This window comes from Rhinoraja longicauda, chromosome 5 (genome assembly GCF_053455715.1).
Source record: "Rhinoraja longicauda isolate Sanriku21f chromosome 5, sRhiLon1.1, whole genome shotgun sequence".
Taxonomy (NCBI): domain Eukaryota; kingdom Metazoa; phylum Chordata; class Chondrichthyes; order Rajiformes; family Arhynchobatidae; genus Rhinoraja; species Rhinoraja longicauda.
In genome coordinates, this window is record NC_135957.1 from 47,519,429 (window position 1) to 47,656,797 (window position 137,369).

At 41.3% G+C, this 137,369-nt stretch overlaps 1 protein-coding gene across 3 annotated transcripts; it reads right to left on the bottom strand.

Moving 5' to 3' along the window:
• Window positions 1–21,957: 21,957 nt before the first annotated feature.
• Window positions 21,958–104,550, bottom strand: LOC144593617 (macoilin-like). Of its 3 annotated transcripts, none has more exons than XM_078399470.1 (12): window positions 104,453–104,550; window positions 103,318–103,398; window positions 70,574–70,715; window positions 66,717–66,843; window positions 51,935–52,058; window positions 49,638–49,816; window positions 47,924–48,380; window positions 37,172–37,330; window positions 36,862–37,044; window positions 32,298–32,418; window positions 28,180–28,354; window positions 21,958–26,523 (listed from the first exon to the last, which is right to left on the bottom strand). In XM_078399470.1, exons 2-12 carry the CDS (start codon window positions 103,344–103,346, stop codon window positions 26,324–26,326), a joined length of 1,896 nt encoding a protein of 631 aa, XP_078255596.1. In that variant the 5' UTR covers window positions 103,347–103,398; window positions 104,453–104,550; the 3' UTR covers window positions 21,958–26,323. The 3 variants fall into 3 exon arrangements, with proteins under 3 accessions (XP_078255596.1, XP_078255597.1, XP_078255595.1); XM_078399471.1 differs by lacking the exon at window positions 104,453–104,550 and adding an exon at window positions 104,233–104,347 and having other exon boundaries at window positions 51,935–52,004; XM_078399469.1 differs by lacking the exon at window positions 104,453–104,550 and adding an exon at window positions 104,233–104,347.
• Between the last annotated feature and the right edge of the window lie 32,819 nt (window positions 104,551–137,369).

Below are 137,369 nucleotides of genomic sequence, written 5' to 3' on the forward strand. Positions count from 1 at the left end.
TTGCTGCCAGTTGTTTTAAAATGCATTAACGGTGCAGGCGAGAACAATCTTATTTTAAAATTATTTTTTAAAGTTCTGCTTAGATTTGGTTTATAATTAACATAAAGCATCCATGGAATACTTTCAAAACCAAGTAACCCAAGTGGTGACAGCCTCCCATTCCTAGGGCGGAGATAAATATTTGAAGAACTACTGCCTGGAGCAGGATTTTCAAACATGCCTCCATTATACAGACACTGTGCTACAATAAAGGAGCTCTTGGGTAATTTCCTTCAATGAGACTTACAGATTGACCTATGTATATGAAGTGGCAACACATTCCAACAGTGAGGAAGCTTATACATACAGGGTGTGACATGCGTTTAATATATCGTACACCTGGATTAGAACAATCCACTCACAGAAGACGTGTCTTGACCCGAAACGTCACCCATTCCTCCTCTGCAGAGATGCTGCCTGTCCTTCTGAGTTACTCCAGCATTTTGTGTCCATCTTCAGTGTAATCCAGCATCTGCAGTTCCTTACTACACTAAAAAAATATTCAAATGACATTAAATCGCAGACATCTGAAAGCAATCGGATATGAAATATTAATTATTACATGCAGGTCATCAACTTATATTTATTGCAGGGACATGCAATGCAACAAAAACACTAAAAAGGAAAACAGCATATTTAACAGGTGTTACGTATTACTAGTAATGATACTCATTCATTTAATTAAAAAAGATGTCTTACTTAAAATAATTTTTAATTGGAATGTAAGCTGTGTCATGTTTACAGATCATATCACATGTCCCAATGTTGAAAGTGGTGAAAGTGCAGCTATTTGGACTGCAGTTTTGCTGCAATTAGCAGGAAGGAAATATGCATTAGGTACAAATCAGTGAGGTAACTGAAATTGCAAGAGTGTATTGTGTCTAATCTTACCTTTTGCTATGAACAGGAAAACAGAGTTGAAAGTTTGCCATTCTAAAATGGATTGAGGTCACATAGTATAAAAACGCCACTGTATTTTTATTAGGAACGTGAGTTTATTTCTGCAGAGATGTTAACCAGGAAATCCTGATGGGAGGTTTGACCCACTTTTGATAATTTTGGGAGGATGACATAGAATTAGTTTCCAGAAAAGCAATATTCAATATAACAAAGCAAAGGAGAAAACGAGTACTTATGAAATCAGAAAAACATAACTAATAGCATCAACAATTGCAGCAGCTGGCAATTTGCACCAAAATATTTCCTGGAGAATTTGGCAGTGCCATAATTTCATGAGAGTTTGTAAATAAATTAATAGTTTGGTTGTTGCTTTTGATAATTTATTTTAGCTTCATTAAATATTTTCTGATCCAGATGTACTAATGCAAATATTCCCAATGTACATTAATATACCCAATAGTAATAATGCAGGGAAACTATTTCAGTGAGAATATCTGAAAATTCAGAAATACATCTGTAATAAATATCCTCTAATTAATAATTCATACATATTCTTCTGCAAAGTGGTGGGAAAGTGTTTTCCACTGTCTTACTGGGCACTAAATGAAATTAACATACATTCAAGTAACTATTGATTTATTTTAGAAATCACTTTAAATCTATCGATTGTCTCAATTTAAGATATTTTGCAACATTTTCTAAAATTGTTTGTGGCCAATTAATAACATTTCAGCTGCTGTATGAGCTTTATTTAGCTCATTTATGAGCCCATTCCTTCTCTCCAGAGGTGCTGCCTGTCCCACTGAGTTATTCCAGCATTTTGTGTCTACCTTCCATTTAAGCTAGCATCTGCAGTTCTTTCCTACACCTACGAGCTTTATTTAGTATTCATTTGAAATATGAACCAGTTTATCACAGATGTATTTTTCAGCAAATAATGTGGTCTGAGTTTCCACTGCCTTCAAAATAGAATGCAACAGTGTATGAGTGTGTGGGTAGACACAAAATGCTGGAGTAACTCACTGGACACCTAATCCAGTGATGCTGGACAGGCAGCATCACTGGAGAGAAGGACTGGGTGATGTTCCGGGTCGAGAACCTTCTTGTATTAGGTTGTTTTCAATAATGAAAAATTTGCTTCAGAAGCTGAGGCTGTTCAAAAAGACATGGATTTCACTCACTTACAATGGAGACAATTGTGCTGTATCATCAATCACTCATTACAATGTTAATGTGGCAATCTGTAATATCAGAGTTGATAATTGGCAACATATAGTTGTGTGTACACTACCTGTATTAATTCAAGGTCATGAAGTGATTGCTGAGCAATTCTTTGGTAACTGCAAAAACCATTTTAAATCAGTGGAGTGTGACAGACAAGAGAATGTTCAAGGACCAATTGCTCCAAAATTCTTGCGCGCACAATGTCCAGGATGTTCTGCTCTATAAATCTGACCTTGTGCAATTCATATATTGAGAGCCCTTTATGCTACTGCAGTGTTCACAGATCAAAACAGATAGGTCACAGGTCAGGCCTGTTGGTGGAGTATTGGGGGAAACTCCCATTCCTGGCTGTAAAAGTCTAATGCACGAATGGTCTGCATTCTCCCTGGGCCATGCACATGTGGAAAAAAAATTAAGAAATGGCACTCATGCATGCATTGGTTATCATTTATATGTCTTGTTACCTCCAGACATTAGTGCATCAGACGCAAGGTAAATTGCAGTCTTTGCAGCGTGACCAGTGGACTCATGAACTGCTTCTCCAAACTTAATTTCATAGATGCTGAGTCACACAGCACACATAAAAATACCATCACACTGTGCAACATCTAGGTCCATGTGTAAGAATATGTCCAGCTGTGACGGGTCACGTGCTATTGATTCTACTGAAACAATGGGCGGCACGGTAGCGCAGCGGTAGAGTTGCTGCTTTACAGCGAATGCAGCGCCGGAGACGCAGGTTCGATCCTGACTACGGGTGCTGCACTGTAAGGAGTTTGTACGTTCTCCCCGTGACCTGCGTGGGTTTACTCCGAGATCTTCGGTTTCCTCCCACACTCCAAAGACGTACAGGTATGTAGGTTAATTGGCTGGGTAAAATGTAAAAAAAAAAAAAATTGTCCCTAGTGGGTGTAGGATAGTGTTAATGTATGGGGATTACTGGGCGGCACGGACTTGGAGGGCCGAAAAGGCCTGTTTCCGGTTGTATGTATAACAGGTATAACAGAGCTTTATTTGTCGTTCGGTACCGAAGTACCGAACGAAACTACATAGCAGTCATAGAAAAAAAAAAAAAAAGAACACAAGACACATAACCCCAACACAAACGTCCATCACAGTGACTCCAAACACCCCCTCACTGTGATGGAGGCAACAAAACTTCCACTCTCTTCCCCACGCCCACGGACAGACAGCTCGTCCCCGACCGACCCGCACAGTCCCCGCACCGGGCGCTGAAACGTCTCGCGGCCGAACCGGGCGATGAAAGGCCCGCGACCAAGCCTTGCGCAGCTAAGTCCCGTGGCCGAGCCGCACCGGGCGATGTAAGCCCCGCAGCCGAGCTGCACCGGGCGGTGTTAAGCCCCGCAGCCGAGCTGCACCGGGCGATGTTAAGCCCCGCAGCCGAGCTGCACCGGGCGGTGTTAAGCCCCGCAGCCGAGCTGCACCGGGCGATGTAAAGCCCCGCAGCCGAGCCGCACCGGGCGGTGTTAAGCCCCGCAGCCGAGCTGCACCGGGCGATGTAAAGCCCCGCAGCCGAGCTGCACCAGGCGGTGTTAAGCCCCGCAGCCGAGCTGCACCGGGCACTGTTAAGTCCAGCGGCCAAGGCAAGTATATGATATGATATGATAATGCAGTCTTGCTTCAATATGATAATACCATCACCTGTGATTTGATTTTTATTTTGTCCATTCCATACATTGTGGGTTAAGCAAATTGTGGCACAGTAATTCTTGAAGTGGAAGTCTAATACATTCACAAAATGCTGCAAGTCTAATACATTGATCATTTTTATAAATAGTATTTACGTAGTTGATTGTTCCTTTTGAGGTTTTTTTTAAATGGCAGTTTTTTGTCAGTGTCATAAGAGCGTAAGTGATAGGAGCAGAATTAGGCCATTTGGCCTATCAAGTCTACTCTACCATTCAATCATGGCTGATCCATCTTTTCTAACCCCATTCTCCTGCCTTCTTCCCATAACCCCTGACACCCATACTAATCAAGAATCTATCATACTCTGCCTTAAAAATATCCATTGACTTGGCCTTCACAGCCTTCTGTGGCAATGCATTCCATAGATTCACTACCCTCTGACTAAAGAAATTCCTCCTCATCTCTTTCCGAAAGGAACATCCTTTAATTCTGAGGATATGACCTCCAGTCCTAGACTCTCCCACTAGTGGAAACATCCTCTCCACATCCACTCTATCCAAGCTATTCACTATTCGGTATGTTTCAATGAAGTCCCCCCTCATTCTTATAAACTCCAGCGAGGAGGCCCAGTCCTGTCAAACTCATAACCGATCATAATACAAAAGCAACCATTTCATTGCTTCAAATTTCAGTATGTTCTATGGAGAACAATTGATAAAGCCCTCAATTTCATTAATTATGCATTCAAAACGATGAGTATTTAAAAACAATGTTTTCACTGCATGTGACAACAATAAAACAATATCAATTTTTGATTCAAATGCCCTCTTTGTGTATCAACAGATTTTATAATGTTTCTCAACTGAGCTCCCAATTTCAATGTGAGAAAAATATAATTAATTTGTGGAGAGTTGATTTCTTGATCCAAATTCTCTTGGATTTGAATTTTATTTTTAAGGCTTAATAAAAAGTCAAACATACTTAACCACAGTGGATGTCACAATGCAGGAAGATATGAAATTATCCATTTATTAAGGAAAAGGGAAGAAAGGCAACATAAAATAAATGATTAAGAGGATACCAGAATAGACCTAGAATATTTATTCAAAAATCTTGGCAGCAAAACTGTTAACAAAGCCATTTTTGATAATTGATTGTAATGGTAAAAGCCTAGTGTACAAAATCAATGAAATGCTTGACCTTTACAAGTTGTTAATGATATTAAATGCTTTAGATAATTTTGTTGGCACATTATGAGGTTTCAGGGACCAGTTTTCTGGAGAAATTGTTTTTTTCTGAACATTTAGCTGGTCTATTCAAAATAATGAATATTGATAAAGCAAATTGTTTCAACTAATATTAGCATCAATGGCAGGATATGTTAACATGCAAGGTAAGCAAGTTACCATGATCAGGAATGGAACACCTGAAAACATGATGGAAAGCAGATACATTTATAACTTTCTAAAGAAATTTGATTGAAATGTGTTTTTTTTTAAAAGAGCAAATAGAAGGGATGGTCTAACTGGAAAGCTCTCAAAAGAACTGGCACAACCACTCCAGGCTCAAAGATCCCTTCTGTGCTATGTATCATGGGGTTCTTTGATTCATTGATTCCCCAGAAATCTTAATAAAAGATGCTGGGTTATATTTGAAATTCTCCAAAACTGATGTGGGAATTGAATTTTAAATTGTTGATTGAAGAACTGACAACGCTGCAAACGTCCCGCTATCTGGCGATGAGCATGATTGCTGCAGGAAGCCAGAACCAACCATGCTCTTCTTTGGCTGCAAAGGTCAACAGGAAGCCAAAGTCAGTGCCTCACATACACCGATCAGCCAAAACATTATGACCTGATGAGCCAAAACATTATGACCACCTGCCTAAGCTGCTGTTCATCTTCCGTGTGCAGCCCCATACGCAGCAGGGTGCAATGCACTGTGTATTGTGACACATTCCTCCCGTGACCACCATTAAACATTTCTGTGACTTGTGCCACAATAGACCTTCTGTCAGTTTGGACCAGACGGGATAGCCTTCGTTGTCATTGCGCATCGATGAGCCTTGGGCGCCCAACACCCTGTCGCCGGTTTGTGGTTTGTCCCTCCTCGGACTACTGTCGGTAGGTACTCACCACTGCTGACCTTGCCGTTTCAGAGATGCTCTGACCCAGTCATCTGGCCATAACAATTTGGCCCTTGTCAAAGTCGCTCAGGTCTTTACTCCTGCCCATTTCTCCTGCATCCAACACATCAACATCAAGAACTGACACTTGCTGCCTAATATATCCCACCCCTTGACAGGTGCATTTGTAACAAGATAATCACTTTGCCTGTCAATGGTCATAATGTTTTGACTGATCAGTGTAAAGCTAAACCATGCTACAAAGAAAAAATGCATCGTGGCTGGCATTGGTGAGGGCAATCAACAGAAATTGGGAAATAGGGAAGAACAGTACTGCATGGGAGAGAGAGAACGGCTTTGAGGTTTAATGTTCAAAGCTTACTGTCAAGGACGATGAAGAAGCCCATCAGACTTTGGTGCAAGGTTTTGGGCAGACCTTGAAATGCAACTTTTCCAGCTGGGGTGTGGTCATAAAATCAATCAACACACTTTGGATGCATTTGTGAAGCTCTGTGTTATGACCAATATCTCAGCTTCCATTACAACATAAGTAAATGTCAACAGCAATTTGAGGTTCACACTGCTTCCATCGTGACCACAGATAACATAGCTCAGAAGTTTTCAGGGTTGCTCTCTCTGACATTCAGCTATCTGCCATGACTTTAGGGCAATGATAATAGTTTTACCATTAGATGTGGAAGCCAGAAGAATACAGCTGAGAATGCAACATGTTGCTGTGCCACCTCCTTTGTATTTGTGCATTGCACATTGCTGGTGAAATATTTTTGATTGGATGGGGGAGGGGTGATCAATGCACTGCTCCATTCATCCATCCGCACCAATACTCACTCACCCCCGCTCTCCTATCATTTTTCCATGCAAACAGACAAGATGTATTACCTTCCCTTTTACCTCCTCCCACCCTCCAGATTCAAATTTACAACCCATTGGTATGAATATTGATTTCTCTAATTTCAAGTAACCCCTGCATTTCCTCTCTCGCCATCCCTTCCCCACCCAAGTCGCACCAGCTTCTCATTCTCACCTAGCCAACAATGGCCTGTTTCCTTTATCATTGTTACTTTTTTGCATATCTTTTATTCATTTGTTCTATATCTCTCAATATCTCTCATTTCCTTTTCCCCTGGATCTCAGTCTGAAGAAGGGTCTCAACCCAAAACATCACCCATTCCTTCTCTCCAGAGATGCTGCCTGTCCCACTGAGTTACTCCATCATTTTGTGTCTATCTTTCAAATATCCCTTCCAGGTGAAGCAATGATACACTTGTACCTCTTCCCATGCAATGTAATATGCTCAGTGCTCAGGGTCTGGTATGTCCTACAATGGAGAAACAAAGTACAGGTGGAGGGATTCTGCACACCTGGCACCCAATGGTGATTCTGAACACCAGTCGCCCTTCAGTTTCATTTTCCATCCAATCCCCACCTCCCTATCTTTGGTCTCTTGAACTGTTCAACTAAGTCCAAGGTAAACCCAAGGAACAGCTTCACATCTTCCAACTTAGCAGTCTATAATCCTCAGGACCAAATATTGAAATTAACAGCTTCAAATAACCAGATTTTTCAGTTTGTAACGATATTGCTTAGGTCTGATTCAAGGTCGGCAACATGAAACGTTAAAACATTTTGGCTCCACATGTGCTGCCTGCCTTGCTGGATGTTTTCAGCGTTCTCTGCGTTTATCACAAATATTCTAACGCACTCTGGACTTTCAAAATGTTTTAACTTGGAGATGCATTTCTTTGCATTTGAAACACAGTCATCCAAATTTTTTTTAAAACAACAAAATAATGAAAACATCGCCTCTTACTTGTCTCTCCACAAGCCATGTTCCCCGCACAGGGCGAAGGGCCGATTTCCCAGCCTGAGAGGGGATGCTGGTGCCTCCCTTATGGCGCCATGAAGTGTCCCTCGGAGCCGCTCTGGGCAACCGGCCGCACACTCGGGAGAGCGTCAGGTGTTTGATGCTGATGGCAGAGTGGGAGCCCGGGACTTTGCAGGACACACCGGTACATTCCCTGTTTCGTGCCGACCGCCCGACCGCACCCACTGGCGCCTTCAGTGCTCGCCTCAGCTATGACTTACACAGGTGCGAGTTCAGGGTGCAGCCAACAATGTGGACTATCAAACCGGTGAGCATCTATGTCGGGTCTTTCACAAGTGCTCACATGTATTGGCTGCGTTCCCGTCACCTTTCCCAACTTCAACAGGGAGGTTCCTTCCAAAGGATCAAGTGCGTCGATCAGGATCGGTCTGTGCAACTTCATGCATTGGCGGTTGGCAAAAGGGGAGATGTTTAGTTGCCTCAACTTGGTGGGTCGCCTGGAGAGTTGTAATGTCAGAGGGTGTGAGTGATATTTACCAACAATGAAGGCCTGTTTGGTGATGAATGGACAAATATTCCAGAGATTCATTCAGCATGGGGGAGGGAGGGAGGGAGGGAGACAGACAGATCCTTTACCAATCATCAACCATCTATTTTCACTCATCCCATTTTATCCACTGCACGTTCCCATCAACTCTCTTCAGATTTAATCACTCACCTACACACTGGAGAGCAATTTGCAGCACCCATTAACCTCCTGACCTACACATCTTTTTTGGACTGTGGTAGAAAACCGACACAGTCACATCGAGTACAAGCAAACTCCATACAGACAGCACCAGAGATCAGGATTTAACCCAGCTGGAGCTGCGAGGTAGCGGCTCTATGAGCTCTGCTGCTGTGTTACCAGCTCTACCCCAATGTTGAATCCAATCCGTTAACGGCCCAATGCTGCATACAAGGGCAATGTGCTCCCATGCAAGCTAATTTCTAGATAAGGTTAATCCTTCATGTAGTTTAATAAAATGTAAATGTTTTATTGCAGAGTTTTCTATCACTCAGATAAATTCAGAAGGGGTATTGATTGCCTCATTTATCTGGAGAAATTTGCATTCACACTTTTGTTGGCATTTGTATCATCAAGATGAAAAGCAATGACTATTGCTTTCTGGGGATATTACTTGTGCTAAAATATCCATTAGAACATTCCTCTCTGATCGTTTAAGTGCTTTCCCTGGTGGTGCAGCTAGTGGGAATGCTAAACTGTAAATCCAGTTATATTGGGTTCAGTCCTCACCTCTAGTGCAGTCTGTATGAAGTTTGCATGTTCTCTCTGTGACTGCTTGGGTTTCCTCCATGGTTCTCTCCTCCTACAACCCCAAAATTAAAAGATTAATCTACCAAATTAGTAGATTAATTGGCCACCATAAATTGCCTCAGTTGTACAGATGAGTGATAGAATATGGGGGAAATTGATGAGAATGGGAGGGAGGGTAGGTTTAGGGTATAGGGAAGTTTAGTGAGAGATAAGTGAGAATTGTTTTGAGAGCTGGCATAGACTTGATAGGCTGAAACAACCTCATTTTATAATTTACGGAAACCTGGTAGGTTCAATGTAATTAACGGTAGATGCTTGTCTCACTGTTGGGAGCATGACATAAGCAAAGACAGTGCAAGATACTTGAGCATCACCAAGCTAATATTGAACAACCAAGGCAAGCTGACATCATTGCGCAGGTGAACTGCTTGTTATTATTAGACACATTAGGCACAGGTTTTGGAGCTGGGAAATTATCCTTGTGAAGTTTGGCATCAGATGTTGCGTAGAGTTTAGTTAATTGTCACATGTACTGAGGTACAGCGAAAAGCTTTTGTTGTGTGCTAACCAGTTAGCGGAAAGACAATACATGATTACAATTGAGCTATTCACAGTATACAGATACATGACAAAGGGAATAACGTGAATAACGTTTAGTGCAAGGTAACGCCAGTAAAGATAAATCAAACATAGTCGGCGGGTTTCTAATTGTGGTAGGATGGTTCAGTTGCCTGATAACAGCTGGGATGAAACTGTCCCTGAATGTGGAGTAATGCGTTTTGACATTTCTTTTGCCCGATGGGAGAGGGGAGAAGAGGGAATGGCCAGGATGCAACCCGTCCTTGACTATGCTGGTAGCCTTGCTGAGGCAGCACGAGGTGTAAATGGAGTTGATGTATCGACCAGACTGAGGATAGTTACTGAAAAGTCAAGCCAGTCTTGCACTACTTTTGAAAGTCAGTTTAACAAGAATCCAATGATAGACTGCATCTGGGAAAGCTTACAATCATATGCCAAAAGGGTTGTGGTGTCCATGTTCACAGCTGCATTTTTGTTAACCCAAGCTCACTGTTGCTAACTTGGGACACCGTACATTTAGAACCGACAGCATTTTGCTGAAAATCTAGGTCAGCAATTTCGGAGCGTAATAGAAAAGTGTAAAGCTTCTGAAATAATTTTTTTACTATGGCTAAGTTGTACATCTATTATTTAGCTGTCTGTGATTCATATACCGACCCACTGCCTGATTAAACAAAGTATCAATCTTGGTTTTGATGCTGTGGCCGGGCTCCACTCTTGGACACCTCCTCCCACTTATCCTTGGACCATGACCCCACAAATGAGCACCAGGCCATAATCTTGCAAACTATTTCTGATTTTATCACTTCCGGCTGTCTACCCACCACAACCTCCAACCTTCTCCCCAAAATCCATAAACAGTACTGCCCTGGCAGAGCCAATGTTTCTGCCTGCTCCTGTCCCACTGAATTAATTTCCACATACAATGACTCCATCCTATCCTCCATGGTCCAATCCCTCCCGACCTATGTCCAAAATACCTCACACACCCTGCGTCTCTTCAATTACTTCCGTTTTCCAGGCCCCCACTCCCTCAGCTTTACTATGGATATTCAGTCACTCTACACCTCCATCCCCCACCAGGAAGGTCTTAAAGCCCTCTGTTTCCTCCTCGACCGCAGAACCAGCCAATACCCCTCAACCAACACTCTCCTCCACTTAGTGGAGCTGCTCCTTACTCTCAACAACTTCTCCCTTGACTCCTCCCACTTCCTCCAAATCCAAGGCATAGCCATGGACACTCGTATAGGCCCCAGCTACGTCTGCCTCTTTGTAGGGTATGTCGAACAATCCCTGTTCCAGGCATACACTGGTCTAATCCCCAAACTCTTTCTCCGCTACATTGACAACTGCATTGGAGCTACCTCCTGCACCCATGCAGAACTCATGGACTTCATTAACTTTACTATCAATTTCCATCCTACACTCAAATTCACTTGGACCATCTCCAACATCTCCCTTCCCTTTCTTGATCTCACCGTCTCCATCACAGGAGATAGACTATCGATGGACATCTACCGATAAACCTACTGACTCCCACAGCTATCTAGACTACACTTCTTCCCACCCTGCCTCCTGCAAAGACTCTATCCACTACTCCCAATTCCTCCGTCTATGCCACATCTGCACCCAAGATGAGGTATTCCATACCTGGCTCAGTCCGCCTCGGCCTACGTGATTTCCCAGTTGCTAAACACTAACTCCCGCTCCCATTCCCATACGGACTTTCTGCCTTGGGCCTCCTCTAATGAATTGGAGGAACAGCAACCTCATATTTCGCTATGGCAAAATATGACCCCAGCGGTATGAATACAACCCCAGCGGTATGAATATTGATTTCTCTAACTTCAAGTAACCCTTGCTTTCCCTCTCTCTCCATCCCTCCCCACCCTGATTCTCCGACTAGTTTCACTGTCGTCCTGATTAGTTTTACTGATTGTATGCCTCCTTGTCACCTTCCCCTCAGCTAACAATTAACCATTCTACATTTCCTTATCAACATCTGCTTTGATATGTCATTTTCACCTTACCCTCCATATCTCTAGACTCCCTGACCCTGACTCTTGGTCTGAAGAAGGGTCTCAATCCGAAACATCACCCATTCCTTCTCTCCAGGGATGCTGCCTGTCCCACTGAGTTACTGCAGCATTTTGTGTGTATCTTTGGTTTTGGAAATTCCACTTGCCCTGAAGTCCATAATTTCCCATGGTGATTATTTTAGGTTTTCAGTATAACTTGTGTGAAAAGATGTTTCCTGATATTAAGGTTCAGTCTCTTTGTTCCAGATTTCCTCAATGCTGGAAATAGTTTCCGTCCTATCAAATTAATTCAAAATTTTAAGAGACTAGGTCATTCCTCAATCAACAAAGGTCAAAAGAATACAAATCAAGTTTACGCAGTCTGCCCTTGTAATTTAACTCTTCAAAGACAGTTAACATTCAGGTGAATACACATTATTGTGAAAATAAATAATCCACACTATGTTTGGAATTACTGATAAGACTTTACTGAATTTTTGGTTTCAAAAACAGATTAAGAAATCTTTCAATAATGGCTGAACCGAAGAGAGAATAAAGAAGCATAGGATGCAGATAATATAACTACAGAATGTTTATGGTTATAAGCAAAATATGATCTATTACAAAACTGAATGAAAGTATCTTTGATCATGTTTTGAAATATATTTCTGAAATATTCACAATATTGATCAGACCAACATATTGTGAGCCAACATATTATTTGTGAACAAGACTCAGTATGCTGCATGTCTCACGAGCCAGTCATATGCTTTCTAAAATTTATTTTGCAGCTGATTTTTTTTCCACCATAAATTTAAATTTCTAAGATTTTCTAAAATATTTTGATTTATGTAATTCATAAAAAATAAAAAAAAATTATGCATCGAATGAACATTTGTTATTTATAATGACTAAATTAATCTTAACTTCAAGGTCATAGGCTCTCAATAGCTTGGGCCTGGAGATAATAATGTGGCCCAGAACTATGATTGTGAGCTGAATTACAATTGTGCAGTCAGAGCATGTACTGTAGCTCAACGTTCCCGGAATACTTTAGCACCTTTCACTCAGTCACGCTTCTGACATTTTTCATTAGCTTTCAGCATCTGCTTCTTAACTGCATTCCTACAGATCAATGTGAAATACAACAGGATGAAAGATGACAGCAGGTTACTAGCATAAAGCATTGGTTCTTATTCTCTCCAAAGGTACCATTTGCTGCAAATCGGGAATTATTTCAGATTTTGTGTGGGTGATCATTTCCGGGTGAAATCACACCAATCATGTAAGTGGATGGGGTGCTGTCATCAGGTTTCACTCCTGCATCTAATGATTCTCATACCTGCCTCCTGTATCTGCTTTTTCCTGCCTTAGATATGTATCTATCAACATCAATTAGCTTGAAACATATGCTTGAAGAGTTCCTGACATAAATTGGTGTTCTTGTGTCTGTCAAACTATTGCCACTGTTTTATAGTCATGATAAAGCAAGGAGCTCATGCCATTCAGATGCCATGCAAAAGGCCCAAAATCCTGGAGTAACTCAGTGCATAAGGCAGCATCCCTGGAGAATATGGATAGGTAGCATTGCAGGTCGTGGCCCTTGAAGAGGGTCCTGACTAGAAACGTCACCTATCCATGTTCTCAAGGGATGCTGCCTGACCTGCTGAGCTGTTCCAGTATTTTATATCTTTTCTTGGCAAACCAGCATCTGAAGTTCTATGTTTCTACCATGTAAAAGGCCACTCAGTTTGCAATGGAAGGCAACACAGTGCAGCTCTGAAACCCACAAGAGACCACTCATCCACCACCCAAAGGGCTCAGGCTGTGCTCAAAATAATAAAAAAGTACTTTTTGGAGGATTTAACAACTGAACTGTCTTGAACAGGAAGAGTTCCTATGCTCCACCCTGACGTGACATTGTATTCGTTGTTTTCTTCCCTATTCCAGGCAGTCTCTGTCTCAGTGCCGGGTATGAAGCATATAACTTTCTTATCAACACCAAATTGGGACTGTTCATATCAAAATCCATATAAATCATATCAAAATCATATAACTATCAATTAACGCATCTCTATGTAGAAGCCAGAAGGCCAACTTTGCACCCTGGCGAGTTGTGGGGGGGGGGGTGTCAACTTTATACTTGTGTGTCATTAGAGGGAGTGTTAGCATTCAAGGGCAGTATTTATAATGCTGTAAAGATTTAGTTGAAGATAACATCATATTTTTCTCCAGCATCCCTCCCCTGAAACATTGATTCTCCCTGCTGGTATTACCTTACATACCAGGAGTTCATTGTCCTTCTCTGAGAACCTTGATGCTCAATTTATGTTCTTTCTACCTTTCTTTTCTCCATGTATGCCATGATGTCTGTAGTCAAGTCTTAATGCCATGGGGAGTGTGCCTTTAAGGACTGGCGCCCTTCTCTGATTGCTGTGAAGCAAAGAAGCGCAACAGCAATAAATTGAGCATTTTATCAGGAACCATGTGGGCTACAGTTTAACAATTCTCTATGGGTGCTAAATTTGTTGCACTCTGGTATGTAGCCAATTTTTTAATCTTTGTGGAGGGACTTGATTTGGTGCCAGCCAAACACAGAATAATGTTTTAGCCCAGTAAAAAAAAGCAATCTAATTTCTAGAGAACATTCTACACCATTTAGGACTTTTATATCTTGACTTATAAATTTTATAAAGTACATTCTGTGTTAAAAAAAAAGAAAGAGAAAGGGTAACCATTAGTGTCTGTTTACTTTTCAAAAAGGAACAAGTAAAGTTGAAACCATTTTGTTTGTTTGAGCTAAAGATAGATCATGCAAAAATGTTGAACCTTGAGTCAGTTTGCAGTTTCTAACATCCATAAACACAGGGAACACAGAGACAAAAGAACATCTTCTATATACTATAATTCTTGTTTGTTTGTTTGTTTGCTCCTGAACTACAGCCAAAACGGTACACGATAACGTGACAATTTTAGGCCCACCTTACTCACCGTACTTACTCATGGAAGAAGTTTCATTGAAATCGGTTATATTTTTAAAGTTATTCACATTTTAAAGTTTAAATCTATCTCCTAGGGAGGGAGGGGGAGGAGGGAGGATAAGGGGGGTTGAGGGGGATGGAGTGAAGGGGGAGGGAGAGAGGGTGGAGGGAGGGGGGATGGGGGAGGAGGGGTTGGGGGAGGGAGGGGGTGGAGGAGGGGAAGTGGGGGGAGGGGGGGAGGAGAGGGTGCTGCACCAATGCAGGAGAGGTTTAGGCCCAACAGGTCTACTTGGTCTAGTAACAAAATAAAAGACAGCCACACTGTGTATGGGAAATTTACTACTAGACTGATGTTGGAAACTTTGTAGGGAAGCAATTTATTCTGTGGATAAAGTTGTGAGGGGCAATTGTCTATGCAGAGTGTCTGGCTGTGAGAGTGAGATTAATGTCAACAATATATTTAATTTTGTAGAGATTACCTTGGCATATCAGATGACAGCATTATGTTTTCTTACTTTGGATTTCTCCACTCAGTCCACATAAGTAAAGTCACTCATCCCCAAGGTATTCTGTCCTTAAATAAGTAGCCAATATTGGACACAATGCTTAAACTGAGGCCTGATCAATATTTTAATCCTTGTTCTTTTTATTCAAGCCATATTTAATAAATCCATCAATACTAATACCTTCTTAATAATATTCTCAATGTGGTCTTCCTCTTCAAAGATTTTTGTACAGCATCAGGATTCTGTTCCTAACCCCCCCCCCCCCCATCCTCCCCCCCATGCACTTAATTTACATAACTTCTTGTTATTCTTCCCGATGATATTATGAACACAATGGGGGTATGGGGAGAAGGCAGGAACGGGGTACTGATTGAGAATGATCAGCCATGATCACATTGAATGGCGGTGCTGGCTCGAAGGGCCGAATGGCCTACTCCTGCACCTGTTGTCCATTGTCTATTGTCTAGACAAGGGAAGTCAAGGACAGCATAAAAATTAAGGAGAGGAAGTATAACATAGCAAAGAAGAGTGGGAAGACAGAGGATTGGGACTCTTTTAAAGAGCAACAAAAGTTAACTAAAAAGGCAATACGGGGAGAAAAGATGAGGTACGAGGGTAAACTAGCCAATAATATAAAGGAGGATAGCAAACAAAAATTTAGGTACATGAAGAGGAAAAAAATAGTCAAGGCAAATGTGGGTCCCTTGAAGACAGAAGCAGGGGAATTTATTATGGGGAACAAAGAAATGGCAGACGAGTTAAACCGTTACTTTGGATCTGTCTTCACTGAGGAAGATACACACAATCTCCCAAATGTTCTAGGGGCCGGAGAACCTAGGGTGATGGAGGAACTGAAGGAAATCCACATTAGGCGGGAAATAGTTTTGGGTAGACTGATGGGACTGAAGGCTGATAAATCCCCAGGGCCTGATGGTCTGCATCCCAGGGTACTTAAGGAGGTGGCTCTAGAAATAGTGGAAGCATTGGAGATCATTTTTCAATGTTCTATAGATTCAGGATCAGTTCCTGTGGATTGGAGGATAGCAAATGTTATCCCACTTTTTAAGAAAGGAGGGAGAGAGAAAACGGGTAATTATAGACCAGTTAGTCTGACATCAGTGGTGGGGAAGATGCTGGAGTCAATTATAAAAAGACGAAATTGCTGAGCATTTGGATAGCAGTAACAGGATCATTCCGAGTCAGCATGGATTTACGAAGGGGAAATCATGCTTGACAAATCTTCTGGAATTTTTTGAGGATGTAACTAGGAAAATTGACAGGGGAGAGTCAGTGGATGTGGTGTACCTCGACTTTCAGAAAGCCTTCGACAAGGTCCCACATAGGAGATTAGTGGGCAAAATTAGAGCACATGGTATTGGGGGTAGGGTACTGACATGGATAGAAAATTGGTTGACAGACAGAAAGCAAAGAGTGGGGATAAATGGGTCCCTTTCGGAATGGCAGGCAGTGACCAGTGGGGTACCGCAAGGTTCGGTGCTGGGACCCCAGCTATTTACGATATACATTAATGACTTAGACGAAGGGATTAAAAGTACCATTAGCAAATTTGCAGATGATACTAAGCTGGGGGGTAGTGTGAATTGTGAGGAAGATGCAATAAGGCTGCAGGGTGACTTGGACAGGTTGTGTGAGTGGGCGGATACATGGCAGATGCAGTTTAATGTAGATAAGTGTGAGGTTATTCACTTTGGAAGTAAGAATAGAAAGGCAGATTATTATCTGAATGGTGTCAAGTTAGGAAGAGGGGATGTTCAACGAGATCTGGGTGTCCTAGTGCATCAGTCACTGAAAGGAAGCATGCAGGTACAGCAGGCAGTGAAGAAAGCCAATGGAATGTTGGCCTTCATAACAAGAGGAGTTGAGTATAGGAGCAAAGAGGTCCTTCTACAGTTGTACCGGGCCCTGGTGAGACCGCACCTGGAGTACTGTGTGCAGTTTTGGTCTCCAAATTTGAGGAAGGATATTCTTGCTATTGAGGGCATGCAGCGTAGGTTCACTAGGTTAATTCCCGGAATGGCGGGACTGTCGTATGTTGAAAGGCTGGAGCAATTAGGCTTGTATACACTGGAATTTAGAAGGATGAGGGGGGATCTTATTGAAACATACAAGATAATTAGGGGATTGGACACATTAGAGGCAGGAAACATGTTCCCAATGTTGGGGGAGTCCAGAACAAGGGGCCACAGTTTAAGAATAAGGGGTAGGCCATTTAGAACGGAGATGAGGAAGAACTTTTTCAGTCAGAGAGTGGTGAAGGTGTGGAATTCTCTGCCTCAGATGGCAGTGGAGGCCAGTTCGTTGGATGCTTTCAAGAGAGAGCTGGATAGAGCTCTTAAGGATAGCGGAGTGAGGGGGTATGGGGAGAAGGCAGGAATGGGGTACTGATTGAGAGTGATCAGCCATGATCGCATTGAATGGCGGTGCTGGCTCGAAGGGCTGAATGGCCTACTCCTGCACCTATTGTCTATTGTCTATTGTCTATTGATTCGAAGGCCAGTTAACCTTCAAGCTTTAGACATAATTAAGGCTTTCTTTAAAGTACCTTGCCAAATCAACTAAGATGAGCTCAGTGACATCTCTCACCTGTGAGCGTCTTAAGACCAGAAGAAAACCATTCATGAAAATGGTTTTGTTGTCATCAATGGTTCAGGATGTTTAGATATTTATAATTAGCAAAACTGCAGTTGTCAAATTAAAACAATATTAAGAGCTAAGCTTCAAGGCTCTTTAAATCAAGTGGAGAGGGAGCAATATATATGGCGAGAGGTTTAAACACAATTCTGAAATTTATGAATAAGACAAAGAAACACACTAGAAAAAAAGTGCATGGCTTTATTTTTAAACTGCCACCACTGTAAAGGCACTAGCATTGACACTTTATCATTAGTTACAAACATGAATTGTCTCCTTGCATTGTTTGTTCTTACTGCAGCGTTGCTGCCAAATTTACTTTTAAAAAAACAAGTCATATTTCAAAACTAAACACATCGGCTTTGTACATTCTCCACCATGTAGCCACGTGCAGCATTTAAACATTTCTAGATCATCATTATTTTTAAATCACTGCATGAACTCTTCAAAATAAAACTAAACAAGAGTATTGTTTAATTTACAGTGCACTCATTGTTTTACTACACGCAGAGCCCAAATACACAATGTCATGGTTCTAATGGGACTCTTTGTTACCATGGTGCTATTTTAAGTCAACTTGACTTTGGATGAAGGTGTAAAATGCAGTGAGTGTGGCCACCTCTCCCGATTTCCATTAAGTCTAATTTCTCTCATGCAATCAATATTCGGTCACTTGAGGAAATAGTGTGAACAATGTTCACACAGGCAAGTAAAAATGCAAAAGCTAATTTTCTATAAATAATGATGCTGTACAATCTCTACGACACATAAATTTGCAGGATTGCCATTTTTTTAATTGGACCCCAATTATTGCTGAGACATAAATATCTTTAATTTATTTTTATAGCAGGTGGAGATGATCTACGCAGCCTAGTATTTTCAAAACTACCATTATAATATGTCATAGTTATACAAAGCTACAATTACGTCTTCTATACACTGACACAAAGACAACACCCAGATAAGTCTTCTCTAATACATTACTATTTTCTAAATATTTTAAAACTTTACAAGCTCCATCAATTTGTCCAAATTGTCATAGCTTATTACAAAAATGAGTACATGCTTACTACCTCATACAAATGTTTGACTCTCTTTTCTATTAAATAGCAAAAGTTATTTTTAAGTAAATAACAAATCTTCTCTGTAAAATATATTAACAAAAACAATTTCATCAAAAATGATTCAATACAGAGAGTAAAAAACAGTAGAAATGCAGGGTTTTTCAGTTCTAAAACAAACTGCACAAAGATTCTCCTTCATCATTCTAAGTAGTTAGAAATGAATTGCAGTTTAATTATCACAGAATTCCCATACTTGCTTTGACATCAAGTGATACATTGATAGTCATAGTCATGGCAGGGAAACAGGTCCTTCGGCCAAATTTGGACATGATGACTAACATGCCCCATCGACGCTAGTCCCACCTGCCTACATTTGGCCTATATCTCTCCAAACCTATCCTATCTGTGTACCTATCCAAATGTTTTTTTTAAATTTGATGTGTAAGAAAGCTTTAGTGAATAGATAAAATAATGTCTAAATGAATTTATAAGCTTAGAAATTAAGGTTGGTTCTACTTCATTGAACTTTGGAAAAATCGATTACCAAGATGTTAAAGTTGAATTAAAGAATGTGTAGTGGCATTTGTGAATGGGGAGTTGGGGTTGAATAGTTTTTGTGAATGGGGAGTTGGGGTTGAATAGTTTTTGTGAATGGGGAGTTGGGGTTGAATAGTTTTTGTGAATGGGGAGTTGGGGTTGAATAGTTTAAAGGTTTTACTCAAAGATGTGGATAAATATTTGAATTGAAGGTGTACTTACTACATTAGTGGCAAATTAATAGAAAGAGGGATTAGTGACTTTGTTAAAGCAGCAGAAAGTAGAATCTTGTAAGAAAGCTTTTACTATGACAGCTAATAACAGAATTTCAGGCTTATTGTGAAACATTTTTGTGTTTCCAAAAATCATATATAATTCTGCACTTTTTCTTGTAAACTTTTATTTTGATGCCCATTAATATGGAATAATTAAGTGAATATTAAAAACAGTTTTGAATTTCCACCTTTCAATAATTTAAGAGAAAGGTAATTGTTCTGTGCTTACACAAACTTATTTTCAGCACTCCTAAACTTGTGCTTTGGCACTAAAAATGTCAAGTGCATACATCCTGTTGAACTGTTAAATCCACCGAGTAATTCACTAATGCTCTTATGTATTATAATCTTGGAGTGCAAAACATTACTCAATCTTCAATGTAAATAGTAAAAATGATTGGAATGCTAAATAAGCAAAATTATTCAAATGAATTATTTGACCTATCTTTCAAACTTAACATAGTACATTTAATATGTTCACAACAACATACAATTCATATTCTGTATTACTACATATTTCTTTAGTCAAGGTCATTTTTCCAGTAATTAAAAAAGACAATTTTTTTTTTTTTTAATTATAAATAGTAGAAAGCTCATGAATATCAGATGCGTAGGAGGGGTTCCATGCATTGGCACAACAAAATAACTTGCGCTGAGCTCACCTGATCCCTGTTATTTACAAATATTGATTTGTAGAATTAAATATAAAGAATCCCTGTTTCACAATTAAACGTTGAGCGATATATGCCCTCAGAATTGCTGACGTTCTACCACTATTAACTGCAGATTTTTTTTTTCATATGAATATTGAAACAATCACTAAAATAAAATAGAAACATAAAAATCTGTACAGATACAGAGAATATTTCCACATCTGGAGTTTTTTTTGTTCCAGTTTGGGAACAAAATGGTTTAACTATTGTTGATCTGGTTTAATCAATTTAAATCACAAATGCATTATTTTAGAAAAACAATTTGTTTACATCTGATATATACTTCAAAATGTACATGTCAGAATAAGATATTGTTTATTTCATTAACTTAACATAAAGTGAATTTTAGGTGGTATTTTAATTCATGCAATAAAAATACTATTTCCACTTGTACTTTTCAGCTTTATCAAAGTTTTAATAAAAATTCCCAACAGAATGGCCTAAAATCTCATGATTTCAAACACAAAATGAACCTCCAATTTTCCAACATAATGAGTTCTCGATTACATTGGTAAAAAATTGAAGGGAAATTTTTCGAGTCATAACTGGAAAAAAGACTTTGTTGTATCAGATAAAGAAGGCCTTACACCTATTTGCAATCTCTTTTGCAAACTTGGATCGGCCAAGGAAACAAGTTGCAGTTCTGAAGGCCTCACTCCTTTCAAAATACTCTAAATTCAATCAAGATAATTACCCTCCAATTCTACTGATCTATTCCCATCCAAATGTTCCTCCATTAACCCCAGTTGCTCCGACCCAGTCTGATCATACTTTTTCTGATCTGAATCCGAGTATCCCAGCTGTCTTTAGTCCTAATATTTTAGCTGCCTTCCATCCAACTCCAAAGATCACATTCCTTCCACATTTTTCTTTTTCATTGTAGCACTGACTTGCAACTTCAATAAAATCTGAATCAGTAAAGTGTAAATCACATATTCTGTGTAAGCCATGTGATTTTATTGGACCACCTCATCCACCAGTGACAAATATTAATTTTGTTTCACGTGGACACACAATTTCACTCTGTTTGATTCATAATAATAATAATACTAAACATTTAAAAATAGCATTAAACACAAAATGTTCTCTGCTTATCAAGGGGCAACTTTTTTTAATTAGGAAACGCTTTGTGGAAAATTGCAACTTTTCATGAGCTAATTTCATGAGCTAATAGCACCAAATCTTTTGAGTTTGCAAAACCAAACTGCAGCTTCAGTCAGTATGTGATTTAATCTATGTTATGTCACAACTCCAACAGCATGTTTTGTTTCAGGAAAGGAAAGCTGCACATGGATAATTATGAGCATGAAATTGTATTCTGAGGCATAATGTGCCACCACTTAATATGCATTGCAATGAATTTCCTTTTTCTGGTATTTTGGTACATACATTTTTTAATTAGCTTCACATCACAATTTTAATGTTAATTGGTTATTTACAACAAAAAAAAAGGTAAATACATTTTTTAATGTATTTATCTATTTTTTTTGGTAAATAACCAATTAACATTAAAATTGTGATGTGAAGCTAATGAATTCAGTACTCTCTGTTGGTGTACCACATGGAGTTTTAGCGCCTATATTTCTCCTCTATTTACTTGATTACAATTTTGAATATTAGCGTTTTCAAGTAGAGTCAAAAATAAATACAGCCAGATTTGGTTCGGTGTTCCAAGAATCTCATGACATCATGTAACAATAATATTGTATCAGTTTACTGTGTGTCTATTGGAAGTTAATAAAGTGACATCTTAATTTCACGAAGAACTCCAGTACTGTTAGCTTACACAGCGTATAACAACTGAGCTTTTACTATCCTGCCTAACCACAGAGACTTTCCAAATCGATCTAGTGAACCCATCCAATTTAGTACTAGTTGCTTTCACTGAGCCGAGTCCAACTATCCAGATCCTGGTTTGTCTGTTTCTGCAGATTTTCCCCACTTATTTTATAAAATCAATCCCCACATCAGATAGTGAGTGGAAACTATTTGAATTGGCTTTTGAGTTCTTGAAACTTCTATATTCAGCGCCAAGTTTTGCTTGCACATACACCCCATTCTCCTCAGTCTGGAAAACTAAAATGTAACACTGCAGTCGTAATTTCAATGCAAAGTAGTTTTTAATTTAACTTAATGCTACAATTGGTGGACATTGTGGGAAACCAGAGAGGAAATTGCGGGAGCCCTGGTTGAAATTTACGAGTCACCTTTAAATACAGGAGAAGTGCCGGAAGACTGGAGGGTGGCAAATGTTGTGTCTTTATTCAAGAGGGGCTGCAGGGAAAATGCTGGGAACTATAGGTCAGTGAGCTTAACATCTGCAGTTGGAAAGTTACCAGAGGGTATTCTGAGGGATAAGATATACAGGCATTTAGACGGACAAGGGCTGATTAGGGATAGTCAGCATAGTTTTGTACGTTGGAGGTCGTGTTTCATAAAACTGATTGAGTTTTGTAAAGATATAATCAAGAAGGTGGATGAGGGCAGAGCTGTAGATGTATATGTGGACTTCAGTCAAGCATTCGACAAGGTTCCGCATGGTAGGCTGCTCTGGAAGGTTAGATTGCAGGGGATACAAGGAGAGATGGCTAAATGAATAAAAAATCGGCTTCATGGAAGGAAACAAAAGGTGATGATGGAAGGTTGCTTCTCAGACTGGAGGCCTGTGACTAGTGGTGTGCCTCAGGGTTCGGTGCTGGGCCTTTTACTGTTTGTCATCTAATTCAATGATTTGGATGAGAACACAAATGGCAAAATTAGTAAGTTTGCAGATGATACTAAGTTTGCAGATGGTTTTGCAGGTGTTACTGGAATTCACTCAGTAATGCCATACTGAATGCCATTTCAGTACAGTTCAAATTGATGTGTTGTAAGTTCTTGGAGTTCTCAGCAGGTGGCACCATACTCAAAATCTTTGCAGTGACATATAAAGGGACAGACTTAATCCCAGCAGCACTCTTCTGACTGCATGGAGAGTTGTCAATTAATGAATGGATGGTGGTAGGGGTTGCAAAAATGCCTTAAAGAATCAGGGGTCATGGGCAGACTAATGAAAAACAGTATCCAAATTTTCGAAACCATCAAAATTTACAGGGTTGTACACATGCATTCTGAGCAGGAGATTGATAAGGAAGTCGCCATGAGAAGATGAGTGAAATTTATGAATGCCTGCACCTTGGGAATACATGCACAAGGTCCTATTCCTATGCCTGCTCTGTTGCTCCTGTGGAATAGAGAGGGAAAAAAATCATCTCTCCTTGTGCCTGGAATTTGGCGAATGTCAGCGTGGAACAGAGGTTATCATTTGGAGCCAGAATTTTCCTGTGATCAGGTAGCTGAAAGTGCCTGCGGGCTCGAATTCCGTGGACAAGCTGTCAAGGCAAACATGAGGTTGCGAGGTCAAAGAAATCAGTTTATGTGTTGGCCCTTTAAACTTTACAATTTCAAAAGAAGCAGATTTAGTTAAACCAGTCAGCAAATAAGAACTGGCATTTTTTCCAGCCAATGTGGTTGGAAATCCCATTTCAGATAAATTATGTTGTACTTGTTGTATTCATGCTGATGTCACCGTGGATAGTTTAGATGTGGGGAAAATGCTGGAGCAAATTAAAATACCACTGAAAAATGAAGACATGAGTTTCTCAATCACAGAACAAAAGTAAATAATGTTTTATGGATGTTGGATCAATCCAAACAAAAATATTGATGAGATGGGTAAAAATCGAGAACCTGGTGGAAAAGTATTAGCTCTTAGATGAAACAGGAAAAAAAAATATGTTTATGTACATCAAACATATTTTAAATATCATCATAAATATTATTTGACAATGAATCTGAAAACGAGTTAATTCAAAACTTGCAGTAGTACGTAAAGAAACCAAGAATCTAGTGATGCAATTATTATTTTGCACTGGACCATTCCATTGCCTTAATACTGCAGGAAGTCATCTGTTTCTGGCTATTTTAGATACAATGTAATTTTGTTTCAATACAATTTACCCAACTGATTACAGAATTTGCATTGTTGCTGCCAGAAAATATTTCATAGGTGTAGTTATTATAAATAAATTTAAATTTAATTTAGAAAGACCATCTGATAAGCCACTTGAGTAAATCTTCAGGATTTATACACAGATCCTTGATCTAAAATTCAGAAATAATGTCCCAACTGACTAAGGATCTGTAAAATTTAAAATAGCCTGCTCCCTCATGCTAAGCTGATGAAAAACAAAGTAAAACTGTGCACCAGAACTGAAGGCCTTCCTCACCATTCTTAAAACAAATCAATATCTTATTGGATTCTTCCATTAATCCCTCAATTGTATTAAGGTACTCCTCCATTTGCTATCCTGATAAAATGTTAGTCATTTTATGTCATATCTCCATTAAGTGACTTTTTAAAAAAAACTGGGTGCCATCATTACAAGACTATGCTGCCTTAGGCCCGTGGTTCCCGTTACCTCGATTCTCAAGCAGAACACTTTAGGTCATGAATCATGCAAAGGAATTTTGTGCATATGACCGCTCTCAGTGCCTTTAAGCAACAGTACTTAGATATACAAAACATCAACTGCAAAATATCAATAACCATGTAATCGTTTTCTGACACAGTATTTTCCTACTGGAGATTTAATTGGTAGAATATAATTCTCTTTAAATTTAACCAACTGGTGTATATGCCTTCACTAAGGGTATGGAATATACCAGTAAGGGTATGAATCAAAAATGCCAATATATGGAAAATATGTATTTTGCTATGCAATAAAACCATGATGCTGTGCAAAGGTACAACTCGAAAGAACTGATACTACTATCAACATCAAGCTTGATAACTATCGCACTTCAAAGGCCTCTTCCTTGCATTGCCCTGATTATCCAGATCATGCAGCAAGTTAAGATCAAAAATAAAAATTATCAATATCAAGAAATATTCTCATCACCTTTTAACAACATTTACTGTTTGTTACAGTTTCCTAGTAACCTCCCGAGACCCACCATCAGTTATTTAGAAGGAACTACAGCATAAGATGGAAGTGACAAATATGATGTGAAATGTTAGTTTGGAATGAGCCTGGCGATAATTAGATAAAGTTAAACATTAAATTGATCTTGGGGAGCTAGCTAAACACAAAGATTTCCCATTGGACAAAGTCATAATATTATATTACAGAGGATAAAGGAATGTTAATCAAAGGATTCTCAATTGTGGCAGATTGAGCATTTCTAGAATAAGGATTTAACAGTGCAACGGCTAAAAGGAATTTGGAAAACATTTTTTTTCTTGACTGCATTATTTCATAATGTCTATTAACAATTTAAGAAAGAAGAACTATAATTATACTGCTTTAGATGAACCTAAGAATAACATCTGCAAGAATGTAAATAATGGACCTGCTCTACTAGAAACATGTTCTTGCTTTAGTTTAATTGTAATATTTCCACAACATTGTTTTGCAACAGTAACCCCTGTGCTTTTCTTGATTTGCTTGTTAATGTTGACTTATTGTTTCACCCATTGTTTATTTTAACTGTTGCTTCAAACACTAAAAATAAGTCATACCACATTGATGTTGTTCAGATATTGTATCAATACCTCTTATACAGTAAGGTGCTTTACCGAGGTCTCCGGGTAGAATTTATAATGTTTTGGATAGATTGAAGCACATTGTGATGACTAAATGCTTCCAAATACACAAGTTCTTTTGAGAATCTAGTCAATTACATAATAAAAAGCACCTTAATTCCACTTAATGGTACCCAAAGACCTCAAAATGCAGTAAAAAGAAAAAAATAAATACTTCTGAATACTAAGAAAAACAAGATCACCTCCTCCTCCAATGTAGGTCATAGGTGGATGAAAATCACAATTGAAGGTTAGTTAAGGAGGATAGTGCATTTATTTCTTCAGAGGCTGGTACATTAAAATGTTAGGATCAAGTACACAATTCCCAGTTTCCACAAACTTCGAGGAATAGTGTGAAGTTGCAGGACTGAGTGTGCTCGCAACACTGTAGGTGATGCCTGGCATGACTGCCATAACTTCAGCCACCTTCTGTTTGAGCTCTTTAATTTCCTGATCTTGTTGGATTATGTGTCCTAAAAAAACAAATTATCACATAATAACTGATGTTAAATATACAGCAGGTTACAAATCCTCTGATTCCCTTGTATTTTTAAATGTTTATTGCTTTACAACAGGGGAAAGAGATAAGAGAGCAAATCAAGACCATTGTTTACATTTCTCTGTCTTTATATAAAACTTCCAAATAGACTAAATGTTTTGCGATTGATATGCAGCTTAATTGTTGAAATGTAGGCATTTATTTCAATTTCCACATTCCACGAGCTCTAAGTTTGAAAAGGGTTATGTCACAAAGCCACATAACGATCTCTCATTAAAGAAGACATGGGGAGTGGGGGGGACAACAAAGCAAGTCCCACATTTATATTCCAAAGGGTACAACATTCAATGCCAGATATAACATTAAAGTCCGATTAAAGATAGTTCAAAGGCCTCCAAATGAGGCAGTTGGGTCATGACCGCACTCTAGCTCTTGAACTAGTGTGAACGGATGATCAGTGGCTGGCTTGGATCTGTGGGCTGAAGAGCACGTTTCTACGCAGTATCTCTAAAAAGACATTGCCCTTGGGAGCAGTGGGCAGGTTCTGGCACCCGCTGTCTTGAATTTCTTTCCTGAGGAGGGTCACGTTGAATCTATTGAACCAGCTGTCAGTATCTCTTGCATATCACGTGAGAAATGTTGCAATTTGTTGCACTCTGTACATGAAGGGAACAGAAGCTCATCCTGTTGAGGTAACTGAAAGAGCTCAGAGTCATTAGGCATTTTTATTCATACCTTGGTATAGTCAGTGACCCCCGCCTCTCGTTGAAACAGGATGCTCCCATCCCACTGCTGCTTTACTGTGATATCAGGATTGCCTGACTCTATGACCGTCTGACAAAGTGCGTAATTCACCTAATAACCATGGCCCTTGAACAGCTGCCTGCTTGAAATAATCCTGTGCAACAAAGCTGGATGATAAGGTCACCTCTAGACCAGGATGGTGCACCATGGGCAACAAATTAGCTGCCAGTTACCTGCAGTCAGAGATAGCCTGTTCAGTAATCTGCACTGCTCTCAAACCCACTTCATCTGGAAAGTGCTTCTTCTTCTTGCGTTTGAGCCAGCAGAAGTTGTGAAGCTGCTTCTGCTTCTGCTGTCTCTGTTTGGTGTCGTTCGCCTGACAGGGCTCACCACGGGGAGGTCGACAACATGTGACTGACCTGCTTTGCCTATGTGTTTCATGAGTGGGAGGGGAGTGGGTGGGTAAATACACAGTTGGGGTAATATTTTATACAGTCTATCATCCTTAAATGCTACCTATCTCTCTTTTATCCCATTTTAACCATCGTCTTCTCCCTTGATGATGGTTTCATTTGAGAAAGTCTTGGCCTCCACAGCAAGGATGTGTCCCCAGCTGACTTTTAAGGGTCATTCTTACTCAAATTTGAGTCACGTATTTTACAAGTGCTAAAACAGAGAACCTGACCAGACAGCATTTTGGCTCCTTAATAAGGGCAGCAGACTTTACAGTTAGATCACAAACCACAGGAGAAATGGTGGAAATTTCTCTCCCTAATCTCTATGCCACATCAAACTGCCCCAGTTACGCATCAAAAAGGCCTCAGAAATTCCTTTCTTCAGATCTACAAACATTACCAATGACTTTACAATTGGAAACACTGTTTACCTTGTGCAATCTCAAGTTGTCTCCTCGCATCCCCAAGGGCAGAGAAAAGGTCCAGTTTTATCCTGGTCTCTGCACTGAGATTGGTTTCCAAGTGCTGAGTTTTATCCTGCATGGCTGAAAGTGCTGCCATCAGCATTTCTGTGTCCTGTTCATTTTCTTTATATTTACAAAGTTCCTGCAGTGAAGTAATAAACATAACATCTTCAGATAATATTTCAAAATTACTATCATAACCAGAACTAAGTAACTGAAAGGATTGACCACTTGGGACTAAGCTATGGGGAAAATTATTGATCTAGATGGGTGCAAATTTCCATCCAAAATGGCTGAGATCTATAGATTTATGGATACACAAAAAATCAGGAACTTTGGGATTGGCCATATAAGAGAGACGTTACAGTATCATTCCTTTTCAATGATAGAAAAGGTTTGAGGGGTATGTCCTTGAATTCTTATTGATGTTAATTGATGTTTTTATTTCACTTCTTTTCATGTTAATATCTGCTCCTGTCGAAATAACATTAATGAAGAAACCAATAAACAATAGTTACCATAATAATTAATCTGATTAATAGTGCAATCTTGGGTGCATTTGCTATTTCACAGTAATGTTAATTATTCAGAAGATAATATTTTGGAAGGAACCAACTTGATATCCTCACCTGCAACAACATAGCTGCACCCACTCTGCATTTCTAAAGGTGTTGATTGATCTGCACTGGAAGTGCCAACCAGCTCTTGAACTGCAACCAACAGGTCGGTGGTCGATGAGGGTGCAGGGGAACCACCATGAGGGGGAGAGGGGGAAGATCAATGGAGGACCCGGCTGTGGGATGACCGCAGTGGGGGGGGGGGGGGGGGGGGGGAGACCAAAGGAGAAGCCGGCAGGGGTACTTTGTAACTTTGTCAGCACCGTTTAGGTGGCAACTATTTGCATACTGTGGGAATGCACGCAAAGAATTTCACTGTGACTTGTCACATGTGACAATAAAGTATTCCATTCCATTCCATTCACTCCTGATGCTTAAGATCAGAAAATAGATGTTCCTAAGTAATTCAAAATGGGAGGCTTCACAAATGACTATTATACTGTCAGAACTGAAAATTTAGACATCTTCTTGAAGCAGCAGTTGATAATTTTGTTTTAATTTATGAATTAGAAAATAATTATCATGGCCAATTTTCATCCTCCTGAATCCACTGATTTCATTTGAATTTTATAAAATTTCAAATTGCCATAACTGCTTTTCAATAAAAAAGTTATGTAATGTAACCACATGGTGAACATGTATCAGCAGAACAACCTCATTCGTGGCAGTTTACCAAAGACAGTGTCTTTAATAGTGTTAATTTAACAGAGTCTTCAACAAAGTGACTTTGCAGTGTTTATTCAGCAGACTATCTAAATCAAAAGTTTACAGAGAAGTGTTAACATCTTAAACCATGAAACTGGAGAGGAGAAAAATACATCCTTTTTGCCAAGAACCAGGGTATAAACCCAGACAGTTCAAATGATATTTTAATGAAAAGCGTATTGAGTTTCCCAAGTTTAGGATTCATTTCCATTCCCACACACTCTGGTGTCACACTCTGCTCACCCATCCAATCTCATATTTACTTTCATTCATATCTCCAGTATTTTTCATTTGCAGAGTCTGGTCTTTGTGTTGCTATTGGCATGTAAGCACCCTCAGACCCAGCCACACTGACACCCAGTGGTCACCTAAAATTGCACACAGCTAACCGGCCCCAACACTGACACCCAGTGTTCACCCAATCTATATACTAAAACTCCCGTTTGTTTGTTTGTTTGTTTGTTCCTGAACTACAGCCAAAACGGTACACGGTAGCGTGACAATTTTAAGCCCACCTTACTCACCGTCGTCCCTTTGGTGCTAATGGAAGGTTTAATTGAAATCGGTTATATTTTTAAAGTTATTCACATTTTAAAGTTTAAATCTATCTCCTACGGAGGGAGAGGGAGGGAGGAGGGGAGGAGGGAGGGAGGGAGGGAGGGAGTAGGGGAGGGGGAGGTGAGGGGAAGGGGAGGGGGGGAGGAGAGGGTGCTGCACCAATGCAGGAGAGGTTTGGGCCCAACTTAGTCTAGTACTTAATAAAAAGGAACTGCAGATGCTGGTTTATACCAAAGATAGACACAAAATGCTGGAGAAACTCAGTGGGTCAAGCAACATCACTGGAGGAAATGCACAGGTGACTTTTGGCATCAGGACCATGTCTGAAGGGTCCCGACCCGAAATGTCATCTATCCATTTTCTTCAGAGATGCTGTCTGACCCCCTCTTCACCCTATACTGTTGCACCCAGGCAGCCAACCACACCACTGATACCCAGTGTTCACCTTTTAGGTAACCTCCAACTAAACCTCTCCCCTCCATGCCTCCCCTGGGCCCCACCTGGACTCCCACCCATTTATCCTCACCACCCCTTCACCCTCCACTACTTTCCTCCCCTTGGCTTCACATTCTGCAACTCTTCAAACCTGTCTCACACCTATTGTCCTTATCGATAGCCCTTTTTTAAACTATCTGCCTGTCAAAAAAATCCCCCTCTCCTGTGTCAATCTATTACCTGCCATGCTTTGTCGTGCCTCTGCCCATTTCCATCTTTCTTCTCCTTCCCGCAATCTGATAAAAGTCTTGACCTGAAACGTCACCTATCCATGTTCTTTAGAGCTGCTGCCTGACCTGTTGAGTTATCCAGCACTTTGTGTCCTTTTGTGTATTAACCAGCATCTGCAGTTCTTTTTTTCCACAGTGCTCACCCAGTACTGTTGCACTCAGCTAACCTGCCTCAACACTGACACCCGGTGTTCGGCCAACACAGAGCAGTTCTCAGCCATATTGCTGCCAGTGTTCACCCAATACGATTCATACGATGGCAATCCAACCAGCCAACCAATCTCGGCTCCACCCAGTGGTCTGCCAATGCTATGACACCCGACCTTGCCAGCCACCGCACGCACCATCAGTGATCGAACCGAGCCAACAGCTCGAGCAGAAGCCGAAGCCATCAACATTCACCAAGCTGAAGATAGACACAAAATGCTGGAGTAACTCAGTGGGACAGACAGCATCTCTGGAGAGAAGGAATGGGTGACGTTTTGGGTCGAGACCCTTGTTCTATCTGCGGCTTAAACCAGCATCTGCAGTTCCTTCCCACAACATTCACCAAGCTGCCAGTTTACCAATCTCGATCCCCCTCCCACACGCACACCCGCTCATCACAAGCACACAACCAATTCTGTTGCACCCAGCCAAAACACCACAGTGCCTCCTTGAACTGAAGTAGTGGTTGTAGAGTGCGGTTAAAGAAAAAGTGTTTACGTACCTGTTGTGCTGCTGCAAGTAAAAATATCATTGTTTCATTCCAGGTGCATATGACAATGAAACACTCTTGACTTGACAATGTCACCCAGCATCCACCCATGCAAATAATTAATGCCTATACAAGAGCTTGACAAATGATGGGAATAAGGCAATGTCCATTCAATCTTCCTTGGAATTAAAGGCTAATTGAGAGTGGTAGGCTATCCAACAAGGTAGGCATAACTATTCCCCATAAAGAGGAAAATATTTCTTCCAGAAACGCCTACAAGGGCAAAAGTTGTGTTCTCTGGTGATCTCCAGCAGTAGTTGTGCCATCTTTGATTCTCCTCCATTAGATCAGATACTCATGCGATAGTGCATTTCATCTGTCAGTAGGATATGGATCTTTTGCAGGGCTTATTTTATTTGCCGAGCAAAACAGCTTTGACATTCAAACCTAGTCTTTTATTTGCCTGCAAATCACAGGCTTGGGCGTGTGGTTTTGAGGCACCAGATTTACACGAGCCAACTAGCTTTACATGCATCCAAGATCACTTGCTGCAGACCAGTTATTTTGAGGATTTAGCCGTCGGTGCAACACTGGCTCCTTTGGGATGAATGAAGATGAGAGCTGTTCAATCTGCACTCTTGCTTTCAGTATGTTACTAAAATTTCACACATCTGGGATACTAGCCATAAAACCCCTGGACTAAAATAATGGTGACACTGTCAATTAACCCTGTTAATTAACTTTTATTCTAATCCATGAAAAGTATTGATGTGAGATATTTACCTGCACTTCCTGCTCTACTTTCCTTAGATGGTCATCTTTCATTTTGAGTTCTGCCTGCAGCTGTTTATACTCTGCATCCATTTCTTTCATTCTGTTCTTCAAGGCGTCTGTGCAGTCTCCCCTAGAATGATAAATTGGACCGGTAAAAGCAGAGCACACAGAAAAAGCACAGAACTCTGAGGTAGCAAAGGGCCAATTAGGCTGTTTCTGGGCACCAGCTAGAAAGGTGATATGTTTAACTCAGCGGGACAGGCAGCCTGACTCCAGCATTTTGTGTCTATCTTCGGTGTAAACCAGCATCTGCAGTTCCTTCCCACGGGTGATATGTTTAGTTTATTTAGAAACACAGCATGGCAACAGGCCCTTTGGCCTACTGAGTCCACGCTGACCATTGATCACCCCTTCACATTATTTCTATGTAATCCCACTTTCTCATCCACTCCCTACATGCTAGGGGTAATTTAACATTTACAATATAATTGAATGGAGGGGTATTATGTGAAATTGGAGAATTCAGTGACCATGCCATTGGGTTGTCAGTGACCTAAACGGAATATGAGGTGCTGTTCCTCCAATTTGCGTTTGGCCTCATTTTGGCAATGGAGGAGGCACAGGACAGTAAGATCGATAAGGGAATGAGATAGGAAGTTAAAATCTTTAGTAACCGGGGGCTCCAGTAGCCATTGGCAGACAGATCACAAATGTTCAATGAAACAGTCACCTAGTCTATGCTTGGTCTCACCGATGTATAGGAGGCTACTTCGGAAGCACTGAAGGCAGTTGATTAAGTTTGACGAGGTGCATGTGAACCTCTGCCTCACATGGATGAGCTGTTGGGATCTCAGGATGGATTTGAGAGAGACGGTGTAGGGAAAGGTGTTACAGGGGCAAGTCCCTGGGAAGGGGGCGGATTGGGTGAGGAGGGATGAATGAGCCAAAGAGTCAGGAGAGGAGATAGCTCTGGCAGATAGCAATAAGGGCAATCCCAAGAGATTTTATAAATACATATGAGGGAAAGGTTAACTAGAGAGAGAGAGTGGGACCCCTCAGGAATTAAAGCGGTCAACTCTGAGTGGAGCCACAGGAGATAGACAATAGACAATAGACAATAGGTGCAGGAGTAGGCCATTCAGCCCTTCGAGCCAGCACCGCCATTCAATGCGATCATGGCTGATCACTCTCAATCAGTACCCCGTTCCTGCCTTCTCCCCATACCCCCTAACTCCGCTATCCTTAAGAGCTCTATCCAGCTCTCTCTTGAAAGCATCCAACGAACTGGCCTCCACTGCCTTCTGAGGCAGAGAATTCCACACCTTCACCACCCTCTGACTGAAAAAGTTCTTCCTCATCTCCGTTCTAAATGGCATACCCCTTATTCTTAAACTGTGGCCCCTTGTTCTGGACTCCCCCAACATTGGGAACATGTTATCTGCCTCTAATGTGTCCAATCCCCTAATTATCTTATATGTTTCAATAAGATCCCCCCTCATCCTTCTAAATTCCAGTGTATACAAGCCCAATCGCTCCAGCCTTTCAACATACGACAGTCCCGCCATTCCGGGAATTAACCTAGTGAACCTACGCTGCACGCCCTCCATAGCAAGAATATCCTTCCTCAAATTTGGAGACCAAAACTGCACACAGTACTCCAGGTGCGGTCTCACCAGGGCCCGGTACAACTGTAGAAGGACCTCTTTGCTCCTATACTCAACTCCTCTTGTTACGAAGGCCAACATTCCATTGGCTTTCTTCACTGCCTGCTGTACCTGCATGCTTCCTTTCATTGACTGATGCACTAGGACACCCAGATCTCATTGAACTCCCCCTCCTCCTAACTTGACACCATTCAGATAATAATCTGCCTTTCTATTCTTGCTTCCAAAGTGAATAACCTCACACTTATCTACATTAAACTGCATCTGCCATGTATCCGCCCACTCACACAACCTGTCCAAGTCACCCTGCAGCCTTATTGCATCTTCCTCACAATTCACACTACCCCCCAACTTAGTATCATCTGCAAATTTGCTAATGGTACTTTTAATCCCTTCGTCTAAGTCATTAATGTATATCGTAAATAGCTGGGGTCCCAGCACCGAACCTTGCGGTACCCCACTGGTCACTGCCTGCCATTCCGAAAGGGACCCATTTATCCCCACTCTTTGCTTTCTGTCTGTCAACCAATTTTCTATCCATGTCAGTACCCTACCCCCAATACCATGTGCCCTAATTTTGCCCACTAATCTCCTATGTGGGACCTTGTCGAAGGCTTTCTGAAAGATGGGTGGGCAATGTCCTCAAAGAGTATTTCTCCTCGGTGTTTACTGAGGAGAAACACAGGAGGCCAGAGGGCAGTCAATGGAAGTATCTTGAGAGCAGTCAGTGTTACGGTCGGAGAGGGGCTGAAGGTACTATCGTGTATGAAAGTCGACAAATCTGCAGGGCCTGATCAGATATATCCGAGGATATTGTAGGAAAGCCGAAAGTAAATTGCAGGAGGTGCAGTTGTAATTTCAATGGAGAATTGTTTTTATTTAACTTAATGCTGCAATTGATGGAAATTGTGGGAAACCAGAGAAGGAATTGCGGGAGCCCTGGTTGAAATTTACGAGTCGTCTTTAAATACAGGAGAAATGCCGGAAGACTAGAGGGTGGCAAAAGTTGTGCTTCTATTCAAGAAAGGATGCAGGGAAAATGCTGGGAACTGTAGGCCAGCGAGCTTCACATCTGTAGTTGGAAAGTTACAAGAGGGTATTCTGAGGGAAAGGATATACAGGCATTTGGACGGGCAAGGGCTGATTAGGGATAGTCAGCATGGTTTTGTCTTTAGGAGGTCATGTCTTATAAATCTGATTGAGTTTTTTGAAGATGTGACCAAAAGGATTAATGAGGGCAGAGCTACAGATATTGCATATACGGACTTCAGCAAAGCATTCGACAAGGTTCCACATGGTAGGTTGCTCTGGAAGGTTAGCCTGGGTTCCAAGGAGAGATATCTGAATGGATAGAAAATTGGCTTCATGCAAGGAAGCAGAGTGTGATTGTGGAAGGTTGCTTCTCGGACTGGAGGCCTGTGACTAGTGGTGCGCCTCAGGATTCGGTTCTGGGCACGTTACTGTTTGTCATCTATATCAATGAATTGGATGAAAACATACACTGCAAGATTAACAAGTTTGCATATGATACAAAAGTGGGTGGTTTTGCAGATAGTGAAGATGGTTGTGAAAATTCCAGAAGGATCTTGATCGATTGGCTAGGTGGGTGGAGGAATGGTTGATAGAATTTAATACAGAGAAATGTGAGGTGTTGCATTTTGGGAAGTTTAACATGGGCAGGACACAGTGAATGGTAGGGCTTTGGGGAGTGTTGTAGAGCAGAGTGTTGTAATGCAGGTGCGTGGTTCCTTGAAGGTGGAGTCGCAGGTAGATAGTGTGCTCAAAAAGGCGTTTGGCACATTGGCCTTCATCAGTCAGTATTGAGCATAGAAATTGGGAGGCATGTTGCAGTTGTATAAGACCTTGGTGAGGCTGCATTTAGAGTATTGTGTTCAGTTCTGGGCACCATCTTATTGAAAAGATGTTGACAAGCTGGAATGGGTACAGAGAAGATTTGCAAGGATGTTGCCAGGACTAGAGGATCTGAGCTACGGGGAGAGATTGAGTAGGCTGGGACTCTATTCCTTGGAGCACAGGAGGATGAGCGGTGATCTTATAGAGGTGTATAAGATCATGAGAGGAATAGATCAGGTAGATGCACAGAGTCTCTTGCCTAGAGTCGGTGAATCGAGATCCAGAGGACATTGGTTTAAGGTGAAGGGGAAAAGAATTAATAGGAATCTGGGGGGTAACGTTTTCACACAAAGGTTGGTGGGTGTATGGAACAAGCTGCCAAAGGAGGTAGTTGAGGCAGAAACATTTAAGAAACAGTTAGGCAGGTACATGGATAGGACAGGTTTGGAGGGATATGACCAAACGTGGGCAGGTGGGACTGGCGTAGCTGGGACATGTTGGCCATGTTGGTGTGGGCAAGTTGGGCCGAAGGGCCTGTTTCCACACTGTATCACTCTAAGCCTCTATGAGTTGCGGAGACCTTAGTACACACACATGTTTCCCACTTCCACAGTTACCTTGCTCCTTTCTCTTCATTTGTACATTCATCTCCCATCCTCTAGATCCCATTTCCCTTTTACCTCCCCTCCTGATCCTTGCACCCATATCCTGGTCTCAGGCTTTACGTTTCACTCCTCCACTACTCTTTATCTGACATCTTTGGTCTTCTTTTCATCTTGAGCCTTTGTCACTTACTTCACCCATCTGCCAAATAACCCCCTCGCCTGTATCCATCTATCAACTGGCAGGCTTTCTCCTGTCCCCACCTCTCTTTTCCAGCTTTCTCTCCCCTGCTCCAATCAGTGCGAAGATAAGTCCTGACCTGAAACGTCATCTGTCCCTCGAAAGATGCTGCCTAATTCGTTGAGTTCCTCTAGAACTTTGTGCTTTGTTCAAGAATCCAACATCTGAAGTCTCTGTGTTCATTGCAAAGGACAGGCACAGCACAGCAATACCTGATAGATGCACTGAGTGAGGCGGCTCGAGCGAGAACTGAAGCTTCCTCTGTTTTTCTCCGTTTTACATCCATCACCTGCTTCTCCAGCATAGCTCGACCCTCAAGCTCTGCTCTAAGTTTTTTCTCCAGGTACGCAATGTTCTGCTTGTCCTTCTGTTTGGTTTGCAAAGCGCAGTGCATTCTAAAAGGAGTGGAAAACACAATCAATGCACTTCCATTAGAACATGGCTTACAACTATCCATTTAATCTGAGAAAGATATTGGTAGATAAAGTCAGCATCAGTTCTGTGCACCGTACCCATCCCTACCTGGTCTGTAGGAGCTCATTCTCTTGTCGAAGCTGAACCAGCTCAGACCGTACTTTTTGTTTGCTGTTGGTAAGTACATTAATCTGATTGCGGAGTTCCTGCTCACATTGCCTGGAGGCTTGTAGGTCTGCCTTCAGTTTCTTTATATCATTTTCCAGTCTAGTCAAACAAAGAAATTGGTTAGATTTCCTGACTTTGCAAAAAGATGGAGCGATAACATTCGAGAATCAAGAGAGAATCAGAAGCATTTAATTGTCATATGTGCTAAAAAATGAACATTGAAATTCGTACTTGCAGCAGAACAACAGTCCTGGAAATGCAATACACATAAATAAATATTATAATAAACATAAAAACTCCATAAATTAATAACCACAATGCCAGTGCAATGCCCCAAAGTCCTTTGTGTACACAAAGACAGTCCATAAAACTTCATAGTTTAGGTTAGCGTTCTGTAGCGTTCAAAGCCTGATGGTTGTTGGGAAGATGTTATTCTTGAACCTGGTGGTCATGGTTTTCAGACTCCTATACCTTCTTCCCGATAGTAGGAGTGAAATGAGAGCATGGCCAGGGTGGTGTGGGTCAGCATTCCTGTCTTAATATTACAGCAACTTTCAAAGCATTTTTCCAATGGAGAATGAAACTTATCTGCTTTTCTTCCCTCTCATGGAATGTTGGGTGAGGTATGGAGACCACATTTCAACTTAAATGATAACTGGGGAAATCTTGAAACTATCACCCATATATCTTCTGACAACAAGCTTGTGACAGATTTGGAAATAAAAACATATATTTTGTATTGCACTTTTCACGACACCATATTGTCATAAATATCATGCAGCCCAGGACAGTGACCATATTTTTGATATATGGTCACTGTACTGATGGACGAGACACTTTCACACAACAAACTCCCACAAAGAGCAATGTTACATTGACAAGATAAGCCATTTTAGTGAGGCTGATTGAGGGATAAATATTGTTCTTTTCCAAATAGTGCTGTTGGATCATTTACATTCACTTAGAGAGAGCAGACAGGGCTTCGACCACCAACGGTGCAACAAACAATCAGCTGGAGGAGCTCAGCTGGAGAAGTCAAGCAGCATTGGACAATAGACAATAGACAATAGGTGCAGGAGTAGGCCATTCAGCCCTTCGAGCCAGCACCGCCATTCAATGCGATCATGGCTGATCACTCTCAATCAGTACCCCGTTCCTTCCTTCTCCCCATACCCCCTCACTCCGCTATCCTTAAGAGCTCTATCCAGCTCTCTCTTGGAGTGAGTGAAGAACAGCAACAGTGAGCTTGGTCCAGTGCTGCACTGATCTATATCCCATGTCCTATATCAAAGGCCTGTTTACTCTTTTAAATGAACGTCAGGGATTGATAGTGCTGCATGAAGCAAAGTGTCAACATTTTCCATGGGTTCTGGGCACAAACCACTTCTCAAATAAATGCCTGAAGTAGAATAATATTTCATCTAGCTTGTCGGCGCTTGCTGTGTTTGCACTGGCTGATATTTTATCCTCATTACAACAGTGACTAAACATAAGTATTTTGTTATGAGCAAATGCTGTAAATCTTGATGTCATGAAAGGTGAATAAAGTTTTTGTTAGTTTTTAATACATCCCCTGGTAGTAAACTACTAGACCAAGTTGGTCCCAAACGTCTTCTGTATTGGTGCAGCACCGTCTCCTCCCCCCCCTCCCCTCCCCCTCCCCCCTTCATCCACCCCCCTCCCCTCCCCCCCCTTCCCCTCCCCCCCACTCCATCCACCTCAACCCCTTATCCTCTCTCCTTCCCCCTCCCTCCCTCCCCCCCTCTCTCCACCCCCTACCTCCCTCCCGCCCCCTCCCTCCCTAGGAGATAGATTTAAACTTTTAAAATGTGAATAACTTTAAAAATATACACCGATTTCAATGAAACTTCTTCCATTAGCACCAAAGGGACGATGGTGAGTAAGGTGGGCCTAAAATTGTCGCGCTATCGTGTACCGTTTTGGCTGTAGTTCAGGATCAAACAAACAAACAAACGAGAGTTTTAGTATATAGATGACACCATGAAATGTTTTGTTCTTGTCAGTGATACAGAGACCTTGCTCTGGTCATACCAGATCAAAACCAAAGTCTCACCTTTAGCCCATCTGTCATTTTCAGTCACAGAACCATTCTCAGTCTTTCCCAGGTTAGATTTCTAGAATTCAGTATAATAACCTGATTTTTTTTCCCTCCGGGTTAAGTAATATCAGGCAAATTTGAATTAAAATGTGATTGTTGATGATATGCATTTAAAATGACTTCATGGGTTCAATTTTAATTATAGATAATTAGATTCTATGAGACTATTTGAAATATAACTTTGATGAATGGCTTTAAATGGTCCATATCATAGAGAAACTTTAATCAGAGCTCCAGAACTGGAAACTTGCCAGTGCTTCACTTTTGTCAATATCATCTGGCTGTATCTCAATGAATATGGTGCTAAGTCCAATGTTTTAACTACTATGTGTGGTTTCTGCTAATCTAATTTGCAAAAGTCAGTGTCAGCTCATTTAATCATCTTAACAAAAACAGAGAGGATCGATGGTGTCTTTGGTATATATAGGTACATCCTAAGGCCATGAAATTCCAAACCTTACTTACTTGTATGTAGATGTTATCTCATCCTGGTTGGGTCGGGAAATGTATTTATTTATTCATTTTGCCCATCCCATGTTGCTCTTGACAATATGGTAGTGAGCCACCTTCTTGAACCGCTACAGTCCTTCTAGTGAAGGTACTCCCACAGTGATGTTGAGTAGACTGTTAGACTTAGACCCAGTAACAATGAAAGAATGGCAATGTATTTCCTAGTCAGGATGGTAAGTGCCACAGAGGAAATTTAAAGATGAATGTTTTCCCATGTATGTAATGTTCTAGTCTTTATAGGTAGTACAATATAGGGGGCGCTGTTGTGGAAGCCTTGATAAATTGCTGCAGTATGCCTTGTAAATGAGACACACCATCTCACAGAACAACAGTGGTGACAATAAATGTTTAGGGCACTGGTGGGATGCTGATCAAGGAGACTACTTGTTCTGGATGGTCAGTGTTTGAGCATTGTTGGTGCTGCACTCATTCAGGCATGTGAAATAGAGGGGACCCCACGTTATAGAGGAGTAGAGTTGCGATTTTTTTAAATGGTCTCATCGCAATTTTCCATAAAAAGACATCTGCCCGTGTCGAGAAATGCAAGTTGGAAAAAAATGATTATATATTTACATTTTTCAGATAAATTACATGATTGAGCAAATTTTTATTCCAAATCCCAGATATTTTGGTAGAGAATTTGGTGAATTTCATGTGCACGAACTGCAGTTATCCAAACAGTGCTAGTAGGGGTAAATCATCTGTATAACATCACTCCCCTGATGTGCATCTTGTTGAAGGTACAAAGATTTTTGGATGGTCACCAGTAACACATCAGATGCCTTCTGCCAACTTGATCATTTCCAATTCCCTGGTCCTAACAGGAGTTAGATGTGGCCCTTGTGGCTAAAGGGATCAGGCGGTATGGAGAGAAGGCAGGTACAGGTTACTGAGCTGGATGATCAGCCATGATCATATTGAATGGCGGTGCAGGCTCGAAGGGCCGAATGGCCTCCTCCTGCACCTATTTTCTATGTTTCTATGATCTTCCCCAACCATTTACAATCTCCAGCAGAAAGTGTTGGATAAAATGTGCGAGAACAGATGAAAGTAGTGCAGATGAGAAAGTGGCACGGATGGAAAGACAAATAGGACTGTCCCCACGCTCCGTGAATGTCCCCAAAATAGCTTTGAATAAAGACAAAAGAGATTCAGGATCCTTAGCCAATTGAATGCTGCACTTATATGACATATTCAAGAAACATTTATCAAAAGTTCTAATTCGTTAATGGGATGTAGACCTTACTAGTGAGGAGATTATCATTAATTGTCCATCCACAATTGCCCCTTAACTGCGATGGCATGTATGAGGTAACCACATTACTGTGAGCTTGAAGTCGCATATAGAACAGGCAAGGTAAAGGTGGCACATTTTCTTCCCCGAAGGACACCACTGACGCAATGGGGTTTTAACAATAATTCAGTTGTTACATTGATACTTGCTTTTTATTTCTGATTTAATTATTTGAAGATAAATTTCTGAGATTTGAACATATATCACCTTATTAACATTACATAGTAGCCATTGTTAATACTAAAATAAAACACAAGACCAAAACCAGATGAATGTAAGATTGAGGAGGAATGAGCTCTGGTTATATCACTGCTGTATTCCGTTAGATGACCTGGAAAGGTGCCATGCTGACCGCCAGTGTCAAAAGTCTGAATTATGAGGTTAAACTGTGGCTTTAGATACCTCAGATAAGCAATATTTTACAAAGATATCATAAAGATTGCAGTCCCATGTAGATGAGAGTGATTGTTTTAACATGTCGCTCAGTTACAAATAAATTTAGTTCTGCATAATATCGTTTTCATTTCATGTTAAAAAACTCTTCATTGAATCATTTTAATTAAATTAGAAAGTATGATTTACTCATAACTATGTAACAAAGTAATGTCTTTTAAAATTTCAATTTTATTTATAACTAAAAACTTGAAAAAAAGGGAAACAAAAAAATAAAGATGACCACTTATACTTTGAGAGCAGCAGACATGCTATTTATACTTTTAATTTGAATGCAGTGGCCCAGATTTTGCTGGTAAAAGCTAAGGGCTCGACATGGAACTTTTTCAACACCAGGAAGTCCAGGGCTTCAGGACATGTATAGTCCAATGCAGAAACCTGAACTTACTTGGCAGTAGTGGCAGGGTATCTGGGCGGCACGGTAGCGCAGCGGTAGAGTTGCTGCTTTACAGCGAATGCAGCGCCGGAGACTCAGGTTCGATCCTGACTACGGGTGCTGCACTGTAAGGAGTTTGTACGTTCTCCCCGTGACCTGCGTGGGTTTTCTCCGAGATCTTCGGTTTCCTCCCACGTACAGGTATGTAGGTTAATTGGCTGGGTAAATGTAAAAATTGTCCCTAGTGGGTGTAGGATAATGTTAATGTGCGGGGATCACTGGGCGGCACGGACTTGGAGGGCCGAAAAGGCCTGTTTCCGGCTGTATATATATGATATGATATGATATGATAAGATGCCCAGCTGCTGGATTCCACATGGAGTCCAGCGACAGAGCTTCATTCTGCTGGGATTTCCCAGCATTTCAATAAGAATTGCAGCACTGCAGAGAAACAGAAAGCAAATATGATGTAATTTTGATTTACAGAATTACAGAATAGTTACAACTGAGTCCTTTTGGTTAATCTAATCCCTACCTACGTTGTGTAAGAACAATGCATTTAACCCCTTTCCCCTTATCTCTCTGCCCCGGATGTTTTTTCCTTTCTGATATCTATCCAACTTCATTTGGAAGGCTACTGGTGAAATTGTCTTCTGACAGTGCCTTCCAGATGGTATTAAACAACATAGGTAGAGAAAGGGATGAGGCACTGCAGAGTGGATTGAGAGAGTTCAGTATACATTTAAAAAGAAGGAATTCCAAGCTAGTGATCTCTGGATTTTTACCTGTGCCACATTCTATAGAAATAAGAGGATAAGTTAATTGTTAAAGGGAGTGTGCAGAAAGGAGTGTTTGAGATACTTTAGACATTCGAACCTTTTCTAGGAAAAGGACTTGTACAAACAGGACAGGTTACACTTGAAATTGAAAGAGGACCAATATTGTTAGAGAGATGTTTGCTTATGTTGTTGGGAAGGGTATAGACTAATTTGACAGAGGTTAGGACATAGAATAGTAAAATAGCAGGTGGGAAATTGGAGTCAAACAAAGAATATAAACTGTGTGTCCCATTTGGACCACAGTTAGGGACTGGTATGGTCCTCCTCCAGGATGTTTGAAATCAGAGGACTTGAACCCTGCGGACTACACCTGTGGGAATTATGTCCAAATGCAGCTCCCGACTGACCACGTGAGAGAATGAAGCTGCAGATGGATGTCCTCAGGATTGTCAGGGAGGATGGCAGCTTCATAGAGAGTAGTTCTAATGAGGTGATCACAGCTATGGTGCAGGCAGAAAGTAGATGAATAATTACTAGCAAGGGGAAGGGTAGTGAGTGTAGTTTCAATTCAGTTTAGTTTATTGTCATGTGTAGTGAGGTACAGTGAAAAACTTTTGTTGCGTGCTAACCAGCCAGCGGGAAGACAGCCATTCGCAGTGTAAGATATATGATAAGGGAATAACGTTTATTTCAATGTAAAGCCAGTAAAATCCAATCAAAAATAGTCCAATAGTATTTCAGGACCGCTCTCTGGTTGCGGTAGAATGGTTCAGTTGCTTGATTACAGCTGGGAAGAAACTGTCCCTGAATCTGGACATTTTCACACTTCTATACCTTTTGCCTGATGGGAGAAGGGAGAGAGGAGAACAGGGAGTGGTCAGGGTGTGACTCGTCCTTGATTATGCTGCAGGCCTGGCCGAGGCAGCGTGCGGTATAGGTGGAGTCAATGGAAGGGAGGTTGGATTGTGTGATGGTCTGGGCTGCGTCCACAATTCGCTGCAATTTCTTGCGGTCTTGGAGGGAGCTGTTCCAAAACCAAGCTGTGATGCATCCTGATAAGAAGGAATCACTTGTGGACCTTCCCCTGAAAAACAAGTACACTCTTTTGGATATTACTGGAGGGAAGGACCATTCAGAGAGCAGCAGCAGCAGCAGCAGTCAGATCTGCAGGACTAGGCCTGGCTCAGAGGCACAGTAAGGAAGGGCAAGATGAAACAGGGCTATAGTGTTGGAGATATTAATCAGGGGGACTGATGGGAGATTCCGTGGCCACAATTGGGAGTCCTTAATGATGTGTTGCTTCTCTGGTGCCAGGATGTCTCAGAGCGGCTACAGAACATTCTCAAGTGGGGGAGCAGTTTTTGCGCACATTGGCACAAATTACATAGGTAGGAAAAGGGATGAGTTCCCGCAGAGTGAATATTAGACACACCTTGAGGAGATTTCACAGTGGAGCGGACAAAATGTGTAGGAAAGAATTGCAGATGCTGGTTTAAATTGAAAGTAGACACAAAATGCTGGAGTAACTCAGCGGGAAAGGCAGCATCTCTGGAGAGAAGGAATGGGTGACGTTTCAAGTCAACACCCGAAACGTCGCCCATTCCTTCTCTCCAGAAATGTTGCCTGTCCCGCTGAGTTACTCCAGCATTTTGTGTCTACCCCCGAGTGAATATTAGAGTTAGGCAGAGGGTTAAATTACAGGACCCCAAAGATAGTAATCTCTTAATTACTCCGAGTGCCATGCATCGACTTTCAGCCTCACACCTCCCTCACTCCAGCACTCCCTCACTTCCTCCTGCCAATTAAGTTTAGACCCTCCCAAGTAGCTCTAGGTGCTATTGGTGCCCCTGCAGTTCAAGTGCAACCAGTCCCTCTTGTGCAAGTCACTTCTGCCCCAGATGGTCCAAAAATCTGAATCTGTGTCCCCTGCACCAAATCATCAAGGCATAGAAGGCTGCGGACATTATACTATTCAGACATTGTGATCGAAGGCCCTGTTCCTGAGCTATATAATTCCTCTCCTCCACAGCTGCAGAAACCCTCATCCACGCCTTCATCACCTCCCGTCTGGACTACTGCAACAGCCTCCTCTATGGCTCACCCTCAAAAATCATCAGTAAACTTCAATACATTCAAAACTCCGCTGCCCGTCTACTCACCCACTCCCCGATCCGTGACCATATCTCCCCCGTCCTTTACAAACTCCACTGGCTCCCCATCCCCCAGAGAATCCAGTACAAAATCCTCCTCATGACCTACAAAGCCCTCCATAACCTGGCCCCATCCTACCTGACTGACCTCCTCCACAGGCACACTCCCACCTGCACCCTCCGCTCTGCTGCTGCCAATCTCCTGTCCCCCCCCATCCGGACCAAACTCAGATCCTGGGGGGACAGGGCTTTCTCCATCGCTGCTCCCACCCTCTGGAACTCACTACCCCAAACCGTCAGAGACTCCTCCTCACTCACCACATTCAAAACATCACTGAAGTCTCACCTGTTCAGCACTGCCTTCAACCACCGAAGGTCACCACACCTTCTGTCTCCTTTTTCTGTACGTTTACTTATTTATTTATTTATCTATTTATTCAATTCTCTATGTTCTAGAAATCCCTGTAAAGCGTCTTTGAGTGTTTGAAAAGCGCTATATAAATGTAATGCATTATTATTATTATTATTATAATCATAGGCTGCAAAAAATTATTGTAGGTAGACACAAAAAGCTGGAGTGACTCAGCCGGACAAGCAGCATCTCTGGAGAGAAGGAATGGGTGACAAAGGGTCTCAACCGAAAGTTAAACCAGCATCTGCAGTTCTTCCCCACCCAAAAATATTATTGTATTAGCTTTGGTTCCTTTGCCAATCATCTTCATGCTATATTCCCTCGGTCTTGACTCCTCTACCAATGGCCACAGATTCTCTCTATCTATGGGCAGATGGTGTTTTGGTTTGGTCCTATCTTCAGGTTGAATTAGAAGAAGAGCCTGACCCGAAACGTCACCTGTCCATTCCTTCTACAGATGCTGCCTGACTGGCTGAGTACCTCCAGCACATTGTGTTCCTGTGGATTGGAGGGTAGCTAATGTTATCCCACTTTTTAAAAAAGGAGGGAGGGAGAAAACAGGAAATTATAGACCAGTTAGTCTGACATCAGTGGTGGGGAAGATGCTGGAGTCAATTATAAAAGACGAAATTGCGGAGCATTTGGATAGCAGTAACAGGATCATTCCGAGTCAGCATGGATTTACGAAGGAGAAATCATGCTTGACTAATCTTCTGGAATTTTTTGAGGATGTAACTAGGAAAATGGACAGGGAAGAGCCGGTGGATGTAGTGTACCTTGACTTTCAAAAAGCCTTCGACAAGGTCCCACATAGGAGATTAGTGTGCAAATTTAGAGCACATGGTTTTGGGGGTAGGGTACTGTCATGGATAGAAAATTGGTTGGCAGACAGAAAGCAAAGAGTGGGGATAAATGGGTCCCTTTCAGAATGGCAGGCAGTGACTAGTGGGGTACCGCAAGGCTCGGTGCTGGGAACGCAGTTATTTACAATATACATTAATGACTTGGATGAAGGGATTAAAAGTAACATTAGCAAATTTGCAGATGACACAAAGCTGGGTGGCAGTGTGAACTGTGAGGAAGATGCTATGAGGTTGCAGGGTGACTTGGACAGGCTGTGTGAGTGGGCGGATGCTTTGCAGATGCAGTTTAATGTGGATAAGTGTGAGGTTATCCACTTTGGTGGTATGAATAGGAAGGCAAATTATTATCTGAATGGTGTCGTTAGGAAAAGGGGACGTACAACGAGATCTGGGTGTCCTAGTGCATCAGTCACTGAAAGGAAGCATGCAGGTACAGCAGGCAGTGAAGAAAGCCAATGGAATTTTGGCCTTCATAACAAGAGGAGTTGAGTATAGGAGCAAAGAGGTCCTTCTACAGTTGCACAGGACCCGAGTGAGACCGCACCTGGAGTACTGTGTGCAGTTTTGGTCTCCAAATTTGAGGAAGGTTATCCTTGCTATTGAGGGCGGCAGCGTAGGTTTGCTAGGTTAATTCCCGGGATGGCGGGACTGTCGTATGTTGAAAGACTGGAACGACTAGGCTTGTATACACTGGAATTTAGAAGGATGAGAGGGGATCTTATTGAAACATATAAGATTATTAAGGGGTTGGACACGTTAGAGGCAGGAAACATGTTCCCATTGTTGGGGGAGTCCAGAACCAAGGGCCACAGTTTAAAAATAAGGGGTAGGCCATTTAGAACGGAGATGAGGAAAAACTTTTTCAGTCAGAGAGTTGTAAATCTGAGGAATTCTCTGCCTCAGAAGGCAGTGGAGGCTCGTTCTCTGAATGCTTTCAAGAGAGAGCTAAATAGAGCTCTTAAGAATAGCGGAGTCAGGGGGTATGGGGAGAAGGCAGGAACGGGGTACTGATTGAGAATGATCAGCCATGATCACATTGAATGGTGGTGCAGGCTCGAAGGGCCGAATGGCCTACTCCTGCACCTATTGTCGATTGCCTATTGTCTAACAAACTTAATTCATCACTACACTTTTCCCTCCAGCTCCTCAGCCTCTTTGCTGGCAAAGATAGAGGCAAGTTACTGGAAGTTATGGTGGGTATAACAGGCAACCTACGGTTTGTGTATTGCAAGGCATAAACAAGACAAAACTGGTGGAAACTTTGTTTTAGCTCCACGATCTTTCGATATGTACAGCATCACTGCTTGGTTAGAGCGGGTGGTTTTGTTTTATTTTTTTAATCCTTTTTAATGTCTCTGTCCCAAAAGTAATTAATCATTGCATTACCATTGCAATAGGATTTTTTTTGAGCTTTCAATGACCCTAGGACTGGATGAACCTAACTATTCATCTAGCTTTTTCGATACTTGCATATGTCACACTTTAATTTGGTTTAGTATCAAGTGATTTTTTGTTTTAATTTTCAGAAAGCATAAGTGTACTATAATGAAGATATGTATGATAATGGTGTTAAACGTATAGTTGTACATGTTAACAGATTGTTCTGTTTTATAATGACTGAATCAGACCCTGAACCTAATGTCTTGCCATTCACCTTTATTTAACCATTGTACCTTACTAACATTTAACCAAGTATACTTCTACACTTTGATTCGGCCAACCTGAGGATCTCTTACCGTAGCATGGCCTCTGGTTTGCTGTTCTGATGATTCAGAGAGCCATTCTCCAAGATCCCTCTGCGTGTGTTGCTGCTTTTGCTTGTGCATTTTTGCTTCTTCTCCACCTTGGCAAAAGTCACATTACCATTTGATGCACCGTGTGCCTTTGGTGATTTGTGCTTGCAGACTTTTGTGGTTTCGGCACACAAGTCATCATGGGGAAGATTTTCAGTGCTTTCAAGTGGTTCATACTCCATTGTTTTGATGAAGTGGTTTTCCACACTTTCTGCTTCACTCATCCGTGAGTCAGTTCCTTGTAAACAATTATTGGTTGCAAGAGTTTGCTTTATGACCTCCTTCTCTTTAGCTCTTTCTTTAAAGTCCATTTCTGGTAAGGCTAAACTGTACTTCTTCCCAATGACAATGGCTCTATTTTCATGCTGGTACTGAGACCATAGTGAAAGCCCTTTAAATACTAAAGCAAATAAAATAAACATTTTATAAGAACAAGAAGATTGTTAGAAAAACAATTTTATTTTGCATTTCGAGCATCTGAAGTTTTCTAATTTTCAGTGAAGCTTATTGTTTATTGCTAAGGGAATTGAATGCAAAAGGAGGGAGGTAACAGTTTAGTTAAATATGGCATTAGTGAGGCCACATCTGGAGTACTGTGTGCTGTCCTGGTCTCTTTATTTAAGGAAGGACTTTAGTGCATTGAAACAGTTGAAAGATTAACTAGATTAATGGGCCGCCATTTAAGGTAGAAACAAGGTATCATTGTTTTTAAATTAGAAGTTGCCCATTTATGCCCTCGATGAAGTGAATTTATTTTCTTTCACGGGGCCATTAGTCTTTGACATTTTCTTCTTCAAAACAGTCTCCTGGATTATTTTTAAGGCAAAGGTATATCAATCCTTGATAAGCAAAAGTGACAACAAGTAGACGGGAATCCAGAATTGGGATTACGATCGGAAGTGTCTCGATTTTATTAAATAGTAGAATCTGAATGACAAATGTTTTTTCAGAGTTCAGCTGGCCAGAAATCCTGAAAAGTACCCAGTGTGCTAACATCCAGGCCCCTCTTTCCTTCCTTTGGGCTAATAACCTGTCAACAGCTGGTTTGGTACACCTTATTGCCCATCTCTTCTGAAATTTGTCCCTCATTTCATCAACTCTCTGACCCCCTTCCACAAATGGCATTTGTTCATGAGCTAACAAAAATTTGAAAGGACAGAATACACAAGCTGACACTTGTAGCAGCTGGTTCTTAAGGATTTTTAATAGCTTGTGGATTAAAGACATAAGAACTTGGAAGAAAAGCACATCATATTTTGCTTGGGTAGCTTACTCCCCAGCGGTATGAACATTGACTTCTCTAACTTCAAGTAGCCCTTGCTATCCCTCTCCATCCCCTCCCCTTTCCCTTTTCTCCACCCAGTCTTACTGTCTCTGACTACATTTTACCTCTGTACCACCTGCTCCCCTGACATCGGTGTGAAGAAGGATCTCGACCCGAAACGTCACCCATTCCTTCCCTTCAGAGATGCTGCCTGTCCCGCTGAGCTACTCCAGCATTTTGTGTCAAAATAAGAACTCTTAACAGATTCCATTTAAATATTGGATAACTACCTTCTGGTATCTCAATGTGCATCCTCCATGTAAAATGTACTTTTGCATGAATCATTGTTTCAAAGAAAAGCTACAGTGGGAAATGGGGAATAGTTTCCAATACCTTTGTCTAATGTCTGCTCCTGGCCTGTTTGTTGCTGTTCTGTTGAGGGGAAGGCTTGCTGAAGAAGTTGCATGAAAAATTTGTTCTGTTTTTGAACTTCTTTTTGTTTCCATAATTTAATTTTGTGGTAAATGTAACTTTTAAATTCAAATCCTAAACACACCATTGGATATCCTATGCTTAAAAAAAAGGAAAAAAAATGTTACTTAAGAAAAGAGACAAAACATGGCCTTATATGATAATATCGACAACAAGCTGGAGTAATGCAGTCACTTTCCACCTGTGACATTCACCGGATTCACGAACACTTCAAATATCACAAACAAAATCCAACGCAGAGGTAATGATATGCTGAATTCCCTTATGCTGACTCATTTAAGTTAGCCTTAATGCCTGAGGCTTCAAAATCATTAAATTATCCCCATATACCTGTGTCCTGTCTCTGAAGTACACAATCCCCCCAAATACAGAACAAACGTAGTTCAAAGCAAGAGATGTGCTGTGAATCAGGGGTGAATCACAATCTTTCCTTCCCTTCATGAAGTAAAAGCACTTCCTGGTCTTTAGCAATTTTTCCACAAGCAACCCATGTATGTTGATATGCTTCCATCATATTTGTTATTTGAGACTTTTTCAATGTAAAAGTGAATGGGTTAAACTTCTTAGTAATTTGGGAATCGGGTACCCTAGTGTTAGCAGTTCTGGCAGAAGCAATGTTAGACTTACACCGCATTGTGATGAAAGTGCATGTGATCGACAGATTGAGGCCTATGGTGCCACAGGGACATTTTAAAACTAAAACTGAAATAGTAAACGTTGGAAAGTTGTAGAAAGAAACCATAAGTTTAATGCAGCTCAAATTGTACATGTACTTAAATAATTTAATTGGTAAAGCTAATATTCAGTTGGAATTACTAGATAGGGAATAGTAATGAAAATTACCCTGTAGGGGTCATGGCTGATTTGTTTTGAACAATTCATTAAAAAAAAAAATTCCAATTTCAAAAGCCGTCTGTGAAATCTCAGTAATTTTATAAATTAAAACAGTCAAGCTTGTAAGATGAAGAGGATTTCAGATGTCGTGGCTGCCGATTTCTGTTGATGCTGTGGGCCTCTGGAGCAGTGGGGCAGATCCTGCCCAATTGAGCGGGACTAAACCTGCAGGACATACCAGCGGTTTATTGCTGCACTGTCAACATTTACTCCTGAACTTGCCGGCTGAGTTCTGCTGGAAGATTGCATTACTGTCATTAAGGGCATTGCGTTTGGGCTGCATGTTGAGCATAGATGGAGCGTGGCTGCTTAGTAGGGATGGAATATGAGCGGAGACACTGAACGCAGCAGTTTTTCCTCCCATTATCATAGGAGGCCATTTTTTATGAACGCAAGGAACTGCAGATGCTGGTTTAGAAAAAAAGACACAAAGTCTTGAGTCTCAAGCATATCCCAACCGGAAACATCACCTATCCATGATCTCCAGAGATGCTGCCTGACACGCTGAATTACTCCAGCACTTTTTTTTTATGGTTGAATGAAAGTGCTGTGATTATTGCTCCATTTTAAATTCCCACTTTTTACCAATAATTTAATTAATGTTGTGGATTTTTGGTTTCAACACTTTGAGTCATACTGTTATACAGCATGGTAATAAACCCTTTGGTCCATTTAGCCCATGCCAACCACCATGCACCCATTTACACCAATCCCATTTTATTCTCCCCTCATTCCTGTTAGCTCCCCTCCTAACATGCAGCATTAGCCTGTACATTAGGAGGGCAAATTACAACATTACTGTGGCCAGTTAACCTACTAACCCACACTATCTTTGGGATGTAGGAGAAACCTGGAACATGTGGAAGAACTCCACATAGTCACAGGGAGATCGTGCAAAGTCTACAGAGACTGCGCCAGAGGTCTGAATGGAACATGGGTTGCTGAAGCTGTGAGGCAGCAGCTTTCCCAGCTGCACTAATGTCTTAGGGAGTAATTCTTCATCTGCAACTAGAAAATGTGGACAGTGCTCAATTCACTGAATCACACAATAACAATTGCTGCGCACAAAATGCTCAGAGAAGCCTTGAATCCTATTTGAGTTCCATCATCTAATATGTACTGACATTGATACTTAGTGGATAAATCTCTAGAGCACAATTTTTGAAAACTCTGAAACACCATGAACAGCAATACAATAGCATGAAATCATAAGACAAGTACTATATTTAGTTTTCAACTTCATATATCCGGTTAAGTTCGCACCATCTCATAAAGTCCAACACTTGCGGTATTCTCTGACTTACCAATGGGCTGCAAATGGCCGACAAAGATAGGCGTTGTAATTTCTCAAATCCTTAAACCTGAACGTTGCTTCTATGTAAATAAAAAGTATCCAAAGTGACAAAGTAGACAAGCAAACACCCCTTTCTGCAAAGAAACAATAAATTGTTTTAGAAAATGGATAAAGGGATCTGATCATTTACCATTTACAAATTCAATTACAAATGAATAATTTAATTAATCATGGCTTCGCCATAGCATATTAACATAATCTACAGAATGTGTGTCAAGCATAACTTTGATTTCCAAAGTAATTTTTTAGAAAATTAATCAGAGTTTCTCATATTTCTCTGTCAATCTATTCTTCTTTCAAATTTTGCCGTTTCAATGTAACTCACTGGACAGGCCCGTCGTTACTATCAGCTCTTACCACCCTCCCTTTCAGCATGTTCCAGGCACCCACCATTCTCTTTGTAAAAAACATGCCCCACACATTTCCTTTAAACTTTCCACCTCTGACAAAACTATGCCCTCCAATAATTGTGTAATGAATTGCTGAATACTCTTACTGCTGAATAATAGGAAGAAGCTAACAATTAAAGTTGCTCGAGAGAACATGAAAACACTGTCCTTTGTTCATGAAGATGAGGCTTATGAAATAGAAAGATCAATGTTTTACTTCAAAAGGTGGTGCTGGAGGCCTTCCTGCCTTGGAAGACCTGACTTATTGAGGTATATGGTATGGTAGACTGTGAGATAAGCAAATCTGAAGAATGTTTCTAAATTTATTGAGAAGATCAGTCCAAAGGTGAGCCGTGTAATGGAACGTTCAGTTGGAATAGTGGAAACAAATATCAAGTAACTACTGAGGAAGTAAATGCAATGTGAAAGCTTCGGGAAGCTTATGAATCAGTTAAATAAAATAAGTCAAATAGACTCTTCCATTGACTCTACTCTGTAGGTCTCTTTGTGGAAATGACACCTGGACGATTCAAATGGACAAATGACTTAATAATTCATGGAATGTTACAGACTGAAAGAAAATACATGCTTTTCTTAAAGCAATTGGTTGATAGAAATTAAACTGTTATTATTTCAACAAGTTATTTTGGACCTGCATTTTATTAATCCATTTAATCGAATCATATTGCTGTTGATGACTCAGAAATTCTGACCACACACCTACTCCAGCAATTCTGCAAATAACTGAGATAGTTCATTCAAATCTCTTTGGCTAAAAATAGCTCCCAGGTTGTATTATGATATTGGAATTGCAAATGATAATTGCATCATTTAAAAGTCTGTTGAATGAACTAAGTAGCAGTGTATAGTTGGAATAGCTGGAGAAACCATCAAGATACTGCGGCACATGAAGGAAATAAAGAGTGGGGATGGTAACCAAAACACAAATTAGAAATGAACGCAGATTGTTAATGAAGTGATCATGGAGACTCTTGAATGAAATGCATCAAAGGAGAGAGATGTTGTTTTGTGCCCAAGGGAGGAAACCTGGGACAACTGTGAAGGGAATGTTCAGACACTGCGAGACTCTGTGTCACCCTGCAACTGTACACAGTGTCTGGAAATGTTCAGAGAATTGAAAGGAGTAAGTAAGCAATGTAACATCCCATCCACTTCCTATTTTAAACATTGAGCATCATTAGAAATAACACTATTTATCCTCCAACATTAAGAGCTACGCAAATTATCCTTCACACCGAGTATGTTTAAGATGTTCATTAACTGCATATGTTATAATGAACTACTGTATTTCGCAATATAGGAATTCCTTGCGCAACAAACCTCTGAATCCCTTTATTCTGTCATAGGATGAAACACAAAGATGTTGCACCAGCTGTCTGATTCTACTTGAGAAAATCCCTGATGGAAGTAGCAAACTGGAGATATCCACGACATCAGAGAGGAAACACACACACACACACGCACAGGCCTCAGGGATTCTCACCAGGGGGGATTAGCTTGTGCTGCTGATGAATATACAGAGCACAAGGTAAGTGGAAGAGTCAACGGCGTGTGCTATCTCCTCAGCAGAGAAAAGGGAAACATTCTGCCTTGAGTTTCAGAGTATTTGGACCCACAATTCACAGGTACTCACCTGAACTAATAGATGTTCAAACAACAGATTAATGCAGCCTACATTCTACATTTGTGGGAATATCAAGGGGACTGCTTGTGTTTGCTGCCATTAGTGGACAGTATTATAACAATAGCAAATATGCTCCTGAAATAGTCAGAGGCTCTGTTGTACAAAGTACAGCTGACACTCGATAGCTCTGGGGTACAGCCCACTTGAGAAATTCATTTCACACGTGGGATCAGCATAAAAGTCATTAGCTGTCAGTGTCCCACAGCAAAAGCACCAAAAAGGACCCGATTCCTTTTCTAGTTGGTAATGACAAAAGGATAAATGCTAATTAGGCCACACAAGAAAATAAGAGCAAGATTAGGCCAGCAGGATCTGCCTGCCATTCAGTGGCTAATCTTTACTGGCTTCAACTCCTGTGTTAATTATCCATAAACTTCAATTCTTGCCTTATTTAAAAGTTACGAGTCTAAAACCTGAGGAAACACATTTAAGACCATAAGACATAGGAGCAGACTTAGGCCATTCGGCTGATCATGTCTATTCTGTCATTTGATCATGTCTGATCTATTATCCTTAATCATCATCGTTAATGATCGATTGTAATATTTCACCAACCACAATGGTTCCACAATGAATTGTCAGTATTTGCTTGCATTACATAAAGAGGTTCAGGATTCCCCTGCAAAGTCAGAAGTCTGCACATCCATTCAGCCGATTGCGAGGACATCCCAATAGTTGTATGTTGTTGGTGCCCTTTATAGAAAAGCACCAGAGGGGAAGCATTAACTTCTGCTGTTGAAAATTGTAATTGCATCATTTAACAGTCAGATCAATTAACTAGGTAGCACCAGCGGCAATTAATATTTGGGATGGCTTAGATAACCATCAAGATATTGTGGAACTCGAAGAAAAGGAAGAGTAGGTATGACAACCGAAGAAAGAATCAGAAATGAGCCCAGATTCTTATTGAACTGGTCATTGAAACTCTTGAATGAAATGCAGCGCTGGAGAGAAATGTTGTTTAGTGCCACAAGAAGGTTTAGTTTTTCCTGCTTTGACACACATGTTCTTTTATTACATCCTTGTGGAGCCATTTGAAATACTTTTGAGTGTTAAAGGGGTTTTTATAAATGTGTGGTTTTATTAATTCTCCTTAAAATGAATGTATGTCACCTTCTCAATGGATGTGTTCGCACATGTCAGCTCCCCAGGTAATATTGCACAGAGCTTCTGCAGCTGTTTGAAACAAGAGATGAGATACAAATGGAGTGTGATGATTATATTCACAAACTGACACATCTGCCATAACAGATGACTTGCATGGCTTGTAAATTGGCATAATCTACACACTGAGCTTCTGTGCATACTGCTTCAGTCCTTTTCTCTATTAAAACTGGAAACTTATGAAAACAAATGAATGTCAAGGACAACAATAGACAATAGACAATAGACAATAGGTGCAGGAGTAGGCCATTCAGCCCTTCGAGCCAGCACCGCCATTCAATGCGATCATGGCTGATCACTCTCAATCAGTACCCCGTTCCTGCCTTCTCCCCATACCCCCTCACTCCGCTATCCTTAAGAGCTCTATCCAGCTCTCTCTTGAAAGCATCCAACGAACTGGCCTCCACTGCCTTCTGAGGCAGAGAATTCCACACCTTCACCACTCTCTGACTGAAAAAGTTCTTCCTCATCTCCGTTCTAAATGGCCTACCCCTTATTCTTAAACTGTGGCCCCTTGTTCTGGACTCCCCCAACATTGGGAACATGTTTCCTGCCTCTAATGTGTCCAATCCCCTAATTATCTTATATGTTTCAATAAGATCCCCCCTCATCCTTCTAAATTCCAGTGTATACAAGCCCAATCGCTCCAGCCTTTCAACATACGACAGTCCCGCCATTCCGGGAATTAACCTAGTGAACCTACGCTGCACGCCCTCCATAGCAAGAATATCCTTCCTCAAATTTGGAGACCAAAACTGCACACAGTACTCCAGGTGCGGTCTCACCAGGGCCCGGTACAACTGTAGAAGGACCTCTTTGCTCCTATACTCAACTCCTCTTGTTACGAAGGCCAACATTCCATTGGCTTTCTTCACTGCCTGCTGTACCTGCATGCTTCCTTTCATTGACTGATGCACTAGGACACCCAGATCTCGTTGAACTCCACCCCTCCTCCTAACTTGACACCATTCAGATAATAATCTGCCTTTCTATTCTTACTTCCAAAGTGAATAACCTCACACTTATCTACATTAAACTGCATCTGCCATGTATCCGCCCACTCACACAACCTGTCCAAGTCACCCTGCAGCCTTATTGCATCTTCCTCACAATTCACACTACCCCCCAGCTTAGTATCATCTGCAAATTTGCTAATGGTACTTTTAATCCCTTCGTCTAAGTCATTAATGTATATCGTAAATAGCTGGGGTCCCAGCACCGAACCTTGCGGTACCCCACTGGTCACTGCCTCCCATTCCGAAAGGGACCCATTTATCCCCACTCTTTGCTTTCTGTCTGTCAACCAATTTTCTATCCATGTCAGTACCCTACCCCCAATACCATGTGCCCTAATTTTGCCCACTAATCTCCTATGTGGGACCTTGTCGAAGGCTTTCTGAAAGTCGAGGTACACAATATCCACTGACTCTCCCCTGTCAATTTTCCTAGTTACATCCTCAAAAAATTCCAGTAGATTTGTCAAGCATGATTTCCCATTCGTAAATCCATGCTGACTCGGAATTATCCCGTTACTGCTATCCAAATGCTCAGCAATTTCGTCTTTTATAATTGACTCCAGCATCTTCCCCACCACTAATGTCAGACTAACTGGTCTATAATTACCCGTTTTCTCTCTCCCTCCTTTCTTAAAAAGTGGGATAACATTTGCTATCCTCCAATCCACAGGAACTGATCCTGAATCTATAGAACATTGAAAAATGATCTCCAATGCTTCCACTATTTCTAGAGCCACCTCCTTAAGTACCCTGGGATGCAGACCATCAGGCCCTGGGGATTTATCAGCCTTCAGTCCCATCAGTCTACCCAAAACCATTTCCTGCCTAATGTGGATTTCCTTCAGTTCCTCCATCACCCTAGGTTCTCCGGCCCCTAGAACATTTGGGAGATTGTGTGTATCTTCCTCAGTGAAGACAGATCCAAAGTAACGGTTTAACTCGTCTGCCATTTCTTTGTTCCCCATAATAAATTCCCCTGTTTCTGTCTTCAAGGGACCCACATTTGCCTTGACTATTTTTTTTCTCTTCACGTACCTAAAAAAACTTTTGCTATCCTCCTTTATATTATTGGCTAGTTTACCCTCGTACCTCATCTTTTCTCCCCGTATTGCCTTTTTAGTTAACTTTTGTTGCTCTTTAAAAGAGTCCCAATCCTCTGTCTTCCCACTCTTCTTTGCTATGTTATACTTCCTCTCCTTAATTTTTATGCTGTCCCTGACTTCCCTTGTCAGCCACAGGTGTCTCTTACTCCCCTTAGAGTCTTTCCGCCTCTTTGGAATAAATTGATCCTGCAACCTCTGCATTATTCCCAGGAATACCTGCCATTGCTGTTCTACCGTCTTCCCTGCTAGGGCCTCCTTCCAGTCAATTTTGGCCAGCTCCCGCCTCATGCCTCTGTAATCCCCTTTGCTATACTGTAATACCGACACTTCCGATTTTCCCTTCTGCCTTTCCATTTGCAGAGTAAAACTTATCATGTTGTGATCACTGCCTCCTAATGGCTCTTTTACCTCTAGTCCCCTTATCAGATCAGGATCATTACACAACACTAAATCCAGAATTGCCTTCTCCCTGGTAGGCTCCAGTACAAGCTGTTCTAAGAATCCATCTCGAAGGCACTCTACAAACTCTCTTTCCTGGGGTCCATTTCCAACCTGATTTTCCCAGTCTACCTGCATGTTGAAATCTCCCATAACCACCGTAGCATTACATTTTTGACTCGCCAATTTTATCTCCTGATTCAACTTGCACCCTATGTCGAGGCTACTGTTTGGGGGCCTATAGATAACTCCCATTATGGTCTTTTTACCCTTACAATTTCTCATTTCTATCCATACTGATTCAACATCTCCTGATTCTATGTCACCCCTTGCAAGGGAATGAATATCATTCCTTACCATCAGAGCAACCCCACCCCCTCTGCCCTCCTGTCTGTCTTTTCTATACGTTGTGTACCCCTGAATATTCAGTTCCCAGCCCTGGTCCTCTTGTAGCCATGTCTCAGTGATCCCTACAACATCATAATTGCCCATGACTAACTGAGCCTCAAGCTCATCCACTTTATTTTTTATACTACGCGCATTTAAGTACAACACTTTAACTTCTGTATTTACCTCCCCTCTCACATCGGTCACAATTGGCCCTGCCCTTCATTTCTTTTCCCCTCTAGAACTTCTGTTCCCCTTCTTCCGAGAGTCTTTTGCAATATCTCCTATATTCCCTTTTTTTACCTCATCTTCATATTCACAATTTGTCAACCCCTCCCCCCCAACACCAGCCGGACAACAAAATCTATTCTTTGTAAACAGAATATAACCTCTGTACACCATCATTTCCATTCACTCTTCACAGTCATTCAGGCCAACTAAACTAATGAAACCCCACTGAGCACCAAAATACGTCTGGTCAATTCAGAAAACAATCTGCGACTTTCAAGGCAATCAAACACGTTTCAGGAAATCGCACCAACTAGATGCATGATCCTAAGTGACCCTCCCAGCTTCTCCCTGTGGATTTGTTGGCCACTCTCAGGAACGTATTCTGTTCCTTTCCGAATGCTTGCAGCAAAGCCATGTACTCTGCATTTGCCGGCAACTTTTTTCCAAAGGTTGTTAACTGTAAAAAATAAAATCTACTGACATCTAAACTTGCTCATCTAAACTTGCTCAAAACCTACTGACATCTAAACTTGCTCTATTTAACACATATTTATACAAATTGATCCATTCTGGACTCCTTAGCTTCAGTAACTTAACTTAACAACTTAACATAACATTAATAACATTATATAAAAATATTTCAATGAAATCTCTCTGATGTCCCATTAAATGCGGGAACACTCATACTTGATCCTCTTACTGTAGTTTGAGACCAGAACTTTGAAATTATATGAGTGAATCACAGCCTCTCGATGTTCAGATTATCTCCCAGCAGGTAAAGGGATAAAATATTTACTGTATTCCTTTCTCAGGCATTTCTGGCCATCTCAATTGGTGCATGCAGTTGGTTCACCACTTTTACCTCATCAGTAATTATTCTGGTTGGTATGGGGGCTTTTCTTTGTCATCATTTTGATCGTAAAATAGCATCAGCATGTGCTGAGGTCACATGGATGGTGATAATGAGTACTTTTGTCGATTAATTAAATTGATTGAAAGATACAGCAAAGAAACAAGCTCTTCAGCCCACCGAGTCCACCCGTTCACACTAGTTCTTTGTTATCCCACTTTTGCATCCACTCCCTGCACATTAGGGGTAATTTTAAGAGGCCAACTAACCTACAAACCCACACTTCTTTGGGATGTGGGAGGACACCGGAGCACCCAGAGGAAACCCACGTGATCATAGGGAGAATGTGCAAACTCTACACAGTTAGGGTCGAACCCAGGTGTCTGGCACTGTGAGGCAGCAGCACCACTATCTACACAACTGTGCCACTCATTTGGTGCTATTATACTTGGGAATTACCAAATAAATGACGTCTACCAGAGAAAGCATCTTCCTAAATGATAATTTAAATCATGCCAGTTATCACATGTTATTGTAATCGCAGTAAATTCCTTGTTCTATAATGCAAGTTGTACAGTTATACAGGGCCCTAGTGAGACCGCACCTGGAGTACTGTTTGCAGTTTTGGTCTCCAAATTTGAGGAAGGATATTCTTGCTATTGAGGGCGTGCAGCATAGGGTTACTAAGTTAATTCCCGGAATGGCGGGACTGTCGTATGTTGAAAGACTGGAGCGACTAGGCTTGTATACACTGGAATTTAGAAGGATGAGAGGGGATCTTATTGAAACATATAAGATTATTAAGAGGTTGGACATGTTAGAGGCAGAAAACATGTTCCCAATGTTGGGAGAGTCCAGAACCAGGGGCCACAGTTTAAGAATAAGGGGTAGGCCATTTAGAACGGAGATGAGGAAAAACTTTTTCAGTCAGAGAGTTGTAAATCTGTGGAATTCTCTGCCTCAGAAGGCAGTGGAGGCCAATTCTCTGAATGCTTTCAAGAGAGAGCTAGATAGAGCTCTTAAGGATAGGGGAGTCAAGGGGTACGGGGAGAAGGCAGGAACGGGGTACTGATTGAAAATGATCAGCCATGATCACATTGAATGGTGGTGCTGGCTCGAAGGGCCGAATGCCTACTCCTGCACCTATTGCCTATTGTCTATTGCAATGTTTAACATCTTAATATAAATGTCCCAATAACTCCACTGAGGAGCTGCTGGGAGGTTTATGTGGAAATCGGGTGTACAAGCCAGTAGAGCCACTGGTTTAATGACAGGTCAATGTTAAAGTAACAAATCTTCAATTGTGACAATAGCACTCCATGTCCCTGAAAATTATGCCACATTATTCTCCTCTGGAAAGTGCCTATGTGTGGGTATTGGGATAGTTAGTTGTTGGGCCCCTGAAGCTGATAATCTGCAGTTCCTCGTGCTCCAATTCCCAGGAGAAGGATAACCAATGCTGTAAGATAGCACAATATTGTATTAGCCTGAGTCAATGCACTGGAGAAAGGAAAACTTTGGTTAAGGAAGGTACTCTTTTAAAAAAAAAATCAGAATTCGATTAATCTCATTCAAGTACACTTTTAAATAGTTCAGCAAGATCAGTCATACAACAGCAAACTCCACACTCTGTTCTCAGACTCGATGCCGCCACAAAATGAAGTTAATGGGCTTTTATCCTTTACAGATTGCAGATAACATTAAATTAAACATCTTCTGAGCCAGGCAATTCATTCAGAGAGTCCTCTCCTTCTCAACTAAATCACATGATATTCCCAACTGACAATATCACAAGCACCCTGCCATTTATTTCAGCAACAAAACTACTTTAATAAGATTTCCTCTTCAGCATAATGTAAGCAGTTTTAAGATATTCATCAGGGTGAGTCTAAAGTTAAACCAAACGGGGGAAAAAACATTCCTAGTTGGAAGAGAAAGGTTGCCATAAAATATCTAATTTTAAGGTTGTTTTTAAACTTAAACAAAGTTCTGAATAAATGGGCTGAAGTGTTGTCTGTGGCTAATTCCAGAGGCCAACAGTGCTCAGTCCCTTCCCCACAAATAAACCTCAGATTTGTCTTGTCCCACTGCATGTTTAGGAAAACCTGAGAGATGAATGCCCAGGTATCTGGCACTTTGCTCCAGTGCTTGTCTCAACGTGAAGTCCAATCTCAGACTGCCTTTCTGAATTTCCTACCATAACCATCTCTCTGAATCCATCTCTCTGATCTGACACCAACCAAACTTAGCACAGGATAAGAGATCCTCTACTCTTTGAATGAGGATTCCCAGTCTAGAGATTAGGAGGAAAAAAGATTTAAAAAACGAATAAACCTGTCAGATACATCAGAATTATACAACTGATTTAGAGATGCTGGAGTAACTCAGCAGGTCAGGCAGCATCTCTACAGAGCAGGAATGGGTGATGTTTCGGGTCAAGACCCTTCTTCAGTCTGAAGAAGGGCCTCGACCCGAAACGTCACCCATTCCTTCTCTCCAGAGATGCTGCCTGACCTGCTGAGATACTCCAGCATTTTGTGATACCTTCGATTTGTACCAGCATCTGCAGTTATTTTTCCAGAGATAATGAATGATAATTGGTACTATAACCATTATGAATTCAACCATGTTCTATTAATAGTGTAGAAAACTTTCCTCTGGCGTATTCCTCAATGCCAATCTGGGTTTGTGGAATACAAAATTTGACAAAGTAACCTCACTGTCCAACTCCTGCTTAATTGAACAGCAAGTACCATTCTACTCAGCATCTTGTTTATGATGTTCATTCCAAGATTCTTGTTCTTTCAGATTAGGATGATGTGGAAACAAAGTCCACATTATCTTTTCCTAAATCATGGCTTTGTGGAAATAGCCCCCAAACCAACCATGAATTCCTGCTCCTTCTGGGACCATGTCAGAAATCTTTTAAAAGATTCACTTTTTTGTTAAAATCACTTGTTAAGGAAATCACTTGCGTAAGGAAACCACTGTTTCAGTAGAGCAATGAACATAATTAAGGTCGTAGAGGTGAAGAAGGGTCTTGACCCGAAACGTCACCCATTCCTTCTATCCAGAGATGCTGTCTGTTCCGCTGAGTTATTCCAACATTTTTGTGTCTTCGAACATAATCAAGGACCTTTCCTCCTTCTCTCCACACCCATGGGGCAAAAGACACAAAAGCTTGAAAATGCATAGCACCAGACTCAGGAACAGCATCTTCCCCTCCGTTATTAGACTCCTGAATGGTCCTTCCATATGCTAGGGTACAGTTCTGATTTTCCAACCTACCTCGCTGCAGACATTAGACTATTTCTATGGAACTGTTACATTAGGATGCAGAGAAACTATATTCTGCACTCCTGTATATTTCTCTTTGCTCTGCCTATTATACTTGTGTCTTGCTTGATTGTATTCATGTATTGTATTATATGATTTGATTGAATAGCACACGAGCAAAAGCTTTTTGCTGCACCTTGGTATATGTGACAAAAACAAACCTAAACCTATCCACTCTTGGGGCCACCTGTTCAAAATAGCCCTTTTCTACTGCAGTCTAAAAACATACTATATTTCCTTCCTTCCATCATGGTTCCAAAAGAAGGCTGCAATACAGACCTATTTGTGCATCTCAGATCTTTACTTCAGTGTGTGACATTAAAAAATAAACCTGATTGCAACTCGTAGTATGCCTCTGTGTGTATTGAAAGTGTTGGAATTCGCTTTGCTTCGCTAAAATGCAAGGAACTTTGAACACACTAGGATTTAAATAATTACTTTGATACTCTTATTTCCAACCATCACAATTTAATTCCTTCCTTCCTCTTGGACAAGTTTTATCTTCAGTTCAGAAGGCAAGAACGCTACATTTTCTCTCGTCAATGTTTTCTTTAGTCATGCCAACAGGGGTCATACCTTTGTAAATACTGAGAGACACTTACAGCCCAAACTGCAATAACTGGTCCTTTACACTAAAATTGATCCATGCATTACTTATAGTGCAAAGAAATAGATCATCTTTCCGTGTGGTCCACACAAGTATGTTTAACACTGATAGCAGCTGATACAAGACAATAACATTTTCTGGCAGTTTTGTATCTGTGTGTATATCAATTTGAAATTGTTCCCCATGGAAGTAATTCTATTAGTAGTGGACTCCTGCAATATTCCTGTGAGCAGACTATTTTTATACTTCATTTCATTGTTCTATCTGGGACATATGACAATAAAACACTTTTGGCTCTTGACTGTGCATTTTACCTTATACACTGATGAGCCAGAATATTATGACCACCTGCCTAATATGCTGTTGGTCCTCCATATGCCGCCAAAACAGCGCCGATCCGTCGAGGGATGGACTCTACAAGACCCCTGAAGGTGTCCTGTGATATCTGGCATCAAAACATTAGCAGCAGATCCTTCAAGTCCTGTAAGTTGCGAGGTGGAGCTGCCGTGGATCGGACTCATCGATCCAGCACATCCCACAGATGCTCAATCGGATTGAGATCTGGAGAATTTGGAGGCCAGGGCAACACCGTGAACACTTCCTCGTGTTCCTCAAACCATTCCCGAACAATGTGTGCAGTGTGGCAGGACGCATTATCCTGCTGAAAGAGGCCACTGCCATCAGGGAATACCATTGCCATGAAGGGGTGTACCTGGTCTGCAATGATATTTAGGTAGGTGACACGTGTCAAATTGTCGTCCACATGAATGGCGGGACCCAGGGTTTCCCAGCAGAACATTGCCCAGAGCATCACACTTGTCGTCTTCCCACAGTGCATCCTGGTGCCATCACTTCCCCAGGTAAACGTCGCACACATACACGGCCATCAACGTGATCTGAAAGAAAATGGGACTCATCGGACCAGGCGACCTTCTTCCACTGCTCCAAGGTCCAGTTCCGGTGCTCACGTGCCCAATGTAGGCAATTTTGACGATAGATAGGGGTCATCATGGGCACTCTGACCAGTCTGCGGCTACGCAGCCCCATACACAGCAGGGTGCGATGCACTGTGTATTGTGACACATTCCTCCTGTGACCACCATTAAAATTTTCTGTGACTTGTGCCACAGTAGACCTTCTGTCGGTTCGGACAAGATGGGATAACCTTCGTTGCCCTCGTGCATCGATGAGCCCTAGGCGCCCAACACCCTGTCGCCGGTTTGTGGTTTGTCCATCCTCGGACCACTGTCGGTAGGTACTCACCACTGCTGACCAGGAGCACCCCACAAGCCTTGCCGTTTCAGAGATGCTCTGACCCAGTCGTCTGGCCATAACAATTTGGTCCTTGTCAAAGTCGCTCAGGTCTTTACTCCTGCCTATTTCTCCTGCATCCAACACGTCAACTTCAAGAAGTGACTATTCACTTGCTGACTAATATATCCCCCACCCCTTGACAGGTGCCATTGTAACAGGGCGGCACGGACTTGGAGGGCCGAAAAGGCCTGTTTCCGGCTGTATATATATGATATGATAAGATAATCAACGTCATTCACTTCGCCCGTCAGTGGTCATAATGTTTTGGCTCATCGGTGTACATAGGAATAGGGCAATGTGCCACTTGATATAAAAAAGAATAACAGAAACACAAGCATATCAGACTGCACCGGTGGAATGAGGAGAGCTGATGTTTCAGGTCGCAGATCTTTCACCAATTCTGACCTTTGCCTTTGACCTGAATCGTTAACTCTGTTTTCCTTTCCGCAGATGCTGCGTGCTTTTGAGTGTTTCCAGCATTTTCTGCAGTTTTATTTACTTTCAGCTGTGCCCCTTGAGCTTGCTTTTGTCTCTCGGTTGCAAAATGTCCCATAGTTTCTTAATTCCATTTAGCTGTTTTTTATCCACATCTCTCAATAATTTTACTTAATAAGTATCTATTTATCTCAACCTTTCAGGGGGAATAGTTCCATGTTTAAACTAATCTTAATGTGAAAATGTACTTCATAATTAAATTGCAATGAGATGGATTTTTATTATAAGACCACACTCTTTGAATTGGATTCTCAAACAGATAAAGGGACTTAAGTTTTTTTTAAACAATTTAAATACCACATTTGGAATATCTTCAGACTCAGGAAAATACAGTTTAAATTTATGCAACTTAGCCTCATCATATAACCTTTTAAGTCCTTGTATCATTCTAATGTATCTCCAATGTATCTCTGTAAAGGCAAATATATATGAAGGTTAAAGAAAATCATGATTAAAGGCCAGGACTGCTGGCAGAACAACAATGAACTTTGTGATTTAATTTGCTATCTTATCTAATCCTTTTTTTATTGGTTGTTGAGGAGGAAAGGATATTCAAACTGTCACACTAATTTCATAAATGCGATACAAGGATTGATACATTATTAATTTTATCCCCCTTTTACTTTCAGTTGCATTCTATTTTAAATCAGTATGGTGCCTATTTCAATTGTGAGTAAGTTAACTATATTTAGCTTCATCAGTCCAGGTGGCAATTTATTCCATAAATTAACAAGGATTACTAAACTATGTGGCAGCTGTTTCATAATTTGCATTTTAGTATTCCATGGTCCTTACAGTAAAGAGACAAGCCACACAGCCCAACAGCTCTAAGTCAGTGTTTATATTCCACACCGAGTTTTATATTCCACACCGAGCAAATTTGACCCAATAAAGATGAAGAGATGTGCATGGAATTTGAAGGTGGTGGTGGTGTACTCCTCCTGTCTACTCAGATAGTGGAGCCCATGGGATTCATGTTCATGTGATAGGAGCAGAATTAGACCATTTGGCCCATCAAGTCTACTCCACCATTCAATCGTGGCTGTTCTATCTCTGGGGTTGGGAGGGAGAGATAGATCAGCCATTATTGAATGGCGGAGTAGAATTCTGCTCCTATCACTTATGAGCTTATGAATCCCTGAATCCCTAAAACTTATGAATTCAATCATGGCTGATCTATCTCTCCCTCCTAACCCCAGAGATAGAACAGCCATGATTGAATGGCGGAGTAGACTAGAATGGCGGAAAATGGTATATGAACAAAATGTTTAAGGTAGTATATTGAAGTCATTTGCTAATGGATCAAATAACAATTAATTTGCTCGCTTCTTTTGGAATATCATTCAAAGTGCACTTATCTTGGAAGAATTTGTAAATTCCATTTCATGTGTGGGGCTACAGTGAATAATTCACTCATATCTCGACTAACAATGAGAACATTGGCAAAAGCTGAATCCAATGCTCATTAAAAAATTTCATATATCTAATAGAAAGCCTTCCAAGATATTAATTGAACTCCAAATTTCTACCTTAACACTGTTTATAACAAGTGATTGCTTTCTTTTGAGAATTCATGCCGAGTGATTTAGATAAGGTTATATAAAGTTATTTTTAAGTGGAACCGAGGGAATTTAGTTATCTGTTGACAAATACAATTGCTTGATTCTTGACATCTTTCTTAGTTTGGCATTGTTTACCTGAGTTCCAGAGGTATTGAATCCATACGTATGTACTAGCAACGAAGAAAAGCCAGTGCAGTGGTATGAAGATAAAACAGAACACATCTGAGGTAAATGCTGCACATACAAAGAGTATGGAAATAGCCTATAAACAAATAAACATTTCATCAGTACAAGTCAGCCCTGAAAATATCCATTGCAGCATTTTCACACAATAACTGCAGTAAAAATACAGATGGACAGCAAAAAAACTGCTGAACAGTCTGGTGTGTGTACAATAAATATGTCATTGGTAAGCATTCAGCATGACATACAAATATCAGATAATATGCGGGATGCTTTCTGTCCTGCAAACTTCAGCAAATTCACTAGGAGACTGATGTCACATATTGAAACCTGGAGCGAGACCAACACCAAATAATTCCAGGCTGTTGTGACTTTGACAGCCACAGGCCACCTATACGGAGGTGGGAGCGAGAGTTAACTATCATGAATGATGGCATGAAGCTAGAAAGACTTCTGGGAGTGTGGCATCAGATGTACTGCTTCTTGTAAAAGTGGAAATAAGTAGGTCTGAGCCCAAAACCCATACAGATGGATCCCATCCTCAGTCCTGTACTTCTTAAGGCTGAGAATAATCGGTCTGCTAGTTGTGTGTCCATTTATGTATTAGTTCCATATGCTATTGCTAATGCATTAAAATGGCATTGGCATTCGATTAATGAAATTCAGCAATGTCATTAATGAGACTTGGAGTTAATTCACTCAGGGGACCTCGCTGTGCTGACAAGGTCAATATTCATTATCGAGGAAAGGTGAAGATATTAATGTAGTCTATGTGTTGAAGTTGCTGCAATGAGCAAGGAATTCCAGAATTTTGACAGTACCTCTGGTCACTGATCATCTTGTGGGAGAAGTCATGGCATTGCCAGGTACGATCAAAGAAGCTTTGGCAGATTCTGCAGAGCAATTATAAATGGTACACAGTGCAGCCATCGTAAGCTGGTAGTGGGGAAAATGAATGTGATGAATCCGTGTCAGTCTTTGCTCTCAGTGATGTCAAACCTCTTGCCTCTTCTCAAAATGGCACTAACGAAAGCAAGTGATGAATATTTTACCCCACAGCTGACTTGTGTCTTGTGGATGGTTTTAATATTTATGAAAAACAGGAAATAACAGCCATCTGCTCTTATAGTCACATTTTTTATATTGATGGTGCAGCTAAGTTTGGTATTAATGGTGACCATGAAAATGTTGAATATCGTAAATACCACTGAATGTCCAAGGGAACACATGAGGCATTCTCCTATCAAAGATGGCCATTGCCTGATATTGGGTGTGGCCCAAAAGTTAATTGCCATTTATCAGCCCATAACTCAACATTGCTTTAGTGTTTCTGATGGCTGGAACAATCTGTCACATTATCTGGTGATTTAAAATGTGAGTTTATCACATGAGCTCCATCAACCATCCAGTCAAACAATTCTACTTCTAAAGTTATAATGGCTGGGAAATTCATTCATTGATGAAACGATCAAAGAAGATTTGGCTGATGAAACTATGCTATGCAGATCTGCACTGATATCGAGGGGCTGAAAAGATTGGTCTCCAACAAACAAAATCATCTTCCTTTTTGTGCTGGATATGATACCAATCGCAGGAAAGTGTGATTCAAGGCTCCTTAACATCACGCTCTGGCAAATGCGATCTTAATGTCAAGGGTAGTCACTCTCCTCTTACCCTCTGAATCAATCCCCTTTGCCTCAAGCCCGACCAAGAATTGTAATGCATTTTGCAACCAAGTGATTAAGTGGAACGCAAAAAAATCCATCTGTGCGCAGGTTATTTATGATTGAGGGTCAATTGACATTTAGATTGTATTTCTGATGATTTGGAGCACAGAGAAAGGATTGTAACTGTTCATTTAAACTGGTGCTGATTTAGTGGATGAACTCAGTGACAAATTTTCCTAATGTCGGGGGAGAGGCAGGTTGTTTCAGTGAAGTTTCTGTTCCAGAACAACAAAGCTAGAGGCATGTATAGTTCTGGAAAGTGTCATCAGCACCATAGCTGGTGTTTTTTGAGGCCCAATGTACTCAATCAATTCGAGATATATGTGGATTATATTGCCTGAAGATTGGCTCCTGCAGTGGTGGAAATCACTGGATGTGACGGAGATGGGTCATCCATTCATCATTTCTGGCTGAAGGTGATTAAGAATTGTTTAACCTTACATTTTACTTAGATGTCTGTCACTGTCACTGAGAATAGTTATGTTTGTGAACAGGTCTCCTAGAATTAGTTGTTTCATTGTTCACATCAAGTCACAGTTCCCACGTTTTGATCTGATCTGTGGCATCTGTTAATGCAGTGAAGAGCCTGCAGCTCGGTTATACTTTCACCAGTGCTGCTCCTGGCACAGTTCTTCGCAGATTTTATTGAGCCAGGTTGATGACAGTGGGAGAGCATGGAAGAAACAAGGCTAGAAGAGTGTAGATGATGGAGGAGTACAATTGTTTGGGTGTTAATGGTCCACACAAATGCCCTGTTTTGAGGCTGCAGATACATTCTGAATCTGCGCTGTATCTCCAAACTAAACTAAACTAATCTCTCCCATTTTGCTTGATGCTATTGCTACACAACACAACATAACCTTTGCTTTTCCAGTTTTCTTTCTTGATTAGTACGGGTGTCAGATGTTATGGGGAGAAGGCAGGAGAATGGGATTAGGAGGTTGAGATAAATCAGGCATGATTGAATGGCCAAGTAGACTTGATGGACCAAATGGCCGAATTCTACTCCTATCACTTATGATCTTATGAACCCACGGGGACTACGAGATGGTCATTTTGATGCGTGTTGTGCCCAGTAAGAGGCCATTTGTTTTCTGGCACAAAATGTAGACTTAAATGTAAAGGCTGCATTTAAGTAGGTTGCTGATACTAAGAGTGGCAGTGAGATCGATAATGAGGAAGAAAGTCAAAGTAAAAGGAGATAATAATGAACTGGTTAGACAGGATCAAAAGTGGCAAATTAAATTTTGTCAGGAGAAGTGTGAGGTAATGTGTTTGGGAAGAACAAACAAGGCTGGGGAATACCCAATAAACAGTAAATACCAACACGTGTAGAGAAACTAAGAGATCTTGGAATGCATGTCCACAAATTGCAGAAGAAGGCAGGACAGGTAAGTAAGGTGGATAACAAGGAAAGCTTCATTTTAATGTCCACAGCTTAGAACAAAGATAGACACAAAAAGCTGGAGTAACTCAGCGGGACAGGCAGCATCTCTGGATAGAAGGAATGGGTGAGGTTTCGGGTGGGGACCTTTCTTCAGTCTGGATGTGCCTTTGGCATGTTCTGAATGGTGCACATTAAAGTTGGACAACTTAACTTAACTTATTCTGAAACAACTTGTAATATTTTTGCAATAATTCAACAATTAGTGATTTTCATGAACTCTAAAATTATCAATCTTCTTAGGTAAAACAAAATCTAGAAATAAACCACCAAACTAGGAACAGGAATGTTCCAACTAATAACGTTATAGAGAGGAAATAATATGCATTTTTGTAAAAAATAAACTATCCCTCCGCTTTCCTGTAATTTGACAAATAGCATCTTCAAAAATATTTACCAACAAATATCATCTACTAAGACAAGTTGTTTTATTTTAGATTTTCCCATGAATATTGTAACCATAAGCAGTGATTTCTTCACTAGGAACACTGTAACACACCATAAAATTTTACCTCTTTGCATTGGATAATTTTGAATTATTTTCCCAGTGGCAAGTTTAATGACATGTAGACAGAACTGAAATGAGAATTTAGCAACTTAATTCTATATATAAAAGCCTAAATATAAATTATACTTACAAGGCCCTGACATCGAGAGGAATCATATACCCCTTTGACAAATAGCCAACCTGGCCATAAATATTCAAATCGAAGTTCCAGGATGAAATCTGCCAAAAGTATCAGTATCCATACCATAAGAAACTTCAGAGAGGTGCATACACTGTAAAATCACAAGAGAATAAATTATTTATGAGATTCAATTACAGCCCAATCAGTAATACACCATTTGCAACCACATACTGGATGGTAATTAAAGCAAGCAGTTTCTGTTTCATCTTGAGTTCTGGGCAAACCATGCCCAAAGCTTATTTGAAATGATCTGACACGATTTTTGAACCTATGTCTGTCTCTCCAGTTTGCCACACAACCACTAGAGGAAAGTATAATACTTTACAGACATGGAAGAGAGGGTGAATTTTGAAAAGGACCCTTTTTATGTTAAATTTAAATATTTTTGTAGAACCACTGGATATCTCAATGGAGAAGCAGGTTGTGTCAGGGCATCAGGAATGGATTTAATCTTGGTGAAATATTGCCACCCCCGCAAGTTTATTGTCAGTCTTAACTCCAGCTTTCCTAACATTTTCTCTATACCTTGTTACCACAGGTTAAAATTCACCCACTTCTGAGGTTAAATGGACTGCAGCCCGTAACATAATCTCTGTTTTGTAAGGGATCTACATTTATTTTTTGCTAATCTATTTTATAAATCTAAAGAAGCTGTTTTATATTTCTTGCTTGATTACTTCATATTTTACATTCCCTTTCTTTACCAATGTCTTGGTCCCCCTTTGTCGAATTCTGAAATTTTCCTTGGTTTATTGCTTTTCTTGGCAACATTGTTAGCCATCTCTTTTAGTTCTAGTTTAGTTTAGTTTAGAAACACAGCGCGGAAACAGGCCTTTCGGCCCACCAAGTCCGCACCGACCAGTGATCCCCGCACTACCCTACACACATTAACACTACCCTACACACACTAGGGACAATTTTACATTTACACCAAGCCAATTAACATACAAACCTATACGTCTTTGGAATATGGGAGGAAACCGAAAATCTCGGAGTAAACCCATGCAGGTCACGGGAGAACGTACAAACTCTGTACAGACAAGCACCCGCAGTCAGGATTGAACCCGGGTCTCTGGCGCTGTAAGGCAGGAGCTCTACCACTACGCCACCGTGCCGCATTGCTCTTATTGTACCTCTTATGCGTTTGTGCCTTCAGGGGATACATAACATTGTAACTTTATGTGCCAATTCTTTAAATGTAGGCATAGTAGGTAGTTATGTTATGTCACAGCTCTCGGGACCTGGGTTAAGTCCTGATCTTGGGTGCTGTCTTCCGATTTACATATTCTCCCCATGTCCCTGTATGTTTCTGTCTGGATTCCCCTGTTATTTCCCACATGCCAAGTGGTGTTGATACGTTTAGTATAGGTTAATAGCAAACAGGACAAAATGGAATTGATGGCCATGTGTGAGACAGAACAAATTGTAGAACTACAGATAAATAAGAACTAATAGGACTAATATGATTCTTTTCTGGGAACCAGCACACACCTTTCTGTGTTAATATAAAGTATTATATCGGCCACAATCTCTTTGAGGCACTTCCCTCTGGAAGGCGACTCCGGACTGTCAAAGCAGCCACAGCCAGACATAAAAACAGCTTTTGTTTCCGTGAGTAGTAGCTCTACTCAATAACCAAATGTTTGTAGTCTCTTTTTGCTCTGGTTTATTCCACTCACATGTTTAAACAATAATGTCGTATTCTTAATGTTTTAATGTTTTATGCTTTATTGTTAATTGTTTACTGTATGTTCGTGTTGTTACTTGCGAGCGGAGCAACAAGGCACGTTCCTTGTATGTGTACATACTTGGCCAATAAACCTATTAATTCATTAAATGTTGGCCATTGCTTGTCAACTGACATTTATGCAGTCGCACAAATCTACCAGAGTCATCACATGCCTCACACTCTCATGGTTTTGAAGCAAATGGGATTTATAAACTTTCATTGGTATCATTATCATTCTTCCCTTAGGACCCTTAAATACAAGATTATTAATTAATCCGAAGTAGATCAAAAATATTATGTCCTTGAGTCGTTTCTTCAGTACACTGATCTTGTATATACTTCATGAATTCATTCTCCATATTACTACTGCTAATTTGATTTGCCCAGTTAATAACTGGATTACAAAGCCCCAATGATTATTGTAGCACTGTAGTTAAATGTGGTACTAATTTCCTGATTTGTATAAGCTCTTCACTGCAACTGTTCAAGGAACAGAGAAATATATAGCACAGGAACAGCTCTTCAGCCCACAATGTCTGTGCGAAATCTGATGCCAAGCTAAACTAATCTCATCTGCCTGCACGTGGTCCATATCTCTCTGTTCCCTGCACATTCATGTGCATATCTAAAAGCCTCTTAAACATGACTATCATATCTGATTCCACCACCCACCACCCTTTTTGTAAAAAAACTTGCCCTGCACATCTACTTTAAACATTACCCCTTTCACCTTAAAAATATGGCCTCTAGCCTTTTCCACCCAGGAAAAATATTCTGATTATCTACCCTATCTATCCTCTCATAACTTGATATACTTCTATCAGGTCTCCACTCAGCCATCAATGCTCCAGAGAAAACTATCCAAGTTTGTCCAATCTCTTATTATAGCCAATATCCTCAAATCCAGGCAGTATTCTGTTAAACCTCTCCTGCACCCTCTCCAAAGCATCCACATCCTTTCTATAATGGAGCACTCAAAACTGTGTACAATACTCTAAATGCTGCCGAACCAAGGTTCTATAAAGTTGCATCGTGACTTCCTGACTCTTGTATTCAATGACCCAACCCAAGAAGGCAAGCATACCATATGCCTTCTTTACCACACTATCTACTTATGTTGCCACTTTTAATGAGCTATGGACCTGGATCCTCAGATTCCTCTGTACATGAATGTTGTGATTTTTCCATTAACAGTTTACTTTTCTCTTACAATCGACCTCCCAAATTTCAGCACCTCACACTTCATCATCATCATCATCATATATATACAGCCGGAAACAGGCCTTTTCGGCCCTCCAAGTCCGTGCCGCCCAGCGATCCCCGTACATTAACACTATCCTATACCCACTAGGGACAATTTTTACATTTACCCAGCCAATTAACCTACATACCTGTACGTCTTTGGAGTCTTGCTCGGGTTAACCTCCATCTGCCATTTCTCTGCCCATTTTTATAGCTGATCTATATCCTGCTGCACACTTTGACAACCTTCTTCATAGTCTGCAACTTTTGCAAACTTGGTGTCGTCTGCAAACCTACTAAAGACAAGGCTGACCAATGTTTTCTGCCCCATACTGTGTCATAATTTCCTAGATTTTCCTTTTTATTATCAGGACAACCTTTCCTCGTTTTCTATTTTTCATCTCTTCCCTGAGATGCAAATCTCTAATATATTTCATTTCCAGCATTAGTAATGGTGCAGCCATTTTGTTTGCAAAGTATTTGGATTCCTGAAGGTTTTAAACAAGATTAGCAATTATTGTGATATATTTTAGCATTGTTAAACAAAGATTCCAAATCCTGTTCAAAATTCGTGATAATTCAGAGATAACTGGATCTGCAGCGGCACATTACTCCATGGTTATGTAAATTGAAGTTTAGTTTAGATTAGTTTAGAGATAAGACACGGAAACAGGCCCTTCAGCCCACCAAGTCCGTGCTATCCAGCGATCCCCGTACACTAACATTATCCTACACACTAGGGATAATTTACAATTTTTGCTGAAGCCAATTAACCTACAAACCTATACGTCTTTGGAGTGTGGGAGGAAACTGGAGCACCCAGAGAAAACCCAAGCGGTCATGGGGAGAAGGTACAAACTCTGTACAGACAGCACCCGTGGTCAGGATCAAACCCGGGGCTGTATAGCAGCAACTCTTCTGCTGCGCCACTGTGCCGCAAATTTTGGGCTGGACAAGCCAGTGATCGGACAAGGCTGAAACAGAGTAAAAAGAAAAGTAGAAAGGCTCTCAGCAGGAAGCTATATCTACTCAAAAATTACAGGAAGCAGCTCACCTACTTGAAATTTAATAACATTCAGTTTCAGTAGTCAGTATTATTCTATAGTTTGAGGTTTCTGGTATCCATATTACATGCGATCTAACCTGGTCCTTTCACTCTGATATGGTAATAAAAAGCACATTGGTATATTTATTTCCTTGGTTGTCAGAAAAGATTCGGCATTCCACAAGGATTCTCTCAAACTTCAACAGACATGCTAGGGAAAGTATTCTGACAGATACATCTCAGCCTGGTATGGCAACTGCTCTGCTCTTTACTCCCTGAATTTGCAGAGGGTGGGGAACAGAGACTTGTCTATCATAGGCTCATCACTTCCTTCCATCCTATCTATCTTTACAGAGCACTGCATCTGGTAGGCTGGAAGTATCATCGAGGATGCCTGTCACCCTAGCCATTTCATAGAAACATAGAAAATAGGTGCAGGAGTAGGCCATTTGAGCCAGCACCGCCATTCAATATGATCATGGCTGATCATTTTCTCTTCTCTTTTTGAGAGAAGATATAGGAGCTTGAAAGCCTGGATGTCCAGACTAAAGAACAACTTCCCCATGGCTGCCAGACTCTACCTTATTCAGTTATTCTGCTAATGCAGTTTAATTTTATTTGCACTGTTAAATTGCATTACAATCTTTGCACCGTTCTGCTGTTTTAGATTCATCATTGTCTTTATTGTTGAATCTATCATTACTAATTACACTGTTAACACTATGAGCTTTATGACAACAGAAATTTTCATTGTACCCTGGTGTATTACCCTGGTCCCACATAAGAGATTAGTATGCAAACTTAAAGCACACGGTATTGTGGGTTCAGTATTGATGTGGATAGAGAACTGGCTGGCAGACAGGAAGCAAAGAGTAGGAATAAACGGGTCCTTTTCAGAATGGTAGGCAGTGACTAGTGGGGTACCGCAAGGCTCAGTGCTGGGACCCCAGCTATTTACAATATATATTAATGATTTGGACGAGGGAATTGAATGCAGCATCTCCAAGTTTGCGGATGACACGAAGCTGGGGGGCAGTGTTAGCTGTGAGGAGGATGCTAGGAGGCTGCAACGTGACTTGGATAGGTTAGGTGAGTGGGCAAATGCATGGCAGATGCAGTATAATGTGGGTAAATGTGAGGTTATCCACTTTGGTGGCAAGAACAGGAAAGCAGACTATTATCTGAATGGTGGCCGATTAGGAGAAGGGGAGATGCAAAGAGACCTGGGTGTCGTGGTACACCAGTCATTGAAAGTAGGCATGCAGGTGCAGCAGGCAGTGAAGAAAACGAATGGTATGTTGGCATTCATAGCGAGGGGATTTGAGTATAGGAGCAGGGAGGTTCTGCTGCAGTTGTACAGGGCATTGGTGAGACCACACCTGGAGTATTGCGTACAGTTTTGGTCTCCTAATCTGAGGAAAGACATTCTTGCCATAGAGGGAGTACAGAGAAGGTTCACCAGATTGATTCCTGGGATGGCAGGACTTTCATATGAAGAAAGACTGGATAGACTCGGCTTGTACTCGCTGGAATTTAGAAGATTGAGGGGGGATCTTATAGAAACTTACAAAATTCTTAGGGGGTTGGACAGGCTAGATGCAGGAAGATTGTTCCCGATGTTGGGGAAGTCCAGAACAAGGGGTCACAGTTTAAGGATAAGGGGGAAGTCTTTTAGGACCGAGATGAGAACGTTTTTTTTCACACAGAGAGTGGTGAATCTGTGGAATTCTCTGCAACAGAAGGTAGTTGAGGCCAGTTCATTGGCTATATTTAAGAGGGAGTTAGATGTGGCCCTTATGGCTAAAGGGATCAGGGGATATGGAGAGAAGGCAGGTACGGGATATTGAGTTGGATGATCAGCCATGATCATATTGAATGGCGGTGCAGGCTCGAAGGGCCGAATGGCCTACTCCTGCACCTATTTTCTCTGTTTCTATGTTTATATGTATGTGAAAATAAATTAATCTGAAACTGAGATGGCAAACTGATGCAAATATAAAGTTAAATACTCTCCTCTGTTTGCAAAAGGCAAAGGGACTTAAAATGAGGTCTGTTGTACATCACCGAGTGTCTGAATATTTTTGTTTTTGTGAAATTACATATAATTTTTTCATACATAGGAATCTTATGAACAGACCTAGCCAGGCAATTAGAAGCAATAATTATTCATTTTAGTTTAAGATTTAACCTATTTTGCTGTGTGCTGCTTTATTGAAAAATATAAATATTTATAGGTTACTGCTCTAGCCAGTTTCCTTCAAATCATAACAATTTGGGTGCTTATGATTTTCTGTGATTCTAATTCAGTTGGATTTTACATTTGAAAGTAAATTCAGGTTATTCAACCACTGATGCAAACCTTAGCAAACTTGGGATGTATTTACTAAATTAATGGGGCTTGATGGACATCTTTGTGCATAACATTTAGCTTGAATAATAACATTTAGAGAAATTGTGGGTCTCTGGTTGAATCTAGAGGCAACTAAATAGGATTCTTCTGCAGAATTCTTCTGCAGTTGTACAGGGCCCTGGTAAGACCACATCTGGAGTATTGTGTACAGTTTTGGTCTCCTAATTTGAGGAAGGACATCCTTGTAATTGAGGCAGTGCAGCATAGGTTCACGAGATTGATCCCTGGGATGGCGGGACTGTCATATGAGGAAAGATTGAAAAGACTAGGCTTATATTCACTGGAGTTTAGAAGGATGAGAGGGGATCTTGTAGAAACATCTAGAATTATAAAAGGACTGGACAAGCTAGATGCAGGAAAAATGTTCCCAATGTTGGGCGAGTCCAGAACCAGGGGTCACAGTCTTAGAATAAAGGGGAAGCCATTTAAAACTGAGGTGAGAAGAAACTTTTTCACCCAGAGAGTTGTGAATTTGTGGAATTCTCTGCCACAGAGGGCAGTGGAGGCCAAATCACTGGATGGATTTAAGAGAGAGTTAGATAAAGCTCCAGGGGCTAGTGGAATCAAGGGATATGGGGAGAAGGCAGGCACGGGTTATTGATTGTGGACGATCAGCCATGATCACAATGAATGACGGTGCTGGCTCGAAGGGCCGAATGGCCTCCTCCTGCATCTATTTTCTATGTTTCTATGATAGTGCTGAAAAACAAGCAATGAAGGCAGTGATTCTTGATTAATACATGCCAACTTGTCCTTTTCATGCCACACAACCAATTTATGCCTGGTTTTTCGTTGGTGTGAATGCAGGGCTCCGCCACCAATTACTGCAGTGTTCATTGATTTAGTACATACCTGCAAATCAGGTTTTGCATGTGACCAGCACTAGAAGGAACTAATTAGTGCTGGTTGAAGCCATGTTTGCACCTCTGAAATATGAATTTGTCATTCCCAGCAAATGCTGGCAGAGGTCACGGTACAGTTTGGTAAGTATGATGGAAGCTGAAGCAGGAGCACAGGCTACAGCCGGAATGTGACTGCAGCTCCAGGCACTTTGGTCAATGAGAAGGAGACCTTTCAGGGACCAAGAGAACCTTCCAGGTTCACACTGCAGTGGCAAGAAGAGGGAGAAGCAAACTAGGCCAATGCTATATGAAATTCACTGACCTCGCACTCAAGCTGAAAGGCAGGAAGAGCAACATTAAGTCTTTTTACTGAGTAAGACAACGATTTGCCTCACTCCCTCTTGTCTGAGAGACCAACACAAGCTTTCATGGCAATGTCCTTAGTCCAGGTGTTCGGCACTGTCCAATTATGTCATGGTCTATACGAGAGACCACAGGGATGTCCACATCACCTGAGTACCAATGGCCTGCATTTGTAGCTCCCTGCAGCTTCTTGTTTACCCAAGCCCCTGATTGCTGCAAGGTTCAGGAGAAAAGCGCAGCCTTTATTTTGATTTTTTTTCCAACCCTCGATAGCTCATGGCAGAAGGACCCTAGACAGCAGTCCTTCCCCACAAAGCCTTTGCCTTGGCTGCACCGAGCTTCAGCGTATCTGTCAGCATGAGAGGGTGGTGCAGTTGTAGAGTTGCTGCCTTACAGCGCTTGCAGCACAGGAGACCCAGCTTTGATCCCGACTGCAGCTGCTGTCTGTAGGGACCACATGCGTTTTCTCCGAGATCTTCGGTTTCCTCCCGCACGTTGAAGTCATACAGGTTTGTGGTTTAATTGACTTGGTATAAGTGTAAATTGCCCCTAGTAAGTGTCGGACAGTATTAATGTGCAGGGATCACTGGTTGGTGTGGGTTAAGTGGGCTAAAGGGCCTGTCTGTGTGCTGTATCTCTAAAACTAAAAAACTAAACTAAAAGGTACTCCTGCAGCCTGGAATATAGTCGGCGGCATACCATTCCAGACAAGTTTCAGACAGGCCAAAGATGAGGATCATCATCATCAAGTTGGTGATCCTCCAGCAGTCCTTGATATTTGATTCAATGTACAACACTAGGAATAACCAGCAAAGCAGAGAGTCTGCTGTTACTCAGATGCTCAGCAAGGATCCTTGCATCCTATTCCAAACCTTCTTTGCAAATGTGCAGCCCACAAAGAAATGGGTGATCATCTCATCCTCACTGCAGCCATCCCAAGGGCATCGTGCACGGTGGATGAGACAACAACTGTGTAAGAAGGACCTGTCGGGCAGGGTCCCTCTCACTGCCAGTCACGCAAGGTCTTGATGGTTGTTGGTGAGTTCTGGCGATGAGGCATTCTGCCAAATAGTTTTGACAATCTGCTTGGGAAACCACCACAAAGCATCCATCATGTGCTTCTCCCACAGTGCCTATAAGATGTTCCATGCTGACCACTGCCTGATGGATTTGTGGTCACAGGTACCTACCTAAAATAATTTGTCCATGATGGAAAGGCTTTAAGGCAGAATTCTACTGAACAGAACAACAACTGGTGCAGGCCAATGCTTCGCAATGTCGGATAGCAAAAAATAACATTTAGTAATTTTAAAAAAAAATCTTTTTATTTCATAAATAAACTATTCATAATGAAAGGACGTGCCCTTCCTTGCGTTATGAACAGCCAACTTAGGGACACCCTGTGCATGTGATCAAGCATGTGGGAGACCGGCAGGATGGATTAGCCAACTGCTGCGATGCTACAGGCATCTTCTGCCGAGTGGGAAAGGGCCATTTGTGCATGCCTCCTAGTCCTCCCCAATCCCCCTCCTTCCGAGATGCAACTGTCGGAGACTGGGTGGAGCTGCGCAGAGTTTGGGAGCTCTGACCAGACTCATTCACTGAGTCAGTGAACCGGTCTGATGACCACTCTTCCTGCACCTGCACATTCTTCCACCATGACTCTCCCACACACTGTGTTCTGTTCATTTCCGAAAAATTCATTCTAGGAACTATTCACGAGAACGGAACCCTGTTGTAACCCAGGTGCTGCTTGTACAAGAAATATGAAAACTTTGTATGGCTTTCTTTACATACATTATGTCGCTCAGTTTATAGATTCATAGTGTAAATGGGTTTATATATTTGCACTGTTAGCGCATCTCAGTTTTTGTACAAAGTAACTCTGTGCCCTCCTTGGATGATACACGATGTTTTCCTTGGTTGGTCCCACCAGTGAATTTAGATGTTGAAGAGGGGTTTTCTCCAAAATACCATTGAGAACTAGAATCTCACTGTCTTCATACAGTGCAATTACTTGCCACCACTTCCATCCTCAAGTCATTTCTCAGTGAAGGCAAATTATGGTCAATGCCATTGATGAATTGAAGCGACATTCATGGAAGTGAGACAAAAATAAAGTCTTGTCCTCTTGTAGTTCTTTACTACATTTATTTTTCTGTTGAATATGCATTTTTATCTGGATGTATATTTTGGAAAGATAAAGACATAGCTCATTTTCTCAATGTTATTGGAAATAACATTTGCAGCTGAAAAAAATGGCATATGGTTTAATGCCACTCGTGTTTATAAAGATATGAGAAAAAAACAAATATATAAACATATTATTACTTAAAATATTGCTTTTGTGAAATCATAAAGAATTATATTGTCACAGCCTTTTAGACTTTAGAGATGCAGTGTGGAAAAAGGCCCTTTGGCCCACCGAGTCCACACTGATCAGCAATCACCCCTACACTAGTACTATCCTACACACTAGGGACAATTTACAATTTTTACAGAAGCCAATTAACCTACAAACTTGTCCGTCTTTGGAGTATGGAAGGAAACCGGAGCACCCGGAGAAAACCCACGTGGTCACATGGAAAACTGGAGCACCTGGAGAAAACCTAGGTGGTCACAGGGAAAAGGTACAAACTCCATACAGACAGCACCCATAGCCAGGATCTAACCCAGGTGTCTGGTGCTGTCAGGTAGCAACTCTACCACTGCGCCACTGTGCGCCCTAGCCTCATAGATTTGAAAGTCACAGGAACACAGGAGCATGGGGTATTACTTAGAAATGGACAATTTAATATTCGCACAACTGTAGAACAATAACAACAGTTGTAAAGAAAATTTGATGGTCATATAATAATAATGATAATAATAATAATAATAATAATAATACATTTATTTTATATAGCGCTTTTCAGGATACTCAAAGACGCTTTACAGAGCAAACAAGACAAAAAACAAACAAACAAACAAAAGATTTGTCCTGATGGAGAAGCGGCGAACAAATAGCGCCAGCGTCCTCTCACGTCAGGGTCCGGCAGTAAACAATAAAGAACACAAGACACACAATTACAATTTAACACAGACAACCATCACAGTGATTGCTCAGGCACACCCTCACTGTGATGGAAGGCAAAGAACGTCTTATCTCCTCCTCATTCTTCTCCTGCGGTCAGGCAGTCAAACTGCTGCCTCGAGGCGATCGAGGCTCCCGACTTTTGAAGCCCCCGCCGGGCGATGGAAGGCCCCAGGGCCGAGCCGAGCAGGCCGATGAAGGTCCTAAGCCCCCACCGGGCGATGGAAAGTGCCGCGGCTGAGCCACGCAGGGCGATGAAGGTCCTGCGAGTGGGTCGATCGAGCCTCGTGATTCGGGGCGGTCGAAGCTGCTACGGCTGGAGCTCCTGAAAGCCGGTCGCCAGCCAGGGACCTGCGAGCTCCCGATGTTGCGGTCTGCAGGGCCCACGGCCGAAGCCTCCGAGATGGTAAGTCCAGGCCCTGCGACCGGAGTCTTCAAGGTCGATCCCAGCTGGAGGCCGCCAACTCCACAGTGTTAGGCCATAGCGTGAATGGAGATACGACACGGAAAAAGGTCGCATCTCCGTTGAGGAGGAGATTTAGAAAAAAGGTTTCCACTACACCCCCCCCCCACCACCCCCCCCCCCCCCCCCCCCCCCCCCCACCGCCCCCCCCCCCCTCCCCCCCCACCCTCCCCCCCCACCACCCCCCACATATACAGAGCTAAAAATAAATCAAAACATACATTTAAATGATAACAATAGACAAAGACAAAAAAAGACAGAGAGACTGCCGGTGAGCCGCAGCTGCAGGGCACAGCCACGCCCCCCAATATAAACATTGTTTTACAATACATTACATATAAAGCCTGATTACTGTTCTGTTGTTACTTTCCCCACTAATTACTCATTCCATACCTTGGGCTATTATCTTCACATCAGCTACAAACAGAACGACCACAATTGAATGCCTCTCAAAAGGCAGCATAAGAATATGGAATTACATTATTCAAATCTGCTGAGTCAGGGTTTACACTGTTCCAATATGTCCAATTTTTCTGAGTCCATTTTGTCCATGACTTATGGCAACATCAGCAAATAACAGCAGAGATTCCAAGCACATCATAAGCACTTTAGTTCCACAGGTGCACTTCCACGGGACACAGTTCCTGGAAACCCTCAGCAGTGAAATGGAATGGAATGGAATGGAAGGGAATGGAAGGGAATGTCATTGATGTACAGAGACTCACCACAATTTACAGTATGCCGACTCTTCTTCAGTCACTCCTGAGACTTCAGTCAGAAAAATTGCCTCAAAACTCTAGCTACACTTAAAAAAAATAAAACCTTTCCAGATATTTGAATTATTCATGTAATAACATTACTTAAGTATGAAAGCCTATAATTAGACAGCTGATTTGCATAGGGGAAAAAGCCAATTTTCCTTTTGGTCACCACAATTAATCTGATTAATTGATAACACTGAAAATAAATGGTTGAAACTGTTTGTTAAACAACTACACTGAATGATTTGCTCAACATCACAAATGACAAAAAATAATTCTTTGCTTGATACATTAATTGTCATTATATTATATTATTGTCAACTTTGCATTATGTGGCAAGATTAGTGGGTGAAGAACATGGAGACAATTTTTTGTCAAATTTTATTAGATTTTACCTTGCACTAAACATGTAACCCTTTATCCTCTATCTGTACACTGTGGACTTGATTGTAATCATGTATAGCCTTTTCACTGACTGGATAGCTCACAACAAAAAGCTTTTCACTATACCTCAGTACACGTGACAATAATAAACTAAACTAATCTAAACTAAACTAGTGCATACTGAGGAAGTGCCATAATAATGAAGAGACCAGCTTTTGGAGCCCCTTTTGTATGAAAACTATTTCGAAGTAGAGTGGGGAGTTTACGACATTGACCATCCCGATCATTATCCCTAAATTAGCATCAGGAAACCATTAAAAATACAGATGATATAATCATTACCATGTTGGCACTAATGGGACTGCGCAGGTAATTGGCTGCTGTATTTTCTACGTTTTAACTTCAAAATTACTTCATTGATTGTAAATATGTTAAAATAACAGATAAGGTGCCATACAAATGCAAACCTTTCTATAAAATATTTTGGACAATCCTCTGCCAAGTTACCACTCGGTTAATTAAGCTGGAAATGAGCCCCATTACTCCATATGGCAACGTGAGCCAGGTGCAAGAATGTTGGAATATATCAGAACTAATTTAAATAGCTTTAGTTGCTGATTAATGCGGCCGTGTAAATCATGAACATCAGGAATTATTTGCAGGGTCACACAAAACAACAGAAATTAAATTTGCTGTCCACTTGAATTGAAATGACATTTCATCTAATGCTGTGACTATAATCACTGCATGTGACATACTGTTGTCCACTATACACTACATGCTACATACTGTTGTCTACTACACACATATTCGAAGCCTGATAAGGACCCTTAATTTCAACTTTCTATTTTCTATGTGACAGTCAGTTTTAAGTGCAGGATATCACACTTTCTCCAATACCCTGGGCTCTTAATTTCTGCACTAGCATCTCATGTGGCTCGTCAAATGTCTTTTTGAAATCTAAATAATACATCTACAGATTTCCCACTATCATCTCTTTCTGTAATACTATCCTTATCCTTCTTTGTTGTTTTAAAGTATGTGTTAAATGTATGTTTTAGTGTTCTTTAGCTTGTTTTATGTGGGGGGGGGGAAACGTTTTCTAATCTCTTACCTCAACGGAGATGGGATTTTTATCCATATTGTATCTCCATCCGCACTGCGGCCTAACATCGAGGAGTTGGCGGCCTTCACCGGAGACCGATTTTGAGAGCTCCACCGCGAGGAGCCTACGAGCCTAGGGGCCGACCTCAGAGCTCCAACCCTGGGTGCTTGCGGACTTAACATCACGGACCCACGGTCTCTGGTCAGAGACCGACTTCGGGAACTCCAAGCCGCGGGAGTTTCAACCACCCCGATGCGGGAGTTTTGATCACCCCGACGCGGGGGCTTCGACCGCCGGCTGCGGGAGCTTCGATTGCCCCGACAGATGGTTCGACTGCCTCGACCACGGGAGAATAAAGAGGAAGCAGATTGGTCTTTTTTTCTTTCCATCACAATGAGTGATGTAGGGAATCCTGGTGGATGTTTATGTTAACTTTTATGTAGTTGTGTATCTTGGGTTTTTTTCGTATGACTGTATGGTAATTTGGTACATGTTACAATAAAAGACCTTTGAAACATTTGAAACCTTTGAGGTTAATGGAGATGGAAAAGCTGGAATTCAAGTCTCAGGCAAAAACCCTTCAACTTGCAATGCATTGAGATGTAACATCCCATCTGATAGATTCCAGGACACAGAAAAGATATGAAGTGCTTGTCCATGTTTCACTCGTATGATCTTTTTTATCACCCTGTCCTTTTTTTGAACTTTCCCTCAGGCTTTCCGCAAGGCTCGGTGCTGGGACCGCAGCTATTTACAATATATACATTAAAGACTTGGATGAAGGGATTAAAAGTACCATTAGCAAATTTGCAGATGATACAAAGCAGGGTGGTAGTGTGAACTGTGAGGAAGATGCTATGAGGTTGCAGGGTGACTTGGACAGGTTGTGTGAGTGGGCGGATGCATGGCAGATGCAGTTTAATGTGGATAAGTGTGAGGTTTTCCACTTTGGTGGCAAGAATAGGAAGGCAGATTATTATCTGAATGGTGTCAAGTTAGGAAAAGGGGACATACAACAAGATCTGGATGTCCTAGTGCATCAGTCACTGAAAGGAAGCATGCAGGTACAGCAGGCAGTGAAGAAAGCCAATGGAATGTTGGCCTTCATAACAAGAGGAGTTGAGTATAGGAGCAAAGAGGTCCTTCTGCAGTTGTTCAGGGCCCTAGTGAGACTGCACCTGGAGTACTGTGTGCAGTTTTGGTCTCCAAATTTGAGGAAGGATATTCTTGCTATTGAGGGCGTGCAGCGTAGGTTTACTAGGTTAATTCCCGGAATGGCAGGACTGTCATATGTTGAAAGACTGGAGCGACTAGGCTTGTATACACTGGAATTTAGAAGGATGAGAGGGGATCTTATTGAAACATATAAGATTATTAAGGGGTTGGACACGTTAGAGGCAGGAAACATGTTCCCAATGTTGGGGGAGTCCAGAACCAGGGGCCACAGTTTAAAAATAAGGGGTAGGCCATTTAGAACGCAGATGAGGAAAAACTTTTTCAGTCAGAGAGTTCCAAATCTGTGGAATTCTCTGCCTCAGAAGGCAGTGGAGGCCAATTCTCTGAATGCATTCAAGAGAGAGCTAGAAAGAGCTCTTAAGGATAGCGGAGTCAGGGGGTATGGGGAGAAGGCAGGAACGGGGTACTGATTGAGAATGATCAGCCATGATCACATTGAATGGTGGTGCTGGCTCGAAGGGCCGAATGGCCTACTCCTGCACCTATTGTCTATTTTCTATTGCTTTCCATTGTCACTTAAACTTGGCCACAATTAGTGACTGGGGTCATCAATAATTCCCAACTTTTCTTATTTTGCTGGATTTACTTTTCTCGTTCTTTATATATCAGTCTCTCCAACATCCGAGTACATTTCTTGCCAGAGTTAATTTGTGTCTGTCTCCACAATAGAGGTCATGTTCCAATGCTCGCTTCATGCATTTTAACTGGTGTTATTACAACATGAACAGTTGTTCTGACTTTACTGGCCGAGTGCAACATTTTCTGGAAAAGGTAACCCTTTAAAGCTTATGCATATTTATGTGTATATCACTGAATAAATGGACCAGCAACGTCATAGCCTTCATGCCAATGGCACTTATTCATATTGAACAGCATAATTAATATAAAAAGGTTCTCATTGACATTATTGAATTAGGTTGCTCATTTAATGCAAAGTTAGCATTTTGTAACAGTCCATACGAAGTGTCATTTTGTATATACAAGGCTGAGATAATTAGATTATTTGAATTACAGGGAATCAAGCATTAGTCGAGTAGACCACAAAGTGGAGTTGAACTCGGGTCTGCCATGATCTTAATCAATGATGGCACAGATTTGAGGGGCCATGCAGCCCACTCCTGCTACTGTTTATAGAATCATACAGAATGCAAACAGTCCCTTCGGCCCAACTCATCAACGTTGACCAAGATGTCCATCTAAGCTAGTTCTATTTGCTCGTGCTTGACCCATATTGTTCTAAACCTGCCATTGTACCTGACATATGTCGTTTAAATGTTGAAATTATACCTGCCGTGACACCTTCATCTGGCAACCAATTCCATAGACCCATCAGTTTTTGTGAAAAGGTTGCCCCAGGTTCCTTTAATCATTCAAACGTACAGTGCATTCAGAAAGTATTCAGACCCCTTCACTTTTTCCACATTTTGTTACGTTACAGCCTTATTTCAAAATGGATTAAATTCTTTTTTTCAATCATCATTCTACAAATAATATGCCAGAATGAAGAAGCAAAAACAGATGGTTAGAAATTTTTGCAAAGTAATTAAAAAGAAATAACTGAAATATCACATTTACATAAGTATTCAGACTCTTTGCTATGGCACTCAAAATTCAGCTTAAGTTCATCCTGTTTCCATTGATTATCCTTGAGATGTTTCTACAACTTTATTGGAGTCCACCAGTGGTAAATTAAATTGATTGGACATGATTTGGAAAGGTACACACCTGTCTATATAAGGTCCCACAGTTGACAGTGCATGTCAGAGTAAAAACCAATGCCATGATGACGAAGGAATTGTTCATAGACCTCCGGCACAGGATTGTGTCGAGAAACAGATCTGGGGAAGGGTATAAAACAATTTCTGCAGCATTGCAGGTCCCGAAGAACACAGTGGCCTCCGTCATTTTTAAATGGAAGAACTTTGAAACCACCAGGACGCTTCATAGAGTTGGCTGCCGGGCCAAACTGAGCAATTGGGGGAAAAGGGCCTTGATCAGGGAGGTGCCAAGAACCCGATGGTCACTCTGACAGAGCTCCAGAGTTCCTCTGTGAAGATGGGAGAAACATTCAGAAGGACAACTATATCTGCAGCACTCCACCAATCAGGCCTATGTGCTAGAGTGGCCAGACGGAAGCCACTCCTCAGTAAAAGGCACATGACAGCCCACTTGGAGTTTGCCAAAAGGCACCTAAAGGACTCTCAGACCATCAGAAACAAGATTCTCTAGTCTGATGAAACCAAGATTGAACTCTTTGGCCTGAATGCCAAGCCACACCGCTCATCACCTGGCCAATACCATACCTACGGTGAAGCATGGTGGTGGCAGCATCATGCTGTGGGGATGTTTTTCAGTGGCAGGAACTGGGAGACTAGTCAGGATCGAGGGAAAGATTAATGGAGCAAAGTACAGAGAGATCCTTGATGAAAACCTGCTCCAGAGCATTCTGGACCTCAGACTGGGGCAGAGGTTCACCTTCCAACAGGACAATGACCCTAAGCACACAGCCAAAACAACGCAGGAGTGGCTTCGTGACAAGTCTGTGAATGTCCTTGAGTGGCCCAGCCAGAGCCCGGACTTGAACCCGATCGAACATCTCTGGAGGGACCTGAAAATAGTTGTGCATTGACGCTCCCCATCAAACCTGACAGAGCCTGAGAAGATCTGCTGAGAAGAATGGGAGAAATTACCCAAATACAGGTGTGCCAAGCTTGTAGGGTCATACCCGAGACAACTTGAGGCTGTAATCGCTGCCAAAGGTGCCTCCACAAAGTACTGAGTAAAGGGTCTGAATACTAATGTAAATGTGATATTTCAGTTATTTCTTTTTAATTACTTTGCAAAAATTTCTAAACACGTGTTTTTGCTTTTTTATTATGTGATATTGTGTGTAGATTGAAGATACAAAAATTAATTTTATTAATTTTAAAATAAGGCTGTAACGTAACAAAATGTGGAAAAAGTGAAGTAGTCTGAATACTTTCTGAATGCACTGTAACGGTCACTACAACAGTAACCCATTTAGCAAGACAGCACTGATAGCAAATGTGAATGTAAGTTTCAAAATTTAATATTTAGATAACCTTATTGGTTGTTTTGAACACTACACATGGCATAAACACTCATCCAGTCCTATAAAAGCAAAGACATTTTAATGAAAACAAATATAGAGTTTACATCACACCATGGTTTTTACTCACTTAAATATTTATAAACCATCACTTGTACCTGGACAACATTCCATTTAGTAAATGGTTAGACCAAATGGACCCATTGGGCCCAAACCTCCTGCATTGGTGCAGCACCCTCCCCTCCCCCCCCTCACCCCCCCTCCCTCCACCCCCCTCCTCCCCTCGCCCTCTCCATCTCCCCCCTCCCTCCACCCCTTCCCCTCACCAGATCCCTATCATTTACAGTAGGTCCCACCCTGGTTTAACTAATCAGAATGTAACACCTCACGCTTGTCCGTTAAATTCCACCTGCCATTCCTTAGCTCACTTCCCTAATTCATGAATATCCTGTTGTAATCTTAGATAATCCTCTTCATGTCCACCACAGCATCGGCTTTTGTAACATTCACAACTTTACTAGCCATATTAAAAACATTATCATCCAAATCATTAATGTGGATGACAAACATACATATACCACAAACATATGCCACATACTTGATAATAAAGATGATCCCTGTGCCATACCACTGGTCACGATCCTCCAATCTGAACAGTAATCTTTTACTACCCCCCTCTGACTCCTTCCACCAATTTTCTCCTCTGCCCTTAAAGCTTTGTCCTCTAATCTTTGACATTTCCACTCAGGGAAAAAGGTTCTGACCATTTCCCCAATCGATATCTCTCATAATTTTATATACTTCTGTCAGGATTCCTCTCAACCTCTGATGCTCCAGAGAAAACAACCCAAGTTTGTCCAACCTGTTCTTGTATCTAATCCAGGCAGCATTCTGATAAACATCTTCTACACCCTTTCCAAAGCTTCCACATCCCTCCTATAATAGAGCAACCAGAACTGCACATCATACTCCAAATGTGGCCCAATCAAAGTTTTATAAAGCTACACTATGTCTTCCTGATTCTTATGTTTGATGTCCTAACCAATGATGGCAAGTATACCCCATGTCTTCTTTGCCACTCTATCTACTTTGTTGCCACTTTCAGGGATCTGGCTGTGAAACAAATTTTAGCTCTTGCACCACACACAATCTACTTTATATTTAAGTAACACAGGCAGATCTAAAATCACCATATTGATCCTTAATACAGCAATAAGCCTGTCTCACTGGGCACAGAAATAATGGAATTGACCGGAAGCCAAACAGGTGTTGAAACTATTGTATAAAATGTTTCATGGCCGCTAATTCATGTTATAATTTTTCTAAGATTAAACATTGTGTAGGCTATTATGCACCTCCTTATGAATCCAATACTCACAATAACCTTTAAACTATCAAGCTGCCCATTTAATCAGGAGAATCACTCAAGGTTCAGACATGAGCACGAAGCCCTCTTTAATTACCTCAAAGCTTTGGTAAAAGCAACATTTTGATAACTGCTGATTGTGAATGTTTAATGAGATAATTTGTTCACCCAAAGGCAGGCAACAAAATGAATTAACAAACTGCAGATGCACGTGCCTAAGTTCATTATTGCTCTTCGATTCTACATTTCATTCACAGATAGGAAAGTAAAAATCAATTACCATTTAAAAGTAAAAATGTTTCAAACCTTCCCAATGTTAAGCTAAATTGCTTCAAATTAAGTTTTAAGTTAAAATGACAGTTGGTGGCAAAATCTTTATCGAGAATTCTACAGAGTATTCAATTAACTCTGAGAATCAATAATCTCCCTACATCATAGGTAAGACAATGAATAGCACCATACAAAAAACTGCCCAGCAGGTAATTTGTAGTTACTGCACAATAGTCTATATGTGCTACCTGTTAAGACGTGGTTCTCAATGTTTTCTCAAGGTTAAATGTTAAAGGTTTTGCCAATCCACCGGGAAAGCACTCGGTCTGGAACTCTGGGTCAGTGAGGTTGAACATTGAATGCAGCTGCTGGTAGAAGGTGCGTCACCTATCAGACAGACACTATTAGGAAACAGGGGGGAAATCCACTGCCTCAGCAGAACCTGTCCAGAGGTCTGGAATTGTTATGATTTACCCATGGCTTAGGAATGCCTCCTTTCCTGTCCTTTTTAATTCATTCATTTTTCTCTCTGCATTTTTTTGATACATTATGATAATTCTTCACTTTTGCTTGTATGTTATCCTTATCTGCTTTGCATTACATAGAACAATACATCACAGGAACAGGTTCTTCATCCCACAATGTCTGTGTTGAACAAGATGCTAAAATAAACTGATCTCATCTGCCTGCACATGATCCATATCCCTCCATTTCCTACCTATCAATGTTCCTATCTAAAAACTTCTTAAATGCCAACATTGTATCTGCCTCCACCACCACCACACCTGGCAGCCTGTTCGAGGCATCCACCACTCTGTGTAAAAGAAACTGTCCCAAGGATCTCTTTTTCCATTTCACCTTAAAGCTATGCTCACTAAAGTTTGACATTTCCACCGTGGGAAAAAGATTCTGACTGTCTCCTCTATCTATGCCTCTCTTAATTTTATATACTTCTATTAGGTCTCCCATCAACCCTCGGTGTCTCAGAGAATACAATCCACTTCTGTCCAACCTCTCCTTATAACTATAATCCCAGCAGCATTCTGGTAAACTTTTTCTGCCCTCTCTCCTAAGCCTCTATGTCCTTCCTAAAATGTTTACATCTTGGTTATCTGTGAGTGAGCTACTAGAAGGCCGTAAAATAGCTAATATTGCTCCCTTATTCAAAAAGGGTAGTAGAATAAGCCAGGAACCGACAGGTCTTATATCAATTGATTAGTGATTGATGGTCAGCGTGGACCCGGTGGGCCGAGGGGGTCTGTTTCCACGCTGTATCTTTCAAATTGATCAATCAATTGTAGAGAAATTATTGGAAAAATTCTAAAGAGCAGGAATTATGTTTACTTGGAAAGCCAAGGACGATTATAAGGAGTGACATGGTTTTGTGCATGAAAATCTAATCGCATGTTTTGAGAAGGTAATGGAGAAAATTGATGAAAGCAAGGTGGTGGGTGTGGTTTACATGGACTTTAGCAAGGCTTTTGACGAAGTTTCACAGTATGCTCGCCTGAAGGTTAGGGCCCATGGGATTTGGGGTGTGTTGACAAAGTGGATCCAGTATTGGCTTGGTGATAGAAGGAAGAGGGTGGGGGTTGGGTCATGTTTTTCCAATAGGAAGTCTTAACTAGTGGTACACCTCAGGGATTGGTGCTGGGACCATTGTTTTTTTGTCATAGATAAATGACTTGAATGAGAATGTAGTTGGACAAATTAAAAAGTTTGCTGATGCCACAAAGATTGCTGAGCAGTAAATAGTGAAGAATGCTGTGAAAGGATGTAGAGCAACATCGACAGTTGGAAGGTTGGGTGGGGCAGTGGTAGGTCGAACTTAATCCAGACAAGTGTGAGATAGAAACATAGAAAATAGGTGCCGGAGTAGGCCATTCGGCCCTTCAAACCAGCACCGCCATTCAAATTGATCAAGGCTGATCATCCAGAATCAGTACCCTGTTCCGGCTTTCTCTCCATGTCCCTTGACTCCGTTAGCCCTAAGAGCTATATCTAACTCTCTCTTGAATACATTCAGCAAATTGGCCTCCACTGCCTTCTGTGGCAAAAATTCCACAGATTCACAAATCTGGCTGAAAATGTTTTTCCTCATCTCGGTCCTAAATGGCCTACCCCTTATTCTTAATGGTGCACTATGGAATGTCAAACATTAAAGGGGCATATACAGTAAATGGCAGGGCCCTCGGGGTGCTGGCACACAAGACTGCAGAAAGGCACAAAAACCAGGAGTAACTCTGGAGATGCTGCCTGTCCTGCTGAGTTATTCCAGCTTTTTGTGTCTATCTTCGGTTTAAACCAGCATCTACAGTTCCTTCTTACACACAAGATTGCAAATGCTAGAATCTTGAAACAGAAACAATCTGTTGGTGGAACTCAGTGGGTCAGGCATCAGCGGTAGAGGTAAAGGGATGGTCAACATTTTAGGTTGTGATCCTGCAGTAGCATTGTGATGTAGAAAAATGTAGAGGGAAGATAACCAGGATAAAGAGATGAAAGGGAGGGGTGAGACAAAGTGAAAAGTAGAATCAGGTGAGATGGAGCCAGTTGGGGGAGCGGGGAATATCTGATGGAAATAGATTTTAAAAGGAAAAAGAAATGAGCAGATGGAGCTGGGAGGGAAGGGGGCAAAAACAGAAATCGGATATTACCAAATAAGGGAGAGATAATATGCAGATAGACAGATAAATGGATAGGAAGGCTTTAGAGAGCCAGGGGGCAAATGCACGCAGATAAAATGAGCCAAATATGTCTACTTGGTCAGCATGGACAAGGTGGGCCAAAGAGCCTGTTTCCACACTGTACTGCTCTATAACTGAAATCACAGCATCAGATGGGGCAAGGCGTAAGGATGGACAGACCAGGGAGAGGAAAGTTGGTTGCATAAATGCCGGTGATGGGCGGATGAAAATGGGAAAGAGGAACAAAGCAAGAGAGTACCGGTATGTACTGTTAGAAGTGGGAAAGGAATACAGGGGAAGTGGGTTACTTGAAATTGGAAAATTCAATACCATTAGGTTGTAGGCTACCCAAGTGAAATACTAGATGATGTTCTTCCAGTTTCCATTTGGCCTCACCATGGCAGTGGGGAAAGGGACATGTAACCAAAAGCGAGGGGATGGGGATGGGGAGGGATGAGTACTCAATGATCAATATGGACATTTTAGTCATTGAGTACAGGGGAGTGTTAATCTTCAGATGGACTTGGGATGTAAGTTCATAGCTCCCTGGAAATGATGACAGGGGAGGATAAGATAGTGGAGAATGGATTCAAAATGCTTACCTTCATAGGCAGAGTTGGAGTGTAAGAGTGTAAGAGTTGGAATGTCATGTTGCAGCTGCAGAAAACTGTAGTTGGGCCACACTTGGAGTATTGTGTATGGTCTTGGTGTACGGTTCTGGTTGCCACACTGCAGGAAGGATGTGTAGCTTTTGAAAGGGTGCAATATAATTTAGCAGGAATAGAGGGCTTTAGTGACAAGGAGAGATTGGATGGGCTGGTTTGTTCTCACAGGAGCTTAGGAAGCTGGGAGGTGATACTGTTGGTCTATAACATTATATGGGTCATGGATAAGGTCAATAGAGTCTTTTTCTGAGAGTGGGGGAGTCTATTTGTAGAGGGCATTGGTTTAAAGTGAGAGGGGGGACCCGTGAAGGAGATCTGAGGGGCAAGAATTTCACACTGATTCTATGACACTCTCTATCTTGTCTTGAGACTAAATTGACCCTTTGTGATGAATCGAAGAGAATTAGCTCTTAAAGTATTCAAATTGTATGCATTCCTGTTTATAAATAATAACTAGTCAGCCTGCTCGGTTTAGCATTCGGTAAGCAGTTGGGATTTATTGTTTTGCCCTTTTAGTCTCCATTTAATCCTCCAATCAAAAACCCTAATGGGTTCGGTAATATAAGATGGGCAAAGAGCAAGAAGACTAATTGTGAATTGCGCCGGTATTTGAAGTAGTTTAATAGGTTAAAATGTACCTTTACTCAGATACAAAATCAAGTTTCTAAATCCTCAATGTGATTGGGCTCATCGCTAACCCATCCCTGTTTTCTGTGTATGTAAATGCAAAAGGCATGATATTGTGTGGAGAATGTCTGAACTTAATCAATAATCATCCTAATCAGCTATGAATTGCTGCTTGTCTTTCAGGACACAGAATATCTAATGTGAATTCCTTTGTGGCTTGCTGTGATGACCTTTTAAGCATTCTAAGCATTCTCTAAGAACATATGAAACAGGATATGGCCACAATGGCCTCTTGAGTCTGTACCACCACTCAATAAGATCATTGCTATCCTCGACCTTGTACTCTTTCTCACCCTTTCTCTGTCACTCATATTCCATAGCATCAAAATCTATTAATCTTAACCTTGAATATATTTACTGGCCAAACATTCACAGCCCACTGGGGAGAACATTTTAAGATTCATAATCTTCTGTGTTATCTCAGCCCAAAATGGTTGACCTTTTAATTCGATGTTCCTCAATCCACAAATCAATAGGCAAAGGAAACAGGCTCTCAGTACTTCCTCCAGTAAACCCTCTCACAGTCATGTTTCAATGCGATCGCATTTTGCAAAATCTTCCTTCATGGACAACTGTCACAATAAGTGACTCTTCACTGCTCTGCTTCCAAGGCAATTCTATTCTTCCTTAAATGCAGAGATCTCATCTGAATTGCAGTCTGACACCTTTACCTTTAGATTGCAACTCTCTTACAATAAAGACAAGCATACTAATTGTCTTCCAATTTACCTGGTGTATTTGGCAATAACATCCTACAATTGATGACTTGACATTAACATCCTACAGATTATGTACCAATATTCCCAGATATCTCTATATGCCAACATTTAATAGGATATCAACATTTTAAAGTGCTCACATTGAGTTATTTCTAGTAAATTGAATAATGTTACATTTTTCTAATTGTCTCATATAGTCATAGAATCATACAGCACAAAAACAGAACCTTTGGCCCATCATGTCCATATTGATCATTGAGTACGCATCTATACTAATTCCATTTGCCAGTACTCTGTCCATAGCCAACAGTGCCTTTGTAGTTCAATTGATTATTCAGATACTGTTAAAAAAGTCACTCCTCTTCTTAAACCTGGGCTCTCTGATCCTAGACATCAGTGTTATGTGGAATTTCTATGCCCTTCTTAATTTTATATACCTCTATCATGTCCCTGTTTAGTTTCCTTTGGTCTAAGAATAGATGTGAGCTGTACTTTATTAGTGAGGGCGTAGAATGAGCATGGACGCCATGGTACAACTTTATATAACTTTGGTTAGGCCACAGCGAGAGCATGATGTGCAGTTCTGGTTCTCCGCTAGAGGAAGGACATGAGTGCACTAGAGAAAATGCAAAGGATATTCATCAGAATACTGCTGAGGATGGAATGTTTCAGTTATGAGGAGAGACTGAATAGGCTGGGTTAGTTTAGTTTAGAGATACAGCATGGAAACAGTCGCTTTGGCCCACCAAATCCACGCCAAAAATCGATCACCCGTTTGCACTAGTTCTATGCTAACCCACTTTCGCATCCACTCCCTATTCACAAGGGACAATTTACAGAGGCCAATTAACCAGCAAACCCATGCGTCTTTGGGATGGGGGAGGAAACTGGAACACCTGGTGGAAACCCATGCGGTCATAGGGAGAATGTGCAAACCACACAGCCAGAACCCGAAGTCAGGATCGAACCCGGTCTCTGGTGCGGTGAGGCAGCAGGTGTCTCTCCCTACTTACTGACTTACTCTCGTATAATCTATTGCAATTCTCTTTTATCCAGTCTGCTATCTTGTGTCCTCTTTTTTCCCTGCTAATTTCCTTCTTAAGAGTACTCCTACATCCCTTATACACTTCCCCGTGGGGTTCCTTCAATTATAATCACACTGCTCTTGTTAAATGTTCCATTAATTCACCGATCTATCTCAAATGTGTGTTTTCTGTAATCAATAATAATACTAACAGCTATGGGACATGGCGTGGAAACTGGAGCCCAACTTAGAAATACAGAAAGCGGACTGAGATAGAAGAGACATTACATTTATTCCAGGCAGAGAATTATGAACAGTTAAAATATAATAGAGTCAAAGGGGAGAAAGTGAGAAAATGGTGTTGAGGCCAAGATTGGATTGGTCTTGATTTTATTGAATGATGGAGCATGGGTTAAAGGCCCAAGTGGCTTCCTCCTGCTGCTGCATCTTATTTTCTTAAGGTGCAATCAGCTGGAGGACGAAAGTATCCTGGGGATTTGAGACTCTTATATTTACTGCAGCAATAGGCAAATAAATATGGCAGTGAGAGGAAGGTGATGTGCAAAGTGCTCTGTGTACGTTTATTGAGCAGAATTTAATTTATTACATTATTCCCTAATAAATCTTCCAAGGCTTCATTGATAGTATATCAGCTGCTGTTATTTTATAACAGGAAGCTGATTCATTTTGAACCATATTTTACTTCTGAGTGCCATCCTATGAGTTTCTGAACTTCTCACATCTCCGAAATCATTATTACTGCAAATAGATTATTTATGGAGTCAGTCATCCATAAGTGGGCACATTGTGTTTGCAGGTAGGGGGTTGAAGCTACCGTGAGCTCACAGCTGCACATTAGGGGAAATCAGCAGGACATATCCAGATACACAACAGAAGAAAATATTTTCACAGTTAATGGAGTAAATAGAATCACTCAGCAGATCAGATGGTATCTACGGAACGAGAACTGTTCATGTTGCAGTTTTGGAACCCTTCATCAGAACCAAGAAAGAGAGAAAACTCATTTTTTTCATTTATTTCAAGAGGGCCAGAGTTCAAAAAGAGGGATGTAATGTTGAGGCTCTATAAGGCGCAGGTCAGGACGCATTTTGGAGTATTGCGAGCAATTTTGGGCACCATATCTGAGGAAGATAAACAAGTCCAGGAGAGGGTCCAGAGGATGTTTACAAGAATGATCTTAGGGATGAGTGGGTTAACATATGATTGGCAACAGCCTTGCCATTGGCAACACATTGGCATCAAAGCTTTAACTGCCCCTTACTTGCCACTTTAGGTCATTGGTCTCACCCTGTCGGAGATATTCCCTTTGTTTCATCCATCCCCATTTCTCCACTTTCTCTGCTACTGAAAACTAACTTGTTCCATCTCTTTCACAGTTCTGATGAAGGTTCCAGGACCTGACACATTAACTTTGTTCCCTCAGTGCAAATTCTGAGTATTTTCAGTGTTCCAGGTTTCCATATTAAAATTCCAGCGTCAGCAGTTATTTGCATTTCGTCTATTTTCATATATGGGCTTGGACCAGATGCCAGTATATTTTTTGAAAGAGTTTGATGTTTTCGCACTGAACAGAGGAATTCCAAAGTAGCTGTCTGTGATTCACAAGCTATCTGTTGCAGCTTTCTCTGTCACAGGCAAGCAAAGTCTCTGGAATTGATATGGCATTAGGCTGCTTACAAACCCGTCTCACCACAAAGTACCCTACAAATATGCTCAATTACCTGTGCTCTTGCTGAGATAGTAACAATACCCTGTGACATAATTACCGCTTTTATAACCCCAGAGACTAAATTTTTGTCGACACTAATAGTAACTTATTAACTTTATTTATATGCTGTAACTGTAATTCTTTTTGTGCACAACCCGCAGGCATTGCCACTTTCATTTCACTGCACATTGTGTATGTGTATGTGACAAATAAATTTGACTTGACTTGACTTGACTTGACTTGGCTTAATAAACTAAAGGTCACAAAAAAAGTTATGTTTCCGGACTACAGTTCCTCATGTGAATACTTCACATGATAGGGTAATACTGTTAGCCACCTACAATCCAACGGAAGATAGAGGAAGAGATATGTAGGCCTGTTATGGAAAGAAGTAATTCAAGAAATGTAAAGACAATAGGGTTATTGTAGTGGGTGACTTTAATTTCCTCAATATTGATTGTGACTCCCATAATGTCAGTGGCTAAGACGGAGCAGAATTTGTTAGGTTCATCCCGGAGGGTTTATTGACACAGTATGTAGATAATCTAACTAATCTAGCCAAACTAGACCTTGCTTTGGGAAATGAGCCTGGCCAGGTGATCAGAGTTTTAGTGGGAGAGCAATTTGAAACAGTGATCATAACTCCACATGTTTTGAAATAGTTATAGATGACAATAAGATTGTATCTTGGGGGAAAGTGCTAAATGGGGGGAAGGCTAATTGCAATACAATTCGGGGAGCTAGGGAGAATTAATTGGGAGCGGCTGTTATTGGTTAAGTCCGTGGCTGTTACAGGGTAAATCCACATCTAATATGCAACTGGCCAACTGGCCAGAATTCAGGGCAAACATGATCCCTTGAGGAAGAAAAATAAATACTGCAAGGTTCAGGAACCTTGGAAGATAAAATCAGCCAAGCCCCTTGAAGAATATAAGGGAAATAGGAAATTACTTCAATAGTGACTGTATTGTGGGTGGCCAACAGTATAGTGATTGTAGAAAGTCCCAAGGCAAACATTTTTTATTTCCATAAAAGAAGAATTTTGGGCCATTCTGTATAAATGTTAGACACAAAATGCTGGAGTAACTCAGCAGGACAGGCAGCATCTCTGGAGAGAAGGAATGGGTGACAGTTCGGGTCGAGACCCTTCAGATAATATAAATGTTAGGTTGATTAGTGAAGGCGTCAGGGGTTATGTGGTGAAAGTAGGAGAATGGGGTTGAGAGGGATATAGATCGGCCATGATTGAATGGCGGAGTAGACTTGAAGGCCGGGACAGCCTAAATCTGCTCCTCGAACTTATGAACTTACGAATATTATCATATTTTGTTTGAATAAGCAGCTACGGCATAGATATTTTTAGATAGAGTTCTTTTAAGCTAATCATATCATATCATATCATATCATATATATACAGCCGGAAACAGGACACAGCTTTTCTTTGTTACAGTGAGGTTGTAGAAGCTAAGAACTATAAAAGTGACAAATTAGCAGAAACACAAATGAAGTAAAATCGTTCCATATGTTATTACCAAGCACATACTTAATGTTTCTCATTAAATTCATTTACCCATAACTTTAATATATTAACCTGTTTATGTTAAAACAATTGATGCTTCAGCTGAAACAGCAATAGAGGAATTTTTGTTAAAAAAAGCTTTTCCACAGTGGTTTTCCACAGTGTAATCTCAAATCATATTGAATAAGCACCCAAAACAGGTGTTCCTTATACATTATACCTTTGCTTTAATAATTCTACATCAAATTTTTTTTTAAAGGAAGCAGGAAATCCCAATGTATACAGTTTATCTCATTATGTCAGACTGCTGGTTAAATTAATCTAAACAACAGCTACTCCTTATTTAGAATCATGACAGGCAATCCAAATCAAAGTAAACAAAACCAATAATTGCTGGCAAGGAATTCCTGTATCACCTATAATATATATAATATATAGTTCTCGTGGGAAGGAAGAATCATGATTTATAGTCAAGTTAAAAATACTAGCTTAAAAATGTGTTTATTTTTTGTACTGTGACAATATAAAACTTCTTGAGATTAGGACCTATGGTTTATAATAGAGAACATATGTTCTATAGTGGTACACTATGTCCTCGCAGAACATAAAATGCTGGAGTAACTCAGCAGGTCAGGTAGCATTTTTGGAGGATATGGATAGGTAGGTTACCCTTCTTCAGATTGATTGTTTTGGGGGAGGGAAAGCTGGGAAGAGTCCGGGGCCTAACAGAGCCTGGCAAATGATAGGTCGATACAGGTGAGGGGTGGGTTTGTTTGGCGGATGGGTGGACAAAGGCTAGAGAGTGCCTCACAGCGCCAGAGACTCTGGTTCAATCCTGACTCTGGGTGCTGTCATAGTGACCGTATAGGGTTTCCTCCAGGTGCTTCAGTTTCCTCCCACATCCCAAAGATGTGTGGATTTGAAGGTTAATTGTTCCCTAATGTGTAGAGAGTGGATGCGAGAGTAGGATAACAGAACTAGTGTGAATGGGTAATCGATGGTCAGCGTGGACTCGGTGGGCTGGGCCTGTTTCCATGCTGTATCACTAAATTAAACTAAACTAAAAAATGAAATGGAGACAAAAGGGGACTAAGGAATACAAAAGGATGTTGAGAAAGAGAGATGTTTGAAAGAGAAGTGAAAGAAGCCAGAAGGAGGGATATAGGTGGAAGAGAACGGTGGGATGGAGACTGTTTTCAATTCTTCGTATCCTGCTATGGCAACAATTTAATGAAAAACAATCTCAAGACAATCTCTTTCCCTGAAAGTGGTGTCACAGGTGGACGGCGTGATGAAGTTGTGATGTTATGTTGCAGGTGCATAAGATGTTGTTAAGGCTGCACTTGGAGTTGTGTGTTCAGCTTCGGTGACCCTGCCATGGGAAAGTTGTCATTAAGTTGGAAAGAGTGCAGAAAAAAAATCTGAAGATTGAATCATAGGGAGAGATTAGGCAGGCAAGGACTTTCTGTGTTGGAGTGCAGTTAACTGAGGGGTAATCTTAGAGGTATGTATAAAATAATGAGGGGCATAGATAGGGTGAATGCATACAGTTTCTTGCCCACTGTGTTCCTAATAATTAGAAGATTGAGGTTTAAGATGGATGAGAGGGGAGAGACTTAACAAGAACATGAAGGGCATTTTTTAATCACAGGATGATATGCATATGGAATGAACTGCAAGAAGAAGTGGGAATGAGGCAGGTACAATAACAATATTTGAAAGACATTTGGACAGATACATGAGCAGGAACGGATTGGAGGGATATGGGTCAAACACAGGCAAATGAGACTATCGTAGATGGGCACTTTGTCAGTATGATGTATGTCTCTATGCCAAGACATTTTCAAGACAAGAATATTTGACCAGACACAAAATGCTGGAGTAACTCAGCGGGTCAGGCAGCATCTCTGAAGAGAAGGAATGGGTGACGTTTCGGGTCGAGGCCCTTCTTCAGTCTGAAGAAGGGTCTCGACCCAAAACATCACCCATTCCTTCTCTCCAGAGATGCTGCCTGTCTCGCTGAGTTACTCCAGCATTTTGTGGCTACCTTCAATTTAAACTAGCATCTGCAGTTCTTTCCTACACAGAATATTTGACCAGTTTTTTTTTCAAGCATGAATCAAAAGCCAAATGGATAATCTAGTTATGCACCAGTCTGTATGAGTAAATTGGCTCTTCATTTAATTATGAAGGATAAGGATCGTTATGAGAAGAAACTTGGGCAAAGTCATTTAATCACGAACAAGTATCTTATTCCACTGTCGGCTCAATTACTTGCACGACAAGTGCATTTAGAGATCCTTTATGTTTGGCCCACGGTTCTAATACTAGTGTGTTGCCCTCCAGTTGGCACAAAATAATACCCAAGGAATCTGCCAAGAAAACTACTCCCAATATAAATCATGATTGGTATCTTTTGGCAGGCTCTGTATTGCATCAAAACCCAGCTGGCTGCCCCAGCCAAAAGCCAACCCCAAGAGAATTACATCTAAATTTCAGAGAGAATCTGAAATGTGAAATAATGTACAGAATCAATCATTACTACAGATGGCAACAACAAGAAAGAGGGATATATCGAGTCCCATTACCTCATTGTTAATGAAGCACCCTTAACATGATAAAATGCCCCAGGGCAATTCATGGTAAAGTGTTTACGATTTTAATACCGAGTGAGAAACCATATAATCCTATAGTTTATAAATTAAAACAAAAAGAAATTGTGGAGCAGTACACTGGTGCACTAAGATATTTCAGTGCAGAGTAGGAGAATACATATTCATGACGTTTACACTATTTATATAATTTGTATTTTGTGTATTTTTACATTGACTTTTAAATCATTTGCATTTAATTCCGTGTTCATATTTGTCATTAATTATCAAATGTTACTTACCATTACCATTGATTTTACACAGATGTTAATGATTGATAGCGGGCCATAAATTTAAAGCAACCGTGAAAGCATTACTGTAAGATAATAATGGGGCAGGTGAGGTGGACATCGAGAACAGACACAAGCTTTTCCAGTCAAACTTCTTTGCTGATAAACTTATTCCTAATTCATCCTCTGACAAAGTAAAATGAGCAATATCATAGGCATGTATTTAATCAACATTTTATATATACATGTTTCTTGCACTCACAAGACTTATTAACACAGCATTTTTAACATAGCAAAATGAGCAGGACATTTGAGCCCTAAAGAAATTATTGGGTTGGATGAGAAAAAAACAGAGCTAAAAGAGCGGGCTTGAAGTATTGGCTTAAAAAAGAAAGAGAAGTCCAGGAGCAAAGATATGTAGAAAGGAAATTTGAGAGTTTAAGGGTTTTGCAGTGAATGGATTACATTTGGAGTTGGTCAAGTGGCTAGATTTAGAGAAGTGCATATATTTTGGAGGACTGGGAGATAGTCCATGGAGGAGATGAACACAGATGAAAATATAAAACCAGCATTGCTTAATTTTCATCCAGTCAAGAAGCACTGGTCAAGTTAGCCGTACTGGGCCTGGTGAGAATTAGGACATGGAGACTTGCAGCCCGATTAACTTTCCGATGAAAATTGATCCTGAGATACATTTCCAAAGAGAGATCTCCTGGTGCCCAGATGAAGCACTTCTTTTACCAACACCTCGAAAACCCACTCATTCTGCATTCATCTCACTATTCCCATTGAAATATTTCAGAAGTAGTTCATAGGCCGTAAAGCACTTTATTATTCGTCTGGAACTTTTCTACCTTGCAAATCGAGAACAGAAGATCCCGCCACTCTGAGAAATTACAAAATGCTTCTGCATCCTGGATTTTCATGAAATGTACAAAATCAGTGCACATTATTCATTTGTGACAACATTTAATGACAACATTAATCTCTCTCGACTGCTGCTAGGTCATTTGATATTACAAATATCTTGATTAAACTAATTACACTGCACAAATTTTAATTTTCACATTGAGTTTATCCTAGATACTTTCCCATCAGTAAGAGGTAATTGGGATGTGATTTTATCAGAAATGTTCGTAAACGATTTCTCTAATTTACTGGTTTACTGTTTCCCTGACAACTAGTACGTTCCATTGCAAATATGTCCTGTTGTGTAATTGTCAACATCACGTGTTCAAAATATACCTATAACTCAATGTGAAACTCAGAGATAATATTACAATTCAAATGGTTGATGGCATGTATATGGTTTCTGGTACATTGGTTTAGCAATGTACCGATCCCCAAACTGGAGGGAAACTTTACCAATCGACATTGCATTGATGGACAATGTACTCTCTTTGTTCCTCGCGTTTACTCCTACCTTCCCATCTTTTCTGTGCACCAACTCATTCTCTGTCACGCAGCAGGTTAATCGACCGTTCATAATCAATGGATAGAAAATCTGGAATCATTTAAGAATGAGCAATGTTACTGATTGGCCGTTTCGAAGTGGACGATCGTTTTAAAGAAAATAACAACAGGACGGGGGACTGAGATGTTGCGCTGATGTTTGGCAGACAACATGCTAATCTCTGCATCTGGCGGAGCTCTGGCTGCCGAGCCCAGACACCCCATCCCGTTCACTGAGGACGAGGTTGGAGACTCCGTTGTGGTTCCAACCTTCATTGCACCGAGGGACCAGTCCGGGACCCTCGGTCGCAGCTAACGTGCAGCTAAATGGGAGAGACAGAGCTGATGTCTTAATGATATCAGAGACAGCATGAGACATCCCAAACGGCCGTCCGAAACGGATCAGTCAAAGAGGAGAGGCAACTGAAGGTCTGAATGGGACCGCGCCGCTTGCTGGATGGCCGCTGTCGTGATAGTATCCCACTCAAGCAGGTGGGGAGGGAGAACCTCTGCTACCTACCATTTCAAGGAGAATATACTGATTAATATATTCATTTGTTGGTATATAAAATAATGCTTTGGAACCGCTCGGCACCCACCCCTAATGCAGCGAGAGGGGAAGTCAGAACTCCCTTGGCTGGACGTGGAGTGGAGCCAGCGACTGGACGTGGAGTGGAGCCAGCCACTGGACGTGGAGTGGAGCCAGCGGCTGGACGTGGAGTGGAGCCAGCGGCTGGACGTGGAGTGGAGCCAGCGACTTGACGTGGAGTGGAGCCAGCGGCTGGATGTGGAGTGGAGCCAGCGTGCGAGCTGCTGCTGCTGCTGTTTAAACAATAAGCCCGGACAGCACAGCAACACAAAGAGAGGCTGCGATCACAACCCTTACCTCGCAGAGACGCCGGCTGCCGCCAAATTGCTGCCTCTCCGACCTCGCATCATCCCCACCAAGCCCGACCTGGCGACGTTTGTAAGTAAATATCGCGCCACAAGCAGTGAAAACATAACCTCGCCAAGGGATTCACATACAAAGATATTGATGCCTAAAACCCGCCCCGATGCCCCCGACGCACACGCAGCCCCACCCCCCCCCCCCCCTAACAACTTACCCCAGGCTGGCGTGCGTGTGGATTTACAGCTACATCCAACCTCAAGATGTTTGAGCAAAAGGTGATCCGATCTTATATTCCGACCCCTCTATTTACCAGTGTTCCTTAAAATTTGAAAACCCAGTCAACTAAAGCCCTTGCTCGTTTGTTGGGAGAGGGAAATAAAACAAGCATGCTCTACACTGAGATCGGCGCAGGCGAATTCCCACAATACAGATGCAATCGTTAATGATTGTTGGACACTGGGACCATATGTGTCCTGTTGTTCTTTTTAGCATAGGCACGGTGCATATACCGAGCATAATTCATCGTGGGCTGTAATGTGTTTTGTAATTGTGGAATGAATAGTGGGCATCTTCAAACTCAGCAGCGTGCTGATACGTGATCGATTTCTGCAACATGCAATGTCAAAGTGCAATTAAAAGAAAACAACGATAAAATACGGATTGCCTGATTTGATCCATCAGGACAACCTGTATCCGGGATTGTGCGACTACATTGCTTTAGGAAACCTAAATAATTTTGATCTTTAAGTATTGAAGAATAAATCAGTAAGCAAGGATATTTAAAGGTTTTTTTAAAGAACAATGGAAGAGCAGATACCAAACAAGTTTAAGTCTAGATTTGTGGAGCCATCCGAATTAGGGATGGGAGGCCCTAATGCCATAACTGTACCTGAGACTAACTGCTCTATTCCTATTTCTCTTTTTCTTTCATCTTTTTTCCAAAACAAAGCCTGCTCACTATAACTGTGAGATGATAAAACACAGAATCTTTAGGTTTTGCTTGCAATCATACCAATTCATCTGCTCCGTGTCTACCTGTCTAGATCTCTCCTTTCGTCTATTTTGTAAGGATTGCAGTTTGTTTTTCATACACTGTATTCTGTAAAATGCTAATATATATATTTCTCTGTACATTAGGAAAATGCCTCAGATCTCTCCTCCCCCCCCCCCACCGCAAATCAGGCTATTGGTCTATTTTTGCTCTCTTTTGAAATGTTCCATTTTTTATAGTTACAAACCTAAATATCATTGAGAAAACACACATCTCTGGTGTGCTGCCAGACACGTTGAGTTACTCTAACACTGTGTTCTCTTTAGTAAATCAGCATCTGGGGTTCCTTGTTTCTAAATATTTATTTTAAGCATGTCAAATGAAAACCAATTAAAAAAAGCTAATACTAAAATCTGAAATAAAGAAAGGAAAACTCAGCAGATAAGGCAGCATCTGTGGAAAGAGAAAAGTTAATGTTTCAAGGCCACGAATCTTTGAGAGAACTGTGTTCGATCACAGATGCTGCCTGAACTGCTGAGTGTATCCAATATTTTCTTTTTATTAATTTCAGATGTCTAGTTTCTGAAGTTCTTTGAATCTCATCAACAAAAAAAAGTTTGCAGAGTGAGGAAGAATGAGCCTGGAAAGGGAAGGACATGATCAGATGGTGAAGAATTTTCATGAAACTCATAGAACAAATGGCCTTCATCCACATCAAAATGATTCTATGATTCTACTCAATGAAAAATTTATAAGGCACAATTTTGAACGAGCTCTGAACTACTCAGTGCATAAGTGTTGTATTCTGTAACATAATAATCACACTGTTCCATTCTGTAATATCCAGCAGAGTAAACAGGATGAAAGCTCTTCTTCTTTTAAATGTTACATCACTGTCTTCATCCACCCTGAAAAGGACTCAAGCTTCGGGCGACAATCAGTGGGAGCCATCACTTGTACAATAGGTGGTGGTGGTATAAGAATTAGCTAAGGACACTTCCAGTTTCCAGCCCCGCGACATGGACGATTCTGCTATGGGGCCGATGAAAGCTCTATAGCTGCTCATAGAGAGTTATAATAGCAATGGGAGAAAATGGACATAAGAACATAAGAAACATTAACTGGAATGGGCCATTCAGGCGCTCGTGCCTGCTCTGTCTTTCAGCAAGATGAAACTGATCTTTTACCTCAGCACCACGTTTCTGCAGTAATCCCATATCCCTTTTGGAATTTAGGGGCAAGTTTTTTTTACACACAAAAAGAGGTTGATATCTTGGAAATGCTACCAAAAGAGGTGGTGGAAGCAGATAGAATTTCAATGTTTAAGAGGAATGCAGACAGACATTTGAATAGGCAATACATAAAAAATCCTAATGCGGGCATACGGGATCGGTAATAAGACCATACTTGTATCCAATATTTAAGATGCAGTTTAACTGTGGCCCTATATAATGGAGGCATTAATTTGTTAAATTTGGTTCAATTTTGTTTGTTCTGAGCCTTCTTTCAAAATATTCCATATCCCATGTGTTTGCTCATTCACATATAATCTACAGAACCACTCACTCTGCATCAAATGACACTGAGTTTGAATCAAGGGAAGACTCCTTTGCTTGAGTTCAGTAGTATATTAAGAAGTATAAATATAGTTTTGCCTTGTAAGGACCTCTATAATCAGTACACATTATATTGAGGGATGTGGACCTTTGTGGAATCAGCAGATTAATCATGAATGAGATACTCACAAGTTCCATGAATATAAACAGGAAATGCTGGAATAATTCGACAGGTCAAGCCGTATCTGTGGGCAATCTGAAGAATGGTCAGAAATGTCACATATTCATATCCTCCAGGGATACTGCCTGACCCATGAGTTACTGCAGGACCCTGTGTCTTTCTTTTGTAAACTAGCATGTGCAGTTCCTTGTGTCTTACAGGTTACTTTAATTTCTGATTCAGTCATGGACCTATCCCCTCTCACTTTCTATTGAAGAAATAGACATTCATTTTGCTACCCTCTGTCTGTGATTGGCAGTAAAATCACAGGCAGTAGAGTGGCCAAGCTAATGGTGATGCTGCCTCATAGCTCCATTTACCGAGATTCAATCCCAAACTCCTGTGCCCTCTGTGTGGAATTTGCCTGTTCTCCTGGGCTGAAAAGATGAAGTACGAGGGGAGCTGGCCAAGAATATAAAGAAGGACAGTAAAAGCTTCTTTTGATATGTTACGGGAAAAAGAGTAGCAAAGTCAAATGTGGGTCCCTTGAAGGCAGACACAGGTGAAATTATTATGGGTAACAAGGAAATGGCAGAAGAGTTGAACTAAGGAAGACACAAACAATCTCCCAGAGGTACTAGAGGACAGAGGATCTAGGGGGATAGAGGAACTGAAATAAATTTTCATTAGGCGAGAAATAGTATTGGGTAGACTAATGGGACTGAAGGATAATTCCTCTGGGCCTGATGGGTCTGCATCCCAGGGTCCTCAGGGAGGTGCCTCTAGAAATAGTGGATGCATTAGTGACCATTTTCCAATGTTCAATAGATTCAGGATCAGTTCCTGTGGATTGGAGGATAGCTAATGTTATCCCACTTTTCAAGAAAGGAGCGAAAGAGAAAACGGGGAATTACAAACCAATTAGCCTGACATCGGTGGTGGGGAAGATGCTGGAGTCAATTATTAAAGAGGTAATAACGGTGCATTTGGATAGCAGCAAAAGGATAAGTCCAAGTCAGCATGGATTTATGAAAGGGAAATCATGCTTGACTAATCTTCTGGAATGTTTTGAGGATGTGACAAGTAAAATGGATGAAGGGGAGCCAGTAGATGTAGTGTATCTAGATTTTCAGAAAGCCTTTGATAAGGTCCCACACGGGAGATTGGTGAGCAAAATTAGAGCACATGGTATTGGGAGTAGGGTATTGACATGGATAGAGAATTGGTTGGCAGACAGGAAGCAAAGAGTAGGAGTAAACGGGTCCTTTTCAGAATGGCAGGCAGTGGCGAGTGGAGTGCCGCAAGGCTCGGTGTTGGATTTCAGTAGAGGAGTAAAGAGGTTCTTCTGCAGTTGTATAGGGCCCTGGCAAGACCACATCTGGAGTATTGTGTACAGTTTTGGTCTCCTAATTTGAGGAAGGACATCCTTGTAATTGCGGCAGTGCAGCGTAGGTTCACGAGATTGATCCCTGGGTTGGCGGGAATGTCATATGAGGAAAGATTGAAAAGACTAGGCTTGTATTCACTGGAGTTTAGAAGAATGAGAGGGGATCTTATAGAGACATATAAAATTATAAAAGGACTGGATAAGCTAGATGCAGGAAAAATGTTCCCAATGTTGGGGGAGTCCAGAACCAGGGGCCACAGTCTTAGAATAAAGGGGAGGCCATTTAAAACTGAGGTGAGAAGGAACTTTTTCACCGAGAGTTGTGAATTTGTGGAATTCTCTGCCACAGAGGGCAGTAAAGGCCAAATCACTGGCTGAATTTAAGAGAGAGTTAGATAGAATTCTGGGGGCTAGTGGAATCAAGGCACATGGGGGGAAGTTGGGCACAGGTTACTGATTGTGGATGATCAGCCATGATCACAATGAATGGCGGTGCTGGCTCGAAGGGCCAAATAGCCTCGTCCTGCATCTATTTCTATGTTTCTATGATCATGTGGGGTTCATCCAGGTGCTCTGGTTTCATCCCACATATAAAAACATGCAGGTGCTGGTTTGCAAAAAAGGCACAAAGTGCTGGACTAACTCAGTGGGTCAGGCAGCATCTCTGGAGAATGTGGTTTAGCTGCTTAACAGGCCAGTGAAGATTGCTCCTGGCATGTAGATGAAAGGTAGAATGGTGGGGGGTGTATTATTTAGGGAGTAAAGGTTCCAAGGAAAGTTAGTGAGTGATGGGATAATTTTATAAGCTGGTTCAATCTCAATGGCCCGAGTTTATTTCCTTCGAAGCCGTAGTGTCTTCAAACTAGAGGAGGCTCTGCAAAAGGTTCTGCCTGCTCCTATTGCTGACTGTGCCAAACTTGAGGATATGCAGATTGAAATGGGCCTGCAGTAAATTACAGGTGCAATGTGCAATGAGACAATGAATAGATTTGAAGATGACGATACATTGGCTAAAATTAATGTGCTGAAAAATGGGATCCCTTAAGAACAAGGTGATCAGTGAGCATGACAGTGCAGGGTAAGATACTTACAGTGCAGCTTGGAATAAGTTGGAGCTTATGTAAAGTGAGACGTAGGAGTCTAAGGGATGTGCATGGAAAAATGTATATTCTGATAAAGAGGAAATATCATTTATCAACTCTGATTATCATAGCTTTCCTCTCAAAAACCTCCCCCGAAGGATGATCAAGGAGAAGTGCAATGGTAATTATTAAGGATCGGTAACAGTTATGTAACGTTAATATATATATGACTAAAGCTGTTAAATACGTGGCACTGGTATAATAGGTGTGAGTACAAATTATCATTGAGTTGTAGATTACTTTCCAAAAGGGTTGGAAATGTAAGGCATGTTTGCCTGAATAGCTTCGCACATTATCATTAACATAAATAAAACAATATCAGTTGTTAAGTAGAATATAGAGGAATGAGGATATTTCAGTGCCTCAATATTGCTAGCTGACATGCTTACTGGGGACCATGGAATATTAACCAATATACTGTGGGTAGAACCAACTAAACAAATAGGTGATATGATTCGTTACATATTTTTCGTTGTTGCTCATCACTTTTTCCTGAGTAAAACCACAGTATCTATAGCATTACAACATTTTCAGAGGTGACTGATTAGACCAACCCAGCCTTGAGTATTCCTTTCACACAGGTGACAGACGTGCAGCGAAGCTGTAGCATCGGTAGTTCTTGATTTTTGAGATTCTCTCTTCCTCTCTGCTTCCTCCATTCTAGCTTCCTCATGTGAACAAGCACTGCTTTTCATGCGGGTACAGCAGACAAGGCTTGTTCTGTCCCAGGGCTATGTGTCAATGTTGAAACTCTATGTGGATGTTCTAAGAAATTCTTTGAATTGCTTTTTCTTTCCATCACATGATCCTCTGCTTTCAGTCAGCTCTCCATAAAACAGCTCCTTTGGAGTTCTGTCATCAGACGTCTTCCTGACACGTTCTGCCCACTTGATCTGTGATTCTTTCAACAAAGTATAAATCCTGGGGAGGTTTGTTTGGAACAACATCTGTGTGTCTGGATCTTGTTTTGCCACTTGACGTGAGGTATTCGGCATAGACAAGTCACATGGATGTGGTTAAGCTGCTGAGCATGTCTGCTGTGCACTGTCCATGTCTCATAAGTGATGTATAAGGTGGGCATGACAACAGCATATGCACAGAACCAGACATCCTTGTACATTTTCTTGCTTTACATAATACAAGTTACTTGCCATATTGTGTATACATGTTAAACAACACAAATCATTGGTCTGAAATCAGAGTCTGAAGAAGGGCCTCGACCCGAATCGTTACTCCTTCTCTCCAGAGATGCTGCCTGTCCTGCTGAGTTACTCCAGCATTTTGTGTCTATCTTCGATTTAAACCAGCATCTGCAGTTCTTTCCTACACAAATCATTGGAAGATGCATTATCAGGAGGAAGTGTTGGCAAACAGCACAGATCTCACGAGGTCAAACACGTGACCAGTCATATTTGACCTCTGACCATAAACAAACATTGTCAGCATAACATATAAAGATTTCACTTGATAAACTTTGACATATATAAGTCATATATACAGTACAAAAATATATACCTGTAATGCTTTCAGAATTAGAAGAGAAGTATTCCACAATTTTTCACATTTTTGGTCTCACACGTGACTAAGAATGGCCCATTATCAATTGACGTTTCCAAGTGCACTCCAGCCCATATGTTGAAGTTGTTAGCACATTATGGAGACTGGAATAATGGGACTGCAGACGGAGTTTCAGATTTGGCAATAAAATGTTCACATGTTATTGTCGGGCTCCATCATAAAGGATCCTGGTTCTAATTGATGGAATCTACAATCATTTATAAGACTGTGTTCTTTATGCATCACTGCGAAGAAATCAACTTTTTTTGGAAAAGGAATACATTTGATCATTTAAAGTAATCTTCAACTCACAGTCTGAGAGTGGTGGAGGTATCCAACCAGTTTATAAAAATGTTGCTGTTTCTATGTGAGTGGGGTCAAGGCCATGATTTCCCTGAGGAAACAATACTTGCTTCGCCTTTGTTAGAGCATATCACGAGACAACCTATGCCAGACCAAATTACATTTTCATCTGTCATGCTTTTTCAAAGTTGAGAGTGCACATTAGAAATTAAGATATATCCACATATCATAATATCTATGATTTCTCTGTCATTCATTGTAATTCAAGTAAAATCAGGGATCTGGTGTGGTCAGAAAAATCACAAAATAGACCCAATAACATGAGATACAACTGACAGAAAATTCAGAACTGATAAAATTAGATCTAAAGAATATCTAAACTTACACAATTTTTTGGCATCCATTCTGCATCCGCATGGGCTACGCAAACGAATTAAAGATTTAGTCTCTGTTCCATCCATCTTGCAGTAGATGAGAATCACCAGCTGGTGGTATCACAGTGTTGCACTTATACACCTCAACACAAAATTGCTCTTTGAAATGAAAGGTTCTTTGCTGAAGGGTCTAACCTCCTACCACTCCCACAATTTGAGCATCAGTGTTCAGCAAAATCTAACTACTTTCATGTAGTCATTTGAATCACAGTGAGATTCAAACAACTTCACAATAGAATAGCTAGTACAGAGAATAGCTAATACATTGTAAATTGCTAGTACATAGCTAGTAAATGGGGAAATTCTGATATTTGTATGACAGTTTGGTGCATCCGAGGATTGGATGGCAGACATGGAAAATTGCTACCCTCTTAATTTCTTGCAAGGTTTTAACATGTTGCATTGAAACAAGGTTTATGAATATACAAGTGAGTTTCTAAGCTCTTGATATGACAAACATCTCATTAATCTGATGGAAAAGTAAGGTAATCCTGAGTTTGATTATTTGAGTATCCCATTTGTCTCTTTCTACTGAAGTGCATGACTTCATATTTTACTGCTTCAATCTCCATTTGCCAAGTTTTTGCCTACTCACTCAACCTATATATGTCTGAAGAAGGGTCCCGACTCATAATCACATATCCATGTTCTCCAAGGATGTTGCCTGAACTGCTAAGTTACTCCAGAAAATTGTATCTTTTTTTTTCTATCTATGTCCTGTTGCAGTGTCCAAATAATCTATTTGCAGCATGCCTGCATACCTGCTTTTATGTCAGCAGCAAACTCAGATACCTAATCCTGTGCGTAAGAAGGAACTGCAGATGCTGATTTACATCGAAGATAGACACAAAAGTTGGAGTAACTCAGCGGGCCAGACATCATCTCTGGAGAAAAGGAATAGGTGACGTTTTGGGTTGAAACCCTTCTTCAGACCTAACCCTGTCCTTTTACCTCTTCCTTTTATCATTATTTAGGGACCAAAAAAGTGCTTGGACATGAAGCAGATATTAACTTTTATTTCTTCCAAGGTACATACTACATACGATGCCCACAATAAGAAAGCAAGTGCAGATTGGGTGATTACTTTACAGAACACCTTTGTTCAGTCCCCCCAACCTCCCAGTTACCAGTCATTTTTATTCTCCATCCCATCTCACAACTATTTTACAGACTTGAGCCTCTTAACATTGTTCCAAAAAAAAACAAAACATGAGCTCAACAACCAGTACCTTATCTTCTGGCTGGACAGTTCTAATGGAAGGTCACAAACTATAATGTTATTTCAGTTTTTTCTCTCCACTGATGCAACCTAACCTGCTTTATATTTCTGAGCAATATTCTTTATTTAATACTTCACCAGCTGCCGTTTTTCATGTCACATAATTCCAATATCATTTCTTCCCACTTTTCTCAGTTCTCATTTATTTTCTGCTTGCAATTCCTTCGAGTAGATCAACTGCAACCAACGAGTGTTCGCTCTTCTCTTTGCTGTGTTGTTCAATTAGTAATAGTAATAATTAACAACATAATAACTAATGCTTTTATCAACACCATGTTACTTCCAAAGAAATAAATCTCCCTAGTCTCCAGTGCATAATATAGTTTAGTTTATTATTGTCACATGTACTGAGGTATAGAAAGAATCTTGACCAAGGAACATAGTTACTGATATAAGGAGGTGATCATTTAAAACTGATGTGGGCAGAAACTTCTTGCAAAAGATGGCAAATTTCTGGAATTCTCTATCCCAGAGGGTTGTGGAAGCGGGACCATAGCGGGTATTTAAAGAAGAGTCACATACATTTTGAAATGATCAGGGAATTGAGAGCTTTGGGAAACTGGCATTGAAGAGGAGAAAAGGGGTGGGACAGATCAGCCGTGATCAAATTGACAGGTAAAGCAGGTTTGAGGGGGTCTGCTTTGAGGATGGTCCCCAACCCGAAACATTGTCCATCCATTTTCTTCCATGGATGCTGCCTGACCGGTTCAGTGCTCCAGCAGCTTGTTTTTTGATGAAGATCCCAACATCTACAGTCTCTCGTTCTTCTACTCCTGCTTCTATTTTCTTGAATTGAGGTTTTCTGCTTACTTTGTGAAATCTGTTTTAGCACGCCACTAAAGTTTAATTCTACTGTTCTATTTGTTCTATTTGTTCTATTTGTTAAAGTGAGTGGTTTGTGGAAAAAACAAAATGATCTGAAAATATTGAGTGGGAAACTAAGTGTTAAAATAATGAGAGCAAAGACTTCTTATGTGTATTTGTGGTGGTCTGAGAGAGCATGAACATTGCAACTAATTGTTTTTCTAATATTATCAAAGGATATGCAGAACTACAGAAGGTCATACTTTGACAGGGAGTTTACATAAATTTCGTTAACACACAAATTAGTCTTTCCTTATTCACTCCAAAGTCTGAAAAACATTAGTGTCGTTATTAGCATTCAAATAAGAGGGTGTGACTTTACTTCCTACTTTGAAACAGAAAAAAAGATCTCTGTTTAATGTGATAAAGACTTTCAGTCCCAGCCCACTCACATCTTCTACACGGTCTGTATTTCTCCCGTGGTGAACAGCACATCCTGGATCACATGAAAGGATCAACAACATAAAGTACATATGGGGAGAGGATTTTAACCCCTGAGAATGGGAGGTTTTTAATCAGGTGTGATGCCTTAATCTTGCCAAACCAATCAATAGGTGGTAAACAAGAGGCAAACTGGCTGACTCCCAGACTATACCCAAACGCACAGTTAAAAATCAGAAAATACAAGAAAGCTTCATGGGAGAGGCAGGTTAGTAATTTGAAAGTGTAATCACCCATTAAGAGCATCTGCAATTGTGGGAGTTAACTTAAGGCATATACTTTTCTCAAGTACGCCGGAAATTAATCAGAGAGAAGATGGCTAGGGCCCAATGAGTTTACAATATGTTCCCCCAATATATGGAGCAGCTTCATGGCTGCTCTCTGTGTGGCAGATTATTTTCACAGGAATTCTGCTGTTTCTCCCCACAAACTTTGGAGGTAGGTTCAGGAGGTTTAACGCTACCATTACCGTTCAAATTTACAGCTGCGTGCTTGCTGATAATTGCAATTGGCAGGTTTCCAGCATGACTTGGACAGTTCATATGGGCGCTGAACGTGCAGCAATTAGGCAGGATCCAGAGGATGCGTAAGCCTGGAGCGGAGGGGAGTCTCCAGATCAGCATCAAGCTGCTGCACATCCAGCGTGCAGTGGTATCAGAGAAGGGGGCTCCTGTGGTAAGAATAGTTTGTAGAAGGTGGTATCCTACACACTGGTTTCAGAGCAGGAGATTAAAATCTTTGATGTGTAGGGCTCTCAATGTCTCAGGAGCTTGAGATAATTCTCTCAATGATGGCAGATCATTGCAGGTAGAACTAATAAACAGGATCTAACGCCTATCAAATCTGGGGGACGTGGAACAGCACTGTCTGTAGCTGTTGACCTTGATTTCCACACTAGTATTATTCCACCATCCTACCACAGTCATCTACAAGAATTTTGCAATAGGCTGTGCAGAAATGTATCAGGCAGCTAACTGATGCCTTCCTTTCATGGGCTGTTACATATGTCCACCATGCTGTGGATGACAGGTACATTGATAGGAACAGTTTGGTGGGATATGGACCAAATGCAGGGGAATGAGATTAATTCAGATGGGGCAATAGGACACAAAGTGCTGGAGTAACTCAGCGGGTCAGGAAGCATTCCTGGAGAACATGGATAGGTGACATTTTGGATCGAGCTGTTTCTTTGGACTTCAGATCCTTCAAGACCATTCTTCAGATGGGGCAACTCGGTTAGCAAAGATGAGTTGGGCTGAAGAGCCTGTTTCTGTGCTGTTTGACTTTATGACTCTGGCCAGAATGAGAGTCAAGGCACTTCCAGCCTGGACATTTAACAGGTGGAAAGACATCCATTCCAGTAATGTTCAACGGCTGGCCAAACCTCAGTGCAAGACTTGGGCAGCTGTCACAATTTTGTTTGCAAACAGTGGTCCTCTCTCATCAGTGGACTCATTCCAGCAAGTTGTCAGATTTTGAACTGAAGAAGGGTCGTGACCCGAAACGTCAAGTATCCATGTTCTTCAGAGATGCTGCCTGACCTGCTGAGTTACTCCAGCACTTTGTGTCCATACGTATTGTAAATTCCTTGTCATAGAAATGTCGGACAACGCCTGCAAAGGCAATCATCCCATAATTTATGTCTTTGTGCTGTTTGGGACTTTCAATTCCCAATCCCTCTACCCCCAAACAGTTACCAATCCAGATCACTGAATGCCAATACCTATAATCCCTCCATTTCATTCCTAACTAACAGCACAACTGTGGACACCCTGACTCCCAATCTCTGTTTCCTCCTCAGCCCACCTTACCCCACTCACCATCAGCTGATTTGCCCACTACTAATATCTGATCAACCTGACCACCAAGCTTACCCCTCAAGATACCAAGCAGTCATTATCTTGGAATGTGACCTCCTAAGATATTCTACAAGTAATACCGAATCAGAGCTTCAGCATTCTGATGGGCTAGTTCAGTGTGAGAGGTCTGTGAATGGCCTGGGCCACAAGTATATGAATAAAAATCTCAGATGTGTCCATACAGCCCTTGAAACCTGAGAAAACCAAGGAAATTTAGTATGTCGCCAATGACCCTTACTAATTTCAACAGATGCACTGTAGAAGGTATACTATCGCGATGCATCACAGCTTGGTTTGGGAAGTGCTCTTTCCAAGGTCATAAGAAATTGCTGAGGGTTGTGGATGCAACCCTGTCTATCACACAGATAAACCTGCCCCCATCCACATTCACAAGGCCTTTGGAAAGCAGTCAACATAATACTCACACACCAGTCATTCTCTCTTCTCCCCTCTCCTCTTGGGCAGAAATACAACAGTTTGAACGTAGCAAGCATAACAAAAAAATGTCCCCGCTGTTATCAGGCTTCTTATAAGCTAAGGATGGATTCCTGATCTCCCAGTCTACCTTGTACAGTCTTCTTATGAGCTAAGGATGTATTCCTGATCCCCCAGTCTACCTTGTTATGGCCCTTGCACTTTTGCTGCAGCTGTGTCTCTGTATTCTGCACTTTGTTTCCTTTCTCTTTTTGCATTATGTTGTATACATGTGTAGTTTGCTTGTACTCGTGTATGGTATGATTTGCCTGATTAGCACACAAAACAAGGTTTTACACTGTATCTCATGACAATAATAAATCAATGCCAATATTAATGTACATGTACACTATTGTACACTATTTTGAACGTCAGGGCACCTTTCTTTATTAGTACACCAATCCTACAGAAGACTCGGTGGAAAAATCACACAACGCACAATGTCTTTGATTCCGTAGTACATTTGATTTCGCGATGAACTAGAATTGAGAAGTGTATAGAAATGTGGCACAACACGCTCAAATTGCACAGCAATTACTAGCAAATGCAATAATAGCGGGTAATCCAAAAAAAAAAGCAGAGATACAAAGATTTCCCAGCATTTTACAAAGATGGCGCAGTGGTTACTTAATGTAAAGATAATTATTTTTGTGATTATCAGCACATTGTACAACCAGACTGGAGATAATAATCCCCCTCAGGAAACAACTGTTGACAGCAATCTCTGATAAAATCAAGTCGAAAGATAGGGAATGAAAATGTCCTTTCCCTGACCTAAGTTGTAATTTGGCTGGCTCAGTCTGGTCCCAGGGAAGTTAAATATTACAAAGCCAATCTAATTACATTGAAAATGCCAACTTATGATTGAATATTCGTATAAGGCATAAATGCTAACAAGGAACATTTAATTTGATGCTACCCAAAGGATATGCAATTTTTATTATTCCACATGGTTTGTTCTAAATATTTCAGCATTAATTAGAAATTTATTGGGACATATTGTAATTGTGTAGAATTTTGTTGCTGCAACAAGTGAACCTTGTTTGTGTGTTCAAAGAAATCTTTTGAAATGTTCTTTTCATGAGTTTTCTTACTGTTATCTAATAAATGCTTATTCCCTGTGGCAGGAAATTAAAGGTACATTTAGAATGCTGCACATAAGTGGTTGTCTTATTATTTGTGTAACCAGTTAAATTATGAAAGAATGATGAGGACAAGCAAACTTGTTTGACTGCAGAAAGATCCTAATAACATAAGAAACAGAAACAGGAGATCATTTGGACCCTTGTGATTGCTCTACCATTCATCAAGATCATGTTTAATCTTTTTCCTCAACATGACTTTCCTGCACTAACCCAATTTTACTCGATGATTTTAATATCTAAAAGTCTATATTATTATAACTGATCTTGATATTAAACATTTACGTGTTGCATCAGTTTTCTGCCATGTGATTACTCTACCATTCTCAGCTAACAATGATCCATTGTACATTTTCCTTGATCTGTCCCCCTTTGATCTTTTTTTCTTGTTTTCACACCTTACCCTCCCATACCTCTATGTCTCCCTCTCTACTAACTCTCAATCTGAGGAAAGGTCTTGACCCAAAACATCATCCATTCTTTCTCTCCAGAAATGCTGCCTATCCTGCTGAGTTACTCCAGCATTTTGTGTCTATCTTCCTTTGAGTCTGATAGTCATAACTTCTACCATCCCATTTACTCCCTCTACCTATTGACCTGCTGCTCTTGTTCCCAACCCCCTGCTACACTAGTTTAAACCCTCTTGAGTAGAACTCACAGACGTCTCTATGATGATACTGGTTCCCCTCCAGTTCAAGTACCACCCATTCCTTTGGTATTTGCCCTGGAAAGGAGATCAAAGATCTTTATATCTGAAACCCTCCCTCCTGCACCAGCTCCTTAGTCATGTAAAGAACTGCTCTACCTTTCTATTTCTTGCCTCACCAGCTGATAACATAGGTAATAATACTGAGATTACAACCCCCGACGTCCTATTGTTTAACCTCGTATTTAACTCCATAAATCTCATCACGTTTCCTACCAATGTCACTGGCACCAATACGGTCCACAGATACTGACCCATGCGGGACGGCACGGTTGGCGCAGTGGTAGTGTTGCTGCCTTACAGTGCCAGAGAAATGGGTTTGATCCTGACGAGTGCTGTTTGTACGGAGTTTATACGTTCTCCACATGACCTGTGTGTGTTTTCCCGGGAGCTCCGGTTTCCTCCATAGATGTACAGATATGTAGATTAATTAGCTTAGTAAAATTGTAAATTGTCCCTATCGTGTAGACGATAGTATTAATGTTCGGGGATTGCTGGTCGGCGTGGACTTGGTGGGTCGAAGGGCCTGTCTCCACGCTGTATATCTAAAACTAAAACAAAAACTAAACAAACCAATTATACAATTTGCACACTGCAGGAACTTAAATGCTAAGAGATTTTTAAATTTTTTTTTATTCCACAAAATATTGATTAAAACTGATCACTAATGATCCATAAACTGCAAATAAATAAAATCTTGTTTTGAACCATGAAGTGATTTAATCATGCTATTCCACCTTACAATCTTGTCTGCTGAGATTTATTGGAATGTGGTTTTAATTACTTTGTGTACCATATTAATGGTGGGAAATGGTGTTGGAATCAGCTCCTCTATGATCCAAGATCACAATGTACTGCCCTCTTGTTTTGCCCACCAAAGCTTGTTGGAAGTGCACGTAATGCAAAGAGCAAGTAAAGGTCCCATGTTATTGATCTCTCCCTCATTTCCTTATCCTGATGATCTAAAGGCAATAACATATAGAGTTAAAATAGGAACTGAATGCATTGGAGCCCAATGTTCTGCACTTCAACGTTCACCTTTTCTCCTGGAGAGAGGAAGAACGGAATTCCCCTGATTCTCCCCTTTCATCCCACCAGCTCCAACAAGATTCCATCAGCCGACACATGTTTTCCTTCCCTTCACCATCAGTATTTCAAAACGATGACTGCCTTCATGACCACCTGATCCACTTATTTCTCCTCACCAACCATTCATGGCCTGATGGTGCATTACCACTCAACCACAGGATCTACAACACTTGTTCTTTCACTTCTATCTATTCCTCTGTTTATTCTACCCCTTTCTTTTGACACTTCACAGACTTACAGCAGGAGAGTAGTGGGAAGTCCAGAATCTTCTGTGGTAGCAACACTATTCTTTAAACTTTTAGACTTTAGAGATACAGCGCAGAAACAGACCCTTCCGCCCACCAAGGCTGCGCCAACCAGGATCACCCCATACACTAGCACTATCCTACACACTAGGGACAATTTACAATTTTACCAAAGTCAATTAACCTACAAACCTGTACATCTTTGGAGTGTGGGAGGAAACCAGAGCACCCGGAGAAATTCCACATGGTCACACGGAAAACATATAAACTCCATACAGACAGCACCCTACGCCAGGATTGAACTCGGATCCCTGACACTGTAAGGCAGCAACTCAACCGCTGCACCACCATGCCACCCTGGGCAGAAAGAAGAATATTCTGTAATTCCCTATTATTCACGTCTGGAGTTCAGACTACTGCAAATGTTTGGTGTTTATTATACACACAGAATTTGTTGTATGCAATTTTCCTCAGCTCAGTGTATCTCTTAATATACAATTATCGTATGTTCTCTGCATTTTATCAGATAAATCAATCTGTTTTTCTCGGACTAAGTTACTTTTGTTAAGACACAGTCATTGGATTTTGCAAGACAGAAGGAAGCCATTCAGTCCATCATGCCTGTGGAAGCTGCTTAAAAGAGTTTTCCATTCTGTTCCTATCTCCTGTTATTTTCTGCAATGGTTTACCCGTTTGCTGCAGCTTTTGAACTCTTTGTATGTGGTTAGTAAATAAAGTGTATGCATTCTCTTTCAGTCAGTGTAGCTGCTGCCGTTGTGCCTCCCATGATGCAATACAATAGACAATAGACAATAGACAATAGGTGCAGGAGTAGGCCATTCAGCCCTTCGAGCCAGCACCGCCATTCAATGCGATCACACCTCACATACTGGTACCAAACAGACCCCTCCAATGTCTATTGCTGACTTTATGTCGTTAATACCAACATTCCTGAATATTTCAAGCCAGGTTTTCTTTAGGGTATAAATTTATAAATGGAAGAATTGAATGCATAACTTCAAGTTTTACGTCTAACACATTTTTTGCAACCACACTTTTCTTAAGTGCTCTTCATAAAGCCATTTTCTCCCAAACACTGGTACTTCTGTGTTATCTCAGTTTGCAAATATCTGGGTGGAAGTACACTGTAGAGAAGAGATAGAACAAGAAAACACTGTGATCCACCCACAAAACATTATACCACAGGGACTTTTAGAATTTGAGACATGCATGATATGAAGATAAAGTGAAGCATTCTGATTGGAGGCAGAAACCGTACAAATATTCAGTCTATGGTCAGATGACAAAAAATTAGAGCTACATAAACAACAAGGGAAAGTAGTGGAAGCAGGGCTCTATGAAGCTAAGAAACGATTCATGACTTCAGAAGGACCATTAACTTTCTCATGATACAAGCTTTTTCCCTGACTTCCCCTCCTGGTCCCCCCAACCTCTGTTCACCACCAAGCATTCAATTCATGAATTGTTACTCAACTCATCTGATATTCCTCCAAGTAGTATAAGAAAATAACTGCAGATGCTGGTACAAATCGAAGGTATTTATTTCACAAAATGCTGGAGTAACTCAGCAGGTCAGGCAGCATCTCAGGAGAGAAGGAATGCGTGACGTTTCGGGTCGAGACGTCACCCATTCCTTCTCTCCCGAGATGCTGCCTGACCTGCTGAGTTACTCCAGCATTTTGTGAAATAAATACCTTTGATATTCCTTCAATCTTATTGTTTTCGAAAAATCTCCCTCCAAACCTCTCAGCCTGAACTACAAGTAGGAACATAGCAGTAGAAAAGTTATTTCAGCCTGCTTCAGCCTTGCTCAAACCTCAGCTCTACATAGGTAATACTCCTCATGTCATTGCATCAATTGGTAGGTCTTTGACAATTAAACTTGAAACTTTTTATGCCACTTTCATGGTTGAAGATGGACGCCGTGAAGTGCTATTTGACCCCACAGTCTGCCTGCACTTTAGCCATCAACTGGGTGGCCTGAGTCTTATTAAGCAGCTAAACTGTTTAACCAATCCCCCGCATTTAAAAGTCTCTTCAGAATTCATCCTGGTTGAAATAGTTTTGGCATTTCACTTCTTTATGCTTAAATTTCCTCATTTCCTCGTAACTATGCCAAACCACTCTTTGTTCGAATCCGACTCGCATTACCTCCAAAATCTGTTTCCTGCTACATTCATAACTGTTTCAGTGTTGCTTCCTGCTCTTACCATTAATGACAGATGAAGGGATTAAAAGTACCATTAGCAAATTTGCAGATGATACTAAGCTGGCGGGTAGTGTGAATTGTGAGGAAGATGCAATAAGGCTGCAGGGTGACTTGGACAGGTTGTGTGAGTGGGCGGATACATGGCAGATGCAGTTTAATGTAGATAAGTGTGAGGTTATTCACTTTGGAAGTAAGAATAGAAAGGCAGATTATTATCTGAATGGTGTCAAGTTAGGAAGAGGGGATGTTCAACGAGATCTGGGTGTCCTAGTCGAAAGATAGGGAATGAAAATGTCCTTCCCTGACCTAAGTTGTAATTTGGCTGGCTCAGTCTGGTCCCAGGGAAGTTAAATATTACAAAGCCAATCTAATTACATTGAAAATGCCAACTTATGATTGAATATTCGTATAAGGCATAAATGCTAACAAGGAACATTTAATTTGATGCTACACAAAGGATATGCAATTTTTATTATTCCACATGGTTTGTTCTAAATATTTCAGCATTAATTAGAAATTTATTGGGACATATTGTAATTGTGTAGAATTTTGTTGCTGCAACAAGTGAACCTTGTTTGTGTGTTCAAAGAAATCTTTTGAAATGTTCTTTTCATGAGTTTTCTTACTGTTATCTAATAAATGCTTATTCCCTGTGGCAGGAAATTAAAGGTACATTTAGAATGCTGCACATAAGTGGTTGTCTTATTATTTGTGTAACCAGTTAAATTATGAAAGAATGATGAGGACAAGCAAACTTGTTTGACTGCAGAAAGATCCTAATAACATAAGAAACAGAAACAGGAGATCATTTGGACCCTTGTGATTGCTCTACCATTCATCAAGATCATGTTTAATCTATTTCCTCAACATGACTTTCCTGCACTAACCCAATTTTACTCGATGATTTTAATATCTAAAAGTCTATATTATTATAACTGATCTTGATATTAAACATTTACGTGTTGCATCAGTTTTCTGCCATGTGATTACTCTACCATTCTCAGCTAACAATGATCCATTGTACATTTTCCTTGATCTGTCCCCCTTTGATCTTTTTTTCTTGTTTTCACACCTTACCCTCCCATACCTCTATGTCTCCCTCTCTACTAACTCTCAATCTGAGGAAAGGTCTTGACCCAAAACATCATCCATTCTTTCTCTCCAGAAATGCTGCCTATCCTGCTGAGTTACTCCAGCATTTTGTGTCTATCTTCCTTTGAGTCTGATAGTCATAACTTCTACCATCCCATTTACTCCCTCTACCTATTGACCTGCTGCTCTTGTTCCCAACCCCCTGCTACACTAGTTTAAACCCTCTTGAGTAGAACTCACAGACGTCTCTATGATGATACTGGTTCCCCTCCAGTTCAAGTACCACCCATTCCTTTGGTATTTGCCCTGGAAAGGAGATCAAAGATCTTTATATCTGAAACCCTCCCTCCTGCACCAGCTCCTTAGTCATGTAAAGAACTGCTCTACCTTTCTATTTCTTGCCTCACCAGCTGATAACATAGGTAATAATACTGAGATTACAACCCCCGGCGTCCTATTGTTTAACCTCGTATTTAACTCCATAAATCTCATCACGTTTCCTACCAATGTCACTGGCACCAATACGGTCCACAGATACTGACCCATGCGGGACGGCACGGTTGGCGCAGTGGTAGAGTTGCTGCCTTACAGTGCCAGAGAAATGGGTTTGATCCTGACGAGTGCTGTTTGTACGGAGTTTATACGTTCTCCACATGACCTGTGTGTGTTTTCCCGGGAGCTCCGGTTTTCTCCATAGATGTACAGATATGTAGATTAATTAGCTTAGTAAAATTGTAAATTGTCCCTATCGTGTAGACGATAGTATTAATGTTCGGGGATTGCTGGTCGGCGTGGACTTGGTGGGTCGAAGGGCCTGTCTCCACGCTGTATATCTAAAACTAAAACAAAAACTAAACAAACCAATTATACAATTTGCACACTGCAGGAACTTAAATGCTAAGAGATTTTTAAAAAAAATTTTATTCCACAAAATATTGATTAAAACTGATCACTAATGATCCATAAACTGCAAATAAATAAAATCTTGTTTTGAACCATGAAGTGATTTAATCATGCTATTCCACCTTACAATCTTGTCTGCTGAGATTTATTGGAATGTGGTTTTAGTTACTTTGTGTACCATATTAATGGTGGGAAATGGTGTTGGAATCTGCTCCTCTATGATCCAAGATCACAATGTACTGCCCTCTTGTTTTGCCCACCAAAGCTTGTTGGAAGTGCACGTAATGCAAAGAGCAAGTAAAGGTCCCATGTTATTGATCTCTCCCTCATTTCCTTATCCTGATGATCTAAAGGCAATAACATATAGAGTTAAAATAGGAACTGAATGCATTGGAGCCCAATGTTCTGCACTTCAATGTTCACCTTTTCTCCTGGAGAGAGGAAGAACGGAATTCCCCTGATTCTCCCCTTTCATCCCACCAGCTCCAACAAGATTCCATCAGCCGACACATGTTTTCCTTCCCTTCACCATCAGTATTTCAAAACGATGACTGCCTTCATGACCACCTGATCCACTTATTTCTCCTCACCAACCATTCATGGCCTGATGGTGCATTACCACTCAACCACAGGATCTACAACACTTGTTCTTTCACTTCTATCTATTCCTCTGTTTATTCTACCCCTTTCTTTTGACACTTCACAGACTTACAGCAGGAGAGTAGTGGGAAGTCCAGAATCTTCTGTGGTAGCAACACTATTCTTTAAACTTTTAGACTTTAGAGATACAGCGCAGAAACAGACCCTTCCGCCCACCAAGGCTGCGCCAACCAGGATCACCCCATACACTAGCACTATCCTACACACTAGGGACAATTTACAATTTTACCAAAGTCAATTAACCTACAAACCTGTACATCTTTGGAGTGTGGGAGGAAACCAGAGCACCCGGAGAAATTCCACATGGTCACACGGAAAACATATAAACTCCATACAGACAGCACCCTACGCCAGGATTGAACTCGGATCCCTGACACTGTAAGGCAGCAACTCAACCGCTGCACCACCATGCCACCCTGGGCAGAAAGAAGAATATTCTGTAATTCCCTATTATTCACGTCTGGAGTTCAGACTACTGCAAATGTTTGGTGTTTATTATACACACAGAATTTGTTGTATGCAATTTTCCTCAGCTCAGTGTATCTCTTAATATACAATTATCGTATGTTCTCTGCATTTTATCAGATAAATCAATCTGTTTTTCTCGGACTAAGTTACTTTTGTTAAGACACAGTCATTGGATTTTGCAAGACAGAAGGAAGCCATTCAGTCCATCATGCCTGTGGAAGCTGCTTAAAAGAGTTTTCCATTCTGTTCCTATCTCCTGTTATTTTCTGCAATGGTTTACCCGTTTGCTGCAGCTTTTGAACTCTTTGTATGTGGTTAGTAAATAAAGTGTATGCATTCTCTTTCAGTCAGTGTAGCTGCTGCCGTTGTGCCTCCCATGATGCAATACAATAGACAATAGACAATAGACAATAGGTGCAGGAGTAGGCCATTCAGCCCTTCGAGCCAGCACCGCCATTCAATGCGATCACACCTCACATACTGGTACCAAACAGACCCCTCCAATGTCTATTGCTGACTTTATGTCGTTAATACCAACATTCCTGAATATTTCAAGCCAGGTTTTCTTTAGGGTATAAATTTATAAATGGAAGAATTGAATGCATAACTTCAAGTTTTACGTCTAACACATTTTTTGCAACCACACTTTTCTTAAGTGCTCTTCATAAAGCCATTTTCTCCCAAACACTGGTACTTCTGTGTTATCTCAGTTTGCAAATATCTGGGTGGAAGTACACTGTAGAGAAGAGATAGAACAAGAAAACACTGTGATCCACCCACAAAACATTATACCACAGGGACTTTTAGAATTTGAGACATGCATGATATGAAGATAAAGTGAAGCATTCTGATTGGAGGCAGAAACCGTACAAATATTCAGTCTATGGTCAGATGACAAAAAATTAGAGCTACATAAACAACAAGGGAAAGTAGTGGAAGCAGGGCTCTATGAAGCTAAGAAACGATTCATGACTTCAGAAGGACCATTAACTTTCTCATGATACAAGCTTTTTCCCTGACTTCCCCTCCTGGTCCCCCCAACCTCTGTTCACCACCAAGCATTCAATTCATGAATTGTTACTCAACTCATCTGATATTCCTCCAAGTAGTATAAGAAAATAACTGCAGATGCTGGTACAAATCGAAGGTATTTATTTCACAAAATGCTGGAGTAACTCAGCAGGTCAGGCAGCATCTCAGGAGAGAAGGAATGGGTGACGTTTCGGGTCGAGACGTCACCCATTCCTTCTCTCCCGAGATGCTGCCTGACCTGCTGAGTTACTCCAGCATTTTGTGAAATAAATACCTTTGATATTCCTCCAATCTTATTGTTTTCGAAACATCTCCCTCCAAACCTCTCAGCCTGAACTACAAGTAGGAACATAGCAGTAGAAAAGTTATTTCAGCCTGCTTCAGCCTTGCTCAAACCTCAGCTCTACATAGGTAATACTCCTCATGTCATTGCATCAATTGGTAGGTCTTTGACAATTAAACTTGAAACTTTTTATGCCACTTTCATGGTTGAAGATGGACGCCGTGAAGTGCTATTTGACCCCACAGTCTGCCTGCACTTTAGCCATCAACTGGGTGGCCTGAGTCGTATTAAGCAGCTAAACTGTTTAACCAATCCCCCGCATTTAAAAGTCTCTTCAGAATTCAGCCTGGTTGAAATAGTTTTGGCATTTCACTTCTTTATGCTTAAATTTCCTCATTTCCTCGTAACTATGCCAAACCACTCTTTGTTCGAATCCGACTCGCATTACCTCCAAAATCTGTTTCCTGCTACATTCATAACTGTTTCAGTGTTGCTTCCTGCTCTTACCATTAATGACAGATGAAGGGATTAAAAGTACCATTAGCAAATTTGCAGATGATACTAAGCTGGCGGGTAGTGTGAATTGTGAGGAAGATGCAATAAGGCTGCAGGGTGACTTGGACAGGTTGTGTGAGTGGGCGGATACATGGCAGATGCAGTTTAATGTAGATAAGTGTGAGGTTATTCACTTTGGAAGTAAGAATAGAAAGGCAGATTATTATCTGAATGGTGTCAAGTTAGGAAGAGGGGATGTTCAACGAGATCTGGGTGTCCTAGTGCATCAGTCACTGAAAGGAAGCATTTCCAATGTTCTATAGATTCAGGATCAGTTCCTGTGGATTGGAGGGTAGCTAATGTTGTCCCACTTTTTAACAAAGGATAGAGAGAGAAAATGGGAAAATATAGACCAGTTAGTCTGATATCAGTGGTGGGGAAGATGCTGGAGTCATTTATAAAAGACGAAATTGCGGAGCATTTAGATAGCAGTAATAGGATCGTTCCGAGTCAGCATGGATTTATGAAAGGGAAATCATGCTTGACTAATCTTCTGGAATTGTTTGAGGATGTAACTAGGAAAATTGACAGGGGAGAGCCGGTGGATGTGATGTACCTCGACTTTCAGAAAGCCTTCGACTAGGTCCCACATTGGAGATTAGTGGGCAAAATTAGAGCACATGGTATTGGGGGTAGGGCACTGACATGGATAGAAAATTGGTTGACAGACAGAAAGCAAAGAGTGGGGATAAATGGGTCCCTTTCAGAATGGCAGGCAGTGACTAGTGGGGTACCGCAAGGCTCGGTGCTGGGACCGCAGCTATTTGCAATATACATTAATGACTTGGATGAAGGAATTAAAAGTACCATTAGCAAATTTGCAGATGATACAAAGCTGGGTGGTAGTGTGAGCTGTGAGGAAGATGCTATGAGGTTGCAGGGTGACTTGGACAAGCTGTGTGAGTGGGCGGATGCATGGCAGATGCAGTTTAATGTGGATAAGTGTGAGGTTATCCACTTTGGTGGTAAGAATAAGAAGGCAGATTATTATCTGAATGGTGTCAAGTTAGGAAAATCGGACGTACAACGAAATTTGGGTGTCCAAGTGCATCAGCCACTGAAAGGAAGCATGCAGGTACAGCAGACAGTAAAGAAAGCCAATGGAATGTTGGCCTTCATAACAAGAGGAGTTGTTATTGAGGGCGTGCAGCGTAGGGTTACTAGGTTAATTCCTGGAATGGTGGGACTGTCATACGTTGAAAGACAGGAGCGGCTAGGCTTGTATACATTGGAATTTAGAAGGATGAGAGGGGATCTTATCGAAACATATAAGATTATTAAGGGGTTGGACACGTTAGAGGCTGGAAACATGTTCCAAATGTTGGGGGAGTGCAGAACCAGGGGCCACAGTTTAAGAATAAGGGGTAGGCCATTTAGAATGGAGATGAGGAAAAACTTTTTCAGTCAGAGAGTTGTAAATCTGTGGAATTCACTGCCTCAGAAGGCAGTGGGGGCCAATTCTCTGAATGCATTCAAGAGAGAGCTAGATAGAGCTCTTAAGGGTAGCGGAGTCAGGGGATATGGGGAGAAGGCAGGAACGGGCTACTGATCAGCCATGATCACATTGAATGGCGGTGCTGGCTCGAAGGGCCGAATGGCCTCCTCCTGCACCTATTGTCTATTGTCTATTGTCTATAAGAGCTGTGGTGTTTCAAGAAGGAGGTTCACTACCGCCTGTTCAAAGGCAATTCAGAATAGGCAAAAAAGTGCTAATGTATTAAATGTATTAATGGAAAGATAACGTGAGGCCTTTCTTCAATACTACAGTCAATGCCATATATTTAATGTCACAAAATGGCGTATTAGGCCACCTCAGAGAGAGCCAAGAATGGGATTGTAGCAAATATGTGGCAGCTTTATTTTGCAAGAGATACCAGGACTCCCAAGATATTAGGTTTTGGTCTTCACATGGACAATTCTATCAAAATGCCAAGGCCAGTATCGCATCAATGCCCAAATGCCAGATCTGTTCTAAGTCTGTCACAGTCACCACAGTTGTTGTCTGTGTTGTGTTGTCTGTCACAACACCAGAGTTGTTGACTCACACAACAGGTGGAAGATGTCCTTTGTGTGAATATAACATCCACAAGGACTTTGGAGGCAGTCACTTCTACCAATGCTATTTTGGACTGTAGCAACTGCCACAGGTACACTATTGAGGGCGAGATCAAGTAAGTTTATCCCTTCTGCAACTCAGAACATCTCGTGATCAAGACTTCAGGAAAACCAACTGACAGTAGCAGCAAGCTGGTGAACTGAAGTGAGAGGTGTGCTGTTGCCCAGTTTGGGAAGCATAAACCAGCACTAAATAATATGAATGCATCCTTCAGTCAGAAGTGTGTGCATGCACTGTCTGCTTTATTCATCTGGTTCAAGTGGGAGCCCTGGGAACCAGTCTGATGGGCAGTAAACTTCTGCATGACATCAGGATGAAAAATTGCCCCTGGAAATTGGCCAGTAACAAAGGTAAGACTGGGGCCAATTTAAATCCCTGCTGTTACTTGATTGTTGACATTTCAACAATGTGCCTATTTTGCAGGTCCTGACTGTAATTTCCTGAAATATCCTTCCTTTTGTGTAGTCTAAGTAAAAAGGTTTTTGACATTATGATGGTTTTTCATATAACACATCAGAAATCATTGTAAAGATCACAGACGTTGCCTCTTGTGTTATCACAGTGGGAGGCCATCTGAATGTCAGAGCAATTGAGAAGGCTGAGAGCAATTGCATAGAGGTGGAATGGATAATTATTTACAATGTATGAAGGTTTGTTATCAATGCAATACATCTTTCTAACATCCAGCGATTATTTGCAGTTTCTGAAGCTTAGAAAATATAGTTTGCGCATTTTAAATAAGATAGAAATTTGTGAACAATTTTTTTGACTGGAACATTAAAGGTGCTTTAATTATACATTCTCAGAGCCTGCGTCTCAGGCCATCTCATCATAATGGTGATAGACACAAAAAGCTGGAGTGACTCAGTGGGTCAGACAGCATCTCTGGAGAAAAGGAATAGGTGACGTTCCGTGTCGAGATCCTTCTTCAGACTGAGAGTCAAGGGAAAGGGAAACGAGAGATATAGAAGATGATATAGAAAGATATAGAACAAATGAATGAAAGATATGCAAAAAGGTAACGATGATCAAGGGAACAGGCCATTGTTTGCTGTGGCCTAGTCGAAAATGAGTTATGGACAATGAGACTCAAAAAGATGGCTTTGAAGCTGGTACAACGACGAGGGTGGGGGAAGGACGGAGAGAGAGGGAATGCAAGGGTTACTTGAAGTTAGATAAATCAATATTGATACCGCTGTGTTGCAAGCTGCCCAAGCGAGATATGAGGTGCTGTTCCTCCAATTTGTATTTGGCCTCACTTGAACAGCACCTCATATTTCGCTTGGGCAGCTTGCAACACAGCGGTATCAATATTGATTTCTCTAACTTCAAGTAACTACCTCGGGAACTTATCATAATGGTGCACATCTTAGTAAACACAACCTGATAGCACTTTCCACCCCATAGGATAATGGCCACACATGCTGAGTTATTAAAATATTGTCCATGCAATAATATATCATTTTATTAACAACTTGCAGCATTACATGTACAAAAATTGATTAAATATTACCAGGAGTCTATAAATTAAGAATATACAACTATGCAAGGAATTCAGTTCTCTGTAGTCAAGTATAATGGGAGGGTACAAAAAGTTAAAATAGCTCCAACCTCTGACAATGGAAACACAAGAACAATAGGACAAAGGTGACAGGATCTGGAACAGGAAATATTTAATATATGTTTTCCCTATGGAAATGCTCAGCAAAATGCTGATAAAAGTGAGTCCAATATAGAAACATAGAAAAATAGATGCAGGAATAGGCCATTCAATATGAACATATTGCAGGAGTAGGCCTTCAATATGAACATATGGCACCGCCATTCAATATGATCATGGTTGATCATCTAAAATCAGTACCCCGTCCCTGCATTTTCCCCATATCCCTTGATTCCTTTAGCCCTAAGAGCTAAATCTGACTCTCTCTTGAAAACAAATATAACTGAGCTTCATAAGTAGCACCATTTCAGTCTAACTATCTGATATTTTTTTCCTAACATTTGGAGGCTTTCGAAAACCTTACATTTTAATTGAGTGATGGTATAGGTTCTAATGCTGCCCTTTTAGTAATTAGGTGTAACATTTAAAAGATAGGCCCAAATATGTTATGTTACAGTATTAGGATATCAATTTAAACCATGAATCACCCTCCAGGAGAATGTAATGAAGATGCACTGAACTGATTTCAATGATAACAGGTTTGCTGTATAGGGTAGATTGAGTAAACTGGGACTCCATTCTCCCAGGTTTAGAAACATAAAATTTGTACAGAGTTCAGCAGGATGAATGCAGGGAGAATGTTCGCTCAAACTGAAGGATGTAGAAATTGGGTCACAGCCTCAAAATAAAGGGTAGGTATTTTGGACCCAGCTTATGAGAAATACTGTATTTTCCCAGCCATTTCCATCTCCTAACTCCCAAATATTAAATGGAATTTCTAAAGAGAGGGAGGCAATCATAGAAAACTTCGGCCCTGGTCAAAGAAAACATTGGGCGCTCATCTTCCAGGTCTTTTGCATAGAAGATGTTTTGTAGTCCAAGTGCATCAATGAGATGGATATTTAGTGGAGGAGCTGCAGACAAACCTGAAAGGTGACGGGTAGTGTGACAAGTAATGCACACACTTATATTGCTGTACCAGAAAGCAGTTTTAGAAACACTTAAGCACAATAATTGTTTAAAAGCAGCACCAGATAACTTTAGGCCCACCTCACTCACCGTCATCCCTTTGATTCTAATGGAAGAAGTTTCTTTGAAATTGGTGTTATATTTTTTAAGTTATTCACATTTTAAATTTTAAATCTATTTCTTAGGGAGGGAGGGGGGAGGGAGGGGGGAGGAGGGAGGATAAGGGGGTTGAGGGGGGTGGAGTGGAGGGGAGGGGAAGGGGGGAAGGGAATGGGGAGGGGAGGGAGGAGAAGGGCGGGGAAGGGGGAAGGGAGGGGGAGGGAGGGGGTGAGGGAGGGGGAGAGGGGGGGGAGAGGGGGAAGGGGGGAGAGGGGGAACGGGGGAGAGGCGAGGGGGAGGGGGGGGAGGAGAGGGTGCTGCATCAATGCAGGAGAGGTTTGGGCCCAACGGGTCCACTTGGTCTAGTGGTTTTATAAACTTGTACAAAGACATCCCTCAGACTCGTAAGCTCTTGTTAATCTTTTCTCCCAAACAACTCCTTCATTCCAGGTAAACAACTTCAAATGAACTGCCTATAATACAAACCTAGCCTTAAATAGGAAGACCATAAACTGTGCTCAGTACTCCAATGTAGTCTGACCAATACCCTGCATAATTATGGAAACAAGGAACCTCAGAAGAAGGGTCCTGACCCGAAACGTCACCTATCCATGTTCTCCAGAGATGCTGCCTGACACACTGAGTTACTCCAGCATTTTGTGTCTTTTATTACCCTGCATAATTATAACATAACTTCCCTGGTTTTAATCTATACCCTCTTTAGAATAAAAGCCAACATTCCATTTGCCTTTCTAATTATAGTAAAACTTCTGTTATCTGACAATTTGCAGCTCAGCATGCACTGGTAACCAGCATGTCAGCAGGAGCGGTTGAACTACCAAGCGGAGGAGAACTACCAAGGGAGCTTTCACTCTGAGTATTAATTAACTGGAATATTTGATGTTCCAGTAGGTGTTGGAGAGCGGAGGTTTTGCTCGATTTGCGATATCTGCTTGCTTCCTATAGTGGGGGCACTCAGATCAAAACCTCCCTGTACATGGATGATGTCTTCTGCTTTGATCCTCGATCGGTCCGCAGATTGATCAGCATTGGAACCAGTTTGAGTTTGCATTGGGAGCCAGAGTCAAGAGCGAGGCCACGTTTTTCACCCACTGCCGAGACCGATCTTCCATCTCCTTCACCATCAGTTCCGACTACCTGAAGGTGGTGAGGATATGGTTCGGAGAGGCCTAGGCATGCAACAAGAATTGGCTGCAGCAGATAGCCAATGTCAAGCAAGCATTGGGTCTGAGGAGGCAGCGTTACCTCTCGATAACTGGGAAAAATGTGGTCATCAGGTGTGAGGTGCTCCAGGGAGTGCTGTACTGACGCAGTTCTGGCCTTTCCCCACTCCTCGGGCCGACTTCCAGTTCATCCAGAAATCAAAGAAGGAGCGCGTCCGACAGTACCTGCTGAGGTTCTCTACCTGTCCCCGGTGTTGCAAAGGATGGGCTTGGCATCACTGCCCTGCAATATGCCAGTCAGTAGGACAAAAGACATTCAGCTGGAGGACCAAGAACATTGTGGACAGCACTAAATTCAGTTCAGTATACATTTTTTATTAATACATTTCCTTCTATTCCTTTTCCTGACTGGACCCTTGGTGTCCGGCATCCCTGGCAAGTTTTCACATCTCCATCTATGAAGTCAGACTGAAGATACTTGCTTAATCCCTCTGTGACTTCCTGATTCCCCAATATATTTTCTCCCACCTCTGACTGTAAGGGGCCCACAATATGGAGAGAAGGCAGGAGAATTGAGAGGGAAAAATGATTGAATGGTGGAGTAGACTTGGGCCAAATGGCCTAATTCTGCTCCTGTAACTATTGAACTTATGAAACCCATGCGGTCATAGGGAGAACGTTCAAACTATGTACAGTCTGCACCTATAGTCAAGAACAAACCCAGGACTAGTGCTGTAAGGCAGCAGCTCCAGTGTGTGTCACTATCTCAACCCAAAATGTCATCAATTCCTTTCCCTCTACAGATGCTTCTCAACCTGAGTCACTCCAACCATTTGTTTTTTGTTCCAGTTTCCAACATTCTGCAGTCTCTTGTTTTTCCAAGTTATTTTGCATTGCTCTTTATGGAAGCTTACAACTATGAACATATTTCAACGGCACATAAATTGCTCTAAAATTATTTTAGACATCGAGAAAACAGGAAACATTTTAAAGAAGAGCAAGACTACTTTTGCGGTACTTGTGTATTGAGGGAATGAAGCGTAAAGAATGAAATTTGAATTTCATTATTTTCCTTTGTGTATAAGATCAAACACTCTTTAAATAAATTGTTTTTAATTTCAATCTGCACAATCTTCCTTTACGTGCCTGTAAACAGTAAAAGCATAATTGTTCAAGAATCTTAGCAAAAACCATAAGATTATTCCACTGCCCAGTATTTCCCTTGAAACTAGGACGTTTCTGGGGAAAAGTGAAAACATCCTGCTTTGGAAACTAGCAGTCTGTGTTATCTTTTAGTACAGGAAGGAAAATGGCCCTCTTACTTTAATTAAGTTGATACAAAAATAAATTTTCTGTCACGCTATAACATGGTTCAACCAATTTAACAAAACTATATGTTCCTGCTTATCTTTTTTTGAGAAATTTTGCTAATGTCCTTTAATTATCTCAGTGGAATTATAAATGATATTGTTACAACTGTAAAGGTTGCAATGTATTAAAATAAATTTGTTTCTTGTTTTGGAAATGGCAGAAATATGAAAAGCAAGAATTTATAATGTATGTACAAATCACAGTTTTAAAATCACACGTTTCCTAGCAACCTGTTCCTACGTCTCCACATTTGAACCTATTCAATAGCAATAGTCTAGAATTTAGTCTAAAGGTGAGTTTTGTTCAGAGAAGGCTCTTTTGAGACCTTCATATAATCAAATTGCAGCATTCTATCAAGTGGGATACTCATCTACAACAGGCTGATAGACAGGGGCAAGACCTGTTGGATTCATCAGCTGCTGCAAGGAAACACAGCTAACCAGACTGAGTGAGAGAGATTCAGGTAAGGGAGAGTGGGAGGATTGCTTGGGGAGATAATGGTGGAGCCTTTTTTAATCTGACGGGTAAATAGAGATGGAGGTGAGTTTTGAATTGCATGGAGTGGTGTGGTGGGAGGCACAGAATTGCTGCGAAGTGATACGATACGATAGAACTTTATTTATCCCAGGAGGGAAATTGGTCGGCCAACAGTTAGATAGAGCTCTTAGTGATAGCGGAGTCAAGGGGTATGGGGAGAGGGCAGGAACTGGGTACTTATTGTGAATGATCAACCATGATCACATCGAATGGCAGTGCTGGCTCGAAGGGCCGAATGTCCTACTCCTCCACCTATTGTCTATTGACCTCACCCAGCCAGCGGCCACGTGTTCCCGCTCCATCAATGGTGGCCGCCCGGGCCGGGAGGGGGGGGGGGAGGGGAGTCTGCCTACCCCATGACAGAAGGGGGAGGAATTGTACAGTTTGATGGCCACAGGGAAGAAGGATTTCCTGTGGCGTTCTGTATTGCATGTTGGTGGACCCAGTCTGTTGCTGAAGATGCTCCTCAGGTTGACCAGTGTGTCATGGAGCAGGTGAGCTGTATTGACCAGGATGCTCCGCAATTTGACCAACTCCCATGAATACAACCCCACCCCCAGGACAGAGCCAGCCTTCCTGATGAGTTTGTTAATCCTGTTGGCGTCCGTAGCCTTCGCCCTGCTGCCCCAGCACACAGCAGCGAAGAAGATGGCACTGACTACCACCGATTTGTAGAACATCTGTAACATCGTTGAAGGAGCTGAGCCTTCTCAAAAGTACAGCCGACTCTGTCCCTTTTTGTACAGGGCTGCAGCGTTCCTGGACCAGTCCAGTTTACGGTCCAGGTACACTCCCAGGTATTTGTACTCCCTGGTAAACTGCACATCCACACCATTGATGGAGACAGGGGACAGGGGTGTTCCTCTCCCTCTGAAGTCCACTACTAATTCCTTAATCATGTTGGTGTTGAACAGCAGGTGATTAAGCCCACACGACTCCACAAAGTCGGTGACTACACCTCTGTAGTCAGCTTCACTCCCCTCACTGATGCAGCCCACAATTGCAGAGTCAGCCAAAAACTTCTGCAGGTGGCAGGAGCCTGAGTTCTATCTGAAATCCGAGGTGCAGATGGTGAACAGGAAGGGAGAGAGGACTAGGGTTGCCAACTGTCCCGTATTAACTGGGACATCCCGTTTTTTTGGGCTAAATTCGTTTGTCCCGTACGGGCCCGCCCTTGTCCCGTATTAGGCCCGGATGGCACTGTAGGCCTGGACACTGTAGTCTGGGGGCCGTTGCAATCCCTGACAGTTTAGCCTGGACGCCACCTAATGGAACTTGTGTGTCAACCCGCCTCCCAGCCCGGGAGGCCACCATTGATGGAGCGGGAACACGTGGCCGCTGGCTGGGCGAGGACAATAGACAATAGGTGCAGGAGTAGGACATTCAGCCCTTCGAGCCAGCACTGCCATTCGATGTGATCATGGTTGATCATTCACAATCAGTACCCAGTTCCTGCCTTCTCCCCATACCCATTGACTCCGCTATCACTAAGAGCTCTATCTAACTCTCTCTTGAAAGCATCCAGAGAATTAGCCTCCACTGCCTTCTGGGGCAGAGAATTCCACAGATTTACAACTCTCTGACTGAAAATGTTTTTCCTCATCTCTATTCTTAAACTGGGGCCCCTGGTTCTGGACTCCCCCAACATTGGGAAAATGTTTCCTGCCTCTAGCGTGTCCAATCCCTTAATAATCTTATATGTTTCAATAAGATCCCCTCTCATCCTAAATTCCTGTCTATACAAGCCCAGTCGCTCCAGTCTTTCAACGTACGACAGTCCCGACATTCTGGGAATTAACCTAGTGAACCTACGCTGCACTCCCTCAATAGCAAGAATGTCCTTCCTCAAATTTGAAGACCAAAATTCCATACAGTACTCCAGGTGCGGTCTCACTAGGGCCCTGTACAACTGCAGAAGGACCTCTTTGCGCCTATACTCAACTCCTCGTGTCATGAAGGCCAACATGCCATTAGCTTTCTTCATTGCCTGCTATACCTGCATACTTACTTTCAGTGACTGATGAACAAGGACACCCAGATCTCTTTGTACTTCCCCATTTCCTAATTTGACACCAATCAGATAATAATCTGCCTTCCTGTTCTTACCACCAAAGTGGATAACCTCACATTTATCCACATTAACCTGCATCTGCCCACTCACACAACCTGTGACCCAGCTTTGTGTCAAGTGCAAATTTGCTAATGTTACTTTTAATCCCTTCATCTAAGTCATTAATGTATATTGTAAATAGCTGCGGTCCCACTAGTCACGGCCTGCCATTCTGAAAGGGACCCGTTAATCCCTACTCTTTGTTTCCTGTCTGCCAACCAATTTTCTATCCA

Coding starts and splice junctions, on each gene's coding strand:
- LOC144593617 (XM_078399470.1), bottom strand. CDS start 103,346: ATGAGTTGGTGCACAGAAAAGATGGGAAG. Junction 49,817..51,934: donor CGGCCATTTGCAGCCCATTG/GTAAGTCAGAGA, acceptor CTTTTTTTTAAG/CATAGGATATCCAATGGTGT. Junction 37,045..37,171: donor AATGAGCTCCTACAGACCAG/GTAGGGATGGGT, acceptor CACTCCTTTTAG/AATGCACTGCGCTTTGCAAA.